The following is a 131,178-nucleotide window of genomic DNA, read 5'->3' on the forward strand; positions in this document are numbered from 1 at the left end:
CACACCTGTATTATATTCTGACTATATCAATATACTTTGTACGGTGGTGGTAGTCTAAAACCTCACCACCTGCAGAGTGGAAGGGGTTAAACAGTTGCCAAAAACATCATATGGTTAATGGACAACCCTTGTATGCAGTGTAATATATGTATTGAATAAATGGCGCCCACTAGTGCAGCACAGACTGTACAAGGTCATAGTGACATTCATTTAAATTCTGTAAGTCGAGTTAAATACATTTTCTAATATAATATATTGAGTGAATTATTAATTTATGCACCACAATGTCACAAATCATAATTGCAATCATTCGTAATCATTCATAATCATTTTGCAAATTACATCATTTAACTTTATATTTGTGTTGTAATTTTATTACGTTATATAAAAATTGAAATAAAATTATATATAAATTATCACCTAATTAATTAATTTCTACTTATAAAACAGTACTATAATAATGTAGGAACTAGACGAAATACCCACGGGAGTTATTGGACTGAATATACATATTGTTAATTTTGATAAGAGAAGAAGTAAAGTAATTGTAACATCATCTTTTAAAAGGAAAGTAAGGTTGAAAATAAAAATAATCTACTTTCTATTTCTTCAGATCTTTTAAAGTATATTTATCTGTAATGTTTCTTTCTTACAATATTTATGTAGCTTCTGTTTGCTGCTCTAACCTACATATATTCCGTTTTTTTGGAAGAGTCTTATTTGGTAAACAAACCCCTATCAATCCTAATTCACGTTTTTTCCGCATTTATCACTCTTTCACCACACATTAGCTTACGGACATTTGTAAAACTCCATTTACTATTTATTTCACTAAAAACAATTAATATCAATTTATCATTTTAAACAAAAATGACTAAAATACGAATTCTGAGAATACAGATTATGATAACTAATATTTTTGAATATGACATTTCAATATCTTTTAAAAGGCAAATAGGCATGTGGTCAAAATATTTTTAGAGGTGAATGAGTATAAGTGAATGAACAGCATGAGCGATAAAATGTGCCATGTTTTTTACTTATATTTTAAATTTTCACGAATTATAATTTACTAAATAATGTTACCGTAAAGCGATTTGTTATTAATTTGTTTTTTGTTATTGATTGTTTTATTCTTCTTTTTTTATGTTTAAAAAAATGCTTACAAAATATTGCAAATGTCAATCTTTTATGGTCAAGTGTTTTATTTTATATTATGAATATTTCTGAATATCAATTTCACCCTGAACATATTTAACGCCATCCCATATAATATTAAAATATACCTCATAGCAATGGCATAAAAGTTTACTGTAGTTCACAGGAAATTTTTTTCAGACTAGGATGAGACTTAGGATTACCCAATGAGAGCTTCGTGGTGAACAATGTTATTAATCCTTTTTTTAGATGTTAGAGAGATTGTACCGCCGGCTCAAGGTTTTTTTATTCATAATAAATATAAATAATGTGACAATAATATTAACAGGGTGGACTTTTTCTTTCTAGACACAGGCGGCCCTATTTTGTTGGAAATTTTATTTGTAACGTCTTTTCTACCGACCATTTCACATAAACGAAATATAAATTTGTTGCCTTTTATATTCGATACTCGATTAATATATATTTGTAATTCTCTACCTCTACTAATTCTTACCAAAAATATTCAATATATTATTAGGTTTTAAAATAATTTTAGCAATATGTTAATGTTAAATATTTGAACATAAAATGACTTTTATATTCGTCTATGGCTTAATAATATTGTTCATTCATTTGCTCTTTGTGTCACTTTGCTACACTTACAATATTACTCTTTTGTCTGTGGTCGGAAGTACGCCATATTTGTGTACTATTTAAGACTATTCCAAAAAAATAGAATATACATATAGATATTTAACATGAAAATTGTGACGACAAAGCAAGTCTTCAACAATAAACATTGGATATCACAGACTAACAAATATTAAAAAAAACTTAAATTCAACTACATATGGCCATAGATGAAGTAAAAAAAAAGTAGATAATGCGCGGCCTTTGTTGTTACTGAAGCCACAAAACTCGGCTCCTTCAAGTAAACACACGCGCTCACGCACACATATGCATCAAACTACGCTCATTTTCGTTAGTATCACAGAGTACATTGAATATACGGGTACTGGTTAGTATCTCACGGGGCCTCGTACAGTAACTTTGCCTATAAAATGCAGTTCTTTTGTAATTAAATGGTGCAAAAACAATACCAAAGTGAACAAAAAGTTTGAAGAAATATTGTTTCACACGTAAGTACATACAAAACTTTATATTTTTTGTTATTCCAAAATAACATTCAGGTTATTCGGAACTTATAATTTCCATGCCCCGAAATAACGTACCGAGGAAGTGTTACCAGTAATTCTTATTTCCATTAGCACAAATGCGGGTAAATAAATTGTAGGCAATCATAGAAAAATAATTAAGTAGAAAGTGGACATCATTATTGTTTTTTTTTTTATCGTGTGATTTTATGTTTTACCTAAATTGACGTCAATATGAATTTTTAACTCGTTTGTGTCTGTTTAAATTTGTGAATTAACTACTCATATTTTACTACTAAATATCATGGTTTTAGGTTTCCAACGAATATTTTAATATAAGATGAATGGGTAGCTGCTTTACGACTGAGCCGAAATAAACTACAATGACAGCCACCCTCATCTAGTTGGTTTGTTCAAACCATTTTGATAAAGCTGACATGTACAGTACAAAACGTGGACTTCGCAGAGTACCATCAAGTACATACTGCTACTTACTACTACGTATTTTAATGTTATATTTTTTGTTCTAGGACCTACCGGATGAGTCTAAATCAGTCGTTAACCAAGATTCAATCTTTGATACACCTAGAAAACATAAACTAAGAGAAAAGTTAAAAAAACAGGAACTTTATTTTAAAAAATAAATAAATCATTACAGCAAAGAGTTAGACGTCTTTAAAACAGGAACTTGTCCTTCAGAGAAATCATCAATTACTTAAAAACACAATTTTCATTGACACAGATTTATATAATTCATTAAATCAACACATGGCTGCAATAGATTTATTTAACAATTTGAAGCGAAAAAAGGACTAAATATATTTAAAACTATAAACAGATTTTTATTTTCGCATACCCATTTTACCTATATTAAATTAATTGTGTTTAATCCCACTTAATAAAATTTTCAGGGACTTTTTTTAAAAAGTGTCAACACTTCACTCACTCACACATATTTAAAAAAGTGGCTTCACTTTTTTGTTCTAAGTGCGTTATCTATATTTTTTACTTGATCTATGCATATGGCACTAAAGCACTAAATTCGGAGATAAAGATACAAGTTTTAAAGGCAGTTTTTTACATATGTTTTACTGTTTTGTGATATATTACACATATTATTTATATTGTACCTATGGTATAACTTTATTTAATAAACTTGTATTTTTTTATTTGCTGTTTGTATTCTATAAATCATTTTTATTATCTGTTTCGTAATCCAGTTTGTATACATATTATGTTAAGGTTAATGTTTAAAAAAAAACCGACTTCAATTACATCGAAGAGTAATACAACGTAGATCGACGAAAAAATAGTCAAGTAACTACGCTTTATCAAAGATTACTCCAAAAGTAGTTATCAGATTTCGATAAAATTTATATGTGACCAGCTTTCGATTAAATTAAAAATTATCAAAATCGACCCAGTAAAAAGTTATTGCAGATTTTCGAGAGTTTCCCTCGATTTCTCAGATCCTGGTTTCCTTATCATGGTACCAAACTACGGAACCCCTTTCTAACAAAAAAAGAATTATTAAAATCGGTACATCCAGTAGAAAGTTATGCGGTATAATACAACGTAGGTCGACAAAAAAAGCGTCAAGTAAAAACGCATTATTAGATATAACTCGAAAAGTAGTTGTTAGATCTCAAATAAATTTTAATGGGACCAATTGACACACCACCTTTCGAAAAAAAAAATTTTGTCGAAATCGGTCCACCCGGTCAAAAGTTCTGATGTAACATACATTAAAAAAACAGTCGAATTGAGAACCGCCTCCTTTTTTGGAAGTCGGTTAAAAATTAACACAAACTCAAATGTCAAATGTAAAAAGAGAAAGGTGAAATAAAACTATGTTTATTTAAAAACGAATTATATTAGTACACTACGAACAGCGCCGTATTTACATGATCGTTATATTGTTAGAGAAATGTAACAATAACATCATTATTGTATGTTTAGGCACGTACATAATAGAACAATTTTATTAAGATTAATTTAACATTAGGAATAATGATGCCCGACCTTACACGTACACAACGAATAAAGTTAGCAAACAACAAGATTCAACATGGGCGTACGGACAACGGTCCGGCTTATAGCGATAAATACGCAATTGTTTCTTCTATTCTAATTGTAACTCGTAGAACCCAAATCATTAACAGACTGCTGTAATTATATATATATATATATAATATTGCTTTTGCTTGTGTTGAAAAGGACACCCAGATAGTGTTTCATTCATTAAAAACATCTATTGAAATAACATGATTTGATCCTGTACACGTGTTTCATTATTGTGTAAGGTAAATTAAAAAAAAAAAATTTCACGCCCTATTTACTAAAACATTAAGATTTGTTGAATACTACTTAGATTTGTGCTTGTCTGTTAATGTATTGAGTCTTTTAATTTGAAGTACTAAAGGTGCTTTTGAAAAAAACAATGCAATAAAAATAAATTTAATTCATATAGATTTTTTTTATAACCGGATCTTTCAGATTTTTTTATTAAATATAATAGTTTAATGGACGCATGAACAACATTTTTGTGTTATTGTCACAAACTAAGTATTGTACTTCATGTATAAAAGCACTTTTAAAACATTTTTAGGATTGACTTTAAATTTATTTAACATAAAAATTGTGACGACAAAGCAAGTCTTCAACAATAAACATTGGATATCACAGACTAACAAATATTAAAAAAAAAAACTTAAATTCAACTACATATGGCACTAAAGCACTAAATTCGGAGATAAAGATACAAGTTTTAAAGGCAGTTTTTTAATGACTTACTTTTAAATTGTCTTGCTCGTCGTAATAAAAATAAATCAAGTAAAGTATTATAAAAGACAAAAATCACTGATTCCCATCATGTTACATTTCAATGACAATATAACCGAATTTACAAACTATTGGGTACTTCGATAAAATAATCCCGCAATATAAAAGAAATAATACTCGGTAATAACAATTCATTGAAATCATCAACGAAGAATACGATGGCAGTAGCACCAGTGTAAATATTCAGCTACGCGCTCGTCTCGGACTCACAACCAAACCTTATTGCTATTATCACTACTTGAAATTGCACTACTCTGGGTGTCCGTGTAACTGTGGACCGAAACCAACCAGCCGCGCGAATCGAGCCTATCATACCGACTGCAGATGCACGAAATTATTGCACAATGCGATTTATATAATAAAACTTAATCATACATATTTGATCGAAACAATGTTCTCAAAATAAGACTAACAAAAAAAAAAATCTACATCAAACCTTAGCACACTATTCACTACGGCATACCTCGATAGTAAGGAACAATAATATGATCGATCGATAATCGTAAAATAGATAACAACATAGGATGAGGGGACACGGGTTTCAACTCTCGGCTCCGTTTGGCGCATCTTTCAGCTCTGTGGGCTCGTCGCCGTCGCTCTTTTCTTTCACGCTCGCTTCGGCCAAGCCCGGTATCGGCAAGTCCTTCAATTGTCTTTTCTCTATCTCCGCTTTAAACTGCTCTATATCTTGAGGGCTGTAACGATATGCAATAATATCTAATTAAGACAGGATTTTCATTATAAAAACGTCATTATTCTGATAAAACGAAATAAAACTGTTTATTTCGCCGTGTGGTGATAATACACACTTAACGAACGTCAAAGAAAATATCTACATCTCAAAAAGTCAAGATGGCAAAAATAACAATCAATTTAAAAATTACTAGACTAGCCCGTTGGCGCAGTTTGTAGTGACCCTGCTTTCTGCTCGGAGTTGTGGGTTCGATTCCCACCTCGAGTCTGGGTGTAATATATATATATATATAATTATTTATGTATGTCAGTCCGCTATTACCTATAACACAAGCGTTAAGTTGCTTACTTTAGGAACAGATGACCGTGTGTGTATATTGTAAATATTTATTTATTTACAACATCTAGTACATTAAAAACATAGGTAATGACCAAGTATTATCCAACCTTAACTTATAATTAGTTACGATATTTAGTGTGCACTAACTCCTAGTGTCAAAGTGTACAAATATGTCTGGAGTGAGGCGTCACCTGATCTGCACGAAGAGGATCCCGTTGATGAGGTTGAGCATGTCAATGACGGAGGCCATGGCGGGCGGCTGGATCTGCAGCGGCGCGGGGTGGTGGTGGCCGCGCGCGTACGCCTCCGCCAGCCGCTTCTGGAGCACCACCGCCTGCTGCGTCAGGTGCCGCAGACACTCTGACGACTCGCGAGTCTTCTCGTGCTTCTCGCCCAGCTGTCGCGCGAATATCAAATAGTCATCCGTTTGAGGCAGCGAAATAGTACATGGACGGACCCTAGTAAGATTTCACTTGACATTGGAACATTAAAAAAGGAATTAGATACTTTAACAAAATAAATAAATAAAATAAAATTTTACTTAAATTTTCTATTTTTTTTTTTATAGGGTCTAAATAGCATCACATCATGAAGTATTCTTAAATAATGAGGATTGGATAGGATTAATTTATACTATATATTGCACGATTAAATTAATAGAATATAAATAATAACATTTTATTATTTAAATAATAACTTATGTGTTTTAAGATATTTTTGTATAGTACTTACCTATTTTAAAACAATCTATTTAATATTCTAAATAATCATTTTAATTTTTAGTGATTAAAAAAAGTACACATTATAAGTTATACACGAGAAGGGTACACCATAAACTCAGATTGGTTTTAGAGTACGTATACGACGACATTGAGTATCGAAAATGAGAAAGAGAGAGAGTAGTCACCAGCTGCTTGTAGATGGAGTAGGTCTCCTTCTCGTGCTGCAGCGCGGCGCGGAAGTCGCCGAGGCAGGAGAGCGTGCGCGCGAGCAGGTGACGCGCCACGGCCGCCTTCAGCGAGCGCGCGCCGTGCGTGGCGCCCGTCACGCGCAGCGCGCGCTCCGCGAACCGCAGCGACAGCTCGTACTCGCCCACCGCGTGCAGGATCAGCGCGATGTTGCTCTGGAACGAACCGACTGACTGGGGCGACAGGGCAGACTGGGCAAGGACCTCGACCTTACAGCGTTGTAGCGACTAAGGTGGCTAGGGCTCCTGGAGAGGGTCAGGAGTAGGGTCAGCAACGCGCTTGCGGATGCTTCTGGTGTTGCAGGCGTCTAGGCCACGGTAATCGCTTACCATCAGGAGAGCCGTATGCTGTTTGCAATCTAGTTGTATAAAAAAAAGCAAATATTTCTTATATGTCTACACAGTTTGATGAACAGTAGCTCTTTCATCATCTTGTTATGTATACAGTGTATACTTGAGGCTTTAAATTCACATACACTTTTATGTACTGGAATTACCGCATATAAAACTACAGAGACAACCCATTGCAATATTTTTGTTTTTTGATTTTATGACTCAGATTATAAGTAAAAAATATATAATTATGAAATTGTCATTTAAAAATACTTACGTCCAATAACGCCATCTCTGGATGATTTTCACCACAAACCAGGAGCGCAAGGTAGCGGGCACGATACAGCAACTTCAGTGCGGTGCTTACTTGGCCGTTGGCGAAGCAGTACAGGGCTAAATGTGACTGGATAGAGAAAATTGTTTATATATATATATATATACTTTCAATAAATATTATCTTTCGTAATATACGATCTTATTTATACTTTATTGTACACCACAATAATATATTAGTTATAAATTGTATAGTGCAATGGACAGACAGGTATTTAGCGATTTCTTATCAACAATTATTATTACTATAAAAAACAAAAACAAATAGATAAAAGAATAAACAAAAAATAATCATTACAATATATATTTGAAATATAAAAGGACATTAAAAAAAATCAGTGAACACAAACTGAAACAAATGTTGAAGGAATACATTTTGAATAACCAAGACTCACATATTCGGTGATGGTGTAGGGGTGGTCGATGCCGTTGACGCGCTCGGACATGAGCACGGCCTTCTGCTGGTAGGCCATCGCGTCGCGGTGCTCGCCCGTCACGTAGCACAGGCGCGCCACCATGCGCAGGCACTGGGCTATTTCGCCGTGCATGGCGCCGTACACGTTGTTCAGAAGATTCAGGGCCTCGGCTATCAACTCGTGGCCCTCGGACACCGCGCCCGCTTGGATCTTGTTCTGGCCGGTCGTGTAGAAGTTGTACGCGTCCGATGCCTGGAATATTTTATCGATTATTATTATTGATGTCCAAATATGTCACACATGCTGTTTGTTTGCATTGTACTATTTGATCCAAGAAAAAAAATTGCTTTCAGGTTTTGTTTCTACTAATAAGTGCCCATTGTCATTTTTTAAAATCAAATCCTTAGAATATGCAATACATATACAATAGGTATTTAATACTAGTAAACGATTAAATAAAATATATTACCCTGGGATTGATATGTTTGACGACGGGGAAAATGTTCATAATATCTGATCCAGAGAATGTAGTTTTGTTTTTATTGTCAAAGTCGTATTCTCGTAACAGAACTTGTAATCCGACCTTTAATGCAAATGACCTGAAAAAAATATGACAAAATACATAAATATGCTAAATCGTTTAACTAACTAAACGTGAAATAGTTAACATAGTAAATATAGCTAACCTTAAAAGTGATATTTTCTGTAGAGAATATTTTTCGATAACAGCATCCATGCTATCAAAAGTGAGCTCATAACCCCAGTAAGCCTGCAAATGTAAACAAAATACATTCATTAAATAAACAATTATTAGTTGTTATTAATGAAGAAAGATATTTTAAAATTAATTTTCTCACAATTACTTAATATCACTACTTGATAATAGTTAATACTCAAGACTAGTTCACGTTAGATTAGTAACCTAAAGGAGTAATAAGCAATTTAGTAACTAGAAAGCCTGATTAACATAAGATTACTTAAATAGCATGTAATTCGTGCGAGTCAATCTATGTTGTGTTTTTGTTTGGAACAAATCACACCCATCACCACACATACCGGATAATTAATTATAGTTAACCGCTATGTTATGAGCTTATTAGCAAGTACAAACCTACAACAAGAAAACTGTCAATTATTATAATAAATATCTGTGTCTCCTGTGATAAGCGATAGTATAGTGACCGAGCTTAGCTCGATATTTTTAGTAAATCGTGTTTTTTGGAAATCATATTTAAATAGGTACGAATTATATATTTATAAAATATGAATAGTATTTTTTTTCACCGAAAATAATAAAAAATATAAATATAAAGGGAGTGTTGATTTTTCACCCCCCCCCCCCCCAGACAACTATTTTCGTGTAAACCCCGTTGTTACAGAGATATCGTGGTTGAAGTTTTGAGGTTCAATTTTTAAATTGGAAAAAATTAGCCTACCACCTTTAAGGTTAGAGTAACGCGTGGCTCCGGCGCTGCGGGAAGTGCAGCCCTTCCGCCCGCCGCCGTGCGAAAGCACGCTCACTCATGCTCCGTTCCGCAGCGGTCATTCAATCAATGGACTTTGCTTATAACGCATCTATCAACTCGTATATAACGAGTCTATCAAAGTAGCTTATCTAATTAAACAGAATTAAATTTAAAAATGGACTAGGACTTTTTTTACGCGCGCGTCGTCAATTATATCGACTATTAAATACAACGTAGGTAGGCGAAAAAATAATCCAGTAAATACGCATTATCAAAGATTACTCCAAAAGTTGTAATCAGATCTCGACGAAATTTAAATGTGACCACATGATAAACATCGGCTTTCGATTAAATTAAAAATCATCAAAATCGGTACACCCAGTAAAAATTTATGCGGATTTTCGAGAGTTTCTCTCGATTTCTTTGGGATCCCATTATTAGATCCTGGTTTCGTTATCATGGTACCAAACTAGGAATATCTCCTTTGCAACAAAAAAAGAATTATCAAAATCGGTTCATAAACGACGGAGTTATCCCCACAACATACATAAAAATATATATAATATTGTAAATATGTATAATGTTTAACAATTTTTTTATATAATATATATATATATATATATACGGTCGAATTGAGTAACCTCCTCCTTTTTTTGAAGTCGGTTAAAAATAAGAACTGGCTATTTAAATAAAAAATAACGAGTGCAATAAGAAAAAAAAAGAAATAATAATAAACGATCTGGAAATATGAGGATTTGAACCGTGTTCTTTTCGGTCGATCGCGACCGGCAGATTTCCCACCTGAGCTATTACAACTTTGTTGAGAAATGCGAAATTTACCTCCGTATTCTAACGATATTGTAGCCATTTTTCATTGCTTAAAAACATGGAAAAACGTCATTTTCTAAAAATGAAAATCGTTTGAGCCGTTTTCGAGATTCAGATTATATAAGAATTGCTCGTTTAATAGTAAAAGATAAATCGTGTTATACCGTTTTTGTAATGTTCTGTACATTTTCGTGAATTCTGACGTATCTGACTTATATTAATATTCTTTTGGACCTTAAACTTCCGTAACTGGTAAAATTCAAGTAAATTATATAAATAGGATTTGAAAGTTCGCTAGGATCATTGTTTTAGAGTTACAGAAAGAATTTTAAAAAATATATAGGTGTAAATTAAATTAACTGAACAAGTATAACTTATCACATAATTAAGCACTTAATAGGTAATTGTGAAAAACACAACTCAATAGTTTTTTTCGTAAACTACCTTTTAAATTAAATATTTTTCCAAAAAAATTAAATGTATATTGAAAGAGAGTGTTTTACTCTACAAAAGAAGATAGTTCAATTGAATCTAGCCTACTTAGTTCCAGAATAAGAATATTTTGAAACCTTGTTTTCGCTCTCGTGTAAAATGATAATTTTCGAATTGAATCACTTGTGACCGGGGACACAGATATAATCTAATCAAATAGTTAATTTTAATTATATTGATCTCCATAACTAACATGAAAATTCATATTAGAAAAGACTACATACATATACATCTCTTTTTTAAGTCGGTTAGATAAATATGTACTTTATGTAATGGTCAGTGCTAATGCAAACGAGCACATTCAATGTGGTCGTCACAAATCTATACTAATACTAAAAAGCTAAAAAGCTTGTTTGAACGCGTTAATCTCTACAGGAGCTACGGGTTACATGTGTTATTTTAGTTTGAATAGTCCATTTATCGAGGAAGGCTATAGGCTAATAATATTTTAGTAGGGTTTTTCCTCAAAGGAGCGCGGGGCACGGCCGGTGTCAGGTAAAGGTCACGTAAAGTCACCTTGAGCTCGTGCTTGATCTGCGCGAAGAGCGCCCGGGGCGTGAGGTTCTGCCAGTCGGGCGCGGGCGGCGGCGAGGCGGGCGCGGCGTGGTGCGCGCGGCGGGCGCGGCGGCGCGAGCGCGGCGGCGCGCGGCCCGGCGCCTCCGCGCCGCCCGGCGCCGGCGCCGCGCTCGCGCCCAGCAGGCAGTTCAGGAAGTGCGCCGCCGCGGCGCCCGTGCACATCGCCTCGCAGCCCTGTTAGTGTCGTTACATTCGTGAATTTGTATTATTTCACTAGGAGATGCACTACTGAATACTACCTATTAATGATAAAATCGCAGCAGGCATTTTCAAAATCACATCATCTTCTAAATAATTGGTACCCGTAGATCTTATATAAAAATAGCCGACAATAAACTATTCGACGATCGCTCTGGTGTAATGGTGCGTGTCCCGTATCGGCGGCGCCTAAACACCGACGGTCGCGGGTTCGATTCCTGCTCGGAGTGGATATTTGTGTTTATACAAGTATTTATTTCCGGTCCGATTGTTTGTTCTCGAGGGTCTCTCCGCCGTGTATCGGAGAGCGTTATGCTGTCGGTTTCGGTCGTTATCACGTACGACTGATAGCAATCGTTACTCATAGTAGGAAATATATACCCCAACCTGCAGTGGAGCAGTAAGGTGGATTAAGCTCCAATCCTTCTCCTACATGAAGAAAAAAGCCTATGCCTAGCAATGGAATACTACAGACTGAAGCAATAATAAACTGATAACAATTTTTGCCTATATGTCCGATTTTATCTACCCACAAATCACAAACAGTAGTGAATCGATTTTGGAGAAACTTATACTAGCTGTATATACCATTATAAAACTTTTTGAACGCCATAGTCATCTATACTTGACAAGGGCTTGTGAGTCCTGTGCGCCAACGACGTCTATAGCCGACAAAAAACCGACAGTGACGCCATGGCGATAGAAAAGAGTGTTGTGCTACACTCTACGTAGAGTGTTGTGCTACACTCTACGTACGTTACGATTATTTTTGTAATGTTTGTTTTTTATTGATGTTATTGTAAGTGTATATAACGAGTGCAAGATAACACAAGAAAAATATTGAAAAAATAAACCTTCCTAGACTATATAAGTAGTAATTTATTGCATAAAAACCAACAAAAACAAGTCACTGTGTGGTACTCGAAACGACTCCTGGCAACACTATTTTTTTCGTAGGTATTTTTGTTTACTTTATGCCTTGGCGTACAGGGCACGGGAATGGATTTGAGGCGTGGCGGTCAAAAGGTTAAATCTGGTAAGTCAGATCCGTCAACCACGAGCGGCGGCCACGCGAGTCCAGCGGCCGCGCCCTCACCTGCAGGTAGGGCGTGTAGACGTGCTTGGCGGCGCGCAGCAGCAGCTCGGCCACGGCCACGGCGTGCAGGTAGGCCAGGCAGGCGTGCGGGCGCAGCGCGGCGGCCACGCGGCCCAGGTAGCGCACGTTGATGCCGCGCGCGTGCAGCGCCTCCGTCAGCCCCGCGCCGTCCATGGGCGCCGACGTGTGCTCCAGGCACTCGCGCACCTGCACACACGGCGCGCCAGCGCGACGGTCACACCACTGCGCTGTGACTGCTGCGCTGGCGGTTGCGGGTTCGATGTCTGCGCACGGTATGCATTTGTATTTGCCATACAGATATTTGGCGCGGTCTGGGCGTTTGTGCTTGCGTATTGTGTTTATTTCTAGACCCCTGACACAGGCACATATAAAATCCGAGTAAGAGCCGTTAAGTATAAAAAAATTAAATAATGTAACCCACCACTGCTTAGCGTCAAATTTAACATATGCTAAATAATACAAAATTGCCAATATGTCTTTATTCGCAGGCAAAATTTTATTTTCCAGTACTTGGATTAGGACTAATTATATCTGGAAAAACGAAAAAAAAAACCGAATTCAATTACATCGACAAGTAATACAACGTAGATCGACGAAAAAATAGTCAAGCAACTACGCGTTATCAAAGATTACTCAAAAAGTAGTTATCAGATCTCGATAAAATTTATATGTGACCACATGATAAACATCAGCTTTCGATTAAATTAAAAATTATCAAAATCAGTACACCCAGTAAAAAGTTATTGCGGATTTTCGAGAGTTTCCCTCGATTTCTCTAGGATCCCATCATCAGATCCTGGTTTCCTTATCATGGTACCAAACTAGGGATATCCTCTTTCCAACAAAAAAAGAATTATCAAAATCGGTACATCCAGTAGAAAGTTATGCGGTATAATACAACGTAGGTCGACGAAAAAAGCGTCAAGTAAAAACGCATTATTAGATATAACTCGAAAAGTAGTCGTTAGATCTCAAATAAATTTAAATGGGACCAATTGGCACACACCACCTTTCGACTAAAACAAAATTTGTCGAAATCGGTCCACCCGGTCAAAAGTTCTGATGTAACATACATAAAAAAAAAACAGTCGAATTGAGAACCTCCTCCTTTTTTGGAAGTCGGTTAAAAAAAACTACATGGATACACAGACTGTAAAAAAAATAGCAACATATTGTTTTAAGCCGTTACAAGAATTTGAATTATGTTAAAAATTCAGATTTCATTATTAACACTGAAACTGAACGTTAGAAGTAAAAGATTGAAACGAAAAGGGTTTATTGCAGAAAAACAAATACACATTAGAAAAATATTAAAAATAAAGAAAATTACCGATATTTATATACAAATTAATATTAATATGACATATACTAACAAAAGCGGGAATCTGCGTGGTCAGCAGGAAGGCTGCAGCTTCCTTGACCAGATGGCGCTGCTTGGCAAGCTGCTCGGGCGTGGCGGCGTGCTTGATGCCCGCCGAGTACACGTCGGGGTTGAACCGGACGTCGAACTCCGACTCCTTGAGGGAGGCCACTGCGCGGGCCGCCGCTGCCACTACGGCACGGGAGCGCTCTCCGGCTGTTGGAGTCATTACAAATTTATGAAATTTATATATATTTTTTAAGCACTTTAACATTTTTCAACTACTCCCATGCTTTACATACTCTATAAAATATTCTGAAATAGTAAGCTTATTCCCAGTATGAAAACACCCAATGTCCTAATAACCATAATATCATCCAAACGCATGATAATTATAATGTTGTAATGAATTTCATAACACTCCTTTGATTTTTTTTTCTGATTCCTTCTGCTAAAAGGGTTTACCCAACAGACAGCCACATTCTTACTGCTCGATGCGTGGTATCATTATGGTGACAGATAGCTGATGTAATAAGGAGTAACTTGGGCTACTTTTATTTTGTAACTCTGAAAACTGAACAATATATTTTTTTTTTATTCCACGCGGACGAAGTCGCAGGCACAGCTAGTTTATTATAGAAATAATTATTGCTTACCGAATATTACACCTCGTCAGTGTTTGTTTGAGTGTGATGCTTATGCTATAATTAAATTCAGAAACACATGCCTTAAGTTCGATCAAAATGGAAATGACCCCTAACCAAGTTTATTTGTTATAGCAGTAATAGTAGAACCCAGAACAGAACTGAGGTAGGGCACAGCAGGAATTTCCTGCTCAAAATCTGGAGCAGCCCGACTGGGGTAGTACCTCGACCTTACAGAAGATCACAGCTAAATAATAATGTTTTCAAGCAGTATTGTGTTCCTGTTTGTGAGTAAGGTGACCAGAGCTCCTGGGGGGGATTGGGGAGTGGGTCGGCAACGCGCTTGCGATTATTCTGGTGTTGCAGGCGTCTATAAGCTACGGTAATCTCTTACCATCAGGTGAGCCGTACGCTTCTTTACCGACCTACTGATATTTAAAAAAAAAAACCCAAAAAAATATAATAAATGGACAGAAGAATTTGAATTCCGAAACCCTAAAAACGAGACAATACCAAATCTAACAAGTCTTAATGGTAAAATGACAAACTTACAATCATTTTCAGATTTTTCACCACTGCATATCGAATCAGTGATACTCTCTACAATTTTCTTTGCAACATCTGTATCAATTTCGGAATAATTTTCGTTGAGCAACAACTCATCATCTTTTTCTTTTATCTCCACATTCTCAGCGACCTCCGCTTTCTTAGCTTCGGTTTTTTTGGCAGTGTCTTGTTTATCGTTCTTCTGTTTCTTATCTTTAGTTTCCTTGTCTTGACTCTTGTCCTTCTTGGTTTCCTTTTCAGTCTCTTTAGCAGCCTCTGTTTTATCATTTTCCTTGTTAGCTTCAATTGATTTTTGTTCTGATGTCTTTCGCTGTCGCTTCGCACTTAACTGTTGTAGGTGGAATGCAGCGCACCGTATAAACATAAAGTAACGTGCCCTAAAAGATAATGATATGGTTAAAAACATACTTATTAACGGAAACATAATTAACATATTCAAAACAAAACTTACTCAACAAAACTATCAACTAATTCCTGTCTAAGGCAACACAATTTGTGCTTATGTATTATAGGGAAGCCCATTGATTTAATATCCTCCCTCAACTCGTCATCCTCCACTGTGAATATGAAAAGTAAATAACATTAATTTCTATCTCTTAATTAGTTTACAGTAAGGATAATACAGTATAAATACAACTAATTGTTATAACTCACACTGCAAGAAGTTTACATCGGGTGGAAATGTTCTTAGAAGGTCTAGAATGTAGTGCCTGCCGTCGTTACCGATGATACCTTTACATTCTACACTGGAGCACAGTTCCACCGTCTCACCATTCGCACTCACGACCGAGTGAGGCATAATCTTAAGTTGCTGTCCAGCCTTACTCAACTGAAAAGTTTAATAAAGAAAAATGAAAGTAATGTCAGTTAGGGATCATGCATTACGCGAGGTCGAAAGAGAAGAGTGGCTCAGAAAATAATCAAGAAATATCACAGATAGAGACATGTGGGTGTAATATCACGTGTATTTATTTTTAGAACAAACAACCAACAAACACCCCGCAACAGCCTATCTAAAAATTTGTATCACAATGGTTAATTTTCCAGAATTTAATCAAATTATGTATTTAAAGGCAATAAAAGAAAAGCTCAATTTACTTTGCCCAAACTGCTTCACTTTCAGGAAATTAATTTCTATCCCTGTATCTAAAGATTTTATTTCGAAAATTTTAATATACTTTATACCAAAAATTTCAAGTGGTTTTTGGTATGGGAGAGGGTAATCGAAAACCTCATAAAATACACCTCCACGCCCTCTACTAGCTAGTTTAGGAACTAATGATCGACCGTACAACGATTATAAGTTCAATTACGTTGATTGGGTTTTTACAGATAGTCACAAATGCCTCTGATTCAATATTGATTATAGTGAATAAAAATATTTAATTTAAATTGATTTCACTATGTGTTGTTGATTGCGCACTATTACCGACACACTTTCCTATACTACTTTCATTAACGGTTGCCTAGAAGAGATCGCTATAAGCGATAAGGCCCCCTTTGCATACTTATTTGTTTTTGTATCTAATGGTTCTAAATTGTATCTTCTTTTTTTGTGATCAATAAAGTTTTAATAAATAAATACTTAATAACTTAAGTATTGTTGTAAATTGAAGAATTTTTCAGTCTTCACATTCAATAAGCTTCTAAGTTAATTGTTTCCTGACATGATAAAAAAACAGCTTATTTCATCTAGTGGTTCTAGCGTTATATTGCTGTCATCCATAAATCCAAAATGTTAACGTCCAACTTAATATCGATTCATTTTACTATAATAGTATTTGTACGTTTCAGCCGCACAAAAAAGGCTTCAAATTATATTTAATTTATAGTTTGATGTTATTCTGTATAAAAGTGTATATTCATAGCAACGTAATTATATAAAAATATAGAGAATTTAATAGTAAGCGCTACCCGCATTTTTCATTCTGTTAAACTAGCCTTGTCGAAGCATGCAAAAGTTGCTAAAAAATATATTTTGCTATAAACATATACATATTTTGGTTTTAGCTGTCAACAAAAGGTTCAGTATATGTAACAGCAAACAAATATTAGTGGTAAAATTAAACTGCAGCATTCATTTTTTTTTTTAATTTCAATGGCGGTTATTATGGTGGCCTACATATACATAATTCATTCGACGGATATGCGACCTTTAAAAACGTTACAAATAATACATGTAGGTGCCTTTAAAAAAGTATGATGTCTGTAATGACTGATAAGTCTTATTGCAATGGAAACCAGTTTGTAATATATTCATTGAGACGTTTTAAACTTCTAGTTTTAATTATAACCTTAATTATAAACATAGGTTAAAAAACAAATTGGATTTTGTTCAAAATTCAATTTCTTTTTTTGCGCCAAACTAAAATATTTTGAATACAAAAAAGCCTAAGTTATAATAATTTTAACAGAGGACAAAAAAATTCATTTTTTTATGTATATCCATATTTTAAATATCCATCTACCAATTCAATTTAAAATGTATCGTAAACGTAACTAAGACATTTAATGTGATCTGATATATAAAAGCTGAAGAGTTTGTTAGTTTTATATATTTGAACGCGCTAATCTCAGTAGCTACTGGTTCGAAATGAAAAATTATTTTTGTGTTGTATATTGTATTTACTGAGGAAGGCTTATAGGCTATATAATTTGACGACGCCTTGGCGCAGCGGTCACAGCACTGACTGATGCGCTGGCGGTCGAGAGTTCGATCCACGCTCACCACAAATATTTGTATTGGCCAAATAGATGATTGTCTTGGTCTGGGCGTTTGTGTTTGTGTATTGTGTGTATTTCCGGATCCTCGACACAGGAGAAAATCCTACTGGGAACCGTTGAGTGTGAAGCGTTTAATATATATTATTATGTAATATTTAATTTTATTTAATTGTAAGTAATTTTCCTCAAATTAACGCGGGTGAAATCGCGGGACACAGCAATCCCGTAGTGTAGCATAAAGCACCTACCAGCTCCATGTACTTGGGGTGCGAGAGCACAGTGGTGCCGAAGTCGATGCTGCCGTATACGACGCTTTGCTCTTGCTCCTTCTCCAGGATGCCGGGGATTATGGACTGCGCCGTGACGCGGTAGCCGCGGTAGTCCACCACCACCGTGCCCAACGTATGCAGTCCCGGCGTGTCCACCGCGCTGTATACGCGCACGCCTTGCAGGTCATTGCGCTGTAACACACGCACACACAGTATACTACTCGTTCACACACACGCACACACAGTATACTACTCGTTCACACACACACAAACACACACACACACGCACACAGACACGCACACGCACACAGACACGCACTCGCACACAGACACGCACACAGACACGCACACGCACACAGACACGCACATGCACACAGACAGGCACACGCACACAGACACGCACATGCACAAAGACACGCACACGCACACAGACATGCACACGCACACACACGCACACGCGCGCACTCTCACACACACACGCACACGGATAGGCGCACATACACACGCACACGCGCGCACACACACATGCACACGCGCACACACACACGACCACGCGCATACACACACGCACACGTGCACACACGCACCTTTATACAAAGAGATAACCGTAATAGAAATAAAAATTTGAAATTACCGGCGCTACAAAAGCCGCCGCGTCTCCACCGAGGTCTTTGTAATGGTCGCGGACGTCAAAGCCGAGCGAGAAGAATATATTGTTCCAGATGAACATTTGCATCTTGGGCTCCTCGCCCGGGTTGATGGCCATCACGTTTCCGTCTACCACGGCCACGGCGCCTCGTGTAGCGGCAGCTACGAAGTCGCTGTGCACCTGGTATAGAGATGGTTTTATTTAATATTAGCTGTGCCCGCGACTTCATACACGTGGAATTTAACAAAAAAGAAGAGAGTCCTAGATAAAAGTAGCCTAAGTTACTCCTTATTACATCAGAAATCTGCCAGTGAAAATTTCGTCAAAATCGGTCAAGCCGTTTCAGAGATAAGCCGGAACAAACATACAGACAGACAGACATAAATTGTAAAAAATGTTATTTTGGTAGATATATGTACCGTGTACACATCCATATGCACTTGTAAAAAGCGGTTATTTTAATATTACAAACAGACACTCGAGTTTTATTTATTTGTATATATGACGGTACTAATCATTTTGACTTTAGGTAGTCACTCTTACGAGTTATTAAACTAAAAAATATATTGTATAATCCTAATATTTAGCTAATTAAACAAATATAATAATTTCTAATATTTATATTTATGATTATATTAATTTAAGAGTTTAAAATATCTCCAATTTTATTTTATTGAAAGAATAGGCAATGTATAATAAAATAACCGATAGATGACACTTAAGTAATATACAGGGGTAGTAGGAAGGAAAAGGGTAACAGTGATGGGTAGTGGGTAGCTAACAGATCTAGCAGGTCACCTTGAAGATGGCGCGCTCCCGCAGCAGCCGCTCGGGCAGCGTGGCGCGCGGCAGCTCGCGCGTGGTCTGCAGCTCCTCGTTCCAGTCGCGCGTCTGCCCCGGGATGTGCTCCTCGTAGCCCAATTTGGACGAGAACGCTGCAACCAAACGCCATACTTGTTACACATAAGCAAAATCGTATTTTTGATACGACTGGGTCGGCAAACAAGCTCAATGATGTTCACCTGATGGTAAGCGGTTACGGTAGCCTACACCTGCAGCACCAGAAGCGTCACAAACGCGTTGCCGATCTTTCCCCTTTACCTCCCCAGGAGCTCTGACTCCTTAGTCACCACAGGAACACAATTACACAAAACAACTTATTTCCTGCCGAGCCCAACCTCAATAAATTCATAATAATAATCCTCAAAATTATGGCACATAAGACCATTTTTAAAGTTTAATCAGTAAAATGTGAATCACTTACTGTCCTCCGCTCGTATGGCGTCCACAGTGTGATCCAGCATTGGCGAAGCCCATTGATAGACTTGGTATGGCGTAGCGACCCTCTCAAATGGATGCTTCTGCATACGTCTCTTCTGTACCAGAGCAAAATTTCGCTTAAACGCGGGAGATACGATACTAAGTAGTTCTATTAAGGAATGACAGAGTAAGGAAGGGTTGAATGGGCGAGGATTGAACACTTCTTCGGTGGATCTGGAAAGAAAAAAAAATTGTTAACAAATAGCTTATCAGGACCGACAAATTTAACTTTTTGGTACTGTGATTATTACAAAAAAATAATTACTGATTCAGGTAAAAACCACGCGGACAAGCCGTTATGTGGAAGTGGCGGTCTTCTAGCGTGACGACGTGCAGGTACAGCAAGTCTCCACACATTTTTCGCGGTCCTGGAGGTGGATTCCAGCCCGACGTCGTCAACACCTGTTATTAAATTATACAAACAGATATTTAATTTTTACTCAACAACTCTGCATTTAATACTCTTATATAATCGAGCGAGTTATAATGACCTTTAAACACTGCGGTGCCTTGTTTTCTTTAGTTAGTCCAGGATGTAAAGCCATCAAAGGTCGCTCAGTACTACCTGGCATTATATAGTCGGGAGGAGTACAGTCTACGCTTTCTGGACGCGATTTCTTCTTTTCTGTTAAACAATACTTAAAAATTAGTTCGTTTCTTTAAAATATAAGTATGATGGTGAACTTTTCAGACTCTTTTTTCCAAACTTGAATAACCTTAAAACTAAATAATAAAAGTAACAGCAGACCTAATATATCACCCTGAGTAATGACGTTAAGGAAGGCAAGCGAGCTACATTCTTGACCGGCGTAAGCATCCGCATAATCGATAGACTTGAGAAGATCACGGACATGACGTACGTGTATACGAGCTTCGCGCATCGTATATGGTTCTTCTACTACCTACAAAATGAAAAATATCAATAAGAACATAATTTTTAAAAAGTATATTATCTTTTTTATTAACTTGTGGAGGCCTATGTCCAGCAGTGGACGGCGACAGGCTGAAGTGATATTTTATTCAATAAACTTTTGTCTTTAACGTTAAACATTTTTATCAAACTTTTTTTCAATTATGAAAAAAAAGAATACCTTTATAACTGAACCTTCTTTGAGGCCCTCGATATTCTTCAATTCGGCGAAATTATCTAGTGTAACGCCATCTAGTTGAAGCGAAAAACAAGTTCTGTGACATGTATCTTCACGATCCATAAGTACTTGGTGTATTTCTTGCACGAGCTCCATACTTGAAACCTAAAGAAAAAAAAATATTTAATTGGTAGCCTTACACATAGTTCACCGTTGAATAATGTAACATGTAATATGCATGTATACAAAATTTGTGCATATATATTCAATTCTAAATAATAAACTCAAAATTCACCTGAATATCTAGTGGCTCAGCCCTTGGACTAACAATTTTAACGGTAAATCCCATATCCTGTATAAAGACAACTTCAGCATCACGCTTTTTTTCATCTTCATCTTCACTAGGTGAAGATTCTCTGTCTTTGTCACCATTGACAACTTTTTTTGTATCATCTTTAGTTTTCTCAGATTCATTTTCTGATTTCTTTAAAATTTCGTCATCTTTATTACCAACTGAATTATTTTCGACTTTAGATATTTTCTTTTCTATATCTTTATTTTTGTCCAAAGAATTACTTTTCTTTTTGTCTTTCTTTTTGCTACCAACAGACTTAGAATCTAAAACTTTTACAGGTAGCTCGGGAATTAAAATTGCGTCATTACTTTCGTCTGATTTATTTGACTTCGCATCATCTGAATCACTGTTAATTCCATTAGAAACTAGTTTAGTATTATCACTACTACTAATATCACAATCAGAAATATTTTTTGGGTCACCATTGACAAAATTTATATTTTCAGTGCCATTTATAATTGGTTCTTTGGTACTTTTTTTATCTTTATTATTATCATCATCAGACGATAACAATTTTTCACCGTTTATTTGTGTCGAATTGCCGGTTTTAGATCGTATTGATTTTTCGCTAGAAGTTTTTGTTTTAGGGCATTCTGTCAATTAAGAAATAAAAAGTAAGAATTATAAAACAAATTTTAAAAATCTATCTCATTATTGAAATAATGCTCCTATTAACCTGTAATAAAATTTATGATAATGTATATTTCATTAAGAAGAAAAGTACAAACCTGTGTTTTGTGGGAACTGCGGTGGAGAGTTATTAGTCTGCGGCGAAGGTGCCTTGCGTGCAGCAGCTGCGTAAGAAACACGCGGTAACGAGACACTACCACCACCCCCTTCATCATCTGCTCGTCCGTTTGGTGTACTTGCGTGACCATTACTACAGACTACTGCTTTGACTCCTGTGTTCATCTCTTTCTTTGCTTTAGTCGTCTTTTCGGTTTTAGCAGCTAAAATAAAGTTAAGGAAATAGGAGTAGGTATGTGTATACTATTTACTAGCGAACAAGCATTTCGTAACTTAAGAGTATTATTATTAATGCGCTAAATTTGACTTCAGAGATTATATATATATATATATATATATATATATATATATATATATATATATAATTGAAGTTTATATATATATATATATATATATATATATATATATAAACTTCATCTCTGATATATATATTATAACTATAGCTACATATTACATATCTTATATAACTAAACCTACATACGTTTTTAGGTTTAATTATACAGTTTTGAGTTCAAAATATTCTAGTAGTTAGACAAAGCGATTTTCTAGGGATGTCAGAAATCGAGCACGCATGTCTCGTCCCGTGACTAGTAAACACGTGGTTAGCGTTGGCTAGACGCCAAATATCTCCAGCGACGAGTCAATAATAGATGGGTACGGGATGCCGCCAACAATAGACGCCATCGACGCTACCAACGTTCGTTCAAGTAGTTGTTTAGTAACTTTTATTAAAGAACTTTAGAAGAGTTATGAAAATTTTCGTAATGTTCTAAAAAACTATGTCGATAACTTGGCTTCAAACAGAAACAAATGCTTGTTTAATACACATTTTCACCATAAACTTAACAGCGTGAACTCAAAATTAATAAGACAATATAAACAACACTCATCATAAAGGATAATAAGAGATATTTAAACCCGTTTTAAAACAGTGTCATTAAAAGAACATGACTATAGTATAAAACATAACGCAAAGATATCAACCAAAATGTTGATTTTATCTTCGTCGCTATTACCAAATAAGATAACAGTGGCAAGGCGCCTATGCTAGATATTAAATCAAAATTCTTGATAAACAGACGTTGACACGATTTCTTCCCTTGCGCGTAAGCGCTATCGTTCAACGAACGCACACAACGGAAACTTATTGTTAGATGAGAGTTCCTTGACTAGAGAATGATTTCTGGCGTTAGTTTTTAGTTGTAAGTCCATTTTAAACTATTACAAAATTAAAGACGACACACCTTATTGCTACTGTATTAAACATTCAATTCGAGTATAGTCTAATACAAATACACCAGCCCTTCTTAGGTCAAGCTTAACTGACCTATATCTATTTTTTATGTTCTTGACGTTCAAGAGCATAATGGAAAATGTTGATTTGATTCAAACTGTATATCGTTGCTGACGACCTAAACAGTACCGATCAATGAATTACGCAAAGAAAAGCCCACGTTGCACTCGCCCCGATCTCAGAATATTTAACCTTTAGCTCCCTGGTTATAATACTATGCGCTTCCGTGGAATTTACTTTTTTTTAACTAGCATCAATAAAAATCGATTTAGTTATGAGAAGTTTTAAATATAAGTCACTTTTATTCAATTTTGACGTATTTACATAAAGTGATAACGAGTAAGTCATCAACACTAATTTTTTTATTATTTTCTTTTTATGTAAAATTTGTAGCTAGTATTATTACTTTAACACAGTATAAAAATATTATAATTTATGTTAAACAGACTTGTTACATCAGCCATCGTTGTTCGATATATGTATGCATTGTAAAGTGACGTAAATGGTAAAAAAAGTAAATAATATGAAAACATTAAAATTACAAAATATTTATATTGCATTAGTTAAGATAGTTTACAATTCTAGTCCATTTACCATTAAATATTATCATTTAAAGATTAATTAAAACTTATCTAATTCCAATTAATTTACATTACAACATATTACCTACTGTTTTTATCGTATAAAGAAATAATATCTTGTGCTACTGTGTATGGTCCTTTCTGAATAATAAAACGATATATTACGTCCCAGCACATAGCAACCGCACGAATGGTGCTGCTACCCAAGACGAGCCAGAATTTTGTCGCTCGATGCTGGCACTTAGTTTGATCGACATTATGAAGATTTAAGATGTATTTAATTTGCCTAATAATGGGCGATTTATCATGAATAACTAAATAACAAGGTCAACGTGAATAGATTCAATTACATAGTATATGTGTTAATATTACCATCATAATAATTTAGTTTACGTAAGAGTTCATTTGACTGAATTTCATGACCATCCACAATAAATAGTTTCTAAACATCTAAACATCATTACAAAAACGAATTGAATCAATTAGATAACCTTCGGTATTCAAACCAAGGTTTTTCTCTAAAATATTTTTGCACTTTGCATAAGATAGATTGCTGCTACCAATTAATTTGTTCAGCTAATTTTCTTGGTTAGCTTATTGCTTTAATGGCATAACCTAGTTTCAGTTCTAAACTTAGATTTTATTTTAGAGGTAAGTGAGTTAAAATTTCGTAACTATACTTAAACTATTAACATCGAGGGAAACCCTCGAAAATCGTAGTGACGACTAGTGCGTTTGTTAGTTTGTTTCGTCTACTTACGTTGCATTACTTGTCGATGTAATTGAAGTCGGTTTTTTTCGTTTGCAAGCAAACACAATTATAAATAGATGTATCAATATCAAACACTAGGCAATCCTTCATGGAGAAAAAGGCCCAGCAGTGGGAAGTTACAGAATAAATGCGAATGCAAACATTAGTAGATCAAGCTTTGCTATTAAGCTGATTAGGTACAGTGTCAACCATACTATTTACTGGTAGGAATGGTTATGACTCATAGTCATCACCTTTCTCATTTAGGTATTAAAATTTTAACATGATTAGAACTTGTAGATAACTGTACAGTCGCAGCTGTGAACGGTCCAATCATGACTGCCCCAAGCCCTGTGGACACTTCTAAAAGTTGAAAACGTCATTCTATAAACTATATACAATGTTGTGATTTATTCATTACAGATCAAGAAATAATAATGTCTTCATTAAGATAATCACGAACTGAATTCTATAATAAAAACCGACTTGCATACTATTTTAAAAAAATTAATGTTCATAAATATATTACGAGGGTAAGTTAGAATTGTCAAACCCACTAGTTTTCCTTTGAAATTTCATAAATCGTAACCTGCGTACATTTTACACACAAATTAGTATGTCGTGACGAGTAACGGTCACCGGAATCCTAATATTTACTTTTTGATTGACATGTTACTGCAAGAATTTGGGATTACTATTAAATATTAAAATTCAAATTCAATATATATATATATTGTGTTTATATCTTCCACCGTTTTGTGGAATATTATATCGTTAGAAGAATAGTGCCGAATGTCATCGTGGAAGGGATGACAAGCAGTGGTGGTGTCGGCGAGACTATTAAGTCTGTACGCGCTTCATTCGAGACCGCGAGACGAATTTTATGTACTGTGGACTAAAGTCAACCTACCTATTTTTTTTTTTTAGATTAGTATTCCTTAAAATAATTTACACGTAAGAACTCTTTTATTAACCGACTTCAAAAAAAGGAGGAGGTTACTCAATTCGACCGTATATATATGTATGTTCGGGAACTCCGTCGTTTATAAACCGATTTTGATTATTCTTTTTTTGTTGGGAAGGCGATATTCTTAGTTTGGTACCATGATAACGAAACCAGGATCTGATGATGGGATCCCAGAGAAATCGAGAGAAACTCTCGAAAATCCGCATAACTTTTTACTGGGTGTACCGATTTTGATGATTTTTAATTTAATCGAAAGCCGATGATAATCATGTGGTCGCATTTAAATTTCATCGAGATCTGATTACAACTTTTGGAGTCATCTTTGATAATGCGTATTTACTTGACAACTAGTGCGTTTGTTAGTTTGTTTCATCTACCTACGTTGTATTACTTGTCGATATAATTGAAGTCGGTTTTCTTTCGTTTGCCTACAAACACAATTATTTTTCAAACTGATTTTGTTTAAATTTCTATTAAAAATATAAATGTGTGTGAGTAGTCGTTATTGTTTTTTTTATTATTTCAATTTCACCTCTGGTTCCTTAAAATATTTATATAAAATAGTCTTTGTGTTTGTTACATGTACATATTTTGACAGGCAGTTCGTACACGATCTGCGTGTTTAAGTTGACCTCAGTCTGAGGATATTGCATCTTTGCAATTTAAAATATAGGGAAGATTTATAATATTAAGATTCTTTCAAAATAATTGATTAATGTATTTTATAAGTGTATTTCCACGATAAATGTTTGTCTACGTGTATAATAGAGCTATTGTGCGAATGCTTTTTATTCACACAGTTTCACGTGAGGTCAACCACAAGGTCATTATGAAAAAGTGACATGAGATTTTTAACCACTTTGCACGATTCTATATTCAAAAGAAATAGCAAATCTTGTCAACTATTTGAAACTGCTATATCATTCGCATATTTCCGTTAAATTGTGATATCTTTGACAATCCTCGTTTTTATAAACGCAAGTTTAAAGTAACGTTGCCGTTTCTGGGTTACCCACGACGGGGCATTTGCCCTGCCCTGTGACTCGAAGGTAATAATTGATATTTTAAATTTTAACAAAGAAATTTTAGGTAGATTAAGCCAAAACCTCCGCAAGCTATTATTGTAGTAGTGTAGACAGTGAAAGTAAATGAAAAGTTGCAGTAAATAGAATTTTTTTATTTTGTACTACTTATCGCGTTTTACTTTTATTTGTTTTTGTCCCACTTTTAAAAAATTCTGGGTACGCTCATGCTGCCTTTATCAAAAACAAGGTTGACGTACAAGAGATAAATATTTTAAAAATTTTAAAAATATTTCAAAATCAATTGATTTCTTTTTCACAAAGTTAAATTATTTTTCACATGCAATAGCATTCTTATCGCTATGGCAAGAATCACATATGTACCTACAACATAAAATCTTATCGCTCCACTGTAACCATCACCTATCAATCTTGAACCTGTCACCGCCATTTATCCTAGTTACGGAGTTAATAATTTTTAAAAATAACATTAAATCTGTGAAATTACTAAGCGAGGATTTCACAACCTATCCCAATTTATTCTATCCTCAATCATAAAATACTTTACATAAAATACACTCCTTATTTAGTCCTCTGCCCAAAGGTTGCCTGGAAGAGATCGCTGTATTAGCGATAAGGTCGCCTGTTGCAACTGATGCAATTATTCTATTTTTATATGTCATTTTTAATACTGTTAAAACCTTGTACTGGTGTGAGAAAGTGTAAATAAATAAATACTTTTATATCCTGAAAATTTCTTCGAAATTACCATAGGTTCAAAAAAGTTACAACTGAATACGTCAGCGTTCGTGTATCTTAGGATTTTGTCTGATCTTAGATTGCATCCTTATTACGATCTATACATATGAAACATACACAATATGCTATATCTGAAATACCTACATAAATAATGATGTCAGATGACATTATGATAATTCATCGTGTAAATGTGGACTTAAGACTTATATTACGGACATTTAAAATTTAACTAGTTTGTTGCACTTAGTAAGTAGAGATAACAAAATATTAGCCAAGGTTATAGTTAAGTATCCTATATGTTACCAGAATATACCTACTACCTAAAATAATTTCAGCAAAATATGAACAGGCGATGTGTATATATCTTATATATACAATTCTCATATCACAATGTTAGTCACAATAGTCGTCCGAAACGGGTGGACCGATTTTTATGAAATTTTGTGTGCATATCGGGTAGGTCTGAGAGTCGGGCAACATCTATTTTTAACACCCCTAAGTTAAAAGGGGGGAGGGATTAAGGGGGTTAATAACATATATGGCAAAACAACGTTTGCAGGGTCAGCCAGTGTTCTTATAATTTTATATAATATTTACAAACGTAATTAAAAAGGCTCAAAAGTATAACTTGCACTACATTGCAAGACAAGCCACCTGTTCGACTTCTAACTGCGTTTCTTCAAATGCGTCACGTTACGCATGAAAAAAAAATCCTAGTCCATTTTTAAATTTAATTCTGTTTAATTAGACAAGCTACTTTGATAGACTCGTTATATACGAGTTGATAGATGCGTTATAAGCAAAGTCCATTGATTGAATGACTTTGATATTGATTTGACGACGACGTCAATATTTGATATCAATATTGAATAATTGTGTTTGCAGGCAAACGAAGAAAAACCGACTTCAATTATATCGACAAGTAGTACAACGTAGGTAGATGAAAAAATAGTCAAGTAAATTATCAAAGATTACTCCAAAAGTTGTAATCAGATCAGAGAGATAATTCAAATAAACAACGGCTTTCGATTAAATTAAAAATCATCAAAATCGGTACACCCAATAAAAAGTTATGGGGATATATGGGGATCCTGGTTTCGTTATCATAGTACCAAACTAGGAATATCTCCTTTCCAACAAAAAAAGAATTATCAAAATCGGCTCATAAACGACGGAGTTATCCCCGAACATACATAATATATATATATATGTATATACAGTCGAATCGAGTAATCTCCTCCTTTTTTTGAAGTCGGTTAAAAATATGTAACAAACAACGAATAAATAGTAAATAAAGATTCTTAGATATAATGCTGGCATAATGGTTAGCTTTTCTATTAAGATTAATCATTTTGTAGCTTTTTTATCATCATGCACATTCGAAATGGTTTAAATAGTGTTTAAAAAGGTAATTAAGGACAATTAAAAGTACTAGTGATGCATGTACTAGTAAGCGCATGTCACTTATTGATATAACAAACACATACGTACGTACTTAAGCAGTACATTATACTAATAAATTTCTAGTTGTGTTCTAGAACAGTCTGGTTGAGAGATTTTAGGTTTATAATAAATTACAGATTCTTCTTAAAATTATTATCAAATAGACAGTTGTTAGTTTCTTTAAACGTCCTTAAAAAGCGCCAAGTTTCTGGATCCTATACGTAGTTTGTTTAATATCTTTGTGGATTTTAAGACGTAAGTATTTAAGGAATGAATTTTGATAAGAGTTTTAACATTCAAATATACATTGATATTTTTACGCCGCGTTGGCGCAAAGGTCACAGCCATGGATTGTACCTGTTGCGCTGGCGGTTGCGGATTCGATCCCCGCACATGACAAACATTTGTATTGGCCATACAGGTGTTTGCCGTGGTCTGGGTGTTTGTGCAGTAGGTCTCCCCACCGTGCCTCGGAGAGCACGTTAAGCCGTCGGTCCCGGTTGTTATCATGTACACCTGATATCGATCGTTACTCATAGTATATTACAGGCTGAAGCGATTGTTGTTAATTATTTAAAATATGTTAAACTAACCAATAACTCCTCTTAATACATGCTGATTTAGATATTTCCGGTCGGAAATTCAAATAAACCAAATACGTGGGGAAAATTAAGGGCACCGTGCATTTTAGAGACGGAAAGAATCGTACATAGCAGTTACGTAGGTCTTATTGCGCAAAGCTCGTTTAAGGTATTTAAATCTGTCCTACGTCACATGCTTTACGTTTTACTATTATGTATTATGCTGCATGAATATCAATTACTGACCGCAACAGGATTATCCTATTATGAACTGCACGTTTGTTCAATTCTATGGAGACAAACAACAACACAAATTCCAGTTACATATATTATATTTCGACTTATTTATATTCTCGACTTCTTAATTATTTTGAGTCAGCGAAAGTATAAAACTTCAGAGTTTAGAAAGCGTTTACAAAAAGTTAAAACGGAAATTAATTCTGTTGCTGATTAAACGATATTAGCCTTGATTCTCTAGGCAAGGTTGTTAAATATATATTAAAAAAAAAACAAATACTTCTGTAGCATATTTCAAAGGCGACAGTTATGCAGACAAAATATTTCGTTCGTATTCTCTTTCACGAAAGTAAACGTCTACTAAAGTCGTAGTTATGCTTTGAAAACTTCAAACGTGAAACATTTTATTGAAAAGACTTTTGTTAGAACGTTAATATAACAGTTCAAACATTTAACAGTACTTATTATAGCAAATAAATATAATCCACACTTGTAAATAACAGAATGAGTGCCAAATTGTGTGTAATACATTCACGGCCAAACTGGCTGGGCTAAATGTGATACAATTTTATATGGGACAAAAGAAATTTAACACAATAGAGCTTTTCATTTAGTTCTCTCTATGGAAATAACGCACCAAGGTATGTTCAATGTAATTTAAATAAAATCAAGGAAGTCTCTAATCTATACTAATATTATAAAGAGGTAAAGTTTCTAACTTTGTAGGGGGTATCTTCGCAAATACTGATCTGATCACGAAAATTCTTCCAGTAACAGAAAGCTACAACTATTTAGGAGTTGACATGGCTATATTTTATTGTGATTAATCAAAAAATTCAATGGAAAATATTATATATAAAATTCTCGTGTCACAATGTTAATCACAATACTCCTCCGAAACGGCTGGACTGATTTTTATGAAATTTCGTGTGCATATGGAGTAGGTTTGAAAATCGATCAACATATATTTTTCATACAGCTAAGTTTTATGGGGATAGCAAAACAACGTTTGCGGGGTAAACTAGTTTTAAATAAATTCGTGATATCTAATTGTCTGTAGACTTTGACTATGCGAGCTATTGAAACGTAGAAGGGACGTTGGGTTGCTATGCGAGACATCATGCCTGCGCCCGTATCCACGAACGTCCAAGACACCTCGTCTAGACGAAGCTCGTTGACGCGACGCAAACATCTTTCGTATATAATAATTGTGTTTACTTACAAACGAAAAATAGCCGACTTAAATTGCATGGACCAGTGACACAACATATGTAAAAAAAAAAAATAGTCAAGTAAATACGCATTATTAGCGATAACTAAAAAGTACTTGTCAGATCTCAATTAAATTTAAATGGGATCACATGAGACGCACCACTTTTCGATTAAAAACAATCATCTAAATGTGTCTGCTCAGTCAAAAGTTCTGAGGTGACATATATAAAAACTCTACTCCCCCTTTTTTGAAGTCAGTTAAAAATTAATGATAATATTGAATGCTATGTATGATTAGTTTCTTATGATAGATGACTTTCAATGTGTTTAAAAAGAAATTTACCACATTATTCCTTATTTTGAGTAAATTGTGTTCATTTACTTACATTGTTGTGCATTAAGTTATCAACATAATATTTTACGGTTAGTTTGTCTATTTATGTGTCACATCACAGCTCAGTATTTTTGACACCAAAATAGGTATAACTGCAATAATGACAAATAAAGAAAAAGAAAATTTATATGTAAACCATGATAATGTTAAAGATGTGATTCATTCAATAAACTTCTGTTTTCGGTATCTTTAGCTCAATCTTAAACAATACCTACTGGTAGATACTATACATTAAGATAGAATCATGCATGAATGGGTGTGACATGCAATTGGCTGGATTTTTTTTTATATTACAGTTATTATCTTATCTTATATTATTATCTATTTAAATAAAATTATATAAATATTAAAATTAATCTGAAACCACTGAGGAGATAAAAATTAAAATAAAATGTAAGCCTGTTGTAAAATATTGGATTTAACATAGTAAATTTTTTGCACCATTAAAGCTATCAAATGACAATAAAAAAAGGTTCATTTCTAATGGGTTTTTCTATTATTAGAAGGAATTATACATCCACTTGGGAGAGTAAATGTTATCAACTTGTCACTTTACACACATGATGGCCACATGGAAAACACATGTCCTAATAGATTTAGATGAAATATCAGTCATGATATTTTCTATAGATTAATAACATAAATTAAATTAATGTTCTCTGAAGTTACGGAAGTTGATCAATAAAAAACTTTAATGATGTACCTACCTAGTAGTGGCATTTAATAAATCTAATCATAAGTATTGTATTGTTTTTTTAACAATGCATTTTTATTTTTAATTTAAATTCCTGATGAAAATAAAGGTTTAATTAAACCTTTCTTATAGATATGACGATGCTATAAATGAACTTAGAATTTTAGCTTACAAGAAAAGGTAATATCACATAAGAAATGAAACTGAAAGTAATAACATACAATAGTTTATAATTTAAGCATAATCGCAAGCTAGATAAAAAAATATAAGTATTTTTATTATCATACTCTTATGACATGAAGTAAGTTCCCTAACTTACTTTTCTATTACATTATTTTATATTTAATTGAGTCTGGAATTTGATTTCATAATAATGTTTTTAGTTTTGACTTGTATAAAATTAAAACAAATATAAACTTTTAAATTGCTTTGCTATTAGGCATAAATTATATATTAATCTTTATACCACATGAATAAAGAATGGTACGTAAGTAATAAGAATTTTTTAGTGTCATCAAATAGAACACTGTAACTGGCATATAATTATAGTGTCTGTTGGATCAAAAATATAAAACTTTATTTCTTATCAGAGTACTCTGACCTATTTTCAAACCATTGAATAGATGTACAAACTTTATTACCTTTCATGATTCTAACAGGATATAAGTATTTCATATATGTGTTACTTTTCATGTAACTAGGTAACTAGGTACTAACCTAAATGATAACCACTTTAAACTAGCTTAAATTAGTAGTGCACTAATAATATGAAAATTATAATAAAGACACACTGAAAATTTTCTCGGTGTTTTATTTTAATTCTTTTCCTTACATACATTTTAAACACTGCTTAATATTTGAATTAAAAAAACGATACCTATGTAATAACTGAAAGATGTTGTGTAATGATTTACTACCATGTGGACTTTTATCTCATTTAATATTTTTTGCATAGAACTTATTTATTTGAATATTTTTCAGTTTATAATATTAAATTACAGACTAATTAGAAGTAAATTGGATATAAATTCCAATTCAAAGTATCATATCAGATTTTTTTTTTTTTGGACTAATAAAATTAAACTTGATCACATGTTTTTAGTCACATGATTACAAAATGCAATGGATATTATTTAAAAATAAAAAGTATATTTTCTTAGATTCATTTCGTATTCGTTGTTACATAACTGAGGGCATGACCATTCGAAACTTTACCTTTGTTAACATTCTCGCTGCCACTTTTTTCGCTTATATTACTGGTCACTGGACATTTTTTCACTTTTTGCGTTGATTGTTTCGTAGCATTATCATCATTCACTTCACTACCGAGAGCCATAACAACACGAGGAATTAATCCGGCACCGACTGACTGCGACAAGCACGGAACCTCACTCAGCTGAAAGAGCACATGCGGTTGAAATAGAGTTCAATTTTCTATACAGTGGGATGAAGTTCGACTATAATGCGACTAAAGTTAGGAGGAATACGAGACGTATTGACTTTTCCAGTTTTTCTTACCTACGAAATCTTATTGGATAACAATTTCTTGCCAAGTAACACTAGTCGGAAAAATATAAAATACAGTCTTGGTACCAAAAAATTACATTGCACTAACAGGTCTATATGAAGTAATTATTTTTTTAAATATTTGGCGAAAATTATCAAAAAATATTTTCCAAATCACATTGTTTAAAGCGACACCTAGTGTTTGTTATAGATAAAATAAAATCAATGACGTTTAAAAGTATGGATGTATTCATAAATAAGTTTATTTTGAATATTGAACATTTGAAATAAGATGTGTCTTTGTTATATAAGCAATTGAACAAATGCAGTTTGTACTGTAATAATTTAGCAAGGTTAAGTAAACCTTGTTCATCGTAAAGTAGTTTATTTTTCGAATTATACTGAAATGATTCGAATAATAGTATCTATTCCAAAAAATAGTTTTAGAATTATTTTTCTTTTTACTTAATTCACCAATTATGGATAGAATTTATCCTGTAAATAAGTTACGTACATGCAATAGACTTTGACAGCAATAGGTAGATTAGGCTATTAGGACGTTTTTCTTCAATTAATAAACTCGAACTTTTAGATTCATATTTGCAAATTAATTAATTCTAAGGTTCAATGGATTTCAGCTATCGATTTCGCCAACATGAGATAGAAAAGACATGAAGGAGAATGATCAATGTGGTTGAGATTGTATTCAGGGTCGGATTTAGATGTCTGTAAGCCTCAGGGCAACAAAGGAGTGGAGGCCCCTTAGCCCCTAATTATTTTCTGAATAAAATAGACAACTTTTTTAAAAGGTAAAACGCGAAAAAAATTATGAAAGTAAAAGTTGCTTACTAATGTTTACTAGTCTGGATTTGAATTTTTTTCCGAAGTCTACTGTGGTACCCTCTTTTTTATAGGCCCCGGGTAGCCTCGGTTGCCCTCTCCTAAACCTGGCCCTGATTGTCTAGTAAGGTACATTGATCCTATTTGCAAACAGAAGTAACTTATAAATATAGTGGAATTCGAAGGTAAAAAAGAATATTATGTCAACATTTTATTTATTTGATACAGATATACAAAAATACTTTGATAGTGGGAGGTACAATAAGCCAGTAGGACCTGTTTTTTAAAAGTTTTTGATACGTTATACGTTTTTACCATCGAATCCCAGTTTATTTATGAAATATTCGCCAAATGTGTGTGGAATTGTAGTTTATTAGTTGAGCAGAAACAGGCCCAAATGTCCTTTTGCAGCTCCTGCTGATTGAATGCAAAATTTATTTGTATTGTCGTTCGTCAAATAACGTTTAAGCGTTATCCACAACTGGTAAAACAGGCCCTTATAGCCTTATACTACAATACGCAAACTCTCCAGTCCAGCTGTCTTTAATGCGTTCCATCATAGAGCAACACGGAGGGGAGTAGCCATTGCGTTTGTTACCGATACAAAACTGTCTGTCATTTTTTGCGCGGGGGGGGGGGGAAATTACACACATGTACCCTTTATCTAATTCCCACACAAAAATAATCGTCTGTCACACATACTAAATTAAAGTCACACTTACATTTTTCACAGACACATAGATACATTTTGTGTCATTACAGTATAATGACACATCGCAACTACACTGACAAGTTGCTTACAGCCGTGGTTGTAACAACTGTCGATATGCATTATCTATAAATTCAAGTACTCGGTTAGCGAAATAAGGTTTTTAAAGTGATACAAAGGTAAGATGTTATTATAAAAATAGACTTAATTTATTATATACTACAAATCAAACATCTTCATGTAAAATAAACGATTATAAAGAGTAAAGATTTGATTGTTTTTTTGTTAGCAATTTAGCATTGAATAGGCTCCGAAACTACTGGACCGATTCAAAAAATTATTTCACCCTTGAGACTCACCGTTGACATAATCCTTGAGCAACATAGGTTATACTATATTTTCAAAAATATTAGGGATCCTTACTAAAACTCCAATAATGTAACCCAAGGGATAAAAAATAATCTGAAAAATTCCTTACATTGCGTACGCTGCAAAAACTAAATAATGATAATAGAAATATATAATGTGGTAAGACTTTGTACAACACATCATTATCTACGATAATTGTATTTGCTCGCAAACGAAAACAAAACTGACTTCAATTACATCGACAATTAATACAATATACGTAATATATACGCGTTATCAAAGGTTACTCAAAAAGTTGTTATCAGATCTCGATGAAATTTAAACGCGACCACACGATAAACATCAGCTTTCTGTTAAATTAAAAATCATCAAAATCGGTTCACTCAGTCAAAAGTTCTGAAGTAACATGCATAAAAAAATACAGTCGAATTGAGAACCTCCCCTTTTTGGAAGTCAGTTAAAAAGTGTCGCGACAGCCTATGTCTAACTATTATAATTATGTCACAATACGTTTGGTGCAACGTTGTTGTGCCAAACAATGCCATTCTACGATAAACGATTTAAAGTTAACATACATTTTGAGGAGTTGATGATGTACACGGTGATGTCAACGAATCGGGAGTAGGGAGCGTAACACTAATGGCATCATAAGATGATAGCTTGTCATCTGCTAGATTTAATGATTTGTTGATGACTCTGAAAGGATGGACATTGTTCATTTTCAAAGTGGATAAATCTAAGCTTCATTTCACTACTAATGACTAAGGTGAACCATATCTTGATTACCTTGTACATGAGACAAAAAAAAAAAAAACTTACGGGACAAAAACAGTGTGGCGTTAGTGTTGGTTTGGTGCCCTCGACTAATCCTTCTATTGTTTGCCAACACTTAAAAGTTAGTGGTATTGATATGATCTGAACAAATTACACTATTTTTTGTGGGCGTCCAGGTTAGTCTGTTATTACAATTTTTTTTCCATGTATCCCTTAAATTTGGATTTTTAGAAAACCTGCCAAATTTTTATATAAAACATTATGGTGGAAGTTCACATTAAGTAATTCTAGTAAAATGTATTAATACTCATAATACGTGTATTATATTTAATTTAATGTAATTTTATTTTATAACTATGTTTATTAAAAAAAGCTAGCAATATAATATTTTAAATAAATCAAAATCACAAAAACGTCTGTCTCCTCTTTTGCCTTTGCCATTTTTATCGATAACCATCTACAAACAAACCGGTAACAACACTATCGCTCGGCGACAGTAACTTCTCGGAAATAGATTCCGATCAGTCGCTCGACTGATCCGCATATTGTATGCGGGCGAGCGGCCTGTGTTGGTAAACAAATCGAGTCAACACGAACGATAATATTTGTAATTTTTAAGTTTAAAAAAGGTTTAAAAGAAGTATACAAGTAATAATGTGATTAAAAAATACTTACGTATGAAAGGTAACGCCATGTTTTAGTAAATTTGACGTGGCAGATCTTTTTTTGCAGTAAAAAACAGAACAATTTGGCATGTTTTGAAGGACGTTGATTCAATCGCGCAACTAGATTTAGTCTAGTGATCAGTGCGGCGGCAACTAGTTTTATTGTTTGCATATGGCCATTTGGCCTTATACCTTGACAGAGGGGAACGCCTGTACATGGCTTCTCCCCTCCGTGTTGCTCTTTGACCCAAAGGTCATTGGTCATACCCATAGAGTAGAATAAATATTAAAATGTCATATCGGTTGTCAATAGCATTGTTGTCATGTTGTGTCTTTTCTACCTTTTTATACTCTTTGGTCTTTTCTTAAAAAACAAACACTTCGTAAAAGAATTTAATTTACATTACTAAATTTTAAACAAGATTTGTTTTATTATTTTATTAGTTACTTAAAATAGTTACACTGGCTTCCGAAAATTACCCTAAGGTTATTAAACCGTATTCTTGATATTTATATATGATTTACATTATTAACTATTAAAATTATTAATACTAAATTTCAGAAAATGCTCGATGGGTGGTACTGTCGCTCTATAGCAAATATGCAGGCTAACGAAGCGGCCAGTGCTAGCAATAGTGTTAGTGCTGATCCTTCACTTAGCCGCGACTCACGGAAAGACTATTCTAGTGACAGCAGCAGTGATCCTGAACTAGAACCTAATTATAAAGCACAATATTTAACACTCAAGAAAAAACTGAAGTATCTTATTTATGTATGTAAATAAATAATAATAATAATAATAAAGACAAATATTAATTAATACTAATAGCTTATTGCGTGCAGTGCTCTGAAAATAAGTAAACAGTGTGATCATCAAAATCATGTATTCTTTATATCTCTTCATTAAAGTGCGATTTGAACCGAAAAGGTTTAAATATGTGTCTAAAATTTAGCTTTTGCCTAATACCTAATAGTTTATTGGATGCTCTTACAGGAAAACGAGTGTTTCCAGGATGCATTAAGATGCAGTCAGAAACGACTATTAAAAATTTCTCGTGATCGAAGCTTTCTTTTAGATAGACTTTTACAGTATGAGAAGCATGACAGTTCAACTTCGGACAGTGAAGACACAGAGTCCTCAGATGATGCTACTTATCATGCAGAGGCTTTGAAAAGGTAGGAAACAATTTTCAACTCGACTTACAATTAGATTATGCTGGATTACATGTTTATACTTGTATTAAACACATTAAGATTTTTACTATCACTGAAAGCTATAACCGGTATTTAATACCCTAAGGTAAAGGTCCTTCTATTAAAGTAACATGACCGTGGCTGTTGATTGTTAACATAAGGTCCACACAAAATAGTTTGGTGGTCTAGATCCAGACCACAGTCCGCCATTTGGTACCCTCTCTTTTTTTGAAATCTTAAAATCTGCCCAACAAAATTACTAAAAAAATTAAACTATCCTAGAGACATGTTTCGTCCATTACTTTTTGGATGACGTTATCCAACTGATAAAAGTTTTTGATATATTATTCTTTTTTTACCAACAAATTCTATTATATTTCAATACAAATCTATATATTTAAAAATGAATGTTTGTCTGTATGTCTTTATAGAATCGTAAACTATGCACTTGATCATGTCATGATCTTCAGCAAAGTGTTGTGCACGCCCATCAAGTTTCTGAGTTGGTACGACCAAAAAGAAAAAGTGTATCACCACGCGCAGGGTACAGCCAGTATTTCATAAAAATAATGTGAATATGCAAATGTGAATCTAAAAGTTGTACTTTATTAGTTGAGGAGAAACAAAGTCTGTTTGTTATTTGCAGGATAGGCTTTATACACGAACAATACAAATGGCCATAAATGCCATAGATTTGAATGAGGTCAATAAGTGATATTAATTCTTAATTGCTACTTAAGGAATTGAGATAATTTCTGGATCTGATCAATATATATAAATATATATCTGCTTATAAATTCTAATATAGTTAATACTTGTAAGTTAGTAATCAATCTTTACATGGGATCTGTTCCAGAACTGATTATGTACTTATAGCAGTTACAAAATATAAATTACGGTTAGCCAATGATACAAAATTGTATGTCAAAACATTTGATTGTATGGCATTGAGTGCCTTTAGAAGGAAAAGTTTCTATAAAAGACAACCTGTCAAGATACCATAGACCTAAGAATACCAAGATAACCTTAGGGATTGTCCATACAATGCGTTCGCAAATAAGGGGCCTTTGTTAGTGTTACAAGATATGACACGGGTGAGTGGGGGTCTGAAGTAATGTGATTTTCGCACTTCATTAATAAATAAATAAATAAAAATCATTTATTTCTATAATCTTAAGTACAAATCATCACCGAGTCTTCCCAGTAAGTAGTCAGAGACACTTGTATTGGGAATGACTCGCTACCTCCCTTACGGACGACTAAGACTATAGTACACTTAGCATTTTAACATTTTAAACTTTAAAACTAAACTAAGTGTAAGTGTTCTGTGTGAGTGTGTGTGTGTGTGTATGTGTGACTGTATATGTGTGTGTGTGTGTGTGTGTGTGAATACACAGTCTTATCTATGATTTTTAAGTAAAGCTAAGTAGAGGATCATTGTACGTCGTATGACTTGTGACCAATAGCAGCGGTAGTGAAAAAATATATTATAAACTGATTTTGGCAATAAGGTTTTCAACCTCCACAAAAGTGAGAGATTGCAACCATCTAGTTAATCTTCCTTTGCATATATAACTTTGCATAGGGTATATATTAAGTATTTTGTTGACTCTGTTATACACGTAGGCGGACTGGGCAATATATTGTCTTCTGGCAAAGGCTGTACGAATTTTGCATGAGGGAACTACAATATCCCTTCTTCTTCGACTGGTTGGTTTGACATAAGTTAGAGATTTGTGGCACTGTAAAACGAGATTTAGAATATAGAGTTTCCTCACCGATAGAAGACCACTAATTCTATAAAGAGATTCAGTTGGAAATCTTAAAGGCTTAGAGTACATGACTTTAATAAGAGATCTCTGCGCTCTCTCCAGATCAAGAAAATAAGTTTTGTTTGCACCTCCCCAAATCGAGATGCAGTAGGTGAAAATTGATTGTGCCAGAGCTAAGTAAATTTTATTCTTAAGTTTATTGGACATAACCTGTTGCAAGGACTTGAAAACCCACGTGAGTTTCCTGGTTCGATTAATTAGCAGATTCAAGTGGGAGTACCAGCTAAGCCGTTGGTCTAGTATGATACCTAGGTATTTCATTTCCTTAACTTTTTCAATGGGTGGACAGTTACAAATCGAAGCACCAGGTACTGGGCAGCAGTGTATTTTGATTTTATATTTGCAGTCTGGCTGCGACGAAGAATAAGGAGTGAAACAGATATAATGTGTTTTCTGAATATTAAGCGTTAGTAGGTTATCCCTAAGCCAATTAGATATTTTAGTTAAGCCTCGCTCAGCCTGAGCATGTACTATATCCCAAGTTTTACCCGTGAAGACAATAGCGGTGTCATCTGCGTAGGAGATTATCGTACCCCCGACATCTCGAAGATTGCATAATTCGTTAATGTATATTAAAAAGAGAGTTGGACCGAGGACACTTCCCTGGGGGACGCCGAAGCTGACTCTGGCTTTATCACTGTGATAAATATCAATTTTCACCTCCTGGGTTCTGTCTTGAAGGTAACTTTCAAAAAGGGAAAGCGCAATATCTCTAACACCGATACCCTGCAGTCTTTGCAGGAGAATAGGGAAAGAGACGGTGTCAAAAGCCTTCCTCAGGTCTAGAAAAACAGTCAAGCATTTATTACCACAGTCAACCTCCTTCACTATGATAGAAGTCAGTTTCAGAATAGCATCTTGGGTCGACAGACCCTTCCTAAAACCATATTGTGATTTAGATAATATTTCAAATCTATTTAAGTAACTAACCAATCTGTTATTAAGCAACTTTTCAATGATTTTAGAGATTGAAGTAAGGACGGAAATTGGCCGATAATTGCTCACATCTGTTTGGTCTCCACTCTTGTATACAGGGGTAACAATAGATCTCTTAAGAGCGCTGGGGAAGACACCAGTTTTAAAACAAAGGTTTGCAAGATGACATATGCAGGGAACAACAAAGTCTTTAGCATGTTTTAAAAAGGCAGTACCAATCCCATCCCAACCCGGTGCACTTCCCGAGTCAAGACTCATTAAGACACTATGCACTTCCTCAACATCAGTGTCCAGCAATACGAAAGATGATGGAAGAGTATGGTAAAAAGAGGGAGTAACAGAGCCATGACCATATAATCCAGCCTGTTTGATAATAATGTCAGCCAGATTTGCTCCAACAGACACAAAATAATTATTTACAAAGTTAACAGAAGCTATTTGTTGCGGTTTAGAATTTAGAAGAGCCACGTTATTCGTCTTAGGAGGTTTATATTGAACAATATCGTTTACCGTGGTCCAGAATTTTCTTGGGTTATTGACAGATTTGTTAATGAGTTCACTGTGATATTGCCTCTTTAGCCTATTTATAATATTAGTACAAAAATTTCGAAAACGTTTATAAGTAATTTTTAATATTACATTAAATTTTTTCACTTGAATGAATTCATTTAATTTCATAACTTAAAAGAATGTATGTTCTTTCTTTAAATTTTTTTCATGACAATATGAAGCCATGGAGGTCACGGAAAGTGGCTTAATAATCATAGTATGACAAAGGCAGGAGTTCAAATAAATAAATAAAATAAATAAATATCTACACAATACACACATCTGTCGTCTGTTCCTAAAGTAAGCAACTTAATGCTTGTGTTATAGGTAACAGCGGACTGGTATATAGCTACATATTTTATAGTTCAAAATGGTAAAATTTTGCGTAATGTATTACATGGATGGCCCCTTAGCAAGAAAATAAAACTATAATCAATACATAAATGTTTTAATTTTAAGCTGCATGTTTTCAGCTTTTTTCTTTGTGTACCTACCTCTGTTTTAGACCTTGGTATTAATTGAGTATAATAAAATTGTTTCTGTTCCCTGGTGTTAGGTGACACAACGCGTTCTAACTATATAAGTAGGCATTGAAAATAAAAAATAGGTTGATATTTTTTACATTTGTTGCAGGAAAAAGATGGATACTGGTGCAGGTCAACAAGCCCTGTCCACACCGTCATCGCTCAATAAAGGTCTCAATAATACTATGAAAAGGAAAAGAGCTGTTGTCCCTAAAAAAACACCAAATCCTAATAATCCTGTAAGACAAAACATGATGCATATCATACATAAAACTAACGACATTTTTTGTTAAAATATTTACAATCTATTAAAATTTAAAAAATATTTTGTTTAAAATTCTTTTGATTTAAATTGAATAGCCATAGTGAGTATGTCTGTATGTATTGTTAAAAATCACCACCTGAACCAATCTGTGATTGGTGTTAAATATCTCTGTGGTAATTTAAATGGGGACATTCATCCTCTTTAATGCGAATTTTGAAATGTCTAAGATTTTGTTCGAATTGTTTTTGTTGACAGCATCAAGCTAGTGCTGCAATGATGGCGAAAGCTTCGCCAGCGCTAGGATTCAGCTTATCGGCCAGCGACGGCCACATGACTCCCGAGGAGGTAGAACGTCATCTCCAATCACGACAATCGTACCTCGAACTTTTGCCTGAGCGTGCGCCGCCCACTGTACCTACAGAGATGTTTAGCAATGACCCTTCACTAGACAGGTAGACATTATTGGTATATAGGAATTTTACATTAAAACTATTCTTTAAGGTTTTATTTCAACAGTTTTCGTTTTAAACTTTTAATAAGAGTGGAGAAAGGGTACCCATTTTTATTTCCATATTAGGAGGCAGAGATGACTTGAAATGCGTAATTAAGTAATATCAAGGTAATTTCGTTTCGATTCTAAGTGGTTTGAGGTTATTACAGATAAATACAGGTAAAACTTTTTTTTATTTCAGTGAATCTAATGATGTCTTGGAAAATTCTCCCAATGTTGAAGAATGGTTTGATTAACAGTGTATGTACACCACTTCGGTGAAGATACCCCAAAGTAATTCATATTGTGTAGTTGTAAGACAGACTTTTGTCTTTAGACTTAGTTGTAGACGAATATTTCCTTTAATAAAAAAACTTAAAAGTGTAAGTGACCTTTTATACAATTTTTCTAAACATATTCTTCAAAAATTAATATTTTTTAAGAACTTTGCAAAAGGAGTGTACTTATAGTACCTATGTAGGTTGTAGAAATAATTGATTGTTTGACAAAAAATTTAATGTTGTAAAATATAGCAGTTAAATTATTATAAATTATTGTACAATAAACCCATTTATATTGTCATTGTAGTGTAGTGTCAGTGGGTACAAAAAATAGCAAATATAATTAATTACCTTTATGTCAAGCTGTGAATTTCGTAATAGAAAGGACGAAAAAAAGAGCGTATGAAATATGTACTGGTTAAATATTTATTTCAGACAATTATTAATAAGATACAATATGATTTCAAAGCGCAAGATCAAACAATATTTTTGAACAATCACTTTCAAAATTTTCATGCCATAATATTATACACAAGTGTAATAATCACACATTTCATGTTATATACGATGTATCCGATAAGCATTTATACTCTTATTTTAATTCACAATATACATACAATATGTAATATTTTATTAAATATTGTAAATACATAACTTTTTAAACATACTTATTTTATTACTATACTTCAAACGTATCTACCATGCAAACAAAGCTTCAGCATGCTATTAATTAACCTTTTGACCGCCACACCTCAAATCCATTCCCGTGCCCTGTACGCCAAGGCATAAAATAAACTAAAATACCTACGAAAAAAATAGTGCTGCCAAGAGTCGTTATCGAGTACCACACAGTGGCTTGTTTTTGTTGGTTTTTATGCAATAAATGACTACTTATATAATCTAGGAAGGTTTATTTTTCGATATTTTTATTGTGTTATCTTGCACTCGTTATATATACTTACAATAACATAAATAAAAAACAAACATTACAAAAATAATCGTAGTAAAGCACAACACTCTTTTCTATCGCCATGACGTCATTGTCACGACTGGACGACTACGGCGCAGTTGACCTACGGTTTTAAACCTCTCTAAGAGATGTGCTGTGTCGCACGCAAGGAAGCCGCACGCTTTATATCGATTTCGAACCGAATCGATATATACATAAAAAGTAATTTTCAAAAAATTAATCAAATTCAAATTTGTAATTTTTAACCGAGTTCAAAAAAGGAGGAGGTTACTCAATTCGACCGTATATATATTATATTTTTTTTATGTATGTTCGGCGATAACTTCGTCGTTTATGAACCAATTTTGATAATTATTTTTTGTTGGAAAGGTGTAGTACCATGATAAAGAAACCATGATCTGATGATGGGATCCCAGAGAAATCGAGGGAAACTCGAAAATCCGCATAACTTTTTATTGGGTGCACTGGGTTTGATGATTTTTAATTCAATCAAAAGCCGATGTTTATCATGTAGTCACATTTAAATTTCATCGAGATCTGATTACAACTTTGTGAGTAATCTTTGATAATGCGTATTTAGTTGACTATTTTTTCGTCTACCTACGTTGTATTACTTCTCATTATAATTGAAGTTGGTCTTTTTCGTTTACCTGCAAACACAATTATTATCTTATTAGATAATTAATAACTAAAAAGGGAGTAATAAAAGTTTAATATTTAAAAAAAATCTACCTGCACACCACTAAAAGGAAATTAATATAATCGGTGCGGTCTGTGCCAGCCTTAGTTAAAAGAAATATTTACGTTAATTTTTTTTTTTCGCTTATGTAACAAATAGTACTAAAACAGTACTGAGTAATACGCCTGCCATTTGATTTCACGACACCAAAGCTATGGGTCTCAGAAGAAAAGCTTTTATGAGAGTGGTGGTTAAAGATGATATTGATGCTGCCAGATGATTTTGAGAATGAGAAAGAAAAATCGTAATTTTGCTCTTAACCTTAGATAAAAAAATGAAAAATAAAATAAAATAAAACAATTTTATTTGTAATTGTAAATTAAAAAAAATCCTCGACGCCTTCCAAAATGCGACGATGTTCTAAGGTATCCCTCATGTTGCACTGCACTAGTTTTCTCTCTATTCGCTTATGACGTCACCAGCGTGTCGTCTATACTTGACAACGGCGTGTAGAGAACGGATTAATGACTAAACGCTAGGGATGCGCCCAATTTGAGATATCAAATTTATTATGACGATTTGATTGATTTTAGTTGATTTGATTTTTTTATTTATTTGCTATTTATGTGTTAGCTGATAGTTTTATGTTTTTTACATTTTGTTTTATTCAAATATCAAATTATTTATAGAAAATATAACACGTTTGAGTTCAATTTTGAATAGCTTAAAAAACATTTATACCATTTTGACTAGCCCGTTGGCGCAGTTTGTAGTGACCCTGCTGCTGCTCCGGGTATTGCGGGTTCGATTCCCACCCCGAGTCTGAGTGTAATATATATTTATTTATATATTATTATGTATTATTTATATGTATATTTATAAAAAAAAATATGTAGCTATACCAGTCGGCTGTTATCTATAACAAAAGCATTAAGTTGCTTACTTTAGGAACAGATGACGGTGTGTGTATATTATAAATATTTATTTATTTCTTATTTATTTATACCTCTTGCGTCACATCCCTAGCAGTCAACTATAGACGACTTCGGCGTTCTGGACATAGCATTTACGTGGAATAAGAATGCATGTTTTTATTTCAATGTTTCTCAGTACGTGTAGCTCTAAAAGACTTGTTTTTTATACTCGAATGTTGCAGGAATATTCTATTTTCAGAAATGTTGAATTAAAATACTAGAAATATTTTTTTAATAATTTTATTTAATATTTTTGTGGTCCGGGTTTTTTGTCACCTATAGACGTCGCTGGCGCACAGGACTCGCGAGCCCTTGTCAAGTATAGGTGACTACGGCGGTCAAAAGGTTAATATATTAATTATAACAACGTTTAATATTCTGTACCACTATACACTACATTGCTTAACCTATTGCTAAATAACTTCATGGTACCAAAATAAAAAAATAAAATTTCTAAGTTTCTGAGATTCCTACATAAACTCATGAGTACATTTTAACATATTTTTTTTTTTTAAATATATCTCTATCCTACATACATGAGCTAGAGGAGGTACATGGCATTTTCGGATAACTACAAATGACGTCACGTTCATAACGCGTGATTTAATGTGTATTTAGATTTCGAGCGTCATATTACATCTGATACATTTAATAGGTACATTTAACGCAACAGAGTGGTGATAAAAAAAACTTTATAACTTATATTCATAGTACCACAAAGTTGCATTTTATGCCTTTATAACTAAATGATAAGTGTCTCCGTTTGATATCACCAATCTTAAAAATTTATTTTATTAGAAAGCTCAGTGATCTCTGCATGCTAGAAAAAGTATTACAATTAGACCACCTTATTTACAATTTTGTGTTCATTTGACAAAGATAGCTAACTAGGTTTACAAGACTACAACAAACTTTGAATTTTATATAAATGTACATGCAGGATGTATTTTATGAACGAAATTGAAATATTATCTCATTATTTTGAGTTCATACCAATTTAAGGAACATCTTAGGTAATGTGAAAATTAAATGACACAAATCATGTCATGTAATTTCTAATCTTTACTAATTTAGATTTTTAAATATCAAATAAATATTAATTTCAATAAGATTTTCACAATTTTTTACATATAAAAAATGCTCAATACATGCTTTTCCTGTCAAGTAAATAATAAATAGAATATAAAATAGTAAAATATACAATGAGTAAAGAACTATTCCAACTTATATTCACATGAGTTTTTTTGGTAAAGAGTTATACCATGTTTGGTTCCATATTGTACATAACTATAATTTGCACCGCAGTTGTAAGTTAAATATTTAAACAGAAAGGTTTAAACAAATCGCAAAATTATAATTGTTACCTTAATTACATGAAATACTTCTTATCATGTGTGTTTTTATATTTGAAAAGTTAATAAATAAAAATTGATGACAAAAAGTTATGGAATATATTTCAATAGAAATAACCTAACAAAATATATTACTGTTGTCTTTTAATAACCTTATAAAATGATTAACATTAAAATATAACTTTTATAAGCAATTTAAAGTTTACAAAATGTTTATGGACAAAAAATATACACACTTAAACAGTCAGTGTTGAAAAAATCATTTTATAAACACAGAGCAATCTGTGGTTACTATGAAGCTTATTTAGTACCTACCACAAACAAACAAAACACGATAATTAGAACTGGTCTGCTAGGAGATTGCAAATTTCTTGTGATACTGTTTCTTTGCTTGATCTTACAGTGAGTCTAAACATTTGAGCTTGTTTGTTTGGTTCCAATCTCATGAGACATCCTACTTGTTGCATTCTAGTATGTACTATTCCTGCACAAACAAAATTATCAGGGTTAGGATCTATGCCATCCAACAGCTGCATTCCAAAACCAGATAATTTTGTACGCGTTGCTGTTAAATCTATAGATCCCTGTGCTTTAAATATTTTTTGAGCTCTTTGCTGTTCGCCTCCCAAATTTTTCCATCTAGCAAAGAAAGATTCTCCATTCATTTCGGTTGGTTCAAAAAATTTATTCAGTGTGAGTGGAAGTTTCATAAAGATTTTTTGAGGGACATTGTTGTAAATAAATGAAACTGACATACTAGGAGTGTCAGCAAAGTCTTCAATACATTCTGCTGTCAACATTTGTTGAATTTGAGCACCAGCTTCCAAAATAGGTTCCATAGGTTTCATTTGCACATTAAGCTTATGTAGATCATTCCAGTGCATCTCAGGTCGGACATTTTGAATTGGAGACTGTGTTTTATTCCCATAAAATAGACCAATTCTCCCCAAGTTTTGTCTGAATTCACTTTTTACTCCTATTTGAATAAGGTCATTTTCAAAAAGTACTCCATTATTTTTAAACAAAAACTTTTTGATATTATTCTGTTGCACAGTTGTTGGGCTAATTTTAGGTGTAGTATATAAGTCACCAAGGACATCGAGCAAACCATTTCCAGTTGTTGTATTTGATCCAGGTGGTGTTGATAAGCCTAGTAAATCAGCACTTGAACTGTTTATATTTACCGTGTTATTAGTCACGGGGGCTGGAGTTATATTAGGTTGTGGACTCTTTGATTCTCGCACATCATCAGGTATGCGACCAGGTTTCTTCTTTTTCAGAACTGCTAATATTGATGATTCCCTTTCTGGGAATGCTGGCATTTCTTCCAGCACTGTTGCTAACACATCTGAACTGGCCACAATACTCAATTGCAAATATTCTGAAGCCCTCTGTTGTAGCTCAACATCTGCAGAACGCAAATTTGAATCTGCACGGAATACTTCTTGTACTCTGTTTTTTATTTCCGGGAACAAGTTAACAAGTTTGATATATGTAGACAAAAGAAGAGCTCTTGTTGCTGCTGAACATAAATGATACTTGGAATGAAGAAGTTCAAACTGCACTTGAGGAGATGATCTAGTATCACCAGCAATTAAATTACCAAATTCACCAAGGATGTAACCTCCTACTTTTACCATATTTTCGTGGCAAGTTGGAGCTTGTAAAGCTTCAAAGACAGTTTTAGCTGCATATCCTTGGACTTCTTCTCTGTTTATTACAATCTGAATAACTCTATACCATACTTCTTCTGAAACATAATCTCCAGCAATTCTAATAAGATTTAAAATAACATCTACATACCATGTGTAGTCAGTAGCATATTTTTCTGCTAATATAGCAACCTTTAAGACCATTTCTTCTCTGATAGAGTAATCAGCTGTTTCTAAGTAAGCTAACATTTCTTGTACAATTTCTTCAGCATTTGTTTTATCACACATAGCATAGAGTAAGTCAACAGCTTGTTGACGAACAGAAACATCTTTTTCCATTTTCATTGAAAGAATTACAACTTCTTGATGCTTTTTCACAGCTTCATGGGAAAACTCCGATGTTGCAAGATGGCACATAGACTCAAGAGCCAAATATCTCAAATTAGTTTCTCTATTACTTAAAAATTGCCCCAGTTGGTTGCATGCTCGAACAAGCAAATTAGGTTCACTATCATTATGAATAATAAGACTTATTGCTTCAAAAAGTACAGCATTTTTAGCATTTGAATGTTGTACTTTTTTAGACTTTGGAGGTTCTTGAGCTTTATTAAAAATTGTTTCCAAACATTCAGATAAGCGGCCTCGTACTCCTGGTTCCTCAGATGGTGGTGTATAATTTTGTAACAAACGCAAAAGCTTGACTGATAGCCAAGGAGCTGGAACAAAATAATATGTGTAATCCTGTAAGTCTGTATAGCTTGCAGTAACTATTCTGCTTAATCTGGCTACTGCTAGAGTAACACAACCTTTATATTCATCTGGATTTTTCTTTACAAGAGCATCAATAAGTGAAGTAGCTGCAGTTACAACACCCATATGTGGGTCATTCAATAAATGTATGATTCTTGAAGTCCATTCTCCTCCAGGAATGATTTCAGGAGATTTTCGGAACAACCTCAGCAAACAAAGTGCAGCAGACTGTTTCACAACGTCCATCGTATCTCCAGAAACAAGCAATTTAGGTATTTCAGTTCCAAAAGCTTCAGCCATATCCTTACTACCAATGTTTGCAATGCACTGAAGAGCGAGGTTTACGTGAATAGGGTTTCGAGATTGCAAATCGTTTTTAATACTTTGAATAATAAGTTTAATAAGATCACTGTTAGTGTTAACCAGAACTGATATGAATAAATAGCCTATTTGCTTTTCTGAATACTTGTTGGATGAAAGTAAGTTAACTGCTTCCATATGACCGAAATCAATATCATGACCCAACAAGAAAATAAACAGAAGTTTACAGACATACTTCTTTTTCTGGTAGCCATCGAGCGTTTTGTCGCCTTTGAACTTACTGCGTATGTTGGCCAGTTCTTTATTAATTCTTTTAATTTCTGCTTCTTTGCTTTTACAGTTTCTTATATCAGATATAAAAACTGCGAGCCCTCGCATACCATCTCCCCTCACGGCAGGCATATTGCCAAGAGACTTATCGAACACCAGTTTTATGCCTTTTTTTCAACTTACAGGAACAATATTAACGAACCGAGACTGTGACAATACTATAAGAGAAATATTAAGATATCGGCTTCAACTACAGCTTAACACTTTAGGTGCCGTCATTAAATAAAATATCAGATTCGGCCACTGATCTTTCTTCTACAACGCCTTCCCATATTATCTATGAAATTAAAACGTCAGACACAAATTGGTTGTTTATGGATCGATATCGCAATAAATAGGTTACTAGTTAAATAAAATAATGTTTTCATCCAAATAATAAATAAAACTCGAAAAAGTATTCACATTTTGAATAAAAATAACTTTTATCCTTAAACCTCCAAAAACTCATAATATTATATGACTTTTATTTTATAATCTAATAGTTTTTTAACAATCTGCTCCAAAATAATTAGCGCTAATTTTATTTGTTACCAGTTGTATTTTTGCAGTAACCAAACGCATCGCATGTGTTTCATCATTTTTTCATTGCTGATGTGTGTAGGACTATTAAGCACTCAAGCCTTCTCAAACAATCAAGACCAGCTAGAAACAAATATTACCTATATAAACGTTTTATTTATAAAAAAAAAGCCCATTCGATTTCTATTAATACTATATTGCTCCATTTTCTATTAAACAATTGTTTTTGATTATTTTAGTTACTTATTTATATTCTAACTAGCTGCTGCCCGCGACGTCGTCTGCGTGAACGCTATGCAGCACCAAAAATACCTACGATTATACCTTTTAAAATAAGATTCATTTACCCGTTTCTTCTTCACATTTCATATCTACAGAAAAATCTCATAGATGGCGCTGCTTTAAAATTGTCTTGTCTACTTATATTCATTTAATTATGTTTATCAGCTTAGTTATGTACTTATATTGTGTGATTTTTATAGTGTGAAGCTAGCTTATATAGCACGGTTATTAACATAATAACAACAATATTCAAATATGCGTCGTTCATAGTGTTGCTCTTTGGCGTCGTTAGATTACACGTTGTTACAGAATGCGTTGAGGAAATAAAGGTTCACGACTCGTTCCCGGTAGTTGATAGCATGATATTAAGTGGCCTATATGTTGACCCGACTTCTTAATAATATTCGTGTCAAATTTGAAGTAAGTCCATTTATCTCAATATCGTCAACAGTTGGGTTGGCTACCAATTAGACAGCGACGAAATGTGCATGCTCTTTCTCTATTGTTCAATATCCTTTATCACCCTCACACACCCCCTTATCTTAAGGAAAGGTTTAGTTTTTTAAGACATGACGCTGAATGTAACTTGCGTTCCCGTAGTAATAAATTGCTTGTGGTACCTCTTTGTCACTCTAATGCGTATGGTAATTCCTTCACTACTAAAGTAACCAAACTTTGGAATTCCCTGCCCAATAACATCCGTCAAGCAGAGTCAATTATAAAAGCGACAGCCGAAGGTTGCAAGAAAAGTTTAATTAAGAATTAAATTTATTATTACAAGATTATAATTAATTAAACGTGACAATTGTTCCATGTGAGAAACAAGAGTGACTTAAAATTAAAGAAGCATCGGGTTGTGTGGCATTCTTCGTGTTGAGTCGTTTTCATACGGCGCAATGTCCAGGTGGGAAAGTTTCGCAACAAGCTCCGGCTAACGATTTATGTCGTGGGAATGTTTCAGAGCAAACTCCGGTCAGTAAATCCTAGTGTAAACAGTTTTGTAGTAAGTCTGTAAATATTTTTAAGAATCGTTTGCACAAATACTACTTAACTCTTACATAGTTTCTATTGGTATATTGTTTTTATTCGTATGTTTGTATAAATATATTTTGTATGTATTTACCTATGTATGTATATGTTTATGTAGGTATATACCGTTTATATGTATGAATATTTTATTATATTACTACGTTCAGTATTATAAATTGATTTAATACATACATACATATAATCACGCCTCTTTCCCGTAGGGGTTGGCAGAGACCACTTCTTTCCACTTGCTACGATCCTTACATACTTCTTTCGCTTCGTCTACTTTCATTATATTCATATATGCTCTTCGGTTTAGGGTACTCTTGACCTGGCCTTTTTTTAAGACGTCCCTTATTTGGTCTCGGAACGTTGGCCTAGGTCTACCCCTTCCAACCCTTCCATTCACACTCGCCTTATACACTTTTTCGTCAATCGTCCTTCACTCATTCTCTCGACATGACCAAACCAGCTGAGCATATCTTTCTCAATTTTTGTCACTACATCTTCTTTCAGACCACAACGTTTCCTTATCTCACTATTTCTTATCCTGTCACTCAGTTTAACTCCTATCATACTTCTTAACGCTCTCATCTCAACTGCATTTATTCTGCTTTCATGTTTCTTCTGCCATACCCAACTTTCACTTCCGTACATGAGTGTCGGAACCAACACCCCCTCATGCACAGCCAAACAAGCCTTGTTAGACACCTTCCGACTGCTCATAAAGGAGTGCAAAGCACCATTCACCCTGTTTCCCTCATTCACTCTTCTTTCAATATCACTTGCACATTTTTCATCTCTTGTAAACTTTGAACCCAGATACACAAACTCATTCACCTGTTCAATTTGTTCATCTCCAATCACGATATTACAGTCTGTCACTGCCTCATCTCTTTCAAACACCATCACTTTCGTCTTCTTTACATTAATCTTCATTTCCTTTCTTACAAAAGCTCCACTCATAGTAGTTACCATCTCCTGCAACTCCTCGCCCGCAGACGCAAGTAATACTTGGTCATCAGCATAGAGAAGACATTTGACGAGTAACTTATTCATTCTCAACCCACTTTTATTCTCTTTTAAATCTGTCAAACAATTGTCCATGAACAGATTAAACAGCCACGGTGACGCTACACATCCCTGTCTAATACCTTTTTTCGATATTAAACCATTCAGTGTATGCCCCGTTCATTCTTATACAAGCAATAAGATCCCTATAAAGCGATTACAATGCTCGTATAAGGATACTGCTCACACCATTCACGGACAATCATTACAGCCTATACAGTCCACTGCTGGACATAGGCCTCCACAAGTTTACGCCAAAAATAACGTGAACTCATGTGTTTTGCCCATAGTCACCACGCTGGGCAGACGGGTTGGTGACTGCAGGGCTGGCTTTGTCGCACCGGTGACCTGCTGCCCGTCTTCGGCCTGTGTATTTCAAAGCCAGCAGTTGGATGGATATCCCTCCACCGGTCGGCTTTTTAAGTTCCAAGGTGGTAGCGGAACTGGGTTATCCCTTAGTCACCTCTTACGACACCCAGGGGAAGAGAGGGGATTCACGGGCAATTCACGCACCATTCATGGACAATGCCGACCACAATTCGTTCCTCATCACTCTATCATAGGCCTTTTCTAAATCCACGAACACGCAAAAGACTTTTTTGTTTTTAGCCAAACACTTTTCGGCTATGCACCGCAAAGAAAAGACCTCCGTATATCCCATTCCCTTTCTAAATCCCGCTTGTGCATCCCATACTTTTTCACCTGTTTCATTGATTTAATTATGTGTAATAAACTTGCTTTGTTGATTGCGCACTATTACCGACATATTTTTCATATACTACTTTTAAGGTTGCCTGAAAGAGATCGCTACAACCGGTAAGGCCGCCTTTGCATACATTATTTGTTTTTGTATCTAATCGTTCTAAAATGTATCTTCTTTTTTGTGTGTGCAATAAAGATTAATAAATAAATAAGATAAATAATTTTATGTTATTGTGCATATTTAAGTAAATGAAATCTATTTATCGAATAAGGGTTTTTTTTCTGATGACGGAAGATTGCAAAATTATAAAATAACAGAGTAACAACAAAACGTTATAATTGTCTTTTCGTTTTTTCAGCAGTCAGTCGAGAGTCACAAGATTCGTCAAAATACGTCTAAAGCACGGGTCTGGTGTTAGATTAACCAAATATATGCAGCTGCACGCCTGTTTATATCTTAAATAGTCTATTCTTTGACCATTGTGTTTATTTAATTGTGTTTTATTAAATTATCGAAATGGGTTCATTGCTATTAGCTAACGTATAACACGTTTGTGAATGGAGCCTGGATTCAAAGTACAAAAACAACTTGTGAATGATGCAGTCTGTATATTGGACAAGCAGAGTGCTATCACGTGCTATAAGGAATGGTCTTTCGAGTTTTTCGAGTGTTACTGAATTAAACGTTTCTAAAAAGAAACATCCATATTTAGTATCAGTAGTATGTGGATTTCCTAAAGACATAGCTAAAGGAAGGTCTCATAAGGGTCAATTCGGAGACGACGCATGGTTTACCAGTAACTTCAACAATGCAGATGTTATTGGTAAGTAGATTCGTTTTAAATATCATTGAGGAAGAAACAGCGATAAAAAAAGGATAAAATATTTCCCACAAAAGTATTTTTCATGCACATTTTGAGATGCTTATTACTTTGTAAGTGATGTATTAATTGCTTTTAATTATTAATTGTTTTGCTGTAAAAAGTCATCTTTGTTTGTAATATTCTTTCTTCTAAGCAAACTACTCCCTGTCTATTTATTCAACTTGTAGAACAATAGTAAAAATTATTTCTTAATATGATATTAAGTAATATTAGTAAGTAGTTAAGTTATTAGTAGTAGTTAAGACAAAAGTCTTGAGTCAGAAAAGGTTCAGAGGAGTTTTTTTATGTATGTATGGTATGTATACCCCATTCAAATTCCACAAAATTGTAACTAGAACCCGTTTTGAGCACATAGTAAAAGTAATTATTATTATTAAAAGTGATTATTATATTCTATTTCACATAGGATGGGTACGGTGACATTTGATATGTTCCAATACACGCTCACTATTTTCAACAAATCGGATAAATATACATTTTTTAAAATCACCAATTAGTTTCCAAAGCAAATAATAATGCTTGATTAGATTGAAATTGTATTTATATATGCGTTTTTACATTTTGACCAAAATAAAAAAGGTACAGAAAAAATGATTACTTAAAATTACAGGCATGAAACGAAACGTTTAATGATAGGGATTGACACGTAGTAATCGGCTAAAATAAATAATCGTAACGGCCATCTTGTGAATCGCGTCATCTCACTGACTCGAGATATCTCAATCAGTACTTTCTGTCTCTTATATGCTTCCCGTGTTTTGGTTTTGCCAGTTGCTATAGTTGTATTTGTTGCTGTTTTATTGTTGTTAAGTTCTGTTATTATTTTTTTAGTTATTCATTTTTTATGTGTGTTCTGTTCTGTAAAATGCCGAAAAGAACAAAAGAAGACCGTTTCAAACAGTCCATTGGTTGTCCGCTTTCGGGAATACTTTGAACGGGAGTGAGAAAATAGCGGTCCATTATTATCTGTCAACCACATAGTGGATCGAGTTGCACAGGCACTTGAAATTAGGCGTAATACAGTGTCAAAAATTACTTCAACCTATCGCAGTCCACTGTTGGACATAGGCCTCCACAAGCTTCGTGCCAAAAAATGGCGTGAACTCATGTGTGTTGCCTATAGTCACCACGCTGGGCGGGTTAGTGACCGCAGGGCCGGCTTTGTCGCACTGAAGACGCTGTTGCCCGTCTTCGGCCTGTGTATTTCAAAGCCAGCAGTTGAATGGTTATCCCGCTGTCGGTCGGCTTTATAAGTTTCAAGGTTGTAGTGGAACAGTGTTATCCCTTAGTCGCCTCCTACGACACCCACGGGAAGAGATGCTGGTGGCTATATTCTTTATTGCCGTAGCCACACAGCTTAGTGTCAAAAATAAGTAAAGAAAAGTATGGTGACACCAATGTGGAAGATAATAAGTTATCGACTCCCAAAAAGAGGCAAAGGAAATAAATGTTTGGTCGTTGAGGTTGAATATGATTATTAGCGGAGAAATGAGTTGCCCACAGTTTTACAATAATTAATGTCTTTGAAAGGTGCTAAATTATTTAATGGAAGTGTGACATCGTTATGGCGACTTTTAAATAAAATTGGATTTCCTTAAAATAAAAAAAAGTTAACGAACGGAAAAGTGCGTGAAAACTTTGTGACATTCTTAGAAAAGGCGAAAAACATTACGGATTGGAACAACGTAGTATTCCTTGACAGACAGATAGACATGGTTGAACGCCAATCATACTGTTGGCAAAGTATGGACAGACGACACTGCTCATTCTTCGACTAAAGTACCGGAGGGTAAAGGCGAACGACTAATAATTTGCCACGTGAGCTGTGTTAATAGGTTTGTCGATAACTCATTTCTCGCGTTTAACACCACCCTTAAAATATTATTTATTCACCATAGCGATGATTAATTTTTAATAAGCAGTTAAAATTTTTTTTTTTATATAAGCGATTAAAGGTTAACCGCATTTGTACTCGATAATCGAATTACATCAATTAATTATGCATGGTCACCTCACTTTAGAGTTAATTTGACATGTGTCACCGTACCCTTCCTACGTGAAATAGAGTATAGTGGTATAACTGTCAACTAAAATTTATTTAAATTGGTTCTTGTTTTGAACTGGTACGCTTATTATTTTTTTGTGGCTGGTTTTCCTACAGTATTATACCATTTTGGAATCTTGGTTAGTTGTGTCAACTTTTGAAAAAACTTGCCATAGGAGTGTTCCAAATTTTTTTTTACACCACGATGAGTTAAAGTTGAGTAAAAGTAAAAATCTAAAAAAATTTTAGGGAAAAAATAAATTTGATTAATTTTTGTAAAAAAAACAGAAGCATTTTGGAATTTTTGATTATTGTGGTAGATAGCAATGCTGAATATTGGTTGTCTTTAAAAAAAACCGAACTATTTAAAAATTTGTGTTTATGGTAGTGAAAATTATCATCACAGGTCTAAATTTTTGAAGAATTTCGTTTTTTTTTCTAACTTAAAAAAAATTCAGATATTTTTTTTTTTCTTTTGTTTTCCAAAGTAGTCATGGGCAGGTCTATCCTCCGGTCTCAGCTTATCGTTGAATTTTGGGACATTCTGTATAATTTAATAATGTTATATTAATGTTTTGTTCTCTGGTTTCCCTTCAAAATGCATAAATCTTTCGCAATAATGTTTTGTTCTGCACTCTTAAATATATTTACTACAGGAGTTGCTGATGGAGTGGGAGGCTGGCGTGCATATGGAATTGATCCCGGAGAGTTCTCATCATATCTTATGAGGACCTGTGAGAGACTGGTCAGAATGGGCCACTTCAAAATGTCAGAGCCAGGGGACCTCTTGGCCAAGTCGTACTATGAGCTTCTAGAACACAAGAAACCTATATTAGGTAATTTTATTATACAACTATGTGTAATACTATGTATCTCAACAACATAGATATAGTATTATTTGCACTGTATTTTCTAATTTAGACCACAGAATTTATTTATTATGACATGCTTAATAGTGGAGCAGTAACTGCAAATGTATGTAAATGTATGGAAACTCAAGTTCATAATAATAAAGTAAAAATGGTGCTAATACTTGTGTCAGGGTCACATAAGCCAATTTACAAAAGAAAGAAAATCATTCTAGTTAATCTATAAAGAAATATAAGCTATATAACAGTGCAGTAGCTAAACTTACAGTTGCAAAGCTGGGATATCAATCGCTAAACAATAAATTATTAGTAAAAGTTATTTAGTTATCTGACTATTGCCAACCAAGTAGATCATTACTTTTTTTGTTGTAACTGTAATCCTCTAGGTTCTAAATCAACTTTGATTATTTACGCAGTAGTTAAAAATAAATAAATTGTAAGCAATAATTTACATAATATGTTCTTTGTTCATATACATATTTAAATGTAAAAATGTTCCCATTTCATCCTATTATTTAAAACTTTGTTAAATTGTTTAAATTCTTAAGTTACCACTTTTTAGGGTAAGAAATAAAAAAACATTCATGTTAGTCCTTTAGGTTAATTTCCTGCTACTTTAGCTTGAGAATTGCTACATCTATAGACATTATTCAACAGGTAGCAGCACTGCCTGTGTGATGATCTTAGACCGCAATGAAAGTATAATGCGTGCGGCAAACATTGGTGATAGTGGCTTCATGGTGGTCCGTGCTGGTCGTGTAGTGCATCGGTCACATGAGCAGCAGCACTACTTTAATACACCTTACCAGTTAAGCTTACCACCTCCTGGACATGACAGGAATGTGCTAAGCGATAGGTATGTTAAATTATCAGATATTATTTAATAGTAATAATTTGTTAAATGATTGGATGATGCATGTTTACGGCTGCAAAGAATATAGTCACCCCCTCTCTTCCCGTGGGTGTCGTAAGAGGAGATTAAGGGATAAAACAGTTCCACTACCACCTTGGAACTTAAAAAGCCAACCGATGGCGGAATAACCATTCAACTACTGACTTTGAAATAGACAGACCGCCAGCCCTGCAGTAACCAACCCGCCTGTCCAGCGTGGTGACTATAGGCAAAACACATGAGTTCACGCCAATTTTGGCGTAAACTTGTGGAGGATTATGTCCAGCAGTGGACTGCGATAGGCTGATGGGTGTGTGTGTGTGTGTGTGTGTGGATAATAATGGACGTCGACTGTTTTCTGGTTATTTTCTTAACTATGAATTACTTTTTTACCATAGACAGACTTATTTTACGCATATACATATAAAAACGAAATTTCAAATTGTGTTACAGTATAAAAACAATTTTTTTCTTGTCTTAGGACATTAATATTTTATAAGTTGGTAAAGCTTTAGATTAGGTAAAACCGAATTTCGGGACCGTGGGGGGATGGGGGGGGAGAGGGTGGGGAACGCTACCCCTGGTACCACTGTCACACCTCGGAACCCCATGGTTATGGAGATATCCATGGTTAAAGTTTTGAGGTTAGAAGAAGAATTTCGAAAGTTAGAGGGAACGCTTGGCTCCGGCGCTGCGGGAAGTGCAGCCCTTCCGCCCTTGCGTGCGAAAGCACGCTCACTCATGCTCCGTTCCGCAGCGGAGGCTGGTCGCCGAAGGCGACCAGCCTCAGCCGCTCCTCTACGCATTCGTTCGTGCGCTTTCGCACGGCGGGCGAGGGCTGCCCTCCCTCCGCGCCTCCGCGGCACAAAAAAAACACTCTAGGGGTAGGACAGACCAAGACCACGTGGACGGTGGGGTGCTCCGATTCGGTTTTGGGTATTTTTCGAATTTCTAAACCTATATTCTAGCACGCAATGTTACTAATTTTATTAGAATATTATGTCTGACGCGTTATTTTGTTTAAAAATGTCGATTTGTCAGTCGTTAAGCGTCAGTTCGTATCGTTTGTTGATCTTGCAATCGAGATCGTTTTTACGTAAATTTGTTCGAAAATAAAATGTGAAAGTTGGTGAATGGAGCATATGAGTGCACTTCTCGCTGCACCGGAGTTAAGGTGGAGTCAGACACGGAGCTCTAAGGTATTGTAATATCTCTGAATCACGTAAAGTTAACCCCAAAACTTCAAACACGATATCTTCGAAACCACGGGGTTTACGCGAAACGCACACTACGGGGGGCTAAAAAACCCACCCTCCCCACCACTCTTTACCCTGCCACCCCCATTTCACCCCATAAATTGGAGGCCACTTAACTAACAAATGACCAATTCTTCTTCTAACCTCAAAACTTTAACCATCGATATCTCCATAACCATGGGGTTCCGAGGTGTGATAGTGGTACCAGGGGTAGTGTTCCCCACCCTCCCCTCCCCCATCCCCCCACGGTCCCGAAATTCGGTTTTACCTAATCTAGATCTTAGCCTATAAGTTTTTTATTTGTAATAATATAAAAAAATCATAATAGAGCCAACCTATATGAATTGCTTTTACATATATAAAGAATTAATATAATAATAGTATTTGTAATCTGTTTAGTTGTTTGAAAACAATTTTATCAGTTATAAGATGCTCTCAGACAGAAAGCAAAATGTTACTTCAATTAAGATAAATACATAATCTTAGGGGTTTTTATAGTTTCATGAAAATTTTTTTCTAGAGATGGTCAAGCTAAAAAAAAAATAGTACTTTACATGTATTTATTTATTTTTGTGTATTTGCAATCTTCATCAATTTTGTGTATTGATTATTGATTTTTTTCTTTTGTTTTCCCATGTTTCCAAATGAGAGTATGTAAGTAGCACGAAACTCTCCAGAATAGTATGTAAAGTATTTTTTTTGTATTGCCATACTTCCAGTTATTGCAGTAATACATATTTTTCCATGTGTTTATTATACCCTGATAAGATTTTCCACAATAATGGCCTCTGCACTAAATAGTAGACTAAACACTATATGGTATAGTTTTTTTGTTCGTAAACATTATTGATGATTCATTGTTAGTACGTTACAGTATAAGACGTTACAGAAGAAGATACATTTAGTGAGAATAGAATACTTATTAAAATAATAACAAGTTGATAAGTAAAATGACGCGAATAAACAACAAAAGACGTAAACAAAAAAAACCTCGGTTACTAAAAAAAGGGTTGTTCTAAAAATATAATCGATTACGTCACGGCATACATTCATACATTGTAAACTGACGCTAGTCGCTAGACTTTTGACAAATGTTTATTACCGTCATATTTACAAGTCATGAGACCGCCAGTCTGTATCCAGTATTTGAATCATTAGCATGTCATGTGGTCTCATTCCACAAGCGGCGTTATTGTATTTCTGCATGCACTAATATTAGAATTTTTAGTTTGTTGGATTCACGCCAGCTCTGAAAACTCACGTGCACTGTTTAATTTATAAAAAGGAATAGTATTTATTTTAGTTCTTAAAAATAACATAAAATTTACGTTTACTATCCTACATTATTTGAACACGAAAACAATATTTTATTTTTTGTATTACTATATTTTGGGATAATGGAGAAAAGTATTTTATAAATATGGTGGTGGAAGACATCAATATTTTCATGGAAATACTCTGCATTATGTACCTACTCTCTATCATATAATAATTTATGTACCCTCGACATAATACTGTTTGCTATACTAGTCGATTATAAAACGAAAACGATGCAGCTGACGCCTTATACCATGTATTACTGAATATACTCAACTAATAGTTTAATTATATTATTATTTCCTGTCCAAAGGCTTATACGTCTACTTACATCTTGTTCATCAACACCTAACTTTATTTATTTTCTCAAATAATCTCCTAAATCCTTATAAGTCCAATTTCCGTCAGGTCATAGTACGGCTACGAAATCTCGAAAAGCATTGCTAAAGTCATCGCTGAAAATCACCGATGACTTTAGCAATGCATTTAACACAATGGATTTCGATATACTATAGCTATTTTCTACTCTCTCAACATATCTCCATCAGCAATGGAATGGTTTCATAGTTACTTATTTGTTCGTCGGTAGCGCGTGCGAGTCCATGATTCTTATTTGGACTGGTCTGACGTAAATGCTGGTGTTCCACAAGATGACACGTTGTCCCCTCTCTTATTTTCGATTTTCACAAATTCGATAACTTTCCACATATCTTCTCTCTACTACTTCTATGATCTTCAAATTTACTCTCACGATAAATTGACAGATTTATCGACATCAATAGACATTTTAAATAATGACTTGAATGACCTCCAACGGACTAAACATTAATCCCTCAAAATGTCAAGTCATTATTATCAGACTAGTCCTAAACTTGTGTATCAAACAGAATGGTCGCTTATACCACCAGTTGTTTTTAACAACGCTGTAATCAGTTACAGTGACGTAGTAAAATTTCTCGGAGTTATCTTGGATAGTTATCTTTCTTGGACACTTTAGCCGAGTGAGATGAGCCGTAAACTATTTGAAGCTATCGAATCACTGCGACGACTGCAATATTTCCTCCATTTGCCTACTAACACGTGCGCCACACACCCCTACTAATTCGTCTTATAGAGAAGCAATTAAATTAGCTTGAGCGCCTTCAGAATCTTTGCATACGGTTCACACGTGGTATTCGAAAATATGACCATTTTTCCGAGTTTCGTAATAGTTTCAAGTGGCTCCCGATTCGCTTTCGCAGGAAAACTCACATAATCTCGTTACTATATTGTGTATTTTTTCATTCCGATACATCTACTTACCTCAATGAGCGTTTCAAGTATCTTTGTAATACGCACCCTTATTTCCAAGTCTACTTTGATACTCGAAATTCCAGCTCACATTTCTTCTTATTACTCCAATCATTTCGGTTAAAGCTGTTCAACTTTGGAATGCTCTTACTCCTCCAATAGTACAACCCCTTTCTTGCTTCAAAAAATACCTCAAGATGCACTTTTTGTCACTTGATACGTCATAATTGGTTTTAATATCTCTGCATAATCTCAATCAATCATTAAATATAACTACTTAAACCTATTAGCATCACATGGCCTGCTGCCTGCCCATTACTCGCCCACTCGACAGAATGCTTGATCATTTTATCCTCAAAACTGGGCTACCTGCTTCTACCTTTGTCGCACACTCTGCTTTAACTGATCATGACACAATCTTATTATATCTTGCAAAAAAAGTAACTAAAACCATATCAATAAAAGTTGTTGTCCGTGTTAATTATGAACAGTTGGATGCTCATATGATGAATCTTGACTTTAGCAAAGTGTACAAGACGCAAAACCCTCACGATGCTGCTCAGACGATGATAAATTTAATTAAAAATTTGATTGATTTAAATTCTAAAACAGTTAAAATACCAAATCGAAAAGTAACTGTAAAACCATGGATTACTCCTTGTCTACTCCGATGTATCAGACACAGGGACGCCTTACATAAGAACCTCAAAAAGGCACCTAGTAATGAGATCTTGCGAATCACTTTTTCTAGGTACAGAAATTTTTGTAATAGGCTATTAAAAAATATTAAATTGGAATATGATAAACAAGCAGTAATCAAAGCAGGCAGAAACCCAAAAGAAATATGGTCAGTGATAAATAACATATCAGGCAGAACCAAATATAAAGAAAATACATCTACTCCAATCCTCCAAAATACAGCTAAATATATCTCCTCTAATTTGCTTAGAGTTTTTGACTGTCTTGTCCCCAAAAAAAAGGTTACCATTAAGGAAAAGAGCTACCCTTGGATAACTTATAATATTCGTATAATGATGAAACATCGCGATAAGGCCCATCGGGAAGCACGGTTATCTAAGAGTTTGTCCAAGCTAAACTACTACAAGGAACTTAAGAACCTCGCAGCGCAGGCCATCAACGCCGAAAAAGAAGCCTATTTAAAAAAATATATTTGCTCCAACATACAAAACCCTAGAACCATGTGGAAACACATTAAAGAAAATATAAGCTTTAAAAATACTGATGTGCCCCTTCCTATAAATTTGCGTGATGCGGAGAAGTTAAATAAGCATTTTATGAACGTTCCAGGTGATAATGTAGTAGATTCATCATATATAGACTACTATCTTAAAAACAAATATGATTCGTCAAGTACTTTTAGTTTGCATGTTGTGACGGAGGGAGAGGTCGCCACCATTGTTCGGGAATTGCGTTCTAACGCCGTCGGCGTGGATGGCATTTCACTGGATATGCTACTTTTATCTATTCCGTACACACTAAATTCTTTTACCAACTTAGTAAATAGAAGCATCTTATCCTCAACTTTCCCCGAGATGTGGCGTGATGCTGTGGTGCGTCCTATTCCTAAAACTTCCCACCCTTCGGAATTTAAAGATCTACGTCCAATAAGCATATTGTCGTGTCCCTCAAAAATCTTGGAAAAAATTGTCTGCAAGCAACTCACTGAATACGTAGAAAGTAGAAGCATCCTACCCGTAATGCAGTCTGGTTTTAGGAAGCACCACAGCACTACGACCGCTCTTGTGAGTGTGATCGATGACATGCTTCATGCCCAAGATAGCGGTAATGTTACTATTGTTGTATTTCTTGATTTTTCTCGGGCGTTTGATGCTATTAATATTGACTTACTTTTAGCAAAACTCCGATTTTACGGATTGGATGAGTCCACTGTTCTGTGGTTTGCCAGTTATCTACAAGATAGATACCAAGTTGTAGAAATAAAAACAGAGGAGGGAGATGTGATTTCCTCGCGACGTAGCCCAGTTAAAAGAGGAGTGCCTCAGGGTTCCATACTGGGGCCAATCTTGTTTAGCATTTACTCCGCCGACGTCACTAGGTGCATACAAAATTGTAAATTTCATATTTATGCTGACGACATTCAGATATATTTTTCTTTTCGATCCCATGACGTTGCACCCTCTTTGAGTAAAATTAACGGTGATCTGGATAGGATTTTTGACTGGGCCAAGTCAAATGCTTTGGTTTTGAACCCCAATAAAACGAAGTATATGATAATCGGTACGCGAAAGCAGGTACAGAAAGTCCAGGACTTTGATCCACTGATTGCTGTTAATGGCTGCAAAATCGACAGAGTATCAGAAGCTCGTAATTTGGGGCTTCTGATGGATGAAAATCTGCGATTCGAAAAACATGTTTCAAAGTTAGTACGTAATTGTTTTTTCCATTTGAAAGTTATGTATCGAATTAGGAAGTCACTGAGTGAAGAACTACGCATTAGACTATGTGAAGCTTTGGTCCTCTCTCAGTTTAACTACGTCGATGCCGTTATAGGTCCAAGGCTATTAGAGCGCACGAAAAGATCGATACAACGGGTTCAGAACGCCTGTGCACGTTATTGTTTTCAGATACCGCGGCGGGATCACGTTACTCCTTTCATAAATCGGGCATCTATATTAAAAATGGAAAGTCGTAGGCAGTTACATCTTGCCACAATGCTGTTTGGCATAATTAAACACGGTGTACCTGTCTATTTATTCGAGAGGTTGGAGTGGGCGAGAGACGTTAACACCACACATTTTACACGGTCTACTCGCTGCGCACTGTCTATGCCGGTTCACCGCACGGCAGCATTTAGGGGTTGCTTTAAATACGCAGCAACCAAGTGCTGGAACAACCTCCCTCCTCCTCTGCGGGACCTTTGTACTAAAGCAAGCTTCAAGCGTCAATATAAAAAGTATTTATTGGAGGTACAAAAGAAAGATTAGTTTTTTTTCTCTGTAGCTGTGAATTTTTTTTTTCTCTTTTCTTTTAAATGTTTATGCGAGTATAATGTTTATTTAAGTATCTATCTCATTTCTATAATAAGTATTTTATTCTGGAAGCGTTTTCCTTGTGGTGCCAGTATTTCTATAGAACCTAGTAAATCCTATATGTATCCATTTATAATTATGTGTTTATATAATAAGCAAGTATGTTTATGAGTATATATTTATATTTCAATTTATTCAATATAATAATGTAATAGATCGAATAAACGTATTATGCGGTATACTTTTTTGTGTTGTTCATATCGCGTTTTTTCCTTTATTAATATGTATTGTTTTACAATATTTTATATAATCTATGGATTTCTATGTTTATGTATGTATCCATGTGTATGTGTATTTCTATCAGAGTGCCGCCAAAATGAAAATTAATTACAAAACTTAGGGTGGTCCTGAAAACCAGTGTTAGGACTAACAGTCCTAACGTAAACTGAGGTCACACCTTTTTGTGAGGCATGCTGCAAACTTATATAAACAATGTATTTTGTTAAATACTTTAAATCGATAAGCTTTTGTTGTATCTCTTTTTTTGTTTTGTTTTACGTTTTACTCTTTGTAGTTAGTCCTTGTTGTAAATTATGTACTATGTGTTTTCTTTTTATATAATTTTAACCTGATGCAGTGTGTTTTTCACAAATAAATTTATTATTATTATTATTATTATTATTATTACTAATTTGTTGAATACACTAGCCACACCGAATCTCTCGATAAACTTTGTTAATGATTTTTTCTCAAACATTGGTAAACAGCTTGCGGAGAAAAATATAACCTCACAGAATGAACCACTTAACATCTTACTAAAGAATATAAACCCGCAATCAATGGTCATGTTGCCAACTGACGAGGAGGAAGTCACTGGGCTATTTAGGGCACTCCGTAGTGACTGTGCAAAGAGTTGGGACAACATTTCCAGCAACCTTTTAAAAAAACACGAGCTCACTATAGTACCACCTCTAACATCATTTGCAACCTTGCGTTCTCTACAGGCAAATTTCCTAAGGTGTTCAAGAAAGCCATCATACACCCGATCTATAAGAGTGGGGATCGAGGCTGTGTTAATAACTATAGGCCAATAGCCGTACTTCCTGCTCTCTCGAAAACACTGGAGTGGATTATAAATAGCAGGCTTACTAATTTTCTGGAAACAATCAATCTTCTCTCACCTGCGCAGTTTGGCTTTCGTGCGGGTAGATCCACTTCTGATGCTTTTAATGAACTTACCAACTTTATAGTATCGGAGATGGATGGGGGGCGGAAAGTCTTGGGTATATTCCTGGATATTGCCAAAGCATTTGACACGGTTTCTGTACCCCTCTTTATCCGGAAAATGGAAAATCTAGGGGTTAGAGGTGTACCTCTATGCCTTTTTAAAGATTATTTGAGTGAGCGTACCCAGAGACTTGGAATAGATGAATACGTCAGTGACGAGCGTATATTGACTTATGGTACGCCTCAAGGTAGCGTACTTGGACCTACTCTATTTCTTATTTACATTAACGACCAGAGTATGCTCGCTCTCCCTGGTTGCAAAATAATCAGCTTTGCCGACGACACTGCTCTCTTATTCACTGCAGATACATGGGCCGAAGCATACAGGTATGCTCAGTCGGGTTTCAATACTATCTCAAAGTGGTTTCGAGGAAACCTATTGACTTCAAATAGCGCGAAAACTACTTACATCACTTTCTCCTTTAAAGGCATTGTACCACAGTCTACTACTCACGCCATACAAGTTCACTCGTGTTCTGAACCACAACACGCTACATGCGACTGCACACGCTTGCAAAAAAAGAGACTGTAAAATACTTAGGAGTAGTGATTGATAATAATCTTAGATTTGACGAACATATATATGCAATTAATAACAGGTTACGAAAACTTATATACGTCTTTAAAACAATAAGAAATGTCTTGGATGCTAACCGATTGAAATCTGTCTATTTTGCCCTTGCTCAATCGGTGCTAACTTATTGTATCACTTTCTGGGGTGGTGCACCGAAAACCAGACTGATTGACCTGGAAAGAGCACAAAGAGCTATACTGAAGGTATCATTATTTAAACCGTATCGTTACCCCACTGTATTGTTATACAAAGAGTGCCAGGTCTTAACGGTGCGCCAATTGTTTATACTTGATACCCTACTAAGACAACACACACTTATTGAATACCACCCGTCAGTTTCAGACGCCAAAAGGCGGTACAATCCTGTACAGTGTAGTAAGTTTTCCACAAAGTTCTCAAAGAGATTCTTTTGCAGCTTGGGTGGCTATTTGTACAACAAAATCAATAGATTTCTACCTATATACAACCTCACTAAAAATAGGTGTAAACGGAAAGTAACTGACTGATTACAGAAATTGAACTATGGTGACACAGAAGCGATTCTTTCTGCCCTAACTTAGAGTACTTCTAACATACTCGCACCTACGCCCACACAACACACACACACGCACGCACACACACGCACGCACGCACACACGCACGCACGCACACGCACACACGCACCACCTAACCCATATCGTACCAAGAATAACATAAAATATGCTAACCTTAGATATATAAAGTTACTTGTTTACAACAAAATTGTTAATGCCCGTATGATGATAATTGAAATGTACTTTTTAAAGGGGTGGTGTACTTTTTAACCTGGTGTCCTGACACACAAGCCTCGAGCCTAACTTAGGCACCAGTCTCCCACAATATTAGTGCTCATGTTATTATGTACCTATCTAATGTCCTGTTTGCCATATTGTGGTGAGAAAATAAATAAATATTATTATAATAATAATAATAATATCATATTATGAGTATAACTACACTTGTGTTATGTATTCTCTATGTGTCGAATTTAGATAGAATTCTCTCGCTCATCGTCTCAGAGTACTCGGTCTACTGTGGGCTTCAATGGTCAATGTTGGCACAAGTAAACACAATTTATGATATCACCAATTTCGTGTAACACAGGAATCACTTAGCAGAACTGTAGTTATTTTAGTAGAAGAGTACGCAGCACGGAACGCGGGATGGATACACCGTGCGGGTGCCGAGTCTATCGTGCGGCAGAGGGAGTAACTCAGAGCAGTGCCTAGAACTTGCGACCTAGGTGTAGGTTTAAGGAGACCCCCTTTGAGATGTACATCAACGCTCACCTTCACTGCTCCGAGTTGTCCGCCCTGCCTAGCCGAATTTTATTTAGATCGTTATGTAACAATTAATTCGTTTGCACAAATTAATTATTGAAAAAGTCTAGATTTAGCTACTAGCAGGTTCAACAAGTACACCGTGCCAAGCCAAAGTCAAGACTGCCCCCTTTCTCAATACTCAAACGTCAACTTCAAATCAATCACTACTGACATCTGCCACGATCTGTACCGAACATACCCAAGCACACTGCTTGACGTTTCCGACAATTACGTTAGATGGCGTTATTAAAAGTACTCAATTTAATTTTTAATAACCATCTACATTGATTCTGCGACATATGTATTTATCCATATCGTATTTTATTTTAATAATAATAATAATGCTTGTTCATCGTGTTTTCTCATTTTCACGCCAGTACATTGTAAAACTTTTTGTGATATTAAAATGGAATGGAGTGATAAAGAGAACCGAATCGCTGTGATTGCATTACACAAACTAGACACGGAGTCAAATACAATTTTTAAAACTCCATGATAGATTCCATGAACTTGATAGGTACAATAAAACCTTTTAGTCTAAGATTCCGATATAAAAATACCTTCACCAAGATGTTTATTTGATGAAATGCATTTTATATTCAATTTAATATGTCAATAAATATAATGCATATGGTTTGCCTAATAAATTTCAGTCCACAATATGATTAATTAATAATTTATTTTTTATAACATTTCACCGGTTTGATTATTAGACAAATTCTACACCAAATGAAAGTATGAAGCCCATAGAATATGCATGATTGCCCATTCTTTTCCGGTCACCACTCTCGGGTACCCACCTAAAAAACCTAATGCTTCCTATATAGTTATTAACTTTCGTCTTATCTCCATTTTACCGTTCCTCTCAAAAGTGTTAGAAAAATTAGTGCACAACCAGCTTAGTCTCTTCCTTAATAAATTAAGCATTCTTAACCCTAAAAATAAAAGCTAGTATGATTTAAAAAGACGGGAAATTTACAAGCATTCAAGGAAAGGGTTACATTTTTGGTTTTTAATCTATCGAATGGTAGCAAATAGTGAACAAAACGCAAAGCAATGTAAGATACATACATATATCAATTGACGTTAATGTATTGTCTTTTGTTCTAACAATATCTTAACATAGTAATGTAAATTGGATGGATATAATATCTTATAGATAATAAAATAATAAAACAATCTTATAGATATTAATCTTAGACCGCATTTTCATTTATTATCAAGTGAAATAGTGGCCAAACGCAAGCCTATCATTGTATAAATAATTGTGTTAGCAAGCAAACGAAGAAAAACCGCCTTCAATTATATCGACAAGTAATAAAACGTAGGTTAGACAAAAAAATTGTCGAGTAAATACGCATTATCAAAGATTACTCCAAAAGTTGTATTCAGATCTCGATGAAATTTAAATGTGACCACATGATAAATATCGGCTTTCGATTAAATTAAAAATCATCAAAATCGGTATACCCAGTAAAAAGTTATGCGGCTTTTCGAGAGTTTCCCTCGATTTCTCTGGGATCCCATCATCAGATTCTTGTTTCCTTATCATGGTAACAAAATAGGGATATCCTCTTTCCAACAAAAAAAGAATTGATGATTCTTGTTTAATCGAAAGCTGATGCTTGTTTTGTGATTGATTGATTACCGTAAACCGAGGCTACTTTGAAATGTTTTTGTAAGTTTTTCTACATTACACGATAAAATATGCTTGCAATTCAAGCTTTTTTTTTTACCTCATCGGAACACTTGTGTTAGCTTTCAGATGTGTATAGCACAGCAGTCTAAGACTCTCCATTAATTATATATATACACCGAAATACAGACACATATAAAGAAAGATACAATACATGATGTACAAAGGCGATCTTATCGCTAGAATAGCGATTTCTTCCAGATAACCTTTGGGTACTGGACACGATACAGTAACAGCGGTTAGAAGTGTGCACAAATTATAGTATTAACTAGCTGTGCCCCTCGGTTTCACCCGCGTATGAGGAACACAAGAATAATTTTTCAATTCGAACAAGTATATTCTGAGATTAGTGCGTTTAAACAAACAAACTCTTCAGCTTTATAATATAAGTCTAGATAAAGATTAAAAATATGAATGACACGATAACAAGGAAATCCGTTATCAATCTTCAGGCCGGAGTCAGCGGAGACCGCCGAGTTCAAGGTGGAGTGCGGCGACGTGATCCTCGTGGCTACGGACGGCGTGTTCGACAACGTGCCCGAGCCGGTACTCGCGGCGGAAATGCGGCGCGCTCAAGCTCTGGGCGGCGATGCGAAACGGTTACAGGCCGTCGCTAACTCTATCGCCTGGATGGCTCGCAACCTCTCCTTCGACGGCTGCTACATGTCGCCCTTCGCGAAGAGCGCCCGGCAGAACGGTATCGACGCCATAGGTGAGTGACACCATGGGTGACTATCAAGTTATGAAGCTACCAACCAATCATGACTGGTCAATTTTTATTTATTAAATTAATAAGAACAAGAGTTTCCGCTTGTGTGAACAAGCGGAAACTCTTGTTTGTGTCGGCCCCATAAATTAGTTATTGACTGACCAAGTTAAGGTTTGTCCATCATACATTCGCAAAGGGGAGTCTGCTTACCGTAACGAGATTAGGAGAGGATTTTTTTATATCTTTAAAATAATAAAATCAAATTATTAATCTGTATGCTACTTTTAATCATTTTCAAGCTAGGCCCTCCCGCTTTTGTGACATTATTCGTTAGTGAGTGTGACTTAGAATGACAAAGGCGGGGTCTAAAACGGTAAAATTTCTCGTGACGTATTTTGGATGGCTTCTTACCAACCGACCAAAATTTTATGGTCAGTTTTTATTTTATTAAAACGGCTTAAACATTTATAATAATACATGGCAGAAAAAAATTGGAGTATAAAAAAAATTACGAATGATTCCATTTCACGCATTTGACGGCTCGCAAGGCAGGACAACTTCCTTTAGGGTAAGCTAGTCCAACATAAATTGTAAAGTTCACAATATGACCTAGTAATAAATTGCAATCAGAGATCTATAAATATTTTGTAGACTCGGGCGACAAAACGTAAATATATCAATATAAATAAAAATGAATGTTGCTAAGCGCATAACTCGAGAATGGCTCGAGCAATTAATTCGGCCAATTTATTTTTAACCGACTTCCAAAAAGGAGGAGGTTCTCAATTCGACTGTATTTTTTTTTAAATGTATGTTACATCAGAACTTTTGACCGGGTGGACCGATTTCGACAAATTTTTTTTTAATCGAAAGGTGGTGTGTGTCATTTGGTTCCATTTAAATTTATTTGAGATCTAACAACTACTTTTCGAGTTATATCTAATAATGCGTTTTTACTTAACGCTGTTTTCGTCGACCTACGTTATATTATACCGCATAACTTTCTACTGGATGTACCGATTTTGATAATTCTTTTTTTGTTGGAAAGGAGTTTAGTACCATGATAAGGAAACCAGGATCTGATGATGGGATCTCAGAGAAATCGAGGGAAACTCTTGAAAATCTGCAATAACTTTTTACTGGTTGTACCGATTTTGATAATTTTTAATTTAATCGAAAGCTGGTGTTTATCATGTGGTCACATATAAATTTTATCGAGATCTGATAACTACTTTTTGAGTAATCTTTGATAACGCGTAGTTACTCGACTATTTTTTCGTCGTTCTACGTTGTATTATTTTGTACGTTCTGTAAAAAAATAAAAAAATATATTTTTACTATTATCTTTGACAGAACGAACTCTGTCCGGGCAGTTAGTGATTAATAAAGCTCAGTAGGCTAACTATACGTGTACATCGAAACGACTAATCTTAAGACGAGACACTGAAAAAGTTTACGACCCTAATCAGAGACATAGCTCAAGGAGCAGGAAACGACGGCGGAAGGCGAGATTGTTTTAATCGTAAATAAGACTGAATAGATTAACTATTTGGTAATAATTTTTTTAAATATATATTGTTTGTATGTTTCGCGCTAAGAGAGATCACGGGTGTGATGCTACTTGTGACGAAAATTTGAAACTTTCCATCTTCTTTCTACCGTCATTCAAAGGGTGGATGGAGTATCTGTAGGGATCATGTTCTGCAAGAAAATTAATTTCATAATCTTTTTTATGTTGTCTTAATGTTCTAGATTATTTCCTTTCCTTGTATACATTGTATATTAAAACTGAACGTTGTTTAGAACATGTACGAGCCAAACAAATGTGTGTCGCATTCTGGGCATTTGTGTTTTGTACGTTTCCAAACCCTCACCTTTCTGTGCGTATTATGTGTTTCGTTATAGGCAGTTATTTTATGTATCTTTTTCTTTTCCAGGTGGTAAACCTGACGACATAACAGTGCTACTCGCTATCGTAGCAGTATGAAGATGTTTATATGTGATTTATTAGGTTATTTGAAAAAGTAAGCTGAAAATAATTTGAGAAATTAATTTAAACAACGACACCAAAAAAAAATATAATATTGGTTAATGAATAAATATAGTTACTTACCATTTTCAATTATAAAAAAAATAACTACTTATAAATTATGAGAAAAATTGGTTGTAATATTTGATTCAAAATGTATAGAAAATACATTAAAGAGCATGTAGGAGCACTAGTCACTAATAGTGATATTTCAACGATAAAAAAAAACAGAAGTCCTGTTGATTATTCATTTCCATTATGATTATGATTTAAAAAAAAAAATTGACAAATAATTCCCAATCCAAAATGTAAAGTAATTTTTTTAAAATATTCTTTTATTTCTATTGATATAATACATATAACAATAAGCTGAACAAAATTCTTAATCAAATAGTTAATAGTTGAAGTGAATAAAAACACCAAACTCGATGGTATTTGTTGACAGATACCACAAGCATTGCATTGTAACAACCAATAAGGAAACTCAAATATTTTTATCTATTGCGCTCTTGTAATTAAACTTGTAATCTAAAATGTAGCAATTTTACTTTGTGATAATTTCTGAGTGAATCTAAAGATCACGTAACAAATATAGGTTAATTTCGGTTGTTTTAAACCTACAATAGATGAAAGAAGTGTCGACTCTTACCCGCTTTAGTTAATGTAAAGTCGTCTAGGGATGGCAGTGAGGTATAGAGTAATGTTTATAAGTAACGTAATTTAGCACTTGTATAGGTACTGTAAAAAAACGAACATCTATATTTTGTGTGGTCATTTTGTTATTGTATAATATGTGTGTTTGGTGTTTGAATGAAGACTGATACTAATTTAGCTGTATTTGTTAAAATGTAAATTGATTGATTACATTGCAAGTAACACACCTTTGTATATTTTTTAAATTAAACATTTGCTATAATAATTAGGAATCCGAAAGTATATTTTGCAGTGAGTTAATTTTGTTGCGATTGTAACTTATGATTGTTATTCGAGATTTCGTTTAGTATTTTTGTTAATAGTCATAAATTATAAAAATTTAAATTTGATTAGTTTTTATTTTATCTATTCGTAAACTATTTACGAATTTCAAACAACCTGCAAACAATAGTGACTTTATTTCTACACACTACATTATTTACAAAACGTAAACGTAATCTTAGATGTAATTGCCACTTTTACAATAGGACTTTTAGTTTTATCAAATGACTACATACTAGAAAGCAATAACGCACATGGAACTTTTGGCAAAACTTTATTTAAAAAATGTTGTGTTATTGTTGAAAAAATGTATATGGTTTTTTTATTGTTGATTAATGTATATGGCTGAAAAAATATTGAATGACGTATTTGGACTCGAGTGGTAAGGGGAAGGAATGAATTTTCCATCGATTGTTACTAAATGAGCTTAGCTAAAGTATTGAGGACCTGTCTTATCAGTTGATGATAAAGCTATCTGACCTGTAACTTATTCGAAAAGATAAAAGTTTAATATATTTTTCTTTTTCACTACCAAACTCCACTTAATCTGTCAGCTATTTCTATTAGCAATTTTGAATCAAAAATTGTCATTTATTACTTAAGGGCAACAGGCCCTTAGCGCCTATTTTACTTCTCATACTGAGTTATGAGAGGCTCTGAAAACTATGATAATTTAGTCTGCGTTTTTCCACGTTTTTATAAGATTTTTTTTCCATAGGGATTGAAATAAGACGTACGTACTTTGCATTTGGCTAATTTTAACAACATTTTTAATCTAAGTATAAAATAAATTGTTAAACTGACATGTTGATGTTTGGAAATTGCAATGCTTTGCAATAAATTTTGTGTAGAAAAATTACAAATTCTGAATAAGTATTTTGTTTGAATTTCTATACCTGCTTAATTTTATTAAAAATATTTTTTACTTGGTTTCATGTAAATACAAAATAAATTTTATTTTATTTACAGTTTACACTTTAATTTTATTTAATGTAACATTTTTTACTTTGATATTTCTAAAATATTTCAATTGCATCAAGTGAAAGCAAAATCGTTCTCAGGTGATCCAACAATACAGATCTTCTTCTTTAGGGTTACTGGTAACAATACAGATTCAGCAAAGGTTTGCCAAAACAAACAAAGTAATTGTAATAATAGCTTAGGGGGTGCCCTTCGATGTTTGACAAGTACGACATATTTCCATGCATTTTTGATAGATTTAATAGATATTAATACTTTTGTTAAATTTCACCAAACTAGATTATCCTAGCCTAAACCCGCGTATAGCAGTTACCTAAAGTATATATTTACACGACATTAATCAGATGGGTAAAAGTGACACTTTTACCACTCATCATCATCACTTCAGCCTAATACAGTCCTCTGCTGGACATAGGTCTCCACAATTTCCCCCCAAAAATGGCGTGAACTCATGTGTTTTGCCCATAGTCACCACACTGGACAAGCGGGTTGGTGACTGCAAGGCTGGCTTTGTCGCACTGAAGACGCTGCTGCCCGTCTTCGGCCTGTGTATTTCAAACCCAGCAGTTAGATGGTTATTCCGTCATCAGTCGGCTATTTAAGTTCCAAGGTGGTAGTGGAACTGTGTTATCCTTTAGTCGTTAATTAGGCTATATTCTTAATGCCGTAACCACACAGCAACTTTTACCACTAATCTATTAAAATTCAAATGATATAAAATCAGTGATGTGATAAGATTTTATCATTCCAGTGACATTTTTTAATACATTTGAGACCTGAGTCATTCTCATAAAGCAATAATTGTGTGGTTTATATGTATAGCATAACATATGATAAAGTAAAACATTGATTTTTTTGTAATATATAATCATAAATGACACCTATTATCAATTACAATAAATCTTAAAAAAACTCTAGGACAATATTTTTACATTTCATTTGTGCTACATAAATAAAAAGAGAAGGTAATCAAAGATTATTTACATACAATAGGTTTTTCTTATTTTTGTTTGAATCTGTACAGAAAATAGATTAGTTAGTAAAATTAACATTTGGCTTGATATATTAATTCATTTATTTATTTATTTAATATAATATTATCACTTTTATCTGTTTCCTTCATCATTTTCTGGTACATTTTGATTTTGGTTTCGGTTTTGATTTACCCAATTAAATCCGCCAGGTCGGATATTAGCCAATTCTGGCAAAGGTACATAATCTGGCTCTTCAGGGGCTGGATCAAATAATTTCTTTCTAGAATAAATAAAATGTAATTTAAGAAGTTTAAAGTTGTCATACATAATATATCCATATGTAACTTTAATAAGATGTAATTATATTAGTATATCTATGTGCCAAAAAAACTTACAAAAACATTGGTGTTTTTAATATTTTTTGACCGCCTCTTTGACGGGGAAGAACATCTTCTATAAAGAAATATATGTGACCAATGGCCATTCCAACCAAATCCACAGATATTGCATTTCCAAGTAAGACCGAGAAACCAAGAAGGACCCAAGGCAAGTATGGTGCCTGGAAATATTAATTTAATACTATTATGAGAGTTTGCATAATAGAAAACAAGAACACAAAGAAATTAAATGTAAGAAATATTGATATTGAAGATTTTGATAGTAAGACGTTAAAAGCAATATAAAGAAAGTTTACCTGGAAATTCATCAGACCAAAGAAGTTCATTCGTACATATATATTACGTCTTGACCATATATATACTATCATAATAGTAAAAGCTTGCCCTAAAAATAATAAATTTACAAAGAAAGCACATAACTGTATACAATGAAGGAAATTATCATACAATTAATATCATTATGATACACATAATTTGTCTATATAGGTGATCGACTCCCTAACTGTGTTCCATCAAATTGGGCGTTCTATTAGTGTTGTAGATCACGTTTCAAGTGAAAACAATCTAAACTTTTTAAATTGTGCTTTCTTTTTTTCTTTTTCTGCATAACCGTCTAATAATATTTTTCTTAGCCCATACAACTAAACAACCACACATGGAAATTAATTCTTTTTCTCGAAGAATGTTTTGTAATGTAAATTATAGTCATGCTTATATGCTCATGAAAGTTCTTATGCGGGACGAGTCTATCAAAGTAGCTAGGCTAGGATTTTTTTTTCATATGAATCGTGATCTATAATGCCTACAGAACACCCCATTTGACGGAACACAGGAGTCGAACACTTGTATAGTATAGCAGATAACTACTTCCCCATTCTAGTTAGAGATTAGCATATATCTTGTTATACTTCTTGATAATTCAAACCTCACCTCTTATGGTAAAAGAAGTTCCAGTTTAATATTTTCATACTTTATCAATTGCAATAAAATCATTTTTTATCATAATTTCATACATAATTATTAAAATAGAAAAGCATTACTTTAATAAAACAACAAATAATATGTCAATAACTATCCCAGTATCTTCAGTTGAATGTTTTTTTTTGTATATTAATAAAAAGGATACAATCATTAACACTCCACCAAAAATAAACATAACAACAAAATCAGCAGTTCTTCCTCTGAATGATCCTTCTTCTAACATTCTACAATATCTATATGTAAAAATCATGTTAAAGAAAAAGTTAAATCCTAAGTTTCCAAAAAATAGGAATGTTGTTATTAGTCTCCATAATTGGTATCTCTTCAGGATAACTATCGGATTAAAATAAAGTTGGAATGGTGATACAAGATCGAGTTGCTGCAATTATAAATTAATTACGTTAATTTGGTGCTTTTTTCATCAGGATTTTTTTTATTTTACCATACTCACTACAGCCAATGTAGTAATCACGCAAGCAGTTGTGTAAGCTCTCGTTACAGGAGGCACGAGCATATATTCTTGTAACAGTGTCTGATATGCCATGTTTAACGACGATCACAACAATTGCATATTAAAACTGTTAAAGTAACTTTTGTGAATGATAATTAACAATAGGCACTACTGTCACTAAACATGATTATGATTGGGCCACATCAGAATATTTCACACAGTGAAGAAACACTACTAATATTCTAATTTATAAAAAATTACAAAGATAAGCCGTACCCTAAGCATACCAAAAATATTTAAAAGTTACTTATTTTTTATTTCTATATAATAAGAATACAACCAATTTTGCATCAATTTATAAACTATTTAATTTTAATTATCATTTCTCTAGAAATATAGATAAGACTCTGAAGAGGAAGATCAAAGAGTATTAAAATTGAAACGTCCAATAGAGGGCACTTATGCCACTAATCCAGAGTAGGGACATGTAATAAGAGAAATAAAATTCTACTTATAATATAACGAAACAAATGTAATTATTATGTAATTAGGTAATACAATTTATCTTTTACAATTTCATAACAAATGCTATATTCCCGGTCATCGAGATATTAGATAATTATTATTTAGTCTGTTTGCAAAAATCATGAAAGTGCCATTAAAAAATCACTTTATTTTATTAGTCTTTATCTAAATAATGTAGATACATAATTTCTTTGAACATAATTTTTACAGCTTTAAATGGGATATTAATAACTACATATTAATGACTTCAATTATATCGACAAGTAATACAACGTAGGTAGACGAAAAAATAGTCAAGTAAATACGCATTATCAAACATTATTCTAAAAGTTGTAATCAGATATCGATGTTTGATGTGACCACATGATAAACATCGGCTTATTATTAAATTAAAAAACATTAAAATCGGTACACCAAATAAAAAGTTATGCGGATTTTCGAAAGTTTCCTTCGATTTCTTCGATCTCCTTTCCAACAAAAAAAGAATTATCAAAATCGGTTCATAAACGACGGAGTTATCCCCGAACATACCATAATATATATATACGGTTGAAGTGAGTACCTCCTCCTTTTTTTGAAGTCGGTTAAAAATAAACGTAAAAAAGTGATTTTGTGTCTACGAAAACAAAACATTATGTATTTTAAATATCATAACTATCTATAAGAAAAAGCATTTTTTATTTTAATGTAGGCAATAGACTTAGGCTGTGACCATGGTCTTCTATACAGGTCTTGCAACAACAGTAGAGGGGAATACATCGGCTTAATGATTGCGCTTTTATTTTCAATTTGTAGTTGTGCAACGAAGACAGAAAAGTATTCTGTCTCTTTTCTATCCTTAGTAACGCATTTAGGTTTTAAGATATAACCAATTGCAATGATACGTCACTCAATATAACCAATTAAATTAATCAAAATGAAATGTCAGTCAACCGGCCGCGGCATGCGTAGTGCGCTCTTACGACCGCACCCATCGATAATAGTGACCTAGGTACAGCGGGCAACGGCTAATTTCTCAAGTCTCACCATTGAAATTGGGCTCCGTTGCAAGATCTGTTTATAAGACCGTGACTGTGACAACTGACAACGACTGACAATGACATATAGCTGACATGACATTGACATATGCTTGATGGTTGTTTAAGTCGTTTTAGTGTTAGGTTGAGTTGAAAAATATGTATAAACCATATAAATTCAACGAAAAGCCCCCTATGGGAGTCCAATTATAAAAGAAGAAGAAGAACTAGAAGCCATTAAGCAAAGAATTGGCATGGATCATATAAACCTTTGTATGTATCTCTGTATTAATGTAGAACGTTAAATGACAATTCATATGTTGTAGAAAAAAAATATATTACAAAATGGATACGAAAGAAATTGTTGAGCATTTAGTTGCTTTGAAAGTAATGAGGCTCACCAAACCGGCTTTAATAAGTCCAAAGATAGTGACTTGCGACTTCAAAGACTTACCTGGTAATATTTTAAACAATTTTTTAAAAGACGATGCCACATCAATCCTCCAACTGGAAACTGTCACAGCTGGACAATTTCTGTTACTGCCTCAAAGTTTTGGCAATATCTATCTAGGTGAGACATTTTCTTGTTATGTTTGCGTTCATAATGAAACGAGTCATCCCGTTCAAAGTGTTTCTATTAAGGCTGACTTGCAGACAAGTTCTCAAAGAATTCCTTTAACAACTCAACAAAACCAGTCTCCTATTATGCTAGATGTGGATGAAACTCTCAGCGATGTGATTCATCATGAAGTTAAAGATTTGGGTACCCATATATTAGTCTGTGAAGTCACTTATATGTCTAATTATAATACCTTGTCTTCATTCAGAAAGTTCTTTAAATTTGAAGTAATGAAACCTCTGGATGTCAAAACAAAGTTCTATAATGCTGAGTCAGATGATGTATTTGTTGAAGCCCAGGTGCAGAATATTACTTCAGGTCCAATTATACTAGAACAAGTATCGTTGGAGAGCTCAAACCAGTTTGCAGTAAAATCACTTAATGAGGACAGTAATGGTTTGTCAGTATTTGGTGAAGTCACATTATTACAGCCACAAGAGAGCTGCCAATATTTGTATTGTCTCACACCAAAAGAAAATATATCAAAAGATATTAAATTAATTGCTTCAGCTAAGAATATTGGAAAGCTAGATATTGTTTGGAGATCTAATTTAGGTGAGAAGGGTAGGTTACAAACAAGTCAGCTACAGAGGATGACTCCTGATTATGGAGATATTCGGGTAACATATGAAAATTTACCCAGTAAAATACCAGTGGATGAACCTTTCAACTTCAGATGTAAGGTAGCAAATGCAAGCGATAGAACATTAGATTTAATTCTTAAACTTAGAACACTTCAAGATTCTAGTCTACTTTGGTGTGGTATTTCAAATAGAAAATTAGGTCCATTAGAACCAGGAAAGGTTACTTATGTTAATCTTACAGCAATTCCCATAACATCAGGGCTACATAACATAACAGGAGTATCATTGGTTGATTTGTTCCTCAAAAGAACCTATGATTACGATGATTTAGCTTCTGTTTATGTTTATTGAGCATGATTTTACTTTATAATTATATACTATAGTTTTTTTAATGTTATAATTTTACATACATATTAAGATGTTGTAAACATAAATATGACCAATAAAGTTAACTTTGATTTTAAATTTCATTGCTGTCTTATTGGACTTTTACTTTTTAACCGACTTCCAAAAAAGGAGGAGGTTCTCAATTCGACTGTATTTTTTTTTTTTTTTTTTTTTTTTTTTATGTATGTTACATCAGAACTTTTGACTGGGTAGACCGATTTCGACAAATTTTGTTTTAATCGAAAGGTGGTGTGTGCCAATTGGTCCCATTTAAATTTGTTTGAGATCTAACAACAACTTTTCGAGTTATATCTAATAATGCGTTTTTACTTGACGCTTTTTTCGTCGACCTACGTTGTATTATACCGCATAACTTTCTACTGGATGTACCGATTTTGATAATTCTTTTTTTGTTGGAAAGGGGATATCCCTAGTTTAGTACCGTGATAAGGAAACCAGGATGTGATGATGGGATCCCAGAGAAATCGAGGGAAACTCTCGAAAATCCGTAATAACTTTTTACTGGGTGTACCGATTTTGATAATTTTTAATTTAGTCGAAAGCTGATGTTTATCATGTGGTCACATATAAATTTTATCGAGATCTGATAACTGCTTTTTGAGTAATCTTTGATAACGCGTAGTTGCTTGACTATTTTTTCGTCGATCTACGTTGTATTACTTGTCGATGTAATTGAAGTCGGTTTTTTTTTTCGTTTGCGAGCAAACACAATTATTTAAACCTATTTATTATAGAATTCTTAACTTATTTTCTAATGATAAAATATAGGTTTAATACATTTTGCATTGTTTTTATATTAGGAAAATAAGAACCTTGACTTGCTACACTGTATCTTCTCACTTTATAATCTTTAATCTAGGTATGTAAAAATTAATTGCTAAAATGTGTATACTTAATGTGTTTGTTATTTTCAAGATAAGGTTTGGATAGAAAAAAATTTAAAAACGGTTTTCACGAAAAAAAAAATGTCGGTATGAAGTTCGCCGAATCAGTAAAGACAGTATACGCGTCTTTTATTTTAACGAAGCTTATGTGAGAATAGGGCAATACTGGTTGAAATAAATTATAGTTTAAAAAACTAAAAAAAACCACGCTTTTATAGCTAATCAAACTAAAAAGCAGAAAATAATTTTTAATTACAAAGAGTTTATATTACAGTAGTAGAAGATCGAACAATCAATCATAATTAATTACTTCAAAAAAAAAAAAAAAATTAAAATAAAATTTAAGTTATTAAGAGAATAATTCAATTCAGAGTAATAAACGTGGGGTGCGTGGTTATAGTTCGCGTCATGTAAAAAGCACGCTGAAAGAAACCGGAGGGGGTGCGTTTGCGCATGTGTATACTCGCGCACAAAAGTACTATTGCTTTATTTTTTAATAAGGCTTTCACTCGCGGCTTCGTTTAATGGTTATTGGTAGGTACATAAAAAAATACTAGAAATACCAGTGCGAATAATTCGGACTAAATAAGTATAATAATTATCACTTTACAAAATTAATTTTTTTTTTAAACAAAAGAAATAACAATTTTTTTAGTTATTGAAATGTCGTATTCAAAAATATTAATTATCTGTACTCTCGATATTCGTATCTTAATAGTTTTTATGTGTTTAAATTGATAAATTGATATTTGTTTTTTGGTGAAATAAATAGAAAATGGAGTTTTACAAGTGTCCGTATGCTAATGTGTTCTGAAGGTGAGTGATAAATGCGGAAATAAAAACGTGAATTACGATTGATAGTGCTTTGTTTACCAAATAAGACTGTTCCAAAAAATGGACAGTACGAAAAAGTTTTTTCAAGAGTTGTGAACACTGTAAATCGCCTTTGCGCATTTTGACAGCCAGCGTTCTTTTTACATGACTCGAATTATATATTATAAATAATTTTTCTCACTTCTCTATGTAAAACTATTTCGTAATTTAAAACTTTTGTGCGCGATAGTATTTGGAGTCGACGTCCAACTGTCCAACCAATAGCACACCGGCAAGCATGCGACACGTGATAAACACCGCTACCCCATACCACCAAATAGACCGATAAATCGCTTCTGCGCAGCTTCAAGGCCAGCGTTATTTTTACATGACGCGAACTATACCATATTTTCATAACTTTTTACTATGTTTTTATAACTCTCTGCACATAGATAGTTGCAAGTAGAATAATTGTTACATTTAATATATCAAGCACCCCACGCTTTTTACTCTGAATTGAATTATTCTCATAATAACTAAAATTTTATTTTATCTTAACTAAAAACTTAATTTTATTTCATATAAACTTAAATTTTATTTTTATTATTATCAATCAAGTCGTGTTGACTCGATTTGTTTACCAACACCGGCCGCTCGCCCTTATATAATATGCGGATCGGTCGAGCGACTGATCGGAGTCTATTTCCGAGAAGTCGCTGTCACCGAGCGATAGTGTTGCTACCGGTTTGTTTGTAGATGGTTATCGATAAAAACGGCAAAGGCAAAAGAGGAGACAGACATTTTTGAGATTTTGATTTATTTCAAATTTTATATTGCTAGTTTTTTTTAATAAATATAGTTATATAATATAATTGCATTAAATTAAATATAATACACGTATTATGAGTATTAATACATTTTACTAGAATTACTTAATGTGAACTTCGACCATAATGTTTTATATAGAAATTTGGCAGGTTTTCTAACAATCCAAATTTAAGAGATACATGGAAAAAAAATTGTAATAACAGATTAACCTGGACGCCCACAAAAAATAGTGTAATTTGTTCAGATCATATCAATACCACTAACTTTCAAGTGTTGGCGAACAATAGAAGGATTAGTCGACGGCACCAAACCAACACTAACGCCACACTGTTTTTGTCCCGTAAGTTTTTTTTTGTCTCATGTACAAGGTAATCAAGATATGTTTCACCTTAGTCATAGTAGTGAAATGAAGCTTAGATTTATCCACTTTGAAAATTAACAATGTCGATCCTTTCAAAGTCATCAACAAATTATTCAATCTAGCAGATGATAAGCTATCATCTTATGATGCCATTAGTGCTACGCTCCCTATTCCCGATTCGTTGACATCACCGTGTACATCATCAACTCCTCAAAATGTATGTTAACTTTAAATCGTTTATTGTAGACTGGCATTATTTGGCACAACAACGTTGCACCAAACGTATTGTAACATAATTATAATAGTTAGACATATGCTGTCGCGATACTTTTTAACCGACTTCCAAAAAGGGAGGAGGTTCTCAATTAGACTGTATTTTTTTATGTATGTTACTTCAGAACTTTTGACTGGGTGGACCGATTTTGATGATTTTTAATTTTATTGAAAGCTGATGTTTATCATGTGGTCGCGTTCAAATTTCATCGAGATCTGATAACAACTTTTTGAGTAACCTTTGATAACGCGTATATAATACGTATATTGTATTACTTGTCGATGTAATTGAAGTCAGTTTTTTTTTTCGTTTGCGAGCAAATACAATTATTGTAGATAATGATGTGTTCTACAAAGTCTTACTACATTATATATTTCTATTATCATTAGTTTTTGCAGCGCACGCAATGTAAGGAATTTTTTAGGTTATTTTTTTATCCCTTGAGTTATATTATTGGAGTTTTAGTAAGGATCCCTAATATTTTTGAAAATATAGTATAACCTATGTCGCTCAAGGATAGTGTAGCTTCTCAACGGTGAAATAATTTTTTTAATCGCTCCAGTAGTTTCGGAGCCTATTCAATGCTAACAAACAAACAAACAAATCCTTACTCTTTATAATCGTTTATTTTACATGAAGATGTTTGATTTGTAGTATATAATAAATTAAGTCTATTTTTATAATAACATCTTACCTTTGTATCACTTTAAAAACCTTATTTCTCTAACCGAGTACTTGAATTTATCGATAATGCATATCGACAGTTGTTACAACCACGGCTGTAAGCAACTTGTCAGTGTAGTTGCGGTGTGTCATTATACTGTAATGACACAAAATGTATCTATGTGTCTGTGAAAAATGTAAGTGTGACTTTAATTTAGTATGTGTGAGTTTCGTAGTGACAGACGATTATTTTTGTGTGGGAATTAGATAGTGTGCATGTGTGTAATTTCCCCCCGCAAAAAATGACAGACAGTTTTGTATCGGTAACAAACGCAATGGCTATTCCCCCCCGTGTTGCTCTATGTATATTTGAGTAAAATTTACCCTTTACCAATTTTGTTGAACTCCAAGATAAATTCCAGGACTTGTCCATATGGATTTTGGCTAGGGAACGGAGGTCTTGGCAGGAGTTTTTGTAGTAATCAAGGATACCAGTTTGGATTACAGCTTTAACACATGAATCCGCTGTCTCATTGCCTGCAATGCCAGAATGGCCAGGAATCCAGACGAGCAGAATATGCAGACCCTTTTGACTGCAAGAGAGCAAAGCCTCTCTAATCTTAAAAACAATAGAAACTTTCAATTTGCTACGAAAGGGATTTTCCTTAATGGCTAAGAGACAACTTAGTGAGTCACTAAAGATTACCGTCGGTCCTAAGTCATGGGAGAGGGCAAAGAGGATGGCTTCCAGTATAGTAACAGCTTCACCGGAAAACACAGATGTTTCAGGGGGACATTCAAATTGGAGGATGATTTTAAAATTAGGGATCCAGCAGGCAGCACCAACGCAGCTGGACGGGGAAAGTTTTGATGCATCAGTATATATATATATGATTAACCAATTTTGATAAATAATTTCTTGAAATTTTAACTTTATACCAGGATCTCCTTTCTTCAGACCCAAATCTGTGACGATAGGAACATTGGAGGTAAGGGCTTTAAAGGAAGTAGAGAATAAGGGATTGATACAAAAGGTTGAGAGAGGATTTTCGAGGTTTAAAAATTTGGTGTAGCTGATTAAAATTTAGGAACGTGGCCGGTTTGGGTTACAGAGTTGAGAGAGCTTGTTGAGTTTAGGCCAAAGAGGATGGGAAGACAGCTGTAATGATTTTATGACAAAACGATCGCTTAAAAATTGTCTTCTAATTTGCAAAGGAGGGTCAACACACTCAACCTGTAGGGCATTAGTGGGTGACGATTTCATAGCATCTAGAATAATTCGTAGGCTTTTGTATTGGATTTTATCCAACTTTTGTGATAGCGACTTACTAATAGGGTCTAAAACAAACAGACAATAATCCATATGGCTAAGTACAAGGGCATGATAAATTAATTTTAAGCAGTAGGGATGTGCACCTCACCACACATCTGATACTGCTCTTAATGCATTAAGTGATTTTTCACATTTTTTGGAAATATATTCTATGTGGGAAAATCCGTTCAATTTGATGCCGAGTATTATACCAAGAAATTTTACCTTGTCCACCAGGTTGACGCTGTGGCGACATCTATCGCGCGAATTACGAACGACTACAAACTACGTAATTAGAGAAAACTGACGTATGCTACATCGCGCTATCAGAGTTTTCAAAGTGATTAAGTATATATACAAGATCCCGACAACAACCGTCGGGGGGCGTTAGCCCACCAGACACAACATCCGTCTGGTCGGAGGATCCTCCCTTTTCATTGGTTGATGAGGAATTCCATCACCATGTTCCTCATACTGCCAAAACGCGCTCACCCTCATAAAACAAGTCAAATAGAGACAGGGGCTACTCTTTTCCTGGTAAAGGCGACAGCCTGACATTTATTTATCGATAATGATAAATCATTATCACACAGCCACTGACCTAGAAAATGTAAAGCAGAGTTGAGTCGAAAAGATAAATTTTCTACTGAATGTGAACTATAATACAAAACTATGTCGTCTGCATACTGCAGAATGTTACAAAAGTTATCATCAGACATATCGAGATCATGTGTATAAATACTATAAAGCAAGGGATTGACGACAGAGCCTTGAGGGAGACCCTTCCAGACAAATCTGGGAGGAAGCACAAATAGTGGATGTCTCACAGATATTGTCCTGCAAGATAGCATACTACATATAAAATGAACCATTCTTGGCAGAATACTCTATCGTATGCAGACGCTATGTCCAGAAAAATGCCCACAAGATATTCTCCCTTAGCAAAAGCTAATCGAATGTTTGTTGTGGGTAAACTTAAACTGTCAGTTGTGCTGACACCCTCCCGGAAGCCAAATTGGGAGGCAGACAGAATGTTTCTACTTTCCACTATCCATTCCAGGCGATTTTTCAAAAGGTGCTCAGTAACTTTTGCCAGAGTAGACGATAAAGCAATAGGACGATAAGAATTACTGTCTAGGGGATTTTTACCTTGTTTCAATATAGGGATAATAATTTGAGACTTCCATTACTAGGGATTCCGGGACTATTCCTGTCATAAACAAGGTGTTAATTATGTTAAGATAACAATGTTTTTCTTTATCATTTAAAATTTGGATGAAAGAGTATGGAAAACCATCTTCCCCTGGTGTTGAATCTTTCAATCCATTCAGAACAAACTGAAGCTCAGAAAAAGAAAAGGGGGCATCCATTTCATCCGAGATAGATGCTGGCATTGAAGTAAAGATGCTGTCCTCACAAGGGACAAATGGTGGGGCGAGTTTGTCTGCAAAATCATTAAGCCATACAGAAGGGTCATTAGAGAACATGAGGACATTTTTTAAGTTGCTTCCAAACTAGACGGGGAGGAGAGCGAGGAGTAAGGGATTCACAGAAACGCATCCAACCAATTTTTTTCTTTTTCGAAACCAAGCGTTTAAACTTGGCATCCAATTTTTGATACCTGATAAAGTTTTCAGGGCAGATGCTCAGAGAGTATGCTTTTTCTGCTTCCGCTCTTAGTTCAGCCAAATGCTTGTAATCCTCATTCCACCAGTGGGTGGAAAGCAAACGTGTTTTTGAGATGTGCTTTTTAGGTAAATGGATATTAGCAGAATTTAAAAGAGCTTTAAGAAAAAGATCATAACAAACCAAAATATTTCCATTGTCTTGAGAATCAGGGAGGATATCAATCATGCTATCAACAGATTCGGCATAAGGGGAGAAATCAGCAATATTCAATTTAAATTTAAGAATAGGGATAGGATTAGAAGGCAGGGAAGGTCGTAAGTGCATAGCAAGGATAATGGGAAATTGATCACTGCCAAAAGTGGATTTTCCAGGACAACATAGAAGCTAGGGGAGGGGAGGCTAAGGAAAGGTCTACAGCAGATTTGGGGTTCTGTTTAGGATGAACTCTCCGAGTTGGTGAACCATCATTGAGAATGCAAAAGTTGAAATCATCAAAGATGTCTAACAACAAGAGAGCAAAAAAAGAGAGTAAGGTGGGATCCCCAGGAGGTGTGATGAGAGTTAAAATCTCCCATAACAAGGATAAGGCTAGGAAGAGAAGAAAAGATAGAACGGAGTTCAGGGATAAAGTAAGGACTAGGGTGAGGAATATACAGAGATAAAAAGGAAATGTCACAGGATCTAACAACAACAGCATTGCTGTGCTGGCTGGAAGAGGATATGGGGATTTGGGAAAAGGGGATTTTGTGCCAAATGAGGATGGCACTACCTGCATACCCATCACGTCTGTCATCTCTCAAACAAAAGTAACCAGGAACTCGAAAACGAGAACCTGGAACTAACCATGTTTCAGAGATGGCAATAATGGCAGGATTATGCAGGTTGATTAAAGATAGGATTTCGTGTTTTTTTGGGCGGATACTCTTACAGTTTCACTGAAGGAAGCTGAGTGGGGCCATTTTTGAGAATAGAGAAGAGTTGAGAAAGTGGTGCGGCAACGTTCGGCGGTAAGGACATATCATTACATGTAGTACCAATACTGAGGATCATTTGGACAAGGTTTTCTAATAGGATACTACTATAAGGGGTTAAGGGACTATGAGGGTTGTTTAGTGCACAACCATTAGGGAGAGAGGAAGGGATGTCACCCACAATGGATTGATGGGCTTGTTTATCGTACCCTTTGCCTAGAGCGGCTACAGGACGAGGATAATGCGTTTTACGATAGGACCTATTAGGTGAAGAAGGAGGTTGTGTTGAGGAGGTGGGAGTATATACAGGGGGAGTGAACATTTCCTTTGGCATCTCTGCATATGACTGACGAACAGGAGGATAGCGAGAGGATGCTTCTATATAGGATATGTTATCTGTGGACATATCAGTTTTAATTTTAATTTGACGGAGGTATTCAGGACAGTCCTTCTCGGTTGTAAAATGCCTACCAGAACAATGTAGGCAGGTCACATTTTCTTTAGACACGTCGCATGACTCACCTGTGTGCGATTGTAAACACGTTGGCTTTGACCTGCATTGTGTCTTAATGTGGCCAAAACGGCAACAATTGAGGCACTGTATGGTAGGTAAATTATAGGCCTCAACTGGTAACGAAGTGTGGAAGGAAAAAACTCTATTTGGTAGAATTTGGCCTCTAAAAGTTAGAACCACTGAATGTTTTTGCGATTCAGCCTTCGAGCTTTCACGATTGAACCACAGCCAGATGGGAGCTCTAATGACTTCACTAATTCCTCCATTTACCAGTCAACCGGAATACCCTTTACAAGACCCATTCGAGTTATATTGTAAGTCGGTACAGTAGCATTGAACTTACACATTCCTAATATAGGGTTTTTTAAAAAATCATTTGCAGCTTGAGCGGAAACAAACTCAACAGAAATTTTGTTTCAGCCTACATTTTTAACGCCGTCTTTTACAACTGAGCCAATTTTGTGAGTGTGTAAAAATTAGCCGAATTTCAAAGCGCGAATAGTAGTTCCTGAGGCTGGGTCTGGGGTTTCACGGGCAACATGGATAATGAAAGGACCGTTTTCGTCATCAGAGTAACTTTCAGGGCCTTCGGTAAAGGATGGATGGGTCTAAAGTGATTGTATTGACGGACTAGCTGTGGATGGATGAACAATAGTTTTTTTGGAAGAGGCATTGCTGGAAGGGTCAATAGCGGGGCGTTTTCTTAAATTTTGCTGAGAGGAAGAGGATTCGGAAGTATTTTTATTGTCAATAGTACCACCCATATCTGGCGGGTCAGGAGGACGATCAAGATCCATATTAAAATTAAAAATATGCTCCAAGATACGATACAATTACAACTAAACACTTACCTACAGTGAAAATGTTAGTTTAAACACTAATTCCACAATAATCTACTATTTACACTGTAACCATTAGAAAAAATCACCAAGATCACTAAAGCACATGTGTTAACCACAGCTAACGCAAGCGGCAAAATCAAAATTTTCTTAAGTATAATATTTATTGCGTTAGAAGGATTGTCAGTACAAGTATTTAAGTGTATAATCTATGGATTGTCAGTGTTAATGTCAAAAATTTATCTGTCAAGTGTCAATAAAGTTAAAAACATTCTCATCTGGGAAAGCGCGGGAACTTTGAAGTGAAAAGGCGGTTTTTTTTTTCAAAAATATTTTATTTATTTTATAATTCATTCACTGGAGTTTTTTATAAATAAATACTTATAAATTAATCAAGAGATGGGGAGAAGTAAGAAAAGGAAAAAGAAGGAGGAAGATAACGCTGAGGACGACTCGTTGAGCTCCGACTCCGAGTCCATAAAATCTGTTGAGCTAACAGACGCCGAAAGGTATGCCCCGTTTCGGGTAGCCGATTACGTGCGGCACTACCCTGAGAACGGGGGTAATTTTGACTATATTGTATTCCTGGAGAGTACAGAGGCTGACAAGCCAATCGGAACAAGAGACATGATGACACTCGCTAATAGCATAAAAAAATATAATAAAGGCGTGAAACAACTAAAACGCATTAATAAAAGTAAAGTTGGAGTTATCTTTGATAGACCTGCTTTTGCTAACGCGGTCTTAGGCAACAAAAAATATCTTGATGGGTACAAACTTAAAGCTTCCCTTCCGGCTGCCGCTACAGAGGTCACTGGGGTAATTTCTCATGTGCCTATAGAATTATCCAATAAAGAAATATATTCAGCTCTAACTAGCACGAAAAATATTATATCTATACGTAGATTTATGCGACGTGTAAGAGAAAATGGAGAAATAAAATTAATCCCCACAAAAACAATTTCTATAACCTTTTCCTGTCCCAATTTACCAGATAGTGTGGACCTCAACAGCTGGCGGTTCGAAGTACGGCAGTACATCCCGCCAGTAAAGCAGTGTCTAAAGTGTTTAAGATATGGTCATATTGCAAAATTCTGTAAAAATTCACAAAGATGCAGCATTTGTGGCGAAGGTCACAATTTTAAAGATTGTCAGACTCCTTATACTGCAGCCAGTTGCTGTCACTGCTCTGGCAATCACATTGCCATATCCCCTGCATGCCCTGTTAAAAAAGAAAAAATCCAGCTTAACAGAGATAAATTTCAGAAAAAAAGCTTTGTTGATGTTTTAAACAGCTCTCACTTTCCATCATTAAACAAAACTGATCAGTTCTTATCTCTTTTAAATTCCGAAATAATACTCAAATCTATTACAGAAGCTTTAGTAAAACTTATAACACTAAACAAAAATAATGAAATACCTATCTCTTCCCAAAATATTAAAAATGTCCTGCAAGATACATTAAAAAAGGTTACTAATAAATAATTTGTACTTTATGGATACTTTAAATATTGTGCAATGGAATGCTCAGAGTATTCTACACAATCAACATATTTTTAATTATTTCCTTTTGGACAAAAATATTCACATTGCGTTAATTTGTGAGACTTGGTTAAAGCCTTGTCAAAAATTTAAGATACGTCATTACAATGTAATTCGTCTTGATTCAGGAAACACCCACAATGGCGTAGCCATATTAATACATAGCTCTATTTCTTATTCTAAAATTGATACTTTTTATGATGACTCCATTCAAAATGTTGTTGTTCGTATAAAATACTCTAGCAACAAAGAACTTACTATCATAAGCTTTTACAGTCCAACTAATTGCAATCCTGCTTTTTCTAAATCTAAACTAGATAGGTTAATTAAAAGTTTACCAGAACCAATCTTCCTAGCAGGAGATTTTAATGGCCTAAACTCAGCCTGGGGCTGTTCTACTTCTAATTGTCGAGGCAAAGACATTTTAGAGTCTATCAATAACAATAATTTGGTTATACTTAATGACGGAAGTATGACCACTGTTGGTTCGCACATATGGAGACAGAATGCTCTTGACTTAACCATAGTATCACCTTCATTGGCTCTAGAGTGTGACTGGTCAGTACATGACGATCCCTTAGGCAGCTACCACTTTCCTGTAATCACAAAAATTTTACTTAATAACAATCATTACAATGCCACTCCTATTCCCAATAGTAGCTCACTACCCTGCTTCCCTAACCTGAACAACGTTGATTGGAACATTTATAATTTAAATGTCCAACTATTGCTCACTGAATTTTCTCTTGATACACAAGACCCCCTTCATAACTACACAAAATTTACAGATATTTTACACTCAGCACTGTGGAAATCATCTTCTATTTCTAAGCACTCTTTGGTTAATACAGCTTTATCTTCATGCTCTCCTTCTAACTTAAATAAAAAAAAAAAAAAACTTCTTCCTTGGTGGAATTTCAATTGCACCAAAGCCGTATTAAATAGCAAAAACGCTTATTTGACTTTTAAATCTGATCCCACTGAGGCTAATTACATTAATTTTAAAAGACTACAAGCCACCAAAAAATATATTATCAGAAATGAGAGAAGAAACAGTTGGATAAAACTTTGTGAACAATTTAACAGATCGACTCCTATATCAGTCATTTGGACGTATATGCGAAAATTTAACAAAAGCTATTCTCCACCTTCCCATAACAACTCTGACTATTCTTGGATCTTTGATTTTCTCAAAAAATATACTCCAGATACTGTAGAGCCAGCCTTTAATCTTAATTCTTTCTGCCATATTCTTCCTAATCAAAATTTTATTATAAAATCTTTTACCATTGTCGAATTAAATTCTGCTATTTCATCCAGAAAAGACTCTACACCTGGCCTTGACTACATTTCATATAAAATGCTTAAACACCTGTCTTCTCAATCTAAACTAATTTTATTAAATATCCTGAATCTTCTTTGGGAGCATAATCTTATTCCTATGGATTGGAAGGTTGATTGTTTAGTACCTATCTTAAAACCCAACAAGGACAAGTTTAACTTTGATTCATATAGACCTATAGCATTGACTTCTTGCATGGGAAAAATATTTGAACAACTTTTAAAACAAAGATTGGAACATTTCATAGAGTCTAATCATATTTTACCTTCTAATCAGTTTGGTTTTAGAAGAGGCAGGTCTTCAAGGGAGAGCATTGCTCACTTACATCTTGATATTTATAATGCTATACAATCAAAGCAAGCTCTCGCTGGAGTTTTCTTCGATGTAGTTGGAGCCTTTAATAATGTTAACCATCATATTCTATCCACGGAATTAGCTGCGATTGGTTTACCTGTAAAAGTTATACAATGGATTTTTAATTTTTTGCACAGTAGGAAGGTATTTGTTAAGTATAATAATAGACTTATTGGTCCAAGGCTTTCTCATAAAGGTACATGTCAAGGTAGCATTTTGAGTCCATTGATTTTCACACTTTATATACATAGATTAAACTTAATTCTAGGCTCTCATATATACAATTTACAGTTTGCTGATGATTTGGTAGTCTATTGTTCTAGTAATAATATAACTACCCTAAATCTTAAGTTAAACGAAGCTTTAGTTAAATTAAATTCTTATTTTAATTATCTTGCATTGGACATTAGCTTTGAAAAGTCTAAAGTCATAGTTTTTAATAAAGTAGGGTCTGAAAGAATTAAAATAAACTATAATAATATATCTCTTCTTATCACAAATGAAGTTAAATTTTTAGGTGTTATATTCATGAATAACTTATCATGGAACAAATATGTAGACCACATAGTTGATAGAGCTCTTAAGGCTCTTAATATTTTAAAGTCTCTTGCAAAAACATATTGGGGTTCTGATCCAAAAATCCTTCTTACCCTATATAAATCTCTTGTACGCAGTCATTTTGAATATGGATTTCTATGTTTTTCTGCTAATGACAAGTTGGTTAACAAATTAAATATTATTCAAAATCACAGCCTGAGACTTATCACTGGCGCCATGAAAACAACCCCAATTAATTCGTTACAGGTCGAGTGCAACATTTCCCCTTTACACCTTAGATTTAAATATTTGAAATACTGTTTTTTGCTAAAACTGTTTTCCATTAGTAATCATCCTCTAATTAAAAAGCTTAATTACTTACATAGTAAATATCCTGTAAATGCTCCATTAACTTCTAATAACCCATTTATTCTCTTCGAATATTCATTCATGTTAAATCTAAATAACCAACACAAAATACACAGTTCTAGCAATTGGATGTGTTACGAAAAGGAGTTTGACTGTCTTATTAATCAAATCGATATTATTATTGACCATAAGCTAAAAGAGCGCCAGGAAGTTTACAACCTCATAGCACAATACTCTGATAAGTTCAAACAAGTTTACACAGATGGATCAAAAAATGATATAAATGTTTCCATGGCCTATTATGTACCTCATCTGAAGTTTGGCCAAGGCGTCAGATTGAAAAAGGAGATATCAATATTTACAGCTGAAGCTCTAGCAATTACTGCTGCCCTAGAATTCATTAAAAAACAAACTAATCAATATTGGCTGATCATTACTGACAGTATGAGCGTTCTAAAGGCTTTAGATAATTATCAATTCAGTGCTAATACAAACTTCATCATTTTAGAAATAAGACATCTCCTTTATCAACTATCCAGAAGAAACTACAACATCAAATTATTGTGGACACCTTCACATATAGGAGTAAGGGGAAATGAACATGTGGACTTTCTGGCACGTTCAATTGTTGACAGTGACAGCGGCAGCCCTGTTGATGAGAATGTTGCCGTACCATACACTGATCTATTAGTTGCTATTAAATCAAAAATCCTATCTGATTGGCGTGATCTTTGGCGACAAACCTTGTTAAGAAAAGGATCTTGGTATGCTCAGATAAATCAAGATATTGGAAAAAGTCCTTGGTTTACTAAATCGCATCAACATAGAAGCAGAAAATATTATACAATACTATGCCGCTTGAGATTTGGACATTGCAGATTTAATGCACATTTGAATCGTATGCGTATCATCTCATCGCCCGTTTGCCCACATTGCACCAACAACTCTACACAGTCTTTAGATCACATATTTTTTGAATGCTCCGCTTTTAATCTGGAACGCCTCTTATTTATAGCCAACTTGTTATCAACTTCTGGACCAAAAAATGTCCCGCGCAATACACAAGATTTATTGACTAATTTGGATAACTATACTAGTATATTTGAATTTATTTGCAATACTATCAATGATATTTGAAACAGGATCAGGACCTTCATTCATCGGATGTGAAATTTTATTTTGATATTTCAGGCTTCGGCCTATTACAGACTTGGTTTCGACCTCGCCTATCACTTATAGACAAAGAAGAGTAGACGAAAATATGAAATTTCAGACTTGGTTTCGGCCTTACTCTACCAGTCATCGAATCAGAAGAACAATAAAGTTACTTCAGACTTGGCTCCGGCCTTTTGATATATCAGAACGAAACTTACAAATTCAGACTAGGCTGTATGGATTATAGTCCTTTGCCTTTCCCTATTGGGGATAAATTTTAAAACAACATAAAGTTAAAAATCACGAAAGAAATCTTTGAAGAATTCAGTGATTTGTTTTAATAAAATACATTAATAAAAGAAAAATATGGTTTTAACAAAAGAATATAGAATATGTATGCCCATGACTGTAGAGGAGGTATGTTATATTGTTATCTATTTAATATAACATTTTATTGGTTATGTTTATTTCTATCTATAGCGTTTATTATCCAAAATTTTCTAGTATCGTATAGGGCAGTTGTATATGATTGCAAGACATAGTTTTGAGCAATCAACCAATGGTGAAGGTGTCGAGGTCGTAGCGAACGAACAGATAAATGATGAAAAATATGGATCTGGCCAGTTTACTGAAAAAAGGATACATTTGTCCAGGTATAGTAGATCCGGATATTCAGCTGTTTAAACAAATAATCTGTTTTTGCTTTGTAATATGTAATAGATATATTTGTTTAATATTATGTTACTATTATAAGTAGTTTGACTGGTACAGCAATGTTCATAAGGTTTCATTCGTATGGGTTTTGCTAGGGAAATATGTATTAAAACATGAAATGAGAGAATAATTTTGAGATATTTAAATAATCATTTTTTTTAAAGGAGGCTTAATTTCTAGTCTTTACTTTACTATTCAAAATAATTAGTATTAGAATTGTTAGAAATTTCTGAAAATCTTGTTTTGCAGAAAACTTTAGTTGAATATTTCCCAAAATATTGCTATTTTATTATATAAATTCTTCATTACCTATTTATTACAAAAAGATACAAAAGATAAGTAATTACATAAAGCCTTATATTCCAGATGATCTGTGAATGTCTCAATTAATTTTTAAATGCATGTTTAATTTTATTAACAATGAGAATTAGAATTATATTACTATGTTAACAGTAACAGTGTGTATTTACTTAATGTATATAACTTTAATATGATTATACGGGCCCCGATGCTAAATAGTTTGTCTAGTATGGATAGTAGTGCAACGTGTAAAATATAAAAAGTAAATATTGGTAAAATAATTAAGAATGTTTAATAAAAAGTACACCACAATTTGAGGAATATTTTAAAGTTTATTTTAACATAACTGAAATTCTTTCATGACTTTACATAACATAAAAAAATTAAAAAATATTCTAAAAAATATAATCAGTCCTGTGTCGCTTACGCTTATGAGCGAATGGTTGTGAAGATGAGTCATAAGGTGAAAGATAGTGGTGAACAAATAACTACAACAGTTAAATGCAATTCGTGTAATATAGTTATTAATAAAGTCCTTGAATTTGTCTGTAATAAAATAGACATAATGGACAAGGACAGTATATGTCGAATCTGCGAAACAGCATTTCCAGAGAACGAAATAATAGTTGCAAAGAATTTACTTTTTGATTCTATCAAACAGCAAGAAGAAGGTAAGAAAACGGAAAGGAAAAGTGGTGAGGGACATAGAGGACATTATTTGTTGTCTTTAAGAAAGTGATCCAGAAATAGTTCCCGTCTTTGTGGCACGGGAATTACACAAACTACCCCCAGTTTTGTTCGCCTGGACGCTACTCGGATTCTCAAGGACCTTGTTAAGTTGAGACAGGACACAGACCGGATTACAGACATTTATGCAACAAAAGAAGAAGTCCTAGAATTAAAACAAAAATGTATGAGTATAAATAATCTGGTTGATTGCAACTGTAACACCAACAACATTATAAATACTAACCATGGTGCATGTCCAATTAATAGTTTTGAATTGAATAGTGGGCCAACAGGAATATTTCCTATAATAAAAGCAAATGATGTCGTTTACATGAAAGAGGGTAGGGACACAAATTGTAAACCGCGACGAAGTTGCCGTTTTTATCGATAACTATCTACAAACAAACCGGTAACAACACTATCGCTCGGCGATAGTGACTTCTCGGAAATAAACTCAGATCAGTCGCTCGACCGATCCGCATATTGTATAAGGGCGAGCGGCCTGTGTTGGTAAACAAATACGAAACAACACGACCGATAACATTTGTAATTTTTAACTTTAAAAAATGTTTAAAAGAAGTATACAGAAATAATGTGATTAAAAAATACTTACATATGAAAGGTAGCCCCATCTTTTAGTAAATTTGACGTGGCAGATCTCTTTTTGCAGCAAAAAACAGAACAATTTAGCAATTTTTGAAGGACGTCGTTTCAATCGCGCAACTAGATTTAGTCTAGTGATCAGTGCGGCTGCAACTAGTTTTATTGTACGCATATGGCCATTTGGACTTATATCTTGACTCCTGTACATGGCTACTCCCCTCCGTGTTGCTCTTTGGGGAAAGCAGACGGATTTTTAAGTCGAAATTAAAATTGTGTCAGGAAAATGAAAATCAAATAAAGTTAGATAGAATAGCGCAAAATCACGCGAGTAAAAATTTTAGTAAATTTTGGAAGAGAACAAATAAATTGAATCCAAAGTCAAATAGCCGTCCTGCGAGCGTTGCTGGCTTTCACGAACCCCGTGATATAGCAAACTTTTTTAGACAACATTTCAAGGTTGATCTAATACAAATAGCTTAAGCAAATAGCAAAAGCTCCGGTACTCGGATGCTCAATACTGTGCAATCGAAGTCAATAAGCGTTAGATTTTCCGCTAACGATGTAAAGAGGGTCGTAAGTCAGATGGTACGAGGTAAGTCACCCGGTCACGATTGCCTCAGTATTAAGCATCTGAAGTATGCGGAGACGGACTTGTCGAGAGTTCTCGCTATGTTTTTTAACTTGTGTATAAGTCACAGTTACCTGCCGGAAGATCTCATGTACACTGTAGTAGTACCCATATTGAAAAATAAAACGGGATGTATCCGATGTTTCCAACTATAGACCAATTTCACTCGCTACGGTCACAGCAAAGGTACTGGACAGTCTGCTTGATAAGCAGTTATAGGGGCATATTAAGCTTCAGGACTCTCAATTTGGTTTTAGACCGGGTCTTTCTACAAAGAGTGCCATCCTATGCCTCAAGCAGACTGTACTGTACTATACAGCTAGAAAAAGTCCAGTTTATGCCTGTTTTCTGGATTTATTAAAGGCATTTGATACGAAGGCATATGATGTGCTCTGGACAAAATTAAGTGAGGAGACTGATGTACCCTGCGAGGTTGCATCTGTCCTGGAATACTGGTACTACAACCAACGGAATGTTGTGAAGAGCACGCACTCAGAAATGTACGGGTTGGAGTGTGGGGTGAGACAAGGGGGGTTGACCTTGCCTCGTTTATTTAACCTGTGTATGAACGGGTTACTTGGTGAGCTTAGAAATAGCAACATTGGCTGTCATGTGGGGGGCATCTGCGTAAATAACATCAGTTACGCTGATGATATGGTACTGTTAAGCCCATCTATAGGTGCACTGGGCAAATTAATGCGGATTTGTGAAAGGTATGCTGAAGCCCAGGGACTCAGATATAACTCGAAAAAGAGTGAACTCCTAGTATTTAAGACCGGCAAGAAAGTCTATGCGAATGTGCCACCTTTATATCTTGGAGGTGCTGCTTTAAATAGAATAAAAAGTTTTAAGTATCTGGGTCACTGGGTTTCGGACAACCTCAGCGATGACGAGGATTTGGAGCGAAAGCGCAGGGCGCTGACCGTGCGCTGCAACATGCTGGCTCGAAGGTTTGCAAGGTGTACTGATAGTGTGAAGGTAACTCTGTTTAAGGCATATTGCCAATCCTTCTACACCTGCAGCCTTTCGGTCAAGTATACGCAGCGTGCGTACAACGCCCTGAAAGTCCAGTACAACAATACATTCAAAGTGCTGCTTGAGTTGCCGCGTTACTGCAGTGCCTCCGAAATGTTTACTACGAGGCGAGTTGATAGCTTTAATGCCATTATTCGTAAGAGGTGTGCATCCATACTCCGGAGGCTAAGAACCAGCTCGAATGGCATTCTGAGTACACTAGCGGACCGCTGGAATTCGGCAATACTGCGTCACTGAATACGGCTGCATTCAGATTGACGAGGGTCGTGTTCAGATAGCTATTACTTGTGCTTTTTATTAATTTTATTTATTATTTGATATTTTTATTTGCTTCTATATATATTTATATTGATTTATTAACATTAGATATAAGTTGTTTTTGTAATACTAACATTAAGATATGGACTATGTCTGAAACAAAATAAAAAAATAAAATAAAAATAATGCAAAAGTATTCGTCTACCCTTGTTACCCACGCAAAATAGTTCGTCTACCACTTAGTTGTGTCGCCTTTGCTCTCAATGACAGCTTTAATGCGAAGAGGCATGGTTGCCACCAACGCTGCACACTTCTCAGGCATAATTGACTCCCAGACAGCTAAGAGTTTAGCCTTTAAGTCGCTCTTCGATTTTGATGGATTTTTACGGAGAATTTTTTTCATTTTCCACCATAGGGTTTCGATCGGCGACGAGTCCGGGCTGTTAGATGGCCATTCGGTTGTAGTGATGCTTTTCGCCAGTAGCCACGTCTTTGTTGTCCTTGCAGTATAGCAGGAAGCACCATCCTGTTGAAAAATGAAGGAATCTTGATGCTTGAGCGACGGAATAGAGGGCAGTAAATTCTCTTCTAAAAGGTTTTGATACCTTGCAGAATTGATAGAACCATCCACAAACTTCATACCACCAACACTTTGTGCAGACATGCAGCCCCATATCATAAGAAACGCTGGAAACTTTGCGTTTGAGATAATCAGTATGAAATGCCTCTTTTTTGTTCCGAATCACTTTTTTCCTTTCATCGCCGACTGTCATTTCAAATTTGGACTCGTCACTCCAAATGATACTACGCCACTGATCGGAAGTCCAATTTAAATAATTACGAGCAAACTTCAACCTCTTTTTCTTTTACAGCAGTCAACAGTGGTTTTTCCTTAGCGGTGTAAAATCAGTAACCCATTCTTTTTAGGACTCTTTTGCAAGTATCAACTGAGACGTCTTTGTTAATCATGTCTTTCCATTCGCCGTTAGTTCTCCAGCTCGAGCACGGTGATTATTTTTAATAATTTTCTTCAGGATTCTGTTTTCTGCTGCACTTGTGACGCGAGGTCGACCAGTTTTCTTCAAACAAGAAGTCATTCTATTATTTTTATAGCGCTGAATGATAGATTGGACTGTAGACCTGGAAAGTATCAAGTCTTTAGATATTTGGTGACTTGATTTGCCAGCATCGACCCCACAAACTATTCGCTTTCGAAGCTCTTCACACATGGGTTTGCCACGACCCAGTGTTATTTGAAAATTAACGAAAAAAACTGAAATTTTCAGAATTTATACTGTCTCACTTGACAAATGACACAGAATTACTTTTACAAAACATTTTTGAATATCATATCAAAAATTGACCGCTCATTGTAATATGAAACTTTGAATAGTTACGGGTCTCTGTAAAGAACTCACTATAGACGGCGCCACGGTTCGCTTAAACCGAAAATCAAAATCATCATATCAAAAGTTTCGCTCTAGCGGGTACATCGTTCCATAGCTTAATTGGCTAGAGCGCCGACACGGTCAGTCGGAGACGCGGGTTCGAATCCCGCTGGAGCGGTCAATTTTTGATATGATATTCAAAAATGTTTAGAATTCCTAATGTGTGGGTACACAAAAATAAAAATCGTACATACTTTTACAAATTTAAATTATGCAACATAATTGTACAAAGAAGGAATAATCACCGATAGACGAACTCTTTTGCATCAATTAACAATTAGACGAACTATTTTGCTTATAACTTCTTCGAATTTAAAACAGGATATGTATAAATTTTAAAAGCTAAAATAGTTTATTGGTTCATAATTAAAAAATGGCATAAGACATGCGATAGTAGAACAGCTTAATATTTTATATAGACATACAAAAATAAATAAATATTTAAATCTCACAGAGAAAATTTCACACTAGACGAACTATTTTGCATCGGGGCTCGTATAATTAATTATATTATGTAATTAATTGCAGGTTTTTCTTTGTATCTCTGTTGACCTATACTTGTGTGCAATAAAGATATTTGTATTAATAATTTAACCTTGTTTTTTCCAGTCATTTACCTTATTGGATCCAAAGTTTAATACCAAAAATTTTTTATGTTACTGAAAAAGCATGGAATTTTTATCCATATACTATAACTGGTAAATTTTATTAATATTATGACAATGATTTTTATATGGTATTCGTAATTTATAAATTTTTTTCTTTTTCATGGCAATTTCGACGTAAAAGAATACACAGTAAGTAAATTAGAAAAAGTAGATTTTAAATATATTCTTTTCTTTTGTAGTTAAACTGGTTATTATTAAATATATTTTTAATTTTTTTAGTGTTCCTTTATTCCAAAGTTTTCAATATCGATTCAAACAAGATATGAAGATAATAATGGTACTACAGAAAATGTAAGTATTTATCTAACTATAGGTAATAGTTAGTGAAAGAATTTTTTCTCAATAAATTGCCAAAGTATTATTTAAAAATACAGGAGCTGTAATTGCAAAGGTGATAAATAGTATAAAATAATAATAAATAAAATCCATTTTTTGTAAAGTATTTATCTTTATTATTTCTATATTTATTAAGTTATGAAATATTAGTTAAAACATTTCAGTGTCTTGATTTAACACCCGAGGAATTGGAAGGAAGAGATGTTGATTTTCTTGACATAGCCTTTGATGAGATTAAACCACATCATTACAAAGAATCTGAGGACCCTAAATTATTTAAGTCTGAAAAGTCAGGCAGAGGTCCTCTTGTTGAAGGTTGGCGTGATAACCATAAGCCTATCATGTGCTGTTACAAAGTAGTCCATGCCAAATTTGAGGTATGGGGCTTGCAAACGAAAGTTGAAGATTATGTTCAAGCGGTATGTATGAATTTGATGTATTTTAAAACAGAAACAAAAAATAAATGATACTAGCTTTAATATATATTGTTTAGTTACAGATTGTTACTCACGTTGAGATATATCTTTGTAATATTATTTTTTCAAGGCTATTCGAGAAATACTTCTTTTGGGGCATCGTCAAGCATTCACTTGGATGGATGAATGGTTCAACATGACTATAGAAGATGTGAGAGCATACGAAAGGGATATGCAAGCCAAAACTAACATGAAGGTGAAATAGTAGATATAGAGTAGTTAGTGTTTGGTTTTTTGCTATAATCAAACACAACTTCAATATAGTCATTTACAAATTGTTTAACGGTACAATTGTTTTTTATAGAAAAAAAGGCGGACTTTTACCCCCCCCCCCCCTTGGACAACTATTATCGTGTAAACCCCGTGGTTACGGAGATATCATGGTTAAAATTTTAAATCGGAACAAATTAATCTACCACCTTAGCCATCTACCAGGTTAGAATAACGCTTGGCGCCAGCGCTGCGGGAAGTGCAGCCCTTCCGCCCTTGCGTGCGAAAGCGCGCGAACGAATGCGTAGAGGAGCGGCTGAGGCTGGTCGCCGAAGGCCGGCGGAGGGCGGGCGAGGGCTGCGCCCCCTCCGCGCCTCCGGCCTAAAAAAAACACTAGGGGTAGGGCAGACCAAGGCCACGTGGACAGTGGGGTGCTCCGATTCGGTTTTGGGTATTTTTCGAACGCAATGTTACTAATTTTATTGGAATATTATGTCTGACGCGTTATTTTGTTTAAAAGTGTCTATTTGTCAGTCGTTAAAGGTCAATTCGTATCGTATGTTGATCTTGCAGTAGAGATCGTTTTAACGTACATTTGTTCGAAAATAACGTCTGAAAGTCGTGGAACGGAGCATGAGTGCACTTCCCGCAATACCGGAGTTAAGGTAGAGTCAGAAATAACAAAAATTTAACCTCCCATAAATTAGAGGCCGGTTATGTACATAATAGCCTATGTATGTATATATTTTCGATATTTTTATTGACATATACTTATAAGATGTGTCTTTTCTTTACTTGACCATCGGGCGTTGAATTATTTGGTTTAGGAGGGAGAGGGGAGGAGGGAATGGGTTACCCTTTAGTACCACTCCCACCATGTGATACCCCATGGTTATGGAGATATTATGGAGATATTAATGGTTGAAGTTTTAAGATTAGAAGAAGAATTTAGGGCAATTACAATACCTTCGAGCTCCGCGTTTGACTCCACCTTAGCTCCGGCGTTGCGGGAAGTGCACTCATGCTCCGTTCCGCAGCTTTTACACGTTGTTTTCGAAATATGAAGTTATACTTTATTGGCTAGCTAACTTCACGTTGCTAGCTACTTCGTTGACTAGCTAACTTTAGTGTGTCGGTTTTTTTTTGTGACGGTGTGCGCGCGCATCGTAAAAAAATACCCTCATAATTTTTCCCTAACGCGCCAAAAGAATAATAAAGAACAATAAGTATGTCTTCAAAAAAAAAATGGTTGTCTGTAAAGTCGGTTTCGGACGATAGTCGAACGATAGTTTTAAGGTGGGTTTAGACCAAACGAACAAACTGCTAGAGCTAGCAGGAGCTGGAGTACGTAAAAACGTTCTCGACTGCAAGATCAACAAACGTTTATAATTTCCTCATGTGTATTACACAAAAAAATCACAGAAACAAAATTAAACAAAGTATTCTTAAATATACATTGGCTTGTAACATTTTCTAGGTAAAAACTGCATTAGAAGAAGCAGAAAAAAATCAAGATGGACAAGACAGTAAGAAGTCTTCACAGCCTCCAACACCAAAAACGCCTAAAAGTCCTTTGGGGACACCATCTTCAGAGTCTAAGTCCTGGTTTTCCTGGTCATAATTTATATTTACCTGAAGATATAATTAATTCACTTCTCTGTATGTGCAGGGTTTAGTTTCATTAACACAATGTGTTCATCTGTTGCCTTCTTCTCATATCACACAACCTTTTAGATAGTTATTTTTTTATAATCACTCATGTAACTTTTATTAATGACACGGATAGCATATGATAGAAAATAAACGTACTTCAGCTGAGTTATCAATCAAACAGGATATGATTTGAGGTTCTTTAATATAATTTGAATGCATTAAACAATTCTCCCTCATTTATTTACTGTTCTATAGAAGGCTTGTGCAGTTTTAGTGTAAACAACATTCTAATATTTCAAAATTCTAATAAAACTTTTAATATTGAAAAAAAAAAATGGTTCAAACAACTCGACTGAAAAATGACGATATTTATATACTTAAAAAATGGATTCATTGTCAGCACATACTCTTGTTAATAATTAAATGATTATCGAACCAATCCATTACTGATCAGATTAAAACAATGTAGTTATTTAATAAGGTCAGTGTTGTAATGTTTGTTTGATATTGAGCTCAAGCTATTAACTGTGACAAATGTACTAATAATTTTTATACTGTTGTCTGTCTCTTACTTATAATAGCATCCTCGTGAAGACACTCGTTTATACTTTCGAATATTAATTTTGTATTAAGTAGATTTGATATTTGGGTGCTAAAATCCATAAAATGTAGATGTGATTGGATTAGGATTTGACTTACAAATGGCTCGAATAATGTGAGTGTAATACTTACCTAATTATGCATTGCTTAATATTATACTACGATGTTCCTTTACCACTGCTTTGTCAGGAGTGTTTTCGCGTTAAGGAAACAGTGACACATCGTTTTCACTTAGCCAAGACCCTTGACCAATTAGACCAAAGTAAATTAGTAAGCCTTATTTACATGGACCTGTTAAAGTAATTCAGATAGTATTAACGTGTTTTTTGTCGATGTAAAAAATGGATAGCTAGCAGCTATTCATGAAAATATTATTATTTGACAATACTGGGTATTAAAAATTTTGCTCAAATTTTTATTGAGGGTTTGATGGGTTTCAGTTGTGACAGTGCAGCACGGTTGATTGCGCCAATGTCACGTAGAGAACTGTAATACTAATTGTTTAATTTTCGCAAACGTGAGTAATCCTTTACCTGTCAGTTGCACTGACGAGTCACTATTTTCTTAGCGCGAATAGACTATATGGTATTGTATTAATTAATGTTTTTTTTATTATTATTTATAATAGATATTATACCTACAATTATTTTTAAGTGATCTTCTACGTTAATTATCGAGATTATGTGGTGTACTTAATGACATCGGATAAATATTTACAAAAATTCAAGTAGACATGTTATCTAAACATGATTAATTTTCTAAAACTTTAAACGTTTCTATACATTCAACTAAAGCATGTCTTTAAGCAAGTGTGTGCATTTTCGTAATTTAGTAGATATATTTAAAAAAAAAAAACTTTAAAATAATTATCATACAATTGATAGGAAAATACCTTAATGGATATATACATTTAAAATGTTGTTAATTCAATTTACGATAGCTAATAACGTTTTTTTTTCTGTCAAATTTCTAAGTTATTAAGTTACCGATAATGTGTAAAGCTATCTAAGGGTAAACAAGTACAAAATATTGACTAAAACATTTTAATTAATACCGGCCTAAGAGATTCTATAATGTACAGTCATCGAAGTTTTTTAATTTGATTTTGGCCACCAAAAATCAATTTAGTAATAATATAAATTTTTAATAATTAAACTTGTTATAATGTTTGATTGTTGTTGACGTTGTCTGCGTGCCGCTTGTACTGCAATGTAGTTTATTTTTCCGCGTATTGTTATAATAGCTTGAAATTGTAGGAATGGTTGTCTATTGACTGTTTTTTTTTTAAATTATACATAATTATTATAATAAAAGAAAATCACTGAAGTATACGCGTATTTAATTATTAAAAATAAGATTAAATGCAATATAAAATATTAGGTAACAATTTTTTTACAACAGTTATCAATTGATCGTTATTTTTAATTTACATTCCTTAGGAACTCCAGGTTCAAACAGCTTTATATGAGCCTCCTATAGGAAACTTATTGTATATTAAAAATTAAAATGTTATGTACAAGCGAAACAGTTAATTTTAAAATGTACAACTTTTAATATAGGAAAATAATATATTCCATAACATAAAACAGCGCAAAATGCAAAAAGGATCAATGATCATAGTTTATAAGATAATAGAAAAATCTTCATTTTTAGCAAATTGGTGTAGTAAATAAATGTACTTATTGCAAAATAATTTTGTTGTTTTATTACAAACTTGTAGATAGTCCAGTAATTTTATACATTGCATACACATACACGTAGCAAGGGCATCTGAACCGAAAATGCTCATTTTATTATTATTATTATTATTATTATGACAATGTGCAAATACTACTCTTCTCTAGCCTGTTAGCGCAGTTTGTAGTGGCCCTGCTTTCTGCTCCGCGCGTTGCGCGTTCGATTCCCAGCTGAGTCTATTAGGTGTTATATTTGTTTTTATATGTTTATGTATTATTTATATGTATATTTATTAAAAAAGTCAGCTACAGCAATCGATTATAACTTATTACCCATAAAACAAGCATTAAGTTGCTTACCATAGGAACGGACGACAGTGTGTGTGTATTAAGTAAGAGATTTATTTATATTAAGTAAGAAATGTATTTATTCATTACTACTATATACTGCGGCTTGTTGATAAACACGGGCTGTTTTCCGCAACTCAACATTTTGCATGATACTCTACGGCTTACTTCATTATTATATTTTTATGATTTTAGCGGTGAAAAGGTTATATTATTTATTTTTATATTTAATTGGCTTACCAACTAAATACCTACGTATTATATTAACACTATACTACAGTTTTAAGATATATTACAGCTTAAAAATATTAATAATAGCATTTAAATATATATATATATATATATCTATAATATATATAAAAGCGAAAGGTCACTCACTCATCACGAAATCTCCGAAACTATAACACCTACAAACTTGAAATTTGACAGGTAGGCTCCTTATAAGACGTAGGCATCCGCTAAGAACGGATTTTACGAAACTCGACCCCTAAGGGGGTAAAACGGGGGTTGCAAGTTTGTATGAAAGTCCTATGTTTTTGAAGTAAGAGACTTGAAATTTAAAATGTATGCTCTATAGATGATGAAAAGGTGTCCAAATAATGTATCTTTAGAAATAAACTCCCTTTTGGGGTTAAAACGGGGGATGGTAGGTTGACTCACTCATCACGAAATCTCCGAAACTATAACACCTACAAACTTGAAATTTGGTAGATATGCTCCTTATAGGGCGTAAGCATTCGTTAAGAACGGGTTTTACGAAATTCGGCCCCTAAAGGGGTAAAACGGGGGTTGAAATTTTGTATGAAAAGTTTGTATGTCCTATGTTTTTGAAGTAAGAGACTTGAAATTTAAAATGTTCGCTCTTTAGATAGTGAGAAGGTGTCCGAATAATGTATCTTTAGAAAGAAACTCCCTTTTGGGGTTAAAACGGGGAATGGTAGATTGATTCACTCATCACGAAATCTCTGGAACTATAACAGCTACAAACTTGAAATTTAACAGGTAGGTTCCTTATAGGGCGTAGACATTCGCTAAGAACTGATTTTACGAAACCCGACCCCTAAGGGGGTAAAACGGGGGTTGGAAGTTTGTAAGAAAGTCCTATGTTTTTGAAGTAAGAGTGTTGAAATTTAAAATGTATACTCTATAGATGGTGAGAAGGTGTCCAAATAATGTATCTTTAGAAATCAGCTCCTTTTTGGGGTTAAAACGGGGCATCGTAATCTACATATGGATGTGTGACGAGGTGTCCAAATAATGCATCGTAATCTATACATGGATGGACAAAGATGAAATTTGGTAGGGAGGTAGATTATAGTTAGTAGACGTCCGCTAAGAACGGATTTTGCGATATTCCACCGCTAAGAGGATGTAATGGGGGCTTATAGTTCGTACGAAACATATACAACACCTATAAGTTCGCTTAATAGGTTATTTATACTGCAGCCTAAAAATAAAACTAAAAGTGTGGTGTATAGAGAGGTTTTATAAAGTTTTTATTAAATTATACTAAATTGTGCCTTTTAAAAAGTTAATCAGTATGATAAGCATTTCAAGTCACTTAAATAAAAAAATAATTTGCGTTAAATAATTAGTGTATTATAAAACAAAGTCCCCAAAAGTGTATGTGATCGATTCCCTTAAAATCTACTGAACAGATTTTCATGCGGTTTCACCAATGGAGAGAGGGCTTCAAGAGGAAGGTTTACGGAATAGCTAAGCCGATCTTGATGAAATTTGGCAAGTAGGCTCTTTATAGGACGTAGACATCCGCTAAGAACGGATTTTACGAAACTCAACCCCTAAGGGGGTAAAATGGGGGTTGGAAGTTTGTATGAGAGTCCCATGTTTTTGACGTAAGAGACTTGAAATTTCAAATGTAAGCTCTATAGATAGATGGTGAAAAGGTGTCCAAATAATATATCTTTAGAAATCAACCCCTTTTTGGGTTAAAACGGGGGATAGTAGGTCGGCTCACTGATCACGAAATCTCCGAAACTATAACAGTTACAAACTTGAAATGAGGCAGAAAGGCTCCTTATAGGGCGTAGACATCCGCTAAGAACGAATTTTACAAAATTCGACCCTTAAGGGGGTAAAAAGGGGGTTGGAAGTTTGTATGCAAGTCCCATGTTTTTGAAGTAAGAGACTTGAAATTTAAAATGTATACCTTATAGATGATGAGAAGGTGTTCAAATAATGAATCTTTAGAAATCAACTCCCTTTTGGGGTTAAAACGGGGGATGGTAGGTTTACTTATTCATCACGAAATCTCCGAAACTATAACAGCTACAAATTTGAAAATTGGCAAGTAGCTTCCTTATAGGGCATATACATTTGCTAAGAACGAATTTTATGAAACTCGACCCCTAAGGTGATAAAACGGTGGTTGGAAGTTTGTATGAAAGTCCTATGTTTTTGAAGTAAGAGACTTGAAATTTAAAATGTATGCTCTATAGATGTTGAGAAGGTGTTCAAATAATGTATCTTTAGAAATCAACTCCCTTTTGGGGTTAAAATGGGGTATGGTAGGTTGACTCACTCATCACGAAATCTCTGAAACTATAACAGCTACAAACTTGAAATTTTGCAGATAGGTTCCTTATAGGGCGTAAACATCCGCTGAGAACGGATTTTACGAAACTCGATCCATAAGGGGATAAAACGGGGGTTGGAAGTTTATATGAAAGTCATATGTTATTAAGGTAAGAGACTTGAAATTTAAAATGTATGATCTATAGGTGGCGAGGAAGTGTCCAAATAATACATCGTAATCTATATATATAAAAGAGAAAGGTCACTGATTGACATCACGAGAACTCAAAAACCGCTGGATGGTCCATCCATCCAAGATGGACAAAGATGAAATTTGGCAGGGAGGTAGATTATAGTTAGTAGACGTCCGCTAAGAACGGATTTTGCGATATTCCATCGCTAAGGGGGTTTAATTGGGGTTGATAGTTTGTATGAAACATATACAGCAGCTATAAGCTCGCCTGATAGGTTATTTATACTGCAGCCTGAAAATAAAACTAAAAATGTGGTGTATAGAGAGGTTTTATAAAAATAACTATTAAATCATACCAAATTGTGCCTTTTAAAAAGTTGCTCAGTGTGATATGAGCATTTCAAGTGACTGAAATAAAATAAAAAATTTGCGTAAAACATCTTAATAGTAATGCATATCTTCATAACCACGCGGACGTAGTCGCGGGCAACAGTTAGTGTATTATAAAACAAAGTTCCCAAAAGCGTATGTGACCGATTCCCTCAAAATCTACTTAACGGATTTTCATGCGGTTTCACAAATGGATAGAGGGCTTCAAGAGGAAGGTTTACGGAACGGCAAAGCCGATTTTGATGAGACTTTCACTGAAAGTTTGCCGGGAAATTTTTGTGACACACTGATTTCAACGCGGGCGAAGCCGCGGGCACAGCTAGTATATATATATATATAAATAATAAGTCTGCACAACATAAAAATATAAACTTAATTTACAAAATAACAAGATTCTAATAAAAACTAATAATTTTTAGTTTTATACTAACTACTGAAAGAGTAGATAATTATAATTTGGCAACCATTGATTTATTTAATTATTGAAAACTGCAACATTTTTGTTTTTAAAGTACCCAGACTGTCGCAAATGGTATCGATGTCTCAATTTTTATAAAGCTCACTGTAATTCTGTGTGGTTACGGCACTAAAGAATTTAGCCACCCCATCTCTTCCCGTGGGTGTCGTAAGAGGCGACTAAGGGATAGCACAGTTCCACTACCACCTTGGAACTTAAAAGGCCGACCGATGGCGGGATAGCCATCCAACTGCTGGCTTTTTAAATGCACAGACCGAGGACGGGCAGCAGCGTCTTCGGTGCGACAAAGTCAGCCCTGCGGTCACCAACCCGCCTGCCCAGCGTGGTGACTATGGGCAAAAACCCCCATGAGTTCGAACTTAAAAATAAGGCCCTCAGTTCCCGGCAGCCCCACTATTCCCGGCTACGGCAGCGGCCGTGGTAACGGTGGGGTAGAGGGTGCCAAGAATCACCGGGGTACGGGAGGCTGCCATAGAAAAATATTCCTGGCTACGTATAATGGACGCACGCTACGGTTGGACCATCACCTCACCGAACTTGAGGTAGAACTTAGTCACATTAAGTGGAGCATACTGGGGTTGTCTGAAGTCCGAAGAGAGGGAGAGGACACGATGATCCTGGACTCCGGGCACTTGTTCTACTTCCGTGAAGGTGATGGGCTTTCCCAAGGTGGCGTCGGTTTTCTGGTTCACAAGACTCTCACTAACAACGTTGTGGAAGTCAGTAGTGTGTCGACCCGGGTAGCGTACCTTGTACTTAAGCTCACCGACAGGTACTCCCTGAAAGTGATACAGGTATATGCGCCGACCTCGGCACACTCTGACGATGAAGTCGAAGCCTTGTATGAAGATATTACAAGGGCCATACATGGCACTACTTCGACCTTCTACAGCGTTGTTATGGGAGATTTCAACGCTAAAGTGGGAGTACAAGGCCGCGACGGATCGAGCATCGGACCACACGGATTGGGGCACAGGAATCACAGGGGGCAGACGCTTGTCAACTTCCTCGAATCGGAGGGGCTCTTCTTGATGAACTCATTTTTTGAGAAGAAGCCCCAAAGGAGGTGGACATGGCAAAGCCCCGATACTGTGACGAGGAACGAGATAGATTTCATCATAGCGGATAAAAGGCATATATTCAGAGATGTCTCAGTGGTTAACAGGTTTAACACCGGCAGCGACCACCGGCTAGTACGGGGCACTCTGAATATATGTCTCCGAAAGGAGCGGACCCGCTTGATGAAATCTACTCTCCGACCTACGCTGCCCCAAATACTATGTGGCTCCGAGCAGTTTCAGTTGGAACTCCAAAACCGATTCGATTCGCTGGAAACTACTAGCGACGTGGACGAGATAACCGACAACGTGGTGAAGACGGTGTGTACACTGGGTCGCAGGCACTTTCCACCAACAAAGCCAACGAAGCATTCCAAACTTTCTCCCGAAGCCTTGGATCTGATGCGGCAGAGGCGCGAGTTGCCGGCTGCTTCGCCAGAACAGAGGGCTCTTTCCAAGAGGGTACGGAAAATTATTCGCCGAGACCTCCGCTGCTCAAATACGAGAGAGGTTGCTACTCTGATTGAGCAGAATAGGGGGTCCAAAGTTTTCCAAAGACCATTGGGGAGAAGCCTTCTTGCGAAGCTTAAAACAGCAGATGGCAGAACCGTCTGCTCTCGCCCTCAGGTCCGAGAAGAGGTTGAGAATTTTTATGGACAGCTGTACTCGTCGAGCGCACGCAAGCCTGCGACTTGGGACACCGAAGATCCACGGGCACCATTGTTGCGCCATTATTCGGAGTGTATCCCGGACTTCGAAGAGGATGAGATTGGTGCAGCGCTCGGGCAGCTTAAAAACGGGAGGGCCCCGGGGGATGACGGAGTTACCACTGAACTCCTTAAAGCCGCAGGGCGACCTGTCCTGAAAGCCTTGGCAAGACTATTTAACGCCGTCATCCACCGAGGTACCACGCCGGAGGCGTGGTCCAGGAGTGTGGTGGTGCTGTTCTTTAAGAGAGGCGATAAGTCTCTGTTAAAGAATTACAGACCGATCTCACTTCTGAGCCACGTCTATAAGCTGTTTTCGAGGGTTGTTACGAATCGTCTCGCCAGAAGACTCGACGAATTCCAACCACCAGAGCAGGCTGGGTTTCGAAATGGCTACAGCACCGTGGACCACATCCATACTGTTCGGCAGATTATCCAAAAGACGGAAGAATATAATCAACCGCTGTGTATGGCATTTGTGGACTACGAGAAAGCCTTCGACTCCATCGAGACCTGGGCTGTCCTGGACTCTCTGCAGAGATGTCATATCGACTGGCGATATATCGAGGTACTAAAATCTATGTACGACGCGGCGACGATGACCGTTCATGTCAATGACCAAAGAACAAGACCTATTTCCCTCCGGCGCGGGGTAAGACAGGGGGATGTAATATCACCGAAACTGTTTACCACTGCGCTAGAGGATGTTTTTAAGACCTTGGATTGGGGGGAACGGGGCATCAACGTCAACGGTGAATTCATCTCTCACCTTCGTTTCGCCGACGATATTGTCATCTTTGCGGAGACGCTGGATGAGTTAGGCCAAATGCTGGCCGGCCTAAACGAGTCCTCCCGACGTGTCGGTCTCTGTATGAACTTGGATAAGACGAAAGTTATGTTTAACAACCAAGTCATACCGATACCGGTATCGGTCGATGGTACCCTTCTCGAAGTTGTTCAGGATTATATTTACCTAGGCCATACTATCCAACTAGGCCGCAACAACTTCGAGAAGGAGGCCGATAGGAGGATTCGGTTGGGCTGGGCGGCGTTTGGCAGGCTCCGTCGAGTCTTCACTTCGAAGATTCCGCAATGCTTGAAGACAAAAGTTTTCGAACAATGCGTCCTGCCTGTGTTAACATACGGAGCCGAGACGTGAACACTGACCAAGGGACTGGTCCACAAGTTTAAAGTCGCTCAACGTGCAATGGAACGGGCTATGCTTGGGGTCTCTCTCAAAGACAGGATTAGAAATGAGACTATCCGCGAGAGAACGAAGGTAACCGACATAGCCCACAGAATTAGCAAGTTGAAGTGGCAGTGGGCTGGTCATCTGTGTCGCAGGACCGATGGCCGTTGGAGTAGACGGGTCCTAGAGTGGAGACCGCGTCTTGGCAAATGCATTGTGGGACGTCCTCCGGCCCGTTGGACCGACGATCTACGTAAGATTGCCGGTGTAGGCTGGATGAGGATTGCGGAAGACCGGGATGTGTGGCGCGAACTTGGGGAGGCCTATGTCCAGCAGTGGACTGCGATAGGCTGAAGTGGCACTGTAATTCCTCGTCATAGAGCAGAGAGGTGAGTTTAACTCTAGTTTCTTTTTTAACCGACTTCCAAAAAAGGAGGAGGTTCTCAATTCGATTGTAGTTTTTTTTTTTAATGTATGTTACATCAGAACTTTTGACTGGGTGGAGCGATTTCGACAAATTTTCTTTTAATCGAAAGGTGGTGTGTGCCAGTTGGTCCCATTTAAATTTATTTGAGATCTAACAACTACTTTTCGAGCTATATCTAATAATGCGTTTTTACTTGACGCTTTTTTCGTCCACCTACGTTGTATTATACCACATAACTTTCTACTGGATGTACCGATTTTGATAATTCTTTTTTTGTTGGAAAGGGGATATCCCTAGTTTGGTACCATGATAAGGAAACCAGGATCTGATGATGGGATCCCAGAGAAATCGAGGGAACTTTTTGAAAATCCGCAATAACTTTTTACTGGGTGTACCGATTTTAATAATTTTTAATTTAATCGAAAGCTGATGTTTGTCATGTGGTCACATATATTGAGATCTGATAGCTACTTTTTGAGTAATCTTTGATAACGCGCAACGCGTTACTTGACGTTGTGCTACTCGTCGATGTAATTGAAGTCGGTTTTTTTTTCGTTTGCGAGCAAACACAATTATTTTTGTATCAACACTGAAGGGTTTAAAATTACAAACTCGTTCTGATAGCCTGGGCACATGTGATAGTGGAGGGGCGGACGGTCAATTTTGTTATTTATACGGTTATGTAAAAAGGTTATGAAGAGCAGCTTTTTTCTTTATCCAATGAAATAAATCAAAAAGGAGCCCATCTATTATTGTAACTTCGAATCGTTTTATGCACACTAATCACGTAGAATATTTTGTTTATATAAACGTTTTGAATTTTTCTAAAGTGATCAATAAACCTTGAATATTATTTCGGTAAGGTGGATACTTACAACACAATACTACAATAATAATCCACACGACTTCGTACCAAGGCAGAATAGAGAACTATGCTTTGATTGATTTAAAATCATAATGATGTTATATCTATATATGTACATATATGTATAGCTATGATTGTATGTCCTCTACAATACTCCTAAGCCATTGCAAATGAGCACCAATGCTGGTGTACACCCCGGGTATTCTAGGTACTCCGCAACTGAGCCCGTAGCTACTGACACCTTCCAATTTTCCCGCACACATCAATGGTGCTCCCGAATCTCCCTGTGAAAATACAATATATATTTATTGTCATAAAATATAGTAAATTCAATTTGAAAATCATTTACGACGATGATAATGTACTTAATGTTATATAAATAACTAGCTGTGACCGCGGCTACGCCCGCGTTGAAATTAGTGTGTCACAAAGTTTTCCCAGCAAAACTTCCAGTGAAACTCTGATCAAAATCGGCTTAACAGTTCCGTAAACCTTCCTCTTGAAACCCTCTCTCCATTGGTGAAACCGCACGAAAATCCGTTCAGTAGATTTTGAGGGAATCGATCACATACATTTTTGGGGACTTTGTTTTATAAAACTGTTGCCCGCGACTACGTCCGCGTGAAGCGCGCGGCGCGTCGAACAAAATGGTTCTTTGAATTCATCAGAATTGTGGTATGAAATAATGTAGTAATAATATAGTATTGAAGTGTAAATTATATGTTTAAAATATACTGCACGCAATTCAGTTTTTGATATGGTTCTACGTAAATATATGCCACGGAATAGCGTAACGCACGCTCCTCCGTGACTGACGACAAGGGTGAATAAAATATCCTAGTAAAAAATTATCCCAGTAACGTAAAGGTTAGATATTGCATAAAATATATATTTTTGTACTACCTCCCTGCCAAATTTCATCTTTGTCCATCCTGGATGGATGGACGATCCAGCAGTTTTTGAGTTCTCGTAATGAGTGAGTTAGTGATCTTTCCCCTTTATATTTCTACATTACGATGCGTTATTTGGACACTTCCTCACCATCTATAGAGCATACATTTTAAATACCCTAGCATCTTACTTCAAAAACATAGGACTTTCATACGTCTGTATGAAAGTCCTATGTCTAAAGTCCAACCCCCGTTTTACCCCCTTAGGGCTCGAGTTTCGTAAAATCCGTTCTTAGCGGATGCTTACGTCTTAAAAGAAGCCTACCTACCAAATTTCAAGTTTATAGGTGTTATAGTTTCAGAGATTTCGTGATGAGTGAGTGACCTTTCGCTTTTATATATATTATAGACAGATTATAGATTATAGATATAGAATATAGATATAGATAGATAAACACACTGACACAAAAGGCAAAGTTTGATGAAGGTATCTGTTTATTTTTATATTTATTTTCGTAAGTAGTTTGTGTTTTGAGTGTTTAGTCGGCAATAATTTTCTTAGCTCGCAAACGAAAAAAACAGACTTCAATTACATCGACAAGTAATAAAATAATACAACGTTGGTAGACGAAAAAATAAAGTTAAGTAAATACGCGTTATCAAAGATTACTCAAAAAGTAGTCATCAGATATCGATCAAACTTAAATGAGATCACCAAGCAAGCATTAGCTTTCGATTAAAACAAGAGTCATAAAAGCAGTACATACAGTGAAAAGTTATGCGGTATAATACAACGTAGGTCGATAAAAAATTGTCGAGTAAATACGAATTATTAGATATAGCTCAAAAAGTACTTGTCAGACCTCAATTTCATTTAAATGGGAACACATAACATGCACCACCATTGGTTTAAAAAAAAAAAACATAGAAATCAGTCCACCCAGTCAAAAGTACTGAGATAACATACACAAGAATTGAGAACCTCCACTTTTTTTGCCCGCCGGTGAAAAATTAAAAGAGAGACAACTATTTTGAGTCTCTTTTCAAAATAAACATTTAAGCGGCCAGTGATAGTAATGATTGCATATATCACTCGTTTAATTTCGCCGGAATTTTTAAAGGCTTCAAAGAAGAAGAATTGTTTTCTTAAATCAAAGAAGTTTTTGTATTAAAGTACTTTGTTGGTATTTATATGCCTTGAGCTTTGAATATTTATTTCTTTAAATAGTTAAAGGCGTAGGAGTTTGGTTTTAAAAATAGAAATAAAATTAAGTTAATAAAATAGAAATAGAGTAAATGTAAATTAAAATAGTGCACAAAGAGAGAATGATTTGACTTATCCTCAATTTCATGCCTCCGACTGCATAATATAATCTTCGACGTTGCATAAAGTTTCGAAGGACTACCGTATTAATATATTTTAAATGTACAGCACAAAATGTTTGATATTGTTTCTATTTATTTCGCTGACTTTGTGTGCATATTGAATTTTTATCTTGTTCCAGCTTTTTCAGTTGATTTTATATTACCTAGTTGTTCTTCACGCAGGCGGGTTTTTTGTTTTTCTTTTAATTATTATTTTATTTAAGTCTTTTTAGTCAGACAAATTACGTAATCGGTTCAATTCATTAAAACAGTTTACATCATGTGGTTGATTAAGTAATTTTTTAGGGTCAAGAGAACTGATAGCAAGCCCGGAGAAAGATCTCACTCTGCTCAAAGCAACGTAAGCCTGACCTTTAGCAAATAGGTGACTGCTTAAGTCAACAACTATTAGTTTTTAATATAATGAAATTATTATTAAAATTATTTGTTTGTATTTGGTATTATGTATTTGTTATTGATTTTATTAATGTAATTGTAAATTGGTGTGACATTTATTAATTTTTATTTGTAATTTTAATTGTATGTTTTTTTTAACCATTGTATTTTATTAGAAAGGCTACACCCCGAAGTTGATCGTCGCCTAGGAGGCGAGTTTGGCATGGCATAGGCGTGGGAAAGAGCAAAGTCCACATTTTTTAAACTTTAATATTGTATTTCTTTATTAGTATTACGGTAATAATAATCATGATATACCTTTTTAAAACCCTTGTATTGTGCCCTTCAATTTTAAACCCATATTGTAGTATTCGAGAAAAAAAATTTTTCATTAACTACAATGGCTTCGCGCAGGCGCCATGTTTGATTTTTTTTAATGTCACCTATCTAAGAACACTTGGGCAGCTAAGACGAACCTAACGATAACTCAATTATGTAAATCCGTTCAGTGGTTTTGGAAATATGAGGTAGTAAAGAATATTACATACATAAAAGATACGCGCGAAAAACATAACCCTTCCTTGGCAGTCGGGTAATAAAAAATAAATAAAACAACTACCGCAGGTTAGCTGGAAGACACTTCTTCTAGAGTAAAGGTACGGACAGACGTGCTCATTACTAGCACGAAAGCATGCTTTTATTGAGCAAGTGCTCATTAGTAGCACGTGTGTAATATAATGAGCATGCTTATTTAGAGCGTGCTCAAAAATCAAACGACGTTTGATTTTCGAGCATGCTACCTGAGGCGCGGGTAGGTGGGGGGCGTGCTCCGAGCACGTCTGAACATGTTTGCTTATTAGCATGCTATTATCCATTTTGTCTCGATCTGCGGCGGACGACTGTTTATGCAATTAATAAAATTGATGTAATTAATTAAAATTAAACCCGCAATATGTCGCGTTGGGGAGAAGAAAAAACTTTGCTTTTTGTGTCACATTATAGAAGTTACGAATGTCTGTGGAACACACATTCTCCTTTATATAAAAATAATATTGCTCGTATTAATGCTTATGAGGCTTTATTAAAGGACATGAATGATTCAAGTTTAACAATGAAAATAATTAAAACTAAAATTAAAAACCTAAGATCACTATATACTTGTACATCTATTTTGGCCGAGAGCCTGGTGCCAAATAGCACGTCTGTCCGTACGTTTGCTTTGAGCATGCCTATTTAAGAGTATGCTTTAAATCAAGCATGCTTATTTCTGGCAAATGTGAACAGTTTGCAGAGCATGCTAATTTTAAGCAAGCTTATTAGCATGCTTTTTTTGAGCACGTCTGTCAGTACCTTTAGCCATAGTTTACATTCATTAGTTTTGATTCATTGCATATTGGAAAATTACTAAAATCGGAAACATCGACATTTTTTTTATTGTCCGCTGAACTTAAACACGCCAATACGCCAACATGCCAAAACTCCAAAACGCCAACACGCCAACACTCCAACATGCCAATACGTCAACACGCCAATACGCCAATACGCCAACACGCCAACACGCCAACAGTCCAACACGCACACATGCCAACACGCCAACACTCCAACACTCTAACACGCCAACACGCCAACACACCAACACGCCAACACGCCAATACGCCACACGCCAATGTGCCAATACGCCAACACTCCAACACACCAACAGTCCAACACGCCAACATGCCAACACGCCAATATGCCAACACGCCAATACGTCAATACGCCAATACGCCAATACGCTAACACGTCAAAACGCCAACATGCCAACACGCCAATGTGCCAACACGCCAATGTGCCAATACGCCAACATGCCAATACGCCAATGTCCCAACACGCCAACAGTCCAACACGCCAACAGTCCAACACGCCAACATGCCAACACACCAATACGCCAACACGCCAACACGTCAAAACGGCAACACCCCAACACGCCAATGCGCCAATACGCCAACACGCCAATGCGCCAACACGCCAACACGCCAATACGCCAACACGCCAACACGTCAAAACGGCAACACGCCAACACGCCAATACGGCAACACGCCAATACGCCAACACGCCAATACGCCAACACGCCAATACGCCAACACGCCAACACGTCAAAACGGCAACACGCCAACACGCCAATGCGCCAATACGCCAACACGCCAATGCGCCAACACGCCAACACGCCAATACGCCAACACGCCAACACGTCAAAACGGCAACACGCCAACACGCCAATGCGCCAATACGCCAACACGCCAATGCGCCAATACGCCAATGCGCCAACACGCCAACACGCCAACACGCCAATACGCCAACACGCCAATACGCCAACACGCTAACACGCCAACGCGCCAACACGCCAACACGCCAACACGCCAATGTGCCAACACGCCAACACGCCAACACGCCAATGCGCCAAAACTCCAACACGCCAATGCGCCAACACGCCAACACGTCAATGTGCCAATACGCCAACACGCCAACATGCTAACACACCAATACGCCAACACGCCAACACGCCAATACGCCAACACTCCAACACGCCAATGCGCCAACACGCCAACACTCCAACACGCTAACACGCCAACACGCCAATGTACCAATACGCTAACACGACAACACGCCAACATGCCAACACGCCAATACGCCAATACGTCAAAACGCCAACACGCCAACACGCCAATGCGCTAACACGCCAACACGCCAACACTCCAACACGCCAACTCGCCAACACACCAACACGCCAACACGCCAATACGCCACACGCCAATGTGCCAATACGCCAACACTCCAACACACCAACAGTCCAACACGCCAACATGCCAACACGCCAATATGCCAACACGCCAATACGTCAATACGCCAATACGCCAATACGCTAACACGTCAAAACGCCAACATGCCAACACGCCAATGTGCCAACACGCCAATGTGCCAATACGCCAACATGCCAATACGCCAATGTCCCAACACGCCAACAGTCCAACACGCCAACAGTCCAACACGCCAACATGCCAACACACCAATACGCCAACACGCCAACACGCCAACACCCCAACACGCCAATACGCCAATACGCCAATAGGCCAATACGCCAACACGCCAACGCGCCAATATGCCAACACGCCAATACGCCAACACGCCAACACGTCAAAACGGCAACACCCCAACACGCCAATGCGTCAATACGCCAACACGCCAATGCGCCAACACGCCAATACGCCAACACGCCAACACGTCAAAACGGCAACACGCCAACACGCCAATGCGCCAATACGCCAACACGCCAATGCGCCAACACGCCAATATGCCAACACGCCAACACGCCAATACGCCAATACGCCAATACGCCAACACGCCAACAAACCAACACGCCAATACGCCAATGCGCTAACACGCCAACACGCCAATGTGCCAATACGCCAACACGCCAATACGCCAACACGCCAACACGCCAACACGCCAACACGCCAATGCGCCAACACGCCAACACACCAACACGCCAACACGCCAACACGCCAACACGCCAATGCGCCAACACGCCAACACGCCAATGTGCCAATACGCCAACACGCAAATACGCCAACACGACAGGACGCCAACAAAAATAACAAACCTGTTTAATAACGAACCGTTATTTATGATATTATATCTGTCCAGATCCGGAAGAAGCCACTTCGCCATCTAAGGACATCGTGGCAAGTTTGCCGGGAAAACTTTGTGACTCAGTGATTTAAACGCGGGCGAAGCCGCGGGCACAGCTAGTATTATTAAAATACGAAAGTTCTATAGAAATAGTTAAATTAACATTTCGTAAACGTCACATAATCTATAAATGGTAGGAAAGTCAAAACTGTACATTGAATATTTTTTTTAAAGAATATTTGAGGTGTGATCTACAATCGATACCGAAGCCAAAAATATAGTTTTTAGAATTTTTGTCTGTTTGTCTGTATGTATGTCCGGGATAAATTCAAAAAGTACTGCATGGATTTACTTCAAATTTGGCACGAATATTATTAAGAAGTCAGGTCAACATATAGGCTACATAATATCACGCTATCACCTACGGGGAACGAGCAGTGAACCTTTATTTCTTCAACGCATTCTGTAACAACGTGTAATCTAACGACGCATATTTGAATGTTGTTGTTATATATTATGTTAATACCCATGCTATAAGCTAGCTTCACACTATAAATAAAGACATTCTGTACTGTATTTAGTATCAGCATTGCTCCCGTGCGAAGTTGGGGTGGGTCGCTAGTATATAATATAACAGCATATAAGTGGAACCTTTACTACACACACTAACATGCTTCGCTGGCCAAAGTCCGTGGTGGATCTGAGATATCTATATCAGATATCTGAGATAAGTAAAATTTAAATAAATTTTTTGTCGATGATAAAGTATGTAAACTCCGTGATAGCAGTACCAGATTTGAGCATGGTTTAAATATATTTTCTTAACACTTTGATATTGAAAGCGGTTTCACCACCATGAAATAATACACAATAAGCCTATCTCTACTCATACGATATACATACATTACTTTTTAATTCAATACGATATTTATGATAGTAACTTTGCAGTCAAAGAATGTGAGAAAAAAGTAATCAAAGCGAACCTGGCATGCGTCAACTCCGTCGCCCACGGCGCATATTAATCCGCTATCGTATTTTGGAGCTACGAATTGTCCTAATGATTCAGTACAGTCGTCCAGAGACACCAATGTAAGTTGTGCAGAAAGCAATTTATTTGACAATTTTTTTGTTTCTGTATTTGTATATCCATAACCATAAATTGTACATTCACCTGTAAAATATTTACATGTATTTTGAAAAGGTAATTTAAGAATACGAGTAGGTATACAAGAATTAAAAACAAAGATAATATTTTTTAATAACTTTTATGTTATGTTAAGCAATTTTTTTTGGGTTTTTACCTAATTTGCTCCTTATAATATTATCTGTCGTTTATTAGTAGAAACAAACAGGCAGATAAGTAAACAGAAATGGCAAAAATTGATTTTGTAGTACCGCCTACACATAATAATGCATTCAAAAGAAACTGTTATTTGATGTCACAAGCAGCAAGCAAATAAAAAACAGTGTACAAAGGCCATTTATTTTTATCAAAGAAAGTTAGGTTTCTTATTGTAGCGAATATTTAAAAAGTAAATACACCTTGTGTTTAATTTTTTCATAAGCATAATAAGTCTATTACAGTCAGTTAAAAGGGCTCACGCGATGGGCGAGAATTTATAGAAATAGACTAGTACAACGGTCTTTCATCGACGAGTACAATCGACAACAATCTATAATACCTACTTGAATGAAATATAGTAACCTCAAGAAAATTATGTTTTGTGACAATTCGATATTCGAAAATGGCGATGTATATGTACATAGATATATTTTAAAATATTAATTCATATGTCCTCGTAAAACTTAATTTGATGTCTGATTTTTAAGTTTTAATTTTAAGTAGTTTCTTCATAAAGTACCTACACAAGAATATTAAAGCGATTTAGAGGTAATTTATAAATATTGAATTACGTACATTAAAAAGAACATATTATGGGTAATACTTTTTTCTTGATTATCCGTTTGTAAAACCTTCTTATTTTGATTGTAACGTTTGGCAGACACACAAGAAGTCTATTAATAACTCATTGGCTGTGACAAAGATAATTATTTGAAGGCAAGCTCGTTAGCAGTTCATTCACAGTTACCTGATATACCAAACGAAGAATGGGGTATCACTGTATCTTTAAGCCATGTTATGTCATCCAATTCAAGTTGTACTCGCAACAACGCTATATCATGTGCTCTAGAAAATCTGAAACCGTACAAGTTTGTTACCGATTTGTCTATATTAGTTTAGGTGAGCTGTTTTATTTATTTATTTATTTATTCAAACTTTATTACACAACTCCAAAAAAAAAAAAACAACATAACAACACATCAAGATAGTACGTTGCGCAAAAGGCGGACTTAAGGCCGTACAGCCTTATCTACCAGTCAACCTTAAGGCGTAAAAAAATAGTAAAAGTAAGTGTTGAGGTAGGACTATAAAACAATACAAGCAAAATAAACATACGCATATAAATACATAAATATACTTATATATATACATATATATATATATAGGTGAGCTGTTTTCATACCCTTTCCCTGACAAATATATTTGTTTTTGATATGGAATTCCTCATATTTCTAAGAATTATAGATATTGAGTTGGTGGTATTACAAGGAGGTGGAGGACCTTTATATAAAACTAATATCGATGAACGAATACCGCAAAGTTAGGAGAGCAAACATAGATAATCAAATTATTTATATCAACTGAGATGTTTTATTAACTGGATATACCGGCAACTTCCTTCGATAAAGTATGTATAGTAAGGTGATCTTAAGATTAGCCCTAGGTTCAAATATTTCAGTGTTTTTCGAATTTAAAGTTATTTCGACATATTACTAAGGGTTAGGATATTTATAATTTGTGTTCTTTTGAACAAAAGACCTTGAATTTACGTTGTCGACCATGGTTGCTGTAAAGTATCCGAAATGTCGGACATTTAAAAAATTTAACAAATCGCGATAAATCCAAAAAAGTTGTTGCATTATGAAAATAGTCGTACCTACCTATATGATAAATTAGAATTAAATGCATATTTTGATTTTAATGCCTTTCTCCAAGATACCACTGACGAATTTTCTGGATAAAATTTTATCAATCGTTTAAATTCATTCAGTAGTTTTGGAACGACTCGCGGGCAAGATACATACAGACAAATATAAAAATAATTTAGACTTTAGCATCGATTAGTTAATCCTCTAAAATTTAATTTATAATAATATGAGTGAATAGTATCTAGGAGTATTATATAATCGTGATAGCCCAGTAAATATGAAATTTGTGTCTATAATAGATTAGAATTGCTGAGTCACTTTGTATCTAAACTTCGCTCCTCGTGTTTTAGTCGGGCGATGAGCCTGTTTTGGAGCAGAGCGTTGCAGAGGGAGCGGGATGTTTACAAGCAGTAGTTATAGCAATGAGTTAATAAAATAAAATATAAGAAAAAATATTGACACATTTGATAAAACGTGTCAATATTCTAAAGTTTTCAATATAGCAGTAAAAAAAAAAAATATATAAATATTAAAATAAATACAATAAAGTAAAACTTTAGTTAGAGTTTTGTATATCTATCTCTATATATATAAAAGCGAAAGGTCACTCATCACGAAATCATCGAAACCATTACACCTACAAACTCGAAATTTGGCAGGTAGGCTCCTTATAAGACGTAGGCATCCGCTAAGAACGGATTTTACGAAACTCGACCCCTAAGGGAGTAAAACGGGGGTTGGAAGTTTGTATGAAAGTCATATGTTTTTGAAGTAAGAGACTTGAAATTTAAAATGTAAGCTCTATAGATGGTGAAAAGGTGTCCAAATAATGTATCTTTAGAAATCAATTCGTTTTTGGGGTTAAACGGGGGATCGTAGGTTGCCTCACTGATCACGAGACCTCCGAAACTATAACACCTACATACTTGAAATTTAGCAGGTAGGCTCCTTATAGAGCTTAAACTATCTCTAAGAATGGATTTTACGAAACTCGACCCCTAAGGGGGTAAAACGGGGGTTGGTAGTTTGTATGAAAGTCTTATGTTTTAGAAGTAAGATACTTGAAATTTAAAATGTATGCTCTTAAGATGGTGAGAAGGTGTCTAAATAATGTATCTTTAGAAAACAGCTCCCTTTTGGGGTTAAAACGGGGGATGGTAGGTTGACTCACTCATCGTGAAATCTCCGCAACTATAACAGCCACAAACTTGAAATTTGGCAGGTAGGTTTTTTATAGGACGTAGACATCCGCTAAGAACGGATTTTACGAAACTCGACCCCTAAGGGGGTAAAACGAGGGTTGGAATTTTGTATGAAAGTCCTATGATTTTGAAGTAAGAGACTTGAAATTAAAAATTATTCTATAGATGGTTAGAAGTTGTCCAAATAATGTATCCTTAGAAGTCAACTCCCTTTTGGGGTTAAAACGGGGTATGGTAGGTTGACTCACTCATCACGAAATCTCCGAAACTATAACACCTAAAAACTTGAAATTTGGCAGATAGGCTTCTTATAGGGCGTAGACATCCACTAAGAACGGATTTTACGAAATTTGACCCCTAAGGGGGTAAAACGGGGGTTGGAAGTTTGTATGAGTCTTATGTTTTTGATGTAAGAGATTTGAAATTTAAAATATATGCTCTATAGATGGTGAGGAGGTGTCCAAATAATGCATCATAATCTATATGTCGCAGAGTATGCATACGGAACGTCAAGTGTTTGACTTGGGTGTATTCAGATAATGTCAGTTGTCAATTATTAGCTGTTAGAGTAGTGGGGTGATCGACGCGCCACCTAGCACATCGTTCGATAGTCACCTACCCTCATTTATTATATTACTCGAGTTATTCTGACGTGTACTAAACGAACGGTGCAACCGCTGCTAAGGCAGTCTTGGCTCTGGCTTGGCACGATACACTTGTTGTATCCTGCTAGTAGCTTAACCTAGACTCATTCAATAATTAATTTGTACAAACGAATTAATTGTTATCTATTACGATTAATTTGGCTAGGCGGGACGTATAACTCGAGCAGTGAAGGTGAGCGTTGATACGTATCTCAAAGGGGGCCTCCTTAAACCTACACCTAGGTCGCAAATCCTAGGCACTGCTCTGAGTTACTCCCTCTGCCACACGATGGATTCGGCACCCGCACGGTGAACCGTGAAACCATCGAATACTAAGAAGTTAGTCTTCGCCCCCTTAACTAATAACTATCCCGCCTTCCGTGCTGCGTTATCTTTCTGTTAAGTGAATCCTGTGTTATAATAATTTGGTGATATCATTGAATTGTGTTTATTTGTTGAGTCAACACTACCCACTGAAGCCCACAGTAAACTGAGTACTCTGAGACGATGAGAAAGAGAAATATACCTTCAAGCCGAAAAGTATACCTTCTTCTTCATCTCTGACATATATATATAAAAGAGAAAGGTCACTAACAAACTCATGACGAGAACTCAAAACCTGCTGGGTGGTCCATCCAGGTTAGACAAAGATAAAATTTGGCAGGGAGTAAATTATAGTTAGCAGACGTCCGCTAAGAACGGATTTTACGATATTCCACCGCTAAGGGGGTTTCATTGGGGTCGATAGTGTGTATGAAACATATACAGCCTGAAAATAAAACTAAAAATGTGGTGTATAGAGAGGTTTTATAAAAATAACTATTAAATTATACTAAATTGTGCCTTTTAAAAAGTTACTCAGTTTGATAAGCATTTCAAGTGTCTGAAATAAAAAAATAATTTGCGTAAAACATCTTAATAGTAATGCATATCTTCATAACCACGCGGACGTAGTCGCGGGCAACAGTTAGTGTATTATAAAACAAAGTCCCCAAAAGTGTATGTGATAGATTCGCTCAAAATCTACTGAACGGATTTTCATGCTGTTTCACCATTTGAGAGAGGGCTCCACCATTAGCAAGAGGAAGGTTTACGGAACGACTAAGCCGATTTTGATGAGAGTTTCACTGGAAGTTTGCTGGGAAAACTTTGTGACACACTAATTTCAACGCGGACTAAGCCGCGGGCACAGCTAGTATTTATATATTTGACGTATGGCGTCCTATCAGAAAACAATATTTATTGTATCACGTTCACGTCCCATAAAATGCCTCACGAAGGTATGTAGATTAAGTATTTTCACTTACCGATCAAATAGAGGATGTGGAATGATGTCTAGAACCTGAGTGGATGGTGTAACAATGCCATCATTGATACAGAAGTTCTTAAGGTGGAGACGATAATTTTCTGGTTCATGTTCTACGCAATGCGCTGCTGTTACAGCTATTTGTGGTGAAATTAAAGTGGCGCCACATAAGTGTTGAAAATTACTAGCATTTTGTAAAGATGCAACACGATTTTGAGTACCTAGATCAAAAAGAAGAAATTAAAAACTGCGCATTGTATTGGTACAATAGCGCTTAAAAAGTGTGTTTGAGGTTTCAAATACTAAATAATAAGATTATTCTGTTTGGAAATGAAAGGTTAAATATATTGCTTAAAGGTATATTTGTTTATACTTAAATTAATCCAATTATTTATATAATTGTGTTTGCTCGCAAACGAAAAAAAAACCGACTGCAATTACATCGACAAGTAATACAGCGTAAGTAGACGAAAAAAATTAACAAACGCACTAGTCGTCACTACGATTTTCGAGGGTTTCCCTTGATTTCTCTGGGATGCATCATGAGATTCTGGTTTCCTTATCATGGTACCACACTTTGGATATTTCCTTTCCAACAAAAAAAAACAATTATCAAAATCGGTTCATAAACGATGAAATGATCCCCAACATACAAAAAAATATATAAATACACACGGTCGAATTGAGTAACCTCCTCCTTTTTTGAAGTCGGTTAAAAATAATTAATGATTACTAATAACAGTTCAGTGGCAAGCAAGTCGTTTGTCAAATTCATATTAGAAAATTTGTACTAAGTATAGTAAAAATTTATAAATCTACAATACCACAAGGCACTTCTTGTCCACCAATAACTCTTTTAATTCTTCCGCACTTAATATTAGGCACATTTTGTACTATTAATATTATTATCTGAAAACTTGCAAAAAATATTCTATTACAGATAAACATATTCGTAAAATAATAATCAGTGAAGATACCTACTTGTACTAAAACAAGACTTGTAATAATTCCGTTTTTGATAGTTCTGTAAAGCCATTGTTTAAAATCGTGACAAATTATTATCGAATTACCATCATGTGTTTATACAGGTGTTTATTTCAAATACCTACATCATTTTATATTTAATACTGGACGCCCAGTGGTCGAAATTCGATCATAATTAAAAATGTCAAGTAAAAAAAAACAAAAAATTATGATAATAAAAAACTTAAAAAAAAAATTTAATTTGACTACAGACTTTGACAATCAACAAAAGAGTATAAATATGCGTGATTGTGTCAAATATCTACATGGTAGTGTGTGTTTTTTTATTGATTGAATATACGAGTATATTTATGCATAATTTTTAAAAATTATTAGTTTTCTGCACTCCTTATCTATATAAACTTCTAGCGGACCCGACAGACGTTGTCCTGCCCGGAAAACAGTTACCAAATTTGATAGCTTACATACCGATAGCAGCGCCACCTACCGGGTCCAATTGAGATAAAAACTACCATATCTTCCAAGTTAGACAAAATTACAGATGGTTACAAAATTTGATAAAAATTGGTTCAGTGGTTTCGAAGTTCTTCTTCTTCTTAGTCGCACACTCTTGTCAGAGTGGTCGTGGCTGCGCTGACGAGGTACATAGTGGGGTGTTTGGTGGGTTGATAATATTTTCGAGGGTAGCTCTCCTGGCGATGTGCTTCCATTTCCCTCTGTTGGAGGCGTCGCGAGTACACTGGACCATGGTGGACTCAGTAGCTCTTATGATGACGTCTGTCCAGCGGGTTGGCGTCCGACCGCGTGCTCTCTTGCCTTCCACCTGGCCCTGCACCACTAGTTTCTCCATCGAGTTTTCATTTCTAGAGATGTGCCCAAAGAACTTCAGTATTCGTAGTTGTACAGTTGATGATAGTCTGTCTTTGATACGAAGTTCTCTGAGGATGGATACGTTGGTGCGAAACGCCGTCCACGGGATCTTTAGGAGGCGCCTCCAGCACCACATCTCTAATGCATCGATTTTACGGCGATCCTGCAGTTTCAGAGACCAAGTTTCGGCTCCATAGAGAAAGATTGGAAACACAAGGCATTTCATCAACCTGACTTTAGTCTTCTTGGTGATCCTTCTGCCTCTCCAAATCTTTCCCAGTCGTTCCACAGCAGACCTGGTCATGGCGCACCTTCGCCTTATTTCGTCGCCACATCCTCCAGTACTTGATATAGTGGAGCCGAGGTAAATATAGTTCTGTACCACTTCGCAATTAGCTATTTTGTGTACATTGCTTCCACTTTGTTCAGCCCGGTCCACTATCATCATCTTCGTCTTGTCTCGGTTGATAGCAAGTCCGAATTGGAGGCTGATATTTTCCAGACGGGTCAAAAGATTTTCAATGTCTTCTCTAGTCTGTGCGAGAAGGGCAGTGTCGTCAGCGTATCTAAGGCTATTTATCACGTGTCCCCCAACCGATATTCCTTTGTTCCAATCTTCCAGGACAATACGCATAATGTACTCTGTGTAGGTGTTAAAGAGTAATGGCGATAAGATGCATCCTTGTCGTACACCGGCCTCAGTCTTAAAATTACTTGAAAGGGTATCATCCACTTTTACCGCTGCAGTACCATCTTCATACAGCCTCCTCAACAGAACTATTAAATGATGCGGTACACCCATTTCTGCAAGTATTGTCCAGAGGTGTGTCCATATGACCGTATCAAATGCTTTGCGAAAGTCCACAAAGCAGATGTAAAGGGTTGTATTGAATTCTCGGGCCTTCTCAATAATCTGACGCAATATAAGAATTTGTTCGCGAGTGCCTCTTCCTTTAACAAATCCGGCTTGCTCGGGTGCGATTTGACTTGAAAGGTAGGCCAACAGCCGTCTATTTATTATGTGGAGCATCACCTTACTTGCATGCGATATCAAGGATATGAGTCGGTAGTTGTTGCATTTCTTGGTGGACCCTTTTTTGTGCAGTGGAATAAAAATGGATTTCGACCAGTCGTCGGGCCATATTCCGGTCTCCCATATTTTACTGCAGATGGTGTATAAGACATCTACTCCGGATTCTCCCATTACTTTGAGGACCTCGACTGGGATTTCGTCACAACCTATGGCTTTATTGCATTTTAGGTGTTTAATTGCTGCTCGTACTTCATCGCGCATTATGTCGGGTTCACGGTCACGTATATCGTAGGAAAAGCACGTGAAGCTTGATGCCGAGTTGTTGGAAAATAGTGATTGGCAATACTCCTTCCACACATTCACTATATCCTTTATCTCTGTAACCGTCATCCCAGCGGAATCCTCAATAGCCCACGTCTTAGGCTTAAATTGGCGTGTTATGTATCGCACCTTATCATACAGATCTTTGGTCTGATATTTGTTAGAGTGCTGTTCCAGTTCATCACATATCCTACCCAGATGGTTATTGCGGTCACGTCGACAAGCAGCTTGTATGATAGCTGACTTAGCATTCAACTCAGTAATACTAGCACCACTGGCTTTAAGTTTTCGGCGCTCTTCAACCATATGCCAGGTGTCTTCCGTCATCCAATGCTGTCGTTTTAGTATGACGGTTTTCGGCTGTGACTC

At 35.3% G+C, this 131,178-nt stretch overlaps 8 protein-coding genes across 9 annotated transcripts; 4 read left to right on the forward strand and 4 right to left on the reverse strand.

The window, feature by feature from the left end:
* Window positions 1–4,147: 4,147 nt before the first annotated feature.
* Window positions 4,148–34,043, reverse strand: LOC123656661 (clustered mitochondria protein homolog). Its single transcript, XM_045592325.1, has 24 exons — window positions 33,768–34,043; window positions 22,599–22,820; window positions 21,811–22,463; window positions 21,519–21,680; window positions 21,176–21,329; window positions 20,919–21,052; window positions 20,693–20,829; window positions 20,372–20,601; window positions 19,906–20,042; window positions 19,093–19,287; window positions 18,438–18,650; window positions 16,120–16,294; window positions 15,917–16,022; window positions 15,451–15,842; window positions 14,268–14,470; window positions 12,874–13,080; window positions 11,520–11,753; window positions 8,904–8,986; window positions 8,687–8,816; window positions 8,197–8,469; window positions 7,746–7,871; window positions 7,076–7,291; window positions 6,360–6,565; window positions 4,148–5,830 (listed from the first exon to the last, which is right to left on the reverse strand). Exons 1-24 carry the CDS (start codon window positions 33,886–33,888, stop codon window positions 5,677–5,679), a joined length of 4,863 nt encoding a protein of 1,620 aa, XP_045448281.1. The 5' UTR covers window positions 33,889–34,043; the 3' UTR covers window positions 4,148–5,676.
* Window positions 34,044–37,717: 3,674 nt separating this feature from the next.
* LOC123656741 (INO80 complex subunit E) lies at window positions 37,718–44,153 on the forward strand. 2 transcript variants are annotated; one of them, XM_045592402.1, is made up of 6 exons: window positions 37,718–37,901; window positions 37,978–38,187; window positions 38,410–38,591; window positions 42,560–42,689; window positions 42,971–43,167; window positions 43,408–44,153. In XM_045592402.1, exons 2-6 carry the CDS (start codon window positions 37,981–37,983, stop codon window positions 43,460–43,462), a joined length of 771 nt encoding a protein of 256 aa, XP_045448358.1. In that variant the 5' UTR covers window positions 37,718–37,901; window positions 37,978–37,980; the 3' UTR covers window positions 43,463–44,153. The 2 variants fall into 2 exon arrangements, with proteins under 2 accessions (XP_045448358.1, XP_045448359.1); XM_045592403.1 differs by having other exon boundaries at window positions 37,774–37,798.
* A 3,393-nt stretch (window positions 44,154–47,546) lies between these two features.
* LOC123656740 (AP-2 complex subunit alpha) lies at window positions 47,547–50,848 on the reverse strand. The gene has a single exon (XM_045592401.1). The coding sequence runs from the start codon at window positions 50,584–50,586 to the stop codon at window positions 47,800–47,802; it is 2,787 nt and encodes a 928-aa protein (XP_045448357.1). The 5' UTR covers window positions 50,587–50,848; the 3' UTR covers window positions 47,547–47,799.
* Window positions 50,849–54,477: 3,629 nt separating this feature from the next.
* Window positions 54,478–73,353, forward strand: LOC123656625 (protein phosphatase PTC7 homolog). Its single transcript, XM_045592290.1, has 5 exons — window positions 54,478–54,941; window positions 57,702–57,881; window positions 58,572–58,770; window positions 71,030–71,289; window positions 73,224–73,353. The coding sequence occupies exons 1-5, from the start codon at window positions 54,713–54,715 to the stop codon at window positions 73,271–73,273; spliced, it is 918 nt and encodes a 305-aa protein (XP_045448246.1). The 5' UTR covers window positions 54,478–54,712; the 3' UTR covers window positions 73,274–73,353.
* Window positions 73,354–76,250: 2,897 nt separating this feature from the next.
* Window positions 76,251–78,526, reverse strand: LOC123656229 (derlin-2). Its single transcript, XM_045591930.1, has 5 exons — window positions 78,076–78,526; window positions 77,770–78,003; window positions 76,940–77,062; window positions 76,641–76,804; window positions 76,251–76,525 (listed from the first exon to the last, which is right to left on the reverse strand). Exons 1-5 carry the CDS (start codon window positions 78,166–78,168, stop codon window positions 76,378–76,380), a joined length of 762 nt encoding a protein of 253 aa, XP_045447886.1. The 5' UTR covers window positions 78,169–78,526; the 3' UTR covers window positions 76,251–76,377.
* A 1,192-nt stretch (window positions 78,527–79,718) lies between these two features.
* LOC123656223 (trafficking protein particle complex subunit 13) lies at window positions 79,719–81,206 on the forward strand. The gene has a single exon (XM_045591925.1). It carries the CDS (start codon window positions 79,962–79,964, stop codon window positions 81,168–81,170), a length of 1,209 nt encoding a protein of 402 aa, XP_045447881.1. The 5' UTR covers window positions 79,719–79,961; the 3' UTR covers window positions 81,171–81,206.
* A 14,701-nt stretch (window positions 81,207–95,907) lies between these two features.
* Window positions 95,908–105,231, forward strand: LOC123656371 (cytoplasmic phosphatidylinositol transfer protein 1). Its single transcript, XM_045592061.1, has 8 exons — window positions 95,908–96,031; window positions 96,119–96,267; window positions 101,939–102,027; window positions 102,119–102,126; window positions 102,217–102,288; window positions 102,498–102,752; window positions 102,880–103,005; window positions 104,497–105,231. The coding sequence occupies exons 1-8, from the start codon at window positions 95,981–95,983 to the stop codon at window positions 104,638–104,640; spliced, it is 894 nt and encodes a 297-aa protein (XP_045448017.1). The 5' UTR covers window positions 95,908–95,980; the 3' UTR covers window positions 104,641–105,231.
* Window positions 105,232–115,209: 9,978 nt separating this feature from the next.
* Window positions 115,210–128,488, reverse strand: LOC123656612 (trypsin-2-like). Its single transcript, XM_045592281.1, has 5 exons — window positions 128,426–128,488; window positions 127,603–127,832; window positions 123,549–123,655; window positions 122,442–122,629; window positions 115,210–115,422 (listed from the first exon to the last, which is right to left on the reverse strand). Exons 1-5 carry the CDS (start codon window positions 128,486–128,488, stop codon window positions 115,267–115,269), a joined length of 744 nt encoding a protein of 247 aa, XP_045448237.1. The 3' UTR covers window positions 115,210–115,266.
* Window positions 128,489–131,178: the final 2,690 nt, after the last annotated feature.

The sequence above is a fragment of the Melitaea cinxia genome, chromosome 9, assembly GCF_905220565.1.
Source record: "Melitaea cinxia chromosome 9, ilMelCinx1.1, whole genome shotgun sequence".
Lineage (NCBI taxonomy): Eukaryota > Metazoa > Arthropoda > Insecta > Lepidoptera > Nymphalidae > Melitaea > Melitaea cinxia.

Bases quoted from the DNA above. Each gene is read 5' to 3' on its own strand.
- LOC123656661 (XM_045592325.1), bottom strand. From the start codon at position 33,888: ATGGCTCTCGGTAGTGAAGTGAATGATGATAATGCTACGAAACAATCA. The intron at 20,830-20,918 runs GTCATTATAACT...ATTTAATAACAG, and splicing joins AGGCACCGCAGTGTTTAAAG to GTGTTGACGACGTCGGGCTG. The intron at 18,651-19,092 runs GTAATTTCAAAT...CGTGTGTTACAG, and splicing joins CGGCGGCTTTTGTAGCGCCG to CGCAATGACCTGCAAGGCGT.
- LOC123656741 (XM_045592402.1), top strand. From the start codon at position 37,981: ATGCTCGATGGGTGGTACTGTCGCTCTATAGCAAATATGCAGGCTAAC. The intron at 38,188-38,409 runs GTATGTAAATAA...ATGCTCTTACAG, and splicing joins AACTGAAGTATCTTATTTAT to GAAAACGAGTGTTTCCAGGA. The intron at 43,168-43,407 runs GTAGACATTATT...TTTTTATTTCAG, and splicing joins AATGACCCTTCACTAGACAG to TGAATCTAATGATGTCTTGG.
- LOC123656740 (XM_045592401.1), bottom strand. From the start codon at position 50,586: ATGCCTGCCGTGAGGGGAGATGGTATGCGAGGGCTCGCAGTTTTTATA.
- LOC123656625 (XM_045592290.1), top strand. From the start codon at position 54,713: ATGATGCAGTCTGTATATTGGACAAGCAGAGTGCTATCACGTGCTATA. The intron at 58,771-71,029 runs GTATGTTAAATT...ATCAATCTTCAG, and splicing joins AGGAATGTGCTAAGCGATAG to GCCGGAGTCAGCGGAGACCG. The intron at 71,290-73,223 runs GTGAGTGACACC...TTTCTTTTCCAG, and splicing joins GAACGGTATCGACGCCATAG to GTGGTAAACCTGACGACATA.
- LOC123656229 (XM_045591930.1), bottom strand. From the start codon at position 78,168: ATGGCATATCAGACACTGTTACAAGAATATATGCTCGTGCCTCCTGTA. The intron at 78,004-78,075 runs GTGAGTATGGTA...TTATAATTGCAG, and splicing joins TGATTACTACATTGGCTGTA to CAACTCGATCTTGTATCACC. The intron at 77,063-77,769 runs GTATCCTTTTTA...CATTGTATACAG, and splicing joins TTGGTGGAGTGTTAATGATT to TTATGTGCTTTCTTTGTAAA.
- LOC123656223 (XM_045591925.1), top strand. From the start codon at position 79,962: ATGGATACGAAAGAAATTGTTGAGCATTTAGTTGCTTTGAAAGTAATG.
- LOC123656371 (XM_045592061.1), top strand. From the start codon at position 95,981: ATGGTTTTAACAAAAGAATATAGAATATGTATGCCCATGACTGTAGAG. The intron at 96,268-101,938 runs GTATAGTAGATC...TGTTTTTTCCAG, and splicing joins AAAAGGATACATTTGTCCAG to TCATTTACCTTATTGGATCC. The intron at 102,753-102,879 runs GTATGTATGAAT...TATTTTTTCAAG, and splicing joins TTGAAGATTATGTTCAAGCG to GCTATTCGAGAAATACTTCT.
- LOC123656612 (XM_045592281.1), bottom strand. From the start codon at position 128,488: ATGTGCCTAATATTAAGTGCGGAAGAATTAAAAGAGTTATTGGTGGAC. The intron at 127,833-128,425 runs GTATTGTAGATT...TAATTTCTTCTT, and splicing joins TGGACAAGAAGTGCCTTGTG to TTTGATCTAGGTACTCAAAA. The intron at 123,656-127,602 runs GTAAGTGAAAAT...GTACGGTTTCAG, and splicing joins CCACATCCTCTATTTGATCG to ATTTTCTAGAGCACATGATA.